This window comes from Theropithecus gelada, chromosome 11 (genome assembly GCF_003255815.1).
Source record: "Theropithecus gelada isolate Dixy chromosome 11, Tgel_1.0, whole genome shotgun sequence".
Lineage (NCBI taxonomy): Eukaryota > Metazoa > Chordata > Mammalia > Primates > Cercopithecidae > Theropithecus > Theropithecus gelada.
Window position 1 is genome coordinate 56,673,998 of NC_037679.1, and position 144,179 is coordinate 56,818,176.

The 144,179-nt window shown below is 36.4% G+C and overlaps 1 long non-coding RNA gene across 1 annotated transcript; it reads left to right on the forward strand.

Annotated features, from left to right (window-relative positions):
* The first annotated feature begins 33,423 nt into the window (after window positions 1-33,423).
* On the forward strand, window positions 33,424-99,970 carry LOC112634820. The gene is made up of 9 exons (XR_003121829.1): window positions 33,424-33,475; window positions 34,090-34,149; window positions 59,979-60,124; window positions 60,707-60,811; window positions 61,410-61,538; window positions 62,229-62,415; window positions 63,470-63,597; window positions 96,890-97,094; window positions 98,884-99,970. It is a non-coding gene; the product is annotated as an uncharacterized LOC112634820 (long non-coding RNA).
* The last annotated feature ends 44,209 nt before the right edge of the window (window positions 99,971-144,179 follow it).

The following is a 144,179-nucleotide window of genomic DNA, read 5'->3' on the forward strand; positions in this document are numbered from 1 at the left end:
TATGAACAAAGATGTCCTCAGAAGCACTGAAAAATGCTTAAGAGTGGAAAACTAGGAACAACCAAAATACCCATCCATAGATGCATGACTAAGTAAATATTTAGTGCATTACATTATGGAATATTAGTGCATTACAATATGGAATATTGTGCATTCATTAACATCAATCTGATGTATCTAAATTCTACCATTAGATTGTAAGTTCGATGAAGGCAAAGCTATTGCTCACAATTTTATCCTCAGGGCATAGGACTTGACCTATAGGCAGGGATTTCAGTGATTATTAATTAAAAGAAATATGGACCTTTATGAATTAACAGAAAGATGTCTCTTATATAGTAAGTGAAAAAAAGTGTTACAGAACTTTCCTCTCCCTTCTACACTTGCCTTTTCTTATCCTTGAGGGTTTAGCTTCTCTAGAGCACTTTCTGAGCCCTTTAGCTAGTGTGCGGGTCCCATACAATATTCTCTGTTTCAGCTTTGTATTTATTTCCTTCCTTGGGCAGATCATAATTCACAATTGTTTTATTTGTATGTTAATCTGAAATTATTTTTCTCTATTTCCTTTCTTCACTAAAATATAAGGTACCTAAAGGCAGGAATCATGTCTGTTCTGTCCACTATTATAACCCCAGAACTATATACATAGTAGGTACTCCACAAACATTTGCTGAGTGAAAGACTATGAAATTGATGTGGATACGGGAGGATTCACAATAGACTATTGATTCCTTTTAAGGAAGGCAGAAACTACAGAAGCTGGGGAGAGGAAGCTCTTATTTTTTTTTACTCTGTTTTCTTCTTAATTGTTAATTTTTTAAAACAGTAAGTCTGAGTCACATTTATCACTAAACTATCTCATTAAGCCAAAACATTCAGACTTGACTAGGAAGTAATGAATATTCGTTAATTTATTTTCGGAATGATCTTTTCCTTCAGTGGAGTCTCTGTGGGGGACAGAAACTATGAGAAGTTTTCTCACCATCACCCTCCAATTGTGTAGGAAGGAACTTTCAGGTTTGTGAGAAAGGGGGAAAGTTTTGCTAGTGGACCCACTCTTTATTTAGGATTTCTGTTTCCTTCAAGCGTGTTATTTGATTATATGCATTTCTCTAATGAGTTTATTTAAAATGCATTTTCTAAGAGCCTCTCACAGTGTGTTGAAGTGTGGCCACAGGTGTTTTGGAAGATTTCTTACCTATTAATGGCGATGAGTGGAGACATAATGTATGAGAGAGACAGACAGTCTTAGGAAATTAGTACATAGCAATGTAGGCTTAAAGAGAGTAATTTTCATTCTTGTCAGATAAACAGGTGCTGAAACTGGGGACAGGATAAAAACGTATCCCAGAGATATGACAATACTTCCAAAATGATGAAAAGAGGTTGCCCCAAACTGCAGCAACCAAAAAGACCACCTGGAGATATTTTAATGACTCGGATTTGAGGCTAATCTTATATATGCTACTGAAACCATCTTTTCTGCATGAACATCTGGTTTTCCTTCTGTAACAGCATCCTGAAATTGCCATAGGGTGATAATGACTTGATTGGCAAAATGCTGACCTCAGAAATGCTGATGAGTTCAGCCTCAAAAACCTGAATTCCCAGTAGGTACCTGACGAGATATACAAAATCTACAAATACCCCTTCCCCTACACACACCCACACACATTGACATCATATCACTGTGGCAACACGAAACAAATGCTGTATTCCCTCTAAACTAGGGTTTATCAACCTTGTCATTACTAACATTTTGGGCCAGAAATTCTTGGATGTGGGAGATTATCTTGTGCATTTCAGCTTTGTTTAGATATTTTTGCCCCTTTAGTTACTGGTCTTTTCTCATATGCGATGTTGTCCAACAATATGTTCTCTCTCTTTCTGTCTGTCTCTCACTCACTCTCTCTCTCTCTCTCAATATCTCAATGGTATCAAGGTATTGTAGAAAGAATGAGGATTTTGGAGTCCAATCATCTTAAATTCAAATCCTGGTTTCAATAATTCTAGGGGACCCTCCTACAACAGCATTCTTGGTCTCTATCCACCAGATGCCAGTATCCCCACAGCCCCCCACCCTGCAACTGTGACAACCAAAAATGTCTCCTAGACATTGCCAGGTGTCTGTTGGAGGGCAAAAATTACCCTTACTTGAGACTTATTTCTCTAAATCGCATTTTTCTCATAATGAGAGCAACTACGAGTTTATGCCTTTTGTTTGTCTGGCACTTCTTAGTGTACAAAGCTCTAAGAATATGTTTCAGAAAATCAATTCTTTGGTCACCAGGGAAAACAGTATGAAAAAGTGGATGACCGTGTCTTACAGTGATCTTCCACAGGCTCTTATCAGAAGAAATTGTTGGCCAGCGGGAAGCTGATGAATGGAACTTTCTCTTGGTTTTAGTTCCTTTGATGCCACCTGCAGTTTGGAATCCTGGGGCAAGTTTTTTGTTCACTTCTTTTTCTATTTAGAAAATGTCAAAAGAAATACTGGCTGTAAAGAATAAGTCCTAACTTAAATTATTAACTATATTTCATTAGCTTATCTCTTATGTTCCTATTCTTCAGGGGCTTGGGGAAAGCATGAAGGAAACGTCAATGAAGTTCACCCTTTTTCTCATGCACAAAAGTCTTTGGTCACATTCTATAAGAGAAACCCCAAAAGATGGCTTCAACCATTCTAAAAGATTATTTAAATGCATTCAGCAGTTAGAGTGCTGCCGGGCATATGAAATAACCCTTAGGTCTTTAACACTGTGTAACTGTTCTATCTTATGGTTTTATCAATTTCGTTCAGAGATGTTTCCCCTCTTAGTTATTGATCTCTTCTCATATGTGATGTTGTTATCCAATAACATACTCGCTCTCACGTGCGGGCTCTCTGTCTCTCTCTCTCTCTTTCTCAAGGTGTTACCAGAAGAATAAGAGCTTTGGAGCCAGATAATTCTGAATTCAAATCCTGGTTTCAATAATCCTAGCTTTGTAACACTAGGCAAGATTTCTAACTTCTCAATGTTTTGCTATTCTAGAGTTTACAGGGCAGGAGAATAATGGCTACTATATCTATTAAGACTCTTCAGTTAAAAGTATTATAACATATAACCTTACTCAAGACGGAATAAGGAAAAAAAAGTTGTTAGCTACTATGAGCTGAAAAATCCATGAGTAGAACTCTCTACCTTCAGGTATGGTTTGATCCAGGGCTTCAATGTAGTCACAAAGATCCCTTTCTTAGTTGTACTTTGAATAATTGAGTATATCCTCAGTTCCCATTAGTGACCGCTCTGTACTTCAGACTTTCATACAATATCTGACCAGTATAAAAGAGAGTCATTTTCAACATATCAACTAAAAGTGCTGGGCTTAAATGTTGTTGTCATTGATTGGATTGTGTCTGAATCAGTAACTGTGGTAAGGGGGTTGGAATGCTCTACTTGGTTACACTAGCATCATGCACACCATCACTCACACTCAGCGTGAAAAAGATGGGAAGGCTGGTTTCTCAAAGTAAAAATCAAATATATACCATAGAAGGGCAATGGACATTGCGCAGAGAAATGAAACGAAACACCAAAATAACCAAAAACTCGTAAGTCCACTAAAGCTAACTTGAAGTACTGTTTCAGGGATTTCAAATTCATAAATTCACTAAAGCTATCTCAAAATACTGAAATATATATTAAATTATATAACATACAAATATCTTCTGCAGTCATTTTCTCCCATTCCAGAAATTAGAAAAGACAAGATGTTATTTTATTCAATTTAATATATTGTGTGTGTGTGTGTGTGTGTGTGTGAGTTTAATTGATATTAAACTGTTTCTCCCTATGAAGTTTTGTTTGGTCATGTGAATTCCTTTTATTTTTGAAGAAAGTGTCACTGAAATAGTCTCATACTTAACATTCAAAAGAAACAAAATGTTGTATTATAAAGAGTCTCCCTCCTGTCTCTGCTCCTCACCCCCTTACTTGTCCTACCCAAAGACATCAAGTCTTAGTTGTTCCTTACACAGTCTTCTAGGAATAATTTATGCCTATACATATAGGTGTTTATTTTCCCTCCCTCTCTTCCTCTTCACTGCCCTGTTCCTCTTTCTGCTCCTCTTCTTCGTCTCGTTTTTCTACACAAAATAGTAGCATGTTTTACATATTCTACTGTATCACACATTTTTTTGCTTAGAAATATATCTTAGAAATTCACCCATAACTATATATAAAGAACATTTTCACACTTTTGTATAATGTAGCATTAATTTATCCATTAATTCATTTGCCCAACATATATATAGTAGGTGTTTATTATACACCAGGCCATCAGTGAACAGAACAGAAAGCAAAATGAACAAAAATATCTAATCTTATGAAACTTATATTCCAATGGGAGCAGAGAATGAAAAATAAATAAATAAGAACATTAGATAGAATGATTGAAGGTGATTGGTGCAATGGAGAAAAAGCAAGCACCAAGAGGGCTATGATGCGAAAGTTCCAATGTTAAAAAGATCTGAAACATTTGAAAAAAAGGTGAAAGCAAAGAGGCTATATATTTTTTTTCATATCTTTTTAGTTTATTAAGATTATCTCTTGAAAATGGATATTGAATTTTATCATACACTTATTTTAACATGTTTGGTAATGATTGTGATTTCCCTTCTTTTTTTTCCAAGATGAAGTCTTGCTCTGCCACCCAAGCTGGAGTGTAGTGGCGCCATCTCAGCTCACTGCAACCTCCGCCTCCTGATTGCAAGGGATTCTCCTGTCACAGCCTCCCTAGTAGCTGGGATTACAGGTGCCCGCCACCATGCCCGGCTACATTTTTTTTTTTTTTTTGCATTTTTAGTAGAGACAGGGTTTCACCATGTTGGCCAGGCTGGTCCCGAACTCCTGACCTTGTGATCTGCTCGCCTCAGCCTCCCAAAGTGCTAGGATTACAGGTGTGAGCCACTGCAACCAGCCTCCCTTCTTAATTCTTACTAAAATAGTGAATTACAGTAATAGATTTCCAAATAAAAAACCAAGCTTGCATTTTTAAATTAAACTCCACTTGGTCATGGTATGTTGTTTTTAACATGCCTCCTGGTTCTCTATAATAATATTATATATGGGACTTATTTATATTTATAAATCTGATTGGTTTGTAGTTTTGTTTCTTTTTCGGATTTCTGCATCCATGTTTTCATTGCTACATTAAAAGAGGTGGAAGCTTCTTTCCTTTTTCTATGGTTGGAAACAGTTTGAAATAACATGAGAATTAGCTATTCTCTAAAGGTTTGTTAGAACTCCCCCTGTGAAACCAACTGAGCCATGGGCTTTTTTGGAGGTGGTGGGGAAATGAAGTTATTTAACAAATTAATTTAAACAAGAACAAGTTGTTCTTTCATAACAATTGGCCAGTTTAGATTGTTTTTCTCTCTTCTGAAATCAGTTTTAATAAGTTACATTTTCTTAGAAAATTATCTATCTCAACCAAATTTTCAAATTAAGTTGAGAAGTTGTTGATCAAAGACATCTGATATGGTTACTTAAATTTGCTTATCTGTGATTATTTCTCATTTTCTATGTTTGTGTCCCCCATCCTTTCTTGACTATATTAATAACAGCTTATTTTATTCTATGTGGGTGTGTCATTACTTTTTAAAATATCATCTTTTGAATTTGAGTTCTGAACATTCTATATTCTAATGTATTAACTTTTGCTTTAATTATTTACTTATTTTCTGATTTCATATGTTTATGTCATTGATCTGCTTTTAATTTTAGGAGTTGGATACTCAGTTCATTAAATTTCTTCTTGTTTAGTAATATAGGTAAATATGACTTCACTGATGATTGCTGCTATAACTGAATCACGTAAGTTCTTATATGTAGGGTTTTGACTACTAGGGTTTTTTTTGTTTTGTTTTGTTTTGTGTATTGAAACAGAGTCTTGCTCTGTCAGCTAGGAAAGAGTGCAGTGGTGCTCTCTAGGCTCACTGCGACCTCTGCTTCCTGGGGTCAAGTGATTCTCCTGCCTCAGCCTCCCAGATAGCTGGGACTACAGGCATGTGTCACCACTCCCAGCTAATTTTTGTTTTTTTGGTTTTTTTTTTTTTTAATAGTAGAAATGGGGTTTCACCATGTTGGCCAGGCTGGTCTTGAACTTCTGACCTTAAGTGATCCACCCACCTTCACCTCCCAAAGTGCTGGGATTACAGGCATGAGCCACCGTGCCCGGCCTTTATTGCTAGTTTTCAGATATTCTGCCATTTTGATTTATGAATAACCCCTTTGACCTAATAGCTGTTTGATAGAGAGCTTGTACATTTTCAGTAGCTGGTGATTTTTGTTTTCTGGTTTAATTTTACTGCATCATTATCAGGTAATGTGTTTAGTACTACTATTACTGTTGGGAGTGCTCTCTTTTTATGTTTTCTTTGTGGCCTAAAACATGTCTCTTTTTGTGTATGTGTGACCATTTACTTGGCTATCTGAAAACGGAGACTTCCTATGTATCCATTAGAGCCATCATATCATGTTTAGGCCTACTATATCCATAGATATATAAGTTTATAATTTGAGGCGTACATTTGGTTTGTTATAGACTAAAGTAGGTTCCATACAACTAATGTGGCGCTATTTTTTAATTGTATTACTTGTGTTTTTCCCTCAGGAATATTGGTATAGTATTTATAGATATTGAGAACTTCTTTGTGGATTGTATCCTTTAGTACTATGAATTCCCTTATTTTTCTTAGTTTATATTTTGTTTTGAACTAACCTTTGTCTGGGATTAAGATCACCATCCCAGATTTCTTTTTGTTCAGACTTGCTTGCTGTGTAATCGCCCATCTTTTTATTCTCAACCATTCTTAATCTCTTTGCTTTATGTATCTTTTACATAGCCCACAATGGAATTTTCTCTGTAATACTATTGACAAATATTTTTCTTTTAGTCAGTGAGATTAGGCCATTTGCATTTAATGATATGATAGACATGTCTGTTCTTAGGTTTGTTACCTTATGTTTGAATTCTGTCTTTATTATTTTTAAATACTCTCACCATGCAGCTTGTTTTTATGATTTTTTGTGTATATATGTTTCTTCTGATATGTTTGAAAGTTGATACATTTTTTGCACATGCTTATCATTATAACAACTTCTCACAATTTCCTCCATTTCTTTTGGCATTATCTATTAGTTCCTTATCGTAAGTAATAATGAAATGTCTAAATTTTTCTTCTTTCTCCCTTCTTTCTTACTGCCCAGTTTTAGATGATCATCTTATTTTCTAATCTTACCTTTGTAACATTAAACAAACTTTTATGCATTTTCCATGATGTGCCAGTTTAAATTGATTTCCTTTGACCTCCATCTATTAAATATAAGAAAATCAGTATACTTAAATGTTTCATCCTCTATTCTACCTTCTCCAAGTGTTTGTTATAATATGTCTGATTTCTCATGTTTATATCATTATATTCTCTTCTGTCATACAATCTTCATTCTTGTTTTAATTTCAATCCTACAGTTAAACAGGTTCAATATTCACTCGTAGTCTTTTGCCATGGTTTTATGATTTTATGTGTGTATGTGTTTCAGTTATTTCTTTTTAAGTTCCATTCTGTTATTTTTTAGTTGGCTTAGGTATATTTTCTAGTATATTATTCATGAATTGTTTGTATAAAATATTCTCTGCATTCTTTAATGTATAAAACTTGATTTTCTTTGTACTCAAAGGACATTTTGGATAGTTTTAGATTAGAGGGGTGACACTGTCGATTGTTTAGGTTCCTATTTAGTTCCTGTTTTTTCTTCTAAAATAAAGGCTGAAATATAAATTTTAAGGTAAAAGCAGATTTTATTTAATCTTTATTGAAAATAATAATCAGTAATGTATTCATCATTAAAAATTGACTGAAAGAAAAATGAACAGAATAAACTATTAGGTAAATGAAAACATTTCGGTTAACTCACATCATGAGAGATGTGGTTATTTCTGATCAAGCCTAAAAAGCACTATTGAAATGCCTTTAAATAAGTGTTTGGGTTAAACTATTAAACTATAAATACTTCTTATTCTAATATGGTGATGTAAAGTTAGAATTTTCTTTTTATCCTGTTGGAAATCTCCTCCTCTTCCAAGGAATTAGACAAATGTAAATAAGAAATTCAAGCTCTATTTCTGATTACGTTAGGAGACAGCTGAGACCCTAAATTAGCTGAGATCTGGTGTGTTCAGGGAGGTATGGCCATAGACTGAAACCCTGAATCAGAAAACAGATGGCATGACTACCAACAGTAGTGTAGATCATGTGGAGGTACATAGAGGAGGAAGAAGAATTCAAAATGTTATTAAATTATTTGTCCACAATCATAATGTAAAACCCTAAATACTGGGTCTATTACTACAACAGAGATATGCACCAGCTGGAAACAGGAGTTTTCCTGGAATTGATTGGGTTCTGAAAACCAAAAGAGTTCTGGTCAAAGGAGAAAAACACAGAAAAGCCAAACTGTACAGGAAACAGCCTGTGGCAGTGTGGAGAAGAGTTTGCATCATGAACCGCTTCGCTCTTGGCTCCCTCTTATTAGCTGGGAGGTGTCTAAAGGCCAAAGTCCCACATAATCCCCTGGGTCAAAAAGAAAATTCCTACTCAACTAAAACATGGTCATGGGTCTCCTCCACACATAGACCCCCTCCTGCAAATAGTGAGTTTAGAAAAAGAAAATCTTCTACTTCAAGATGAACTGTCAACACAGAACAGATAAAGATGTATCACGAGGTCAAGAGATCGAGACCATCCTGGCCAGCATGATGAAACCCTGTCTCTACTAAAAATACAAAAATTAGCTGGGCGTGGTGGTGGGTGTCTGTAGTCCTAGCTACTTGGGAGGGTGAGGCAGGAGAATCGCTTTAACCCCGGAGGCAGAGGTTGCAGGGAGCCGAGATCACTCCACTGCACTCCAGCCTGGCAACAGAGTGATACTCTATCTCAAAATAAATAAATAAACACATAAATATGAAAATCACAAATATTAATATAATGGTAGATGAAGAATACTCAACAGAACTTTCTTTTGAAGTTTCAATGGGTGGGTGAAAACTTAAAAATATATTTAACTGTAAATTAAATAATAATAGTGATATGTTGGCCGGGCACGGTGGCTCAAGCCTGTAATCCCAGCACTTTGGGAGGCCGAGACGGGCGGATCACGAGGTCAGGAGATCGAGGCCATCCTGGCGAACACGGTGAAACCCCGTCTCTACTAAAAAAAATACAAAAAGCTAGCCGGGCGAGGTGGCGGGCGCCTGTAGTCCCAGCTACTTCGGAGGCTGAGGCAGGAGAATGGCGTAAACCCGGGCGCAGAGCTTGCAGTGAGCTGAGATCCGGCCACTGCACTCCAGCCCGGGCGACAGAGCGAGACTCCGTCTCAAAAAAAAAAAAAAAAAAAAAAAAATAGTGATATGTTAATTGCCTCTAAGAAACAGAAACACAATCTAGAATACAGAACTTCAGAGAAGAGACGATCAAAAACAGTAGCAGGTGAAACATGAGCACCTAGAAATCTGGGGAAAAAAGTGAAAAAAAAAAAAAACAAAACTGGAGATGAAGGTGAATGAGGAGTATACGGAGTACAGGCATTGCTGAAAACATAGTAAGAGATGCAAAGACCAGGAATGAGAAAACTGAGCAAATCAGCTGGGCACAGTGGCTCGTGCCTGTTACCCCAGCATTTTGGGAGGCCAAGGCGGGTGGATCTCCTGAGGCCAGGAGTTCGAGACCAGCTGAATGACATGGGTGAAACCCCGTCTCTACTAAAAATACAAAATCAGCTGGGCGTGGTGGCGCATGCCTGTTATCCCAGCTACTTGGGAGGTTGAGCAGGAGAATTTCATGAACCCAGGAGGAAGATGTTGCAGTGAGCTGAGATCGTGCCATTGCACTCCAGCCTGGGGAACAAGAGCAAAAGTCCATCTCAAAAACAAAAAAAAGGAAAACTGAGCAAATCAAATTAAAGGGAATAAAGAAAGAAAGGAAGAGAATAATGGAGGAGAGGAGAGAGGGAGGAGATAAAAAGGAAGGAGGAAGGATAGGAAAAAAAAAAAACTGAAATGGCCAGTGCAGTGCAGTGCAGTGGCTCACACCTGTAATCCTAGCACTTTGGGAGGCAGAGGCAGGAGGACCACTTGAGGCCAGGAGTTCGAGACCAGCCTGGCCCATCTCTACTAAAAATTCAAAAATTAGCTGGGTGTGGTGGTGCATGCCTATAGTCCATCTGCTGGGGAGGCTGAGGCAGGAGAATTGCTTGAACCTGGGAGGTGGAGGTTGAAGTGAGCTGAGACTGAGCCACTGCACTCTAGCCTGGGAGACAGAGTGAGACTCTGTCTCAAAAAAAAAAAAAAAAAAGAAGAAGAAGAAGAAGAAGAAGAAAGAAAAGAAAAAGACAAAAAAAAGACGTGGAGAGTAGTTATGAACAGACACAGGAAATCCAACATACACATAATTAGAGTCTCAGAAAAGGAAACTCAAATTAGCAAAATAAAACAAATATTAAAACATATAAGGAAAAATTTCCCAAAGTAACAACATGTTTTAATCTCCCTATTGGGAAGGTGCACCATTTCCAAAAAACAGAAAAATTGACTCCAAATACTCAATAAAACTTAGTAAGAAGTTTTACTACAGTACAAAGACAAAAATTTGGGGGGAGTCTCCAAGCAAAATGGTAAAGTAACTTATAGTGATTAAAATGAAAAAGAAAAAAAAAAAAACAGCAGAAAATATTCCTGACTTCCTTCATACTTGGCATGTGCACTCCCATCTCAAGTGCTTTGTGCTTGCTGCTTCTGCCCGCACAAACTTGCACCTCATCTTTGCATATCTGAATAATACTCATCCTTCAGAGCTCAGCCCAACTGTTCCTCTTCCAGGAAGCCTTCACTGACCTCCTGGTCTTGCTGTCCTATTATATCTCCTCAAAGAATCTGTCTCTTCCCTTTGTATTTCTTTTCTCCTCCACCAGCTCTAGGCTCCATGAACATGTCTATTTTCACACAGTGTTTTATTCCCAGTGCTTATTGCAGTGCCTAGTATGTAGTAGGCACTTCATAAATGTTGAATGAATAAGTGAATGAAATAATTAATAATGCTTCTTATCATTTGTTATCGAGTGCTAACTTGTGTCAGCATCTGTCTTATTTTACCACAAAAGCAAATCTTCCTTTCAGAGAATATGAAGCAAAACAAAGGAAAAAAGAAAAAGAAAAAGAGAAAGAAAAGAAGTGAGTGTAATTAAGTGTCCTTGAGGAAGAATTTTTGATCTTGTAAAATTTTGCATATTTACTTCTTACGTTGGTTGAATATGAAGGTACCCAGGAGTCTAGAATTTGCATCAAAACTATCTAAATTCTTAAGCTTATAAAAATGAGCAAGGAATTTAATGATGGGTTTTTAGAAGATATATTTGGCATTTTCTGCTTATAATTGGATTAGAATTACAAAAAGCAGATCAAATTTTCCCACACATTTCTTATTTCTACCCTTGATCCTATACTAAATCAGAAAGCCTGAGGTAGCAAGGGGGAAATATATTTTTTTAATGTATTGTAATCAAGACCTTTGTCTTCTGGAACCAAAGAGGAAGCTTGCTTCAGGTTTTGGTTTTTAATTTTTCATATTTATTCCACTTTGCAATGCCTTCTGGATATGTTCCCATATGGAGCTACTTTGAGTTTTTGAGAGAAAAAAGTGAAGAAACTAAGAATTATGGAAGGTCAGAGATAGAAGGGGCTGTATAAATACAGACACTCAGTGTCTGTCATTTTACCAACAAAGAAGGTGGTACCCAGAAAGCACACATGCTGAAAGAGTGATGAGAATCTGGTTCCCACACCTCCTTCCCCCAATCCTTTTCTAATCACACCAACTCACAAAGAAAGACAAAGGTTAGACTCAGTGATGCACCTTATCTGTATATCAAAACTAGTTTTCTCATTGACTTGGCTTAAAGATAGAATGATGAAAAACTTTGTCTTGAAAATACATAAATTTTATAGACATACCATAATAATGACATAAAGGCATATCAACTTTCAAGCCTATTTTTCTTAAACTTGGCACTTTTCTATCATCTAGAAGGTACCACTTTTGATCCATGTAGTACCTATACAGCAGAAAGGATCCACAAAACTTTAGTGTAAAGATGTTCAACTCCAGGTCCCTTTACTTATTAGCTGAAACCTTAGGCAAACTAGCTACATTTAGAACCTTAGTTTCTTTATCTGAAAAATTAGAATATTAGTTCCTGCTTCATAGACAAACTGAAATTATTTTTATAAATCAATATGCAGATAAATATGCATTTATTAAATAAAATAGTTCACAGATGGCTATGAGGAATACATGATCTGACAGTGCCTGGTATACAAAAGATGTATGCTAAATCCTAACTTCCTTCCTTTTCTAAATTGGTGGAGCCACTTAGCTCTGCTTGGGTGAAGTCTTTGCGTTTCATTTTACAGAGATAGGCTATTTGAGGGCTCTTAGGAAGGGCCTTATTGGAAATATTTCTTGTCAGAGTTACCTGACATGGAACATGTACTGAGTATTTTTTTTGTTTTGTGCTGAGTATTTAAGTGGTTTATAAAATGACCCCTACGGTGGTTGCTGCTGTAAATGACAAGAAAACATGCATGTACTCGTGACTGAAAATTGCTGCTTACTGGCACACCAAACTTTTGTTAATGTATTGATAGAGAGTATTTGCATACTTGGTTTAAAGTTCTGTCAGTTTAATAGATTTGACTATCAACCAGAAAATAACAGAATTTTAGTACAAACCAGCAAGTAAAATTCAGTCTGCCTCATGAAGCAGATTAAATTCTTCAAAAGGAGGCAATTGCTACATGACACTTAAAAGAATATACCACTGAAATATTGTCAGGCTGAATATTGTTTTAAACTTGCAGATTCTATCTTCTTCCACTTAGGACCCTATAGCTTTGGGGAAAGGCAGTAGAGTTTAGTGGGATAATTAACGTTATCTTCCTCTAGGTTCCAGTACCGTGTGAAGGAGGAGCCAAATTAGCTTCCAAGTGCCATGGAATTTTTGACACAACATTGAACTAGGAAGTCAGAATCTTGAGTTTCCTCCTAGCACTAAAATTCCATGACAAAATCCTCTTTCTCCTTCAGTTATCCGTTTTCTTATTAATAAAGTTACAGGACTGGTTGGGAGTCTTACCTAAAGACTAAGTCTGCGTTTGCCCCACTTACTAGAAAGACATTTTCCCAACAGCCATGGGGGTCTAGCCACTGGAATCTCATTGTCTTACAAAGGAGTCTATTATATGTTGCTATACACTTTATTCTTCCTCCATGTAGCATGCTCTAAAGCCTTCAAGAGAGCATTTTGTTCCCCTCTTTCTACCTTGTCTTTCTCTAGGTCAAATATCTTTGTTACTCTATATAATGAGGTAGTTTCAAGTTACTGGTCCAACCTGGTTGCACTCTCTAGATGAGCTTCCACTGCTTATGGTCTCCTTGTATCCTTGATTGCAACCTAATACTCTTTACAGAATCTCATCAGGATAGATGACAGAGACCAAGGATTCTTAACCACAGATCCATCCTGGGGTCCTCCATCTTGTCCACAAAAGGTCTTTAAAGACAATGATCTACTAGTCTGGAAAGCTCTTATCAAAGAAAGAACTAAGCTTAGTTTAACTCATTTTTTAATAATCCAAGAGTCCTTCCAATTATTTCTGACTTCTCTGCTAATTGCTCATAACTTATCAATTCAATCATCTCTACTAGAGTCTTCCCCAGAAATCATTGTCAGACTCATTGATTTGTAGACTCAGGAATCAAACTATTCTCCTTTGTCTTGGTATGAGTACATCCATGTTCTATATTCTAGATTCTTCCTCAATCTATTTACACAAAGAGGACCAAAAATGGCTCTATCAGCTCATTATTTTTTTCTGAGTGTAATTTTTTCCCACAAACCCCTAAATACTTTAAAAAATCATTTCCCTTTAAGTCCCTCTAAGCCAAAGGATACAAAAGAAGTGCTTCAGAGAGTCTGAACTTGAATGCCTGTGGGCAGGACATTCACTCCCTGGTTCCTCCAGTCCTTACTGAGTTTTCTGTTTTCTTCACTTAGCATTTTCACACATTCATGCTACTGGACTGCCCCATGAAGTGTTTTGAGTTTGCAACCCCTGTTGGTTCCACTTCTTTCAATTTGAAGATTATTTCCTTTGGTAGTGAAAATGGAATCACAATGGGAGTTGCTGCCAAAGGCTTCCATGTCTCTGCTCACACTGTGCTCCCCATATAAGACTCTTTCCTTCAGTTCTTCTCCTAACTGTTCAGTATCTTTGGGGCATTATTTCATAAAATAACAGTAATCACAACAACTACTTATTGTGTATTTATTATGACCTAGGCATTGTGCAGAGGATGTGAAAATGAATGACACCTGGTCCCAGGCTGAGATCCTAATGCAGGGTAAGGGACTGTTGTGTAAAGCTGAATTTATAATACGTGTCTAGTGTGGTGGTTTTGTGCATGGGCACAGAAGCCAGACTGCCTAAGTTCAAGTCCTGCCTTTGCCACCTAGCAACTATTTAGCCCGGAGAAAGTTTTTTAACTGCTCTTTATCTCAGTTTTCTCATCTGAAAACTGGGGATAATAGCAGCACCCTCCTACAGAGCTATTGTGAGGATTCAATAAGTATTTTTTAAAGTATAAAGTATTTAGAATATAAAGTATGTAGAAGAGTACCTGGTACATATGAGATCTCAGTATTTGCTATCATTCTTATCATTATTAAAGTATAAGAGCAATGAGAAAACATCCTCTGACTCCCTTCCTCCATGCCCCCATCCACTCCTATGTATAGATGTTTCTCCTTTTTGCTCTACACCTCTCTCTCTCGCTCTCTCTCTATGTGTATATATATATAAAATAGTATTGTAACGGTGTTGTGTAGTGATCTCTCTCCAAGGTACTGACTGGTAATATATTAAAATATTTCCTATTGTTGTTTTTAGAAGCTGTTGCCTCAAAACTACTTCTCCATCCCGTGTTCTCACTCACTGTCTCCCTGGCAGTCCCAAGTCACATCTCTGTCATTCTTTGGACTTTCTTAAAATACAGCAACTAAAAGATTAACTATCAACATGGTGTGTGGTCTTTAGGATTCCTCCTGAAGACTAGTTTCCAGCCTCTCCTTCTAGTTAGCCAGTGCCCTAGTTACACTGTTAAACATTTTTAATTTCACCTGTTTTATCACTCTGTGATCTATATAGAATATAGGCCCAAATTCTTTATCTGCAATTTCAGAATTAGAGAGAAACTGAAAACCAAGATTTCCTTGCTCTTTTTTTCTTTTTCTCTTTTTGCCCCCTTCTTTCCATTCTTCCCTCCCTCCCTTCCTCTCTTCTTCCTTTCTTTTCTTTCTTTCTTCATTTCTTCTCTTGATAGTAAAACTCATTTGACCTCAAAACTTAACCTGGACTGATATGTAAAGTTTATAATCTTTAGTTATTATTACATTTAGTATTAAACAAATATGTTTCACTCCAAAAACATTTAGTAAGTTCATCATAATCACTTGGACTATCCTAGGGACATTATGAAATAAAAGTAGTGAGTCCTCCACACCCGTGAGTTCTACCAAAAATGGGTTTCACCAAATGCAAATAAAAAATACTTGGGGAAAAAAACAATAAGAAATAATGCAATAGTAAGAAATAATACAAATTTTAAAATACAGTTCAACAACTATTTACATGGCATTTATACTGTATTAGTAATTACAAGTAACCTAGAGATAATTTAAAGTATACCATCTGTATGAGCATTGGTTATATGCAAATACTACAACATTTCATATGAGAGACTTGAGCATTTGGGGATTTTGTTATCTGTGGGGGTCCTGGGACCAATTTCCATGGATATAAAGGGATGACTGTATATGCATTATTTTATATTTCTGAATTAAAAAAGATTTCTGAATTCTAAAACACATCTTGCTTCAAGAGTTTCTGATAGATTTGCATATCTTAAAGGCTGATACATGGGACTCAAACACTGTCTCTTCTATATAAATTGTGTGTTATTAAACAATTTAGTTGACTTCTCTCTGCCTCAGAACTGTCATCTATAAAATGGGTATAATATTAGTACTTACCCATAGAGTTGTTATTAAGATTTAATAGCTAATATATGGAAATTGCTTAAAACAGTGCCTATCTCATGGTAGTCACTCATTTTATTAGTAATTGTCATTTTAAAATTTGTGTCTGTTTTTATTTGTGGGTAAGGTTTATACTTTTCCGTCTCATGCTGTTTAATTCCCAGCACGCAGTAGGAAATTTGTAAAAGCTCATGGAATAACTGCATGAATGAATGACTCCATTTGCCCCAAGTAGTCGATCTCTTTCTTGCTCTTAGTCAGAATATAGGTTTAAAAATCTGTTTCATTTATTACATTTTTTACCCAACTCAACTTCTGGTCTTTTCCTTCCTGATGGTCTTTGCTATCCTGTTTTCTTATTTCTGGACATGTGCTTGCCCTAACTTCCTTCCTTCCTTCTTTCTTTCTTTTTTTTTTTTTTTTTTTTTTTGACACAGTCTCACTTCATCGCCCAAGCTGGAGTACAGTGGCGTGATCTCAGTTCACTGCAGCCTCTACTTCCCAGGTTCAAGCGATTTTCTTGCCTCAGCCTCCCGAGTAGCTGGAACTACAAGCATGCACTACCACACACAGCTAACTTTTGTATTTTTAGTAGACATGGGGTTTCACCATGTTGGCCAGGCTGGTCTCAAACCCCTGACCTCAAATGATCTGCCCCCCCTTGGCCTCCCAAAGTGCTGGAATTACAGGCGTGAACCACTGTGCCCAACCCTTTTCTCTTATATATGCCTTCATTTAATCAAGCTCTCTTAAAGTGCACCCTGTCAAACATTGCTACTGTCTTCAAATTTGTATTGATTTTTCTTCTTCATCACTTGTATTTTTTCCGAAGTTGAGATTCTGATAAGTTCTCAACGCTCTTGGGCATCTTTCCACTTGATATTCCCTTTGGAATACACAGACTCCCATCTATATTTTCTTGGAGCTTTCTAATATCTCCATCCATAGAGTACCCACTTCACTTTTGTGGCTACTACAAACCACAAGAAATAGAAATGTCATGTGTTCCCATGACCATTGCCCTTGGCCTTGATGGAGACTTTACTACTTCTGATATCTGCATTTCAAATATCTCATTCTGAGACCACTGTCTCCCATCCTTTCATCTTGACTCTTCATTTGTACAACCTTCAGCCTTATCAAGACCTACAATCCATAGACCACCAACCATTTTCATTCCCGAGAAGAGAGGAAGGCTTCCCTTTTCTCCTTCCCAAGACAGGATTCCATAGTCCATTAATATAACCATGCTTCAGCAAATGCTCCTAATTTATTTTATGTAATTCGCTCTGTTGTTTTGCTTGGCATAGCCCCAGCCTGGTATCTTTGAGTCAAGTAGTTAAACTTTATTGGAAAAAAAATCAAACATGCATTCAGAATTTTGATTCACATTAAATTTAAGGTCACAAACCTTAAAGGAACACTGAAACCTGCTTGCCTGACAACCCTTCTGTATTTTTGTAGTAAGCTCATATTTCTACAATATAAGTGAGAATGTCTCTCTTTGACCAAACTCTAGACAGCTTCCTCTGACCCCTTTTGTAATGAGGACCTGACCTGGGGCTCTGTCCTTGCCCTCCTTAGTCAAATTTAAGCAAGAATCCTGCTGAATCCATTTAGTGAAAATCCTTTATCCTGAGTATTTGATCATACTTAATATCTGATCAAATTCCTCATCCCCTGTGCATGATATCTTATCACTCTGACCTGTCTTCAGCAAGAATCCTATCAAGTCAGTCTAGCCAGAATCTCCCCTATCCTGATGTTTCTTCTAGTAACTTTCCATCCACTGACCCCCACTCTGCTTCTTGACTATAAATCCCCACTCATCCTTGTTGTATTTGGAGTTGAGCTGATCTTTTCTATTGCAAAACCTGTCATTTCAGTAGTCTATTTTATTAGATTTTCAGTTATTTTATTTTTGATATGTAATAATTACACACATTTTAGAAGTACATGTGATATTTTGATACCTGTATACTGTGTGTAGTGATGAAATCAGGATAATTGGGATATCCATTACCTCAAATATTTATTTTTTTCTTTGCACTGGGAACAGTACACATCTTCTTAGCTATTTTGAAAGACACAGTAAATTATTGTTAACTATAATTTTCTTACTGTACTATTGAATATTAGAATTTATTTCCTCTATCTAACCGTATTTTTATACCCACTAATCAACTTCTCTTCATTTATTTCCTCCTCCCCTTCTCACTCTCTGGTAACCATCATTCTACTCTCATCTCCATGAGATACACTTCTTTAGTTCCCACAGATGAGTGGGAACATGTGATATTTGTCTTTCTGTGCCTGGCTTATTTTACCTAACACAATGACCTCCATTTCTATCTGTATTGCTACAAATGACAGAATTTTCTTCTTTTTATGGATGAATAATATTCTACTGCGCATATATACCACATTTTAAAAAATTCATTCATCCACTGATGGGCACGTAGGTTGATTTTCATTTTTTGGTTATTAGGAATAGTGCTGCAATAAACACAGGAGAGCAGATATATCTTCAATATACGAATTTCCTTTTTGGGGGCTATATATCCCGCGGAGAGATGGCTGGATCATATGGTAGTTCTACTTTAAGTTTTTTGAGGAACCTCCATAGTGTTTTCCATAGTGGCTGTACTACTTAACGTTCCCGCCAACAGTATAGCAGGTTTCTCCTTTCTTCACATCCTTGTTAGCATTGTATTTTTTGTCTTTTTTGTAACAGCCATTCTAACTGGGGTGAGCTAATATCTCTTTTTTGTTTTGATTTACATTTCCCTGATAATCAATGATGTTGAACATTTTTTGATATACCTGTTGACCATTTGTATGTCCTCTTTTGAGAAATGTCGATTGAGGTCTTTTGCCCATTCTTAATCAGATTTTTTTTTTTTTTTTTTTGCTATTGAATTGTCCGCATTTCTTATATATTCTGATCATTAATTCCTTGTCAGATGGTCAGATGGATAGTTTGCAAATATTTTCTCCCAGTCTGTAGGTTGTCTTTTCACTTCGTTGATTGTTTCCTTTCTATGCAGAATCTTTTCAGCTTTATTTAATCCCATTTGTCTATTTTTTGCTTTTGTTTCCTGTCCTTTCAATATCTTACCCCCAAAAAAAATATTTCCCCAGACGAATGTCTTTACCATTTCCCCAATGTTTTTATCTAGTACTTGCATAGCTTCAGGTCTTACTTTAAGTTTTTAATCCATTTTGAGTTGATTTTTGTATATTGTGAAAAATGGAGATCTCATGCCATTCTTCTTCATATGGAGATCCAGCTTGCCCAGCACGATTTATTAAAAAGACTGTTCTTTCCCCAATGTTCTTGCCACCTTTGGTAAAATGGCAGCTTTGTCAAAATGGCACCTTTGTCAAAAGTAAGTTGAATGTAAGTATGTGGACTTATTTCTGAGTTCTCTATTCTGTTCCATTGGTCTATATGTCTGTTTTTATGCCAGTACATTGTTATTTTGGTTACTATGCCTTCATTGTCTAATTTGACATCAGATAATGTGATGCCTCCAGCTTTGCTGTTTTTAGTCAGGATTGCTTTAGCTATCCGGGGTCTTTCGTGATTTCATATAAATTTTAGGAGTTTTTCCTATTTCTGTGACAAATGTCATTGGTATTTTAATAGGGATTGTATTGAATCTGTAAATCACTTTGAGTAGACATGTTAACAAAATTAATCCTTCCAATCCATGAGCATGGAATATTTTTCCATTTTTATATACATCTCAAGTGTTTTTCTTCAGCATTTTATGGTCTTCCTTGTAGAGATTTTTCACTTCTTTGGTTAAATTTATTCCTAGGGTTTTGTTTTTGTTTTTTTTCTTTTTTTTTTGGTAGCTGTTGCAAATTGGATTGTTTTCTTGATTTCCTTTTCAGATTGATTACAGTTAAGAAATAGAAATGCTACTGATTTTTGCATGCTGATTTTGTATCCTACAACTGTACTGAATTTGTTTATCAGTTCTAAGAGGTTTCTTTTTGGTGGAGTCTTTAGGTTTTCTAAATATAAGATCATGTCATCTGCAAACAAGGATAATTTGATTTCTTGCTTTCCAATTTGGATGCTTTTTTATATAAAGTCTTTCTTACTGTCTTTAACAAGTGTCTTGAATAATCTTTCTTTAACTCAAGATGACACATTTTATACTTTCTCTTTAAACTTCCGCATCCTCTCTCCTCCCCTTGCTCTTAGCTGATCACTGTGGCTCACACTTCATTTAGAAAATGAAAGCCCACGGTCAGTCAAGAACTCACTCTCCTCTTACACTAAATCTACACACCTACTTAGCTCTTTATTCATCTTCTCTCCTATTAACGGTGGGGGAAATGTCTCTTCTCCTAGCAAAACTCAATCCTCCCACTTGCATTCTAAATCCCTTCCTTTCTTGCCTTGTCAAAGAGTTCAGTGCTTTCCTCATTTTCTCTTTCCTTAATCCATTATTGAAGGATTAATCTCATTGTTGTTAACACATTCCAGAATCTTCAATATTGACAAAAATTAAGAAAACCACCCTTGAGCTCATCACCTTTCCAACAGCTTTTAGACTATCTGTTTCCTTTTATTACTAAACTTCTCAACGATTTGTCCAAACATGAGAGCTCTACTTTCTTACTTCACAATCATCCCTCAATCCCTTATGATGTAACTTGTACCTCTAGCATTTCATAATGCCACCAGTGAACTACATGTAAATTAATTCAAAATATATTTTCCATTCTTGTCTTACTTGACCTCGTTGTAATATTTTGCATGGTTGGCCATTTCCCCCTTTCTGAAATAGCCTCTTTTCTGAGTTTCTGAGGCACTCTAGTTTCTTAGTTTTCTTCCTACCTTTTTGGTTGTTTCTCAGTTCCTTCTTCTATCAGACCTTTAATTGTTGACATTTCTCAGATCTCTAGCTTAGGATTCATTGTCTTCTTTTTGCACAGGATTTTCCTAGATGGTTTATTTTTCCTGGAAAACAAAGAAATATCTTTAAATGCTATCCATATACCGACAACTCACAGATTTGTATCTCCAACCCATATCATATCTCTGATGCATATCCATAGATGCATAAAATCGAATAAGTCTAGAACTAAAATTTTGCTCTTTCTACCCTGATAAATATTTTTTTCCTTTGTATTTCTCATCCCACTATGTCCTCTTCCCTCCCTGCGTGGCCCCAACCCCCACCCACTGTGTCGCAACAACCTGGGAGTCCTTGGCTCTTTATTCTGACTCCCCACTCACAGCCTATCCATCTCTACAGGCTGACAATTCTACCTCCATTATCTACTCAAATCCATCTTCATTGTCTCCTCTTGACAACATTTCCCTGGTCCAGTCCATTGGCATCTCTTTATTGAGTCTGTACGGTAGTTTCCTAATTTATCTCCTTATTTCTGTATTCATCTTATTCCAAGCTATTTTACACATGCCATCCAGAATGATCCTTAAAAATAAAACTTGACCATATTCTTCCTTTGCTTGCAACCTTTCAATGATATTTCCTTATGCTTAGAACTTAACTGACCCGAACCACAGTCTATACCTTCTGTAATCAAATCTGGGGCTGCCATCATCCTTGCTCCCTTGCTGCATCTACACTGGCCTCCCTCCATTTATTCAAACATGGAATTATCTCACTGTGTCTGAAATACTCCTCCCACATGGTTCGTGTGTGGCAGCCATCTCTTCATTCCTCAAGTTCCAGATTATAAATGACTGTCTTGAAGACACTGCTATTTTATTTAATAAAATTATATCTTATTTGCTTACTACTTCTTTTTTCCCCCTACTTCCTCTCTAGACTGCAAGGCTCATGAAGGCAAGGATGCTGTCTCTTGTTAACAAATGGAAATATACCCAACATATACCAAAGTGTCTGGCATGGGATGTGTTTAAGAATTTGTTCAATGACTGAATCCATAAATTCTAGCAGACCAGGTCTCCAGTACTTTTTTGACTCCTGTTTCTGTGTCTGTGCAGTTCAGAAGTATGATTCTATAGTTTAGAGTGAGAGCTCCATGCTAATTATTACTTCATGTTTGTTGTCTTTCTTTCTTTCCTTCCTTCCTTCCTTCCTTCCTTCCTTCTTTCCTTCCTTCCTTCCTTCCTTCCTTCCTTCCTTCCTTCCTTCCTTCCTTCCTTCTTTCTTTCGATACTTGCTCTGTTGCCCAAGCTGGAGTGCAGTGGTGAGATCATGGTTCACTGCAGCCTCAATTTCCTGGGCTCTAGTGATTCTCTCACCTCAGCCTCCCAAGTAGCTTGGACTATAGACATGCATCACCATGCCCAGCTCATTTAAATAATTGTTTTTTTTTATAGAGGTGGGATCTCACTATGTTGCTCAGGCTGGTGTTGAACTCTTGAGCTCAAGCAATTCTCCTCCCCTAGCCTTGGAAAGTGCAGAGATTACAGGCATGGGTCACTGCACTTGGCCTACTTTGTGTTTTCTTACACATAACTATACCATTTGTCAAGGTGAGTAAAACAAACAAACAAACAAAAAAAAAAATCTCTATTCCTTGGCCCTCAAAGAGCTTAACTAAAATGGATTCCTTATACCATGCCTACCTGTCCCATGAACTCTTGAAATTCTTAGCATATCAATCAATTCATATATTTTCTTTCAAAATCCATTTTATTTCTTGTTTCACCTGATGAAAGTGGGATGAAAAGGAAAAGAATAAATCTTACTGTGGTGCATAATTTTGTTAACACTGAGTAAAAATTCAGAAATAACTATCCTATTTAGGCTATATGTACTTTGGAAATTAGAAAAAAATATGAGCTGGAAAAAAGTGTATGTTGCAATAACCATGCAGTAGAGACCATAGATACCTATATCTTTTTAGAAATTGAAATATTTTAATATAATATATAAGTATATATTAGTTAACCATTGAACAACTTGGGTTTGAGCTGCATAAGTCCATCTGTATGCAGATTTTCCTCTACTTCTGCCACTCCCGAGATAGCATGACCAACCCTTCCTCTTCTACCTCCTTAGCCTACTCATTGTGAAGACAAGTATGAAAACCTTTATGGTGATCCACTTCCACTTAATAAATAGTAAATACGTTTTCTCTTCATTATGATTTTCTTAATAATATTTTCTTTCTTCTCGCTTACTTTATTATAAAAACACATTATATTATATACATATAAAACATACAAAATATATGCTAATTATTTGTGTTATTGGAAAGTCTTTTGGTCAATAGTAGGCTATTGATAGTTAAGTTTTGGTAACTCAAAAGTTACACCTATATTTTTGACTTCATGAGGGGTTGGCACTCCTAACCCCACATTATTTAAAGGTCAAGTGTCTATCTTAACTACTTTCATAGAAATACTATTTTATTCTAAAATGACAATTATTTTTATATTTATTGTCATTTAATACAGTCTTCCCTTAGTGTCCACAGAGTATTAGTTATAAGACCATTGATAAATACCTCAATTCAAGGATACTCCAGTCCCTTAAATAAAATGGCATAATATTTTAATATAATATACTTGTCATATACTTGTACCTCCCGTATACTTTAAATCATCTCTAGATTACTTACAATACCTAATACAATGTAAATCCCATGTACGTAGTTGTCATACTGTATTGTTTTTATTTGTATTCTTTTCTATCATTGTATTGTTCTTTATTTTTATTTTTTAATATTTTTGATCTGTAGTTGGCTGAATCCACAGGTGTGGAATCCTCAGATATGGAAGGCTGACTCTATTATAAATAACATAAATTGTAGTAGAAATTAGCAATGATGTTATTTTCTCCACAGTCTTAAAACAGCATATTGAGCTAAAAGTTTCTTTGTAATACATCTGCAGCATATGACAAGAATTCAATATATTTAATAAGTAGTTAGAGAGCAGACATTTCTCTTAGGATTATAGCAGCCTATGACCAGGATTATTCAGGTGCCAACATTATGAAATAATATGAGAATTGAAAGAAAAATCAGTATAACATTTAAAATTCATTTAAATGCTCAATTTTAATAGGAAGAAGAACTATATAAAACAAGGTAGAACTAAATTAAGAACTGAACCCTCACTTTCTTATGTGCTAGCTAGAAATGCATTAGTTCTTTCCACAAGTTTTCACTATTATGTTATGGAAAGTCTGGATTAATTTTTAAAATGCAGTGAACTTTTCCTTAACAGAAAAAATAAAATAAAGTTGAATAAGCTGAGAGATGAGAAAAGAAGAATAAACGTTGGAGTAAACAGTGCAGCCGAAACTAAAGTAACTGAAGTGAAAATGTTTTCATAATGAACTTTGATGTTTAACAAGCCCAGACACTTGGAACAGCATAAGCTATATTAAAGCCTTTTATGAAAGGATTATGTTTTGTATGATGAGTGTTTTAATATAAGTATGGTACACAGCATAAAATATAACTACAGTCAACTCAAAGTAATTATGAGAATTCAGGCAAAATTGTTTTCTCCTGTACTATCACATTGATACAGAAACAAAAATCTTCTGGAACCTTTCACCGACATGTCTCTCTCTATTTCAATTATTTTTGGCAGTATATATTGCGTCTTTGCCTCAGCTACCTTTTATATCGACAGTTGGTAGCACAAGCCTTTTAACTCACAAAGGGTAGCAGCTCTTCAGCCAATCTGTGATAAAAGGGAAAAAATGAAATCACTATGGAAACTGCAGGAAGGATCTAAAAGCTCTCTTTATAAAGTAAACGTCTGATGTTTGTGACTGCAGGGGTAAAAAATTCATAAATCTCTATGATGCTATCATTTCTGATTTGTTATCACTGCAAATGCCAACTCGATATAGCCTGACCTTAGCTTCATTGAGTGCTGTCGGTTCAGAAACAGTGACTATTCAACAGGAGGAAAAGCCTGGTCGGCAGTCAGGTCTCGGGGCTCAGGGGATGTGGTGGGACGGAGAGAAGAAACTAATTTGCTTAGAATGTTTCCTTTCTTTTCTCATTTGATTGACTTTTTCTTTTAAGTCACAGTGACTTGCTGGAATCAAACACACCAAAATGTTATGCCCTGTGTTTTGTTGTTTTGTCTTATTTTGTGTCATTCAGAAATGGAGCAAATATCAGACCCAAGTTTAACCAGAAAACTGTGTTTTGTCCCATGGACATGTCTGTCTTTGATCTTGAATTGAAAAATGCTAACTCTCGCCTTCCAATCGGAAAGCAAATAAATATTACTGAGAAGCCATTCCCACTTCACCACCTTGGGCTCCAGGAGGAAAAAATGAAAACAATTTTGACTACATAAGCTCCAATGAATCAAATCTGACAATGACCAGAACAGACACCTGTGTCAGGAAGGCATTTCAGAATATCGGTCAGTTCTCAGAAGTTAAGTGACTTTTATAAAAGAGTTGTATTATTATTCAGATGGGGCTCTTTTTATTTGATAAGAGTTCACCTATAGAAGAGAGACTGTGGGATCAAGAGGACACTGAAAATTTCTCCAATGTGAAATTCTTCACATTGAAGGATAGAGTCTAAATTTAGAGCAGATGAATATTCAAGTAAGTAGACCAGTTTCAGCATTGCATATGCTACTATGCTTATTTCTCCAATGTTTACAATCAAATACTACTTCATTCGATTTTCAGGCAATAGAAATTCTGGCTTTGTACAAAAGTTTATGGAAACTGTATGACAGTTGTAATGCATTAAAATGTCAAAGATTGATATGCATAGTAATTGATTTCATATGGTCATGCTATATTTAGATAATTATAAACATTGCTAATCTAATGTTTCAAGGTACTTATGAACAATTAGCAATTCTGCACTAGCATCTCAAACACACTTTTGATGACAATAATATTGGAGATAAGTTCTATAAATCCCAAAAGGGCTGTTGTGTAAATGATATTAGAAAAAAATCAGAAAATAAAACTAGAGTGTTCTAATAGTAAGCATGCAAAACTTCAGTAAAATTAGCAAGGGGACTCTATTGCTTTTCAATGAGGTGCTTGTTTAAAATAAAAAAATATGCCATCTGCAATACTGACTTATTTGGACTTCTGCTACTATTAATGACTAACTTGGCTGTGTAGCCTTTAGCATTTCCACAGTGCTTTCTCATACGTTATAAGATCAGTTATACAGAATCAAACTGAAGTGTGTGTTTGGGTACCCTAACATAAATACAGGCATACTTTAATTTGAAAATATTTAAATGCCTCATACATACTGACTTCACTGATTTTTGTGTGTGTGTGTGTGCATATAATGAAAGCCAATTATCTGTGGAGAAAAACTTGACTAGGTGGAAGGAAATTAAATTGTTTTTTAAAGACTTCCTTAAATAGCAATAGCTAGGGAAAGGTCCAGTAACATTTTAGGTCAGGAGTATAAGGACTTTACCGTGTTAATAAATCATGCTTTATCCTGACTTTTATCAGAAGATTTGGATGGAGAAGGCTCCACATGACAGAAGGAAGGGAGATGAGCACTTTCATGTGATGCTCTACCTATCTCAGAATAATACTCTACCAATTGCTGTGCAGCTCTGCAGTCAGCTGTTGGAGAAGCTGGGTAGGTCCTGTGTCACTTAAAGAATGGGATGTAGAATAATAACATATGTTTTGTAAGAAAAATTTCTAGAATGGCAATTCTTGAAGAAAATATGCATATTCTGGAATATTCTGAGATTTTTCAAAAATGCGGTACAAAATAAATGTAGGAAAATCTTCACTACTTTTTGTCTGCCCAGTTCCTTTTGGGAGTTTCCCAACTTCTATGAAATGCTTGTGTGTTAAATATCAACTCTCATCAATCAGCTACATGGACATTTTTTTTTTCATTGTGATGTAAGCCCCAGACTAAGCCTGTAATCCCAGCACTTTGGGAGGCCGAGACGGGTGGATCACGAGGTCAGGAGATCGAGACCATCCTGGCTAACATGGTGAAACCCCGTCTCTACTAAAAATACAAAAAACTAGCCGGGCGTGGTGGCGGGCGCCTGTAGTCCCAGCTACTCGGAGGCTGAGGCGGGAGAATGGCGTGAACCCGGGAGGCGGAGCTTGCAGTGAGCCGAGATCGCGCCACGCACTCCAGCCTGGGCGACACAGCGAGACTCCGTCTCAAAAAAAAAAAAAAAAAAAAAAGAGCGCATTTATAGAAACATTTATGGAAAACATATTGTTTCATTTTCATACGCAGCAATACACGTCCTTTCCCTTTGTTACCATTCAAAATGTTCACATTCTGGTCTCCGTGTGCATGTTCTTAGAGTTGACTTCCAGCAGCTACCTTTGAATAAAGAAGGCAAAATACACCACTGTTACTTCTAAATGTCTGCTTGCTTACTAATTAATGAGTAAAATACTTCATTGAGCTTTTCTGAAACAAATTTATCTAATTTAAACTATGTATCAGGAAGTGATGAGGTAGACTTTGTAAAATGTGTTATTGCTTTGCAGTGAGAGGATTGTTAGGGAAAACACATATCTTTCCTTCGGCTAATTATCAAATGGTCATACTATAAAATGTTGTAAACACATAGATAGTATGAAGTAATTCTTAATATTTTCCATTAAATGTTCCATGACTTTTTAGAACATCATTCTCAGAAATACTGTTTTCACTTAGTTATGGATTAAGTGGAAATCTAATGTTTCTTCTAACCTGGATCTTAAATATTGAAAAGCCTTAGTTTGTATTGCATAATATGTTTTCTAGTCAGTCAAATTACATGATCGAATTTTTCAATATTTCAATTTCGAATGTAATAATAGGCATAATTTCCTCTCACACTCGCAGAAATTTCATCTCTCATGTCTTTCTCCAACTCTCAAACAAGTACATTCCTATGGAATAGAAGTTACCAGGGAATCTCTTCATGTCACTCTATACTCACCATCTAAGGAGGATCTCAGAAGTTGTTCATAGTTTTGGAATATTTTATTTCTATTAGCAATACTCTGTAACACTGCCACTAATTTCTAAGTTGCGATCATCAGAAATCTTGATTCCGCGTGAGCTTCCATGCCAAACCTGTATTTGCTTTCTAATCTCAAATTGGCCAACTGAGATAAGATGAAGACTTTTAATTAGAATTTTAATATGTAATCTAAGCCATTTGTAGATTATGCACAGAGGTGATCTTCTATGTATTTAATAACTGCATGGAGAAACTTAGATAATGTTTAATTTGGTGGAGAGATGATTTTTAACTTTGGTAGAATTTGGTTACTTTTAGCATTCCCAGAGATTCTCTCAGAAGTTATGTCAGCATGAAGTTTACTGTGTGAATGAATAACAGAATGTGGCTGGAGCATGTCCTGGGGAATATTATAAAAATTGGAACGTTCTGTAATATAAAGAAGAGATTCTGTTTTCCTTTCACATTTTTTTCTCTGGGAAACCTAATTTCAAGTCTCTCAAATCAAGTGATGTGGATGAAAAGGGATAGATACCCAATGGACTCTCAGGAGCATTAGCCTGTCCCTTACTACTATTAGTGAGTGGTGCCTCTAATCCTCAAATGTTTATTTCTTAAAATCCTAGAACATGCAATAGTTATGGTTTGTTTTCTTTCAAGAAACAGTTGACATTTCATGTTGGACTCTTGCTTGACATGAATTATTTGGCAAATTAGGGACTGAAGTGTGAATTGTAAACTCAGAGCTATATAATGGACCTCAGGGGTGTTCTAGGGACAGATATTTTAGTAGGGACTTCACAAAAAATTTTATTGAGAAAGAAATGATGCTTTTGCATATTCATGAAGCATATAACATGTATTTTGCACAAGTATGATACTTCTTTATACACACACACATATCTACACTCTTTATGGTGTCTCTGTGTTTTATTTACATGTGCCCATGATTCTCATTAATGGTGATAATCCTCTGTATACACCTCTAGAAAATAATGGACGCTGACTGTGAGAACTGTCTGTATTCAAACATGTTAAGAGCTGAATATTTAAAATTTGTTTGGCTTACCAAGCTTGGCTTTCTGAAGACAACAGAAGTGGGATAAAGAGATCAAAAGGAAAAAAAAAAAACATAAATGGTAATAACATCTGGATAGGTCCTGGGTAATGCTCTAATTAAATGTACTTACACCTAAGTCTTATCACATGCTTAGGAGTGAGCGCTTAGATGCCTCTTTCAAACTGCAACGTTAGTCAGTCATGGGGGCCTTGCATGGAAGCTGTCACCTCCACTGAGATTCAGCTCTGTTCTATATGTGTACCTACCCATAATCTATCCTACTTTCTTTCACTGAATGGGCTTCTGCTATTTTGCTCTTAAGATAGTAATGTGAAATAAGGTTGTCCTTTGACCTTACAAAGATATACATGTTCTTTAAAATGGGCTTGAAAATCATCAGTTCACGCCACTTAGAAGAAGCAGGCTACAAGATTCTCTTGTTTTGTTCTTGGCTTATAGGTTATGATGAGTTTAGTCAGAAACCTCGTATACTTTTCTCATCATTCAGGCAGTCTTTTGACGTCTTTTCCCTTCTGAACATAATAGAAGCTCTCCCTGAGTAGAAACCACAAGGCAGCTTTTTCAGAAGTCACCAAGTTAAGCAATTTTGACTTCTGAAAGCATTTCTAAAGGCTATATTAATTGCTCAGTCCTAGCTAAATTAGCATGACCTGAAATGTTTTTAAAATGCTGGGATTAGGACAAGAGACAATGTGAAAGGAGGTAACTGTATTTTCTAGGTTGTTTTTTTTGTGCGTGCGGAGTTTTGAAACATCATGCAATCTCTTATTAATTTCTTTCTAAAAAATAAAGAATACAAACACTAGATATTTAGAAGGAGCTGTTTGGCAGTGCACAGATATGTTCTACACGTCTCATTACCATTAACAGCCATGCATGGCTAAACCTCCCCCTATTGTACTGAGGATTTACCCTCTGGCTTTGTTAAGTGATGCCTGAGTGTGGATTTTACAAAGGAGTTTCATAACCATTTTCTACACTATGCAGCACACCTACTATATCAGAATATGTTTCTTGGGTGAATGGTAGCAATTAATGAGAACTGATGTTTATTCAAAAAAAATTCAAAGACCTTGTATATAAAGTCTTCTGGGGAAGGAGAGTTCCATCTCTTATTTTAACTAAATGACAAGCTACTTTTCGTTTTTCTATTCCTTGTGTTCTAGTATTGCTAAACAATCAAATGCAAGGTATTTTGTCTTCTTTAACTCCTTAAAAGAAAATCAATCAATTAATACACAAAGATAAAAGTTAGAAACCTACTGGAATCTATTAAGGTCCAGGAATTTAAAGAATCAAATGTACCTTCTGGGTTTCAGAATCCATCGGGGAGAATGTAGAGTAAGTTATTTTTCTCTGACCTTCCCTAATTTTGTTTCACTGCCTTAGGTATAATTCAGACACTGGAGCAGTACTGCGGGTGGGAGGTGTTTTGGGGTGCTTGAGAAAGCAGTGGGATCTAAAAAAGAGACGCCAAAGACTCTAGCCTCTAGGGAAATAGGTCTACTGGGGTGGCTTTTTTTTTTTTTTTTTTTTTTTGCAGGTTTTCAATGTGCCACACCCCTTTGCAAAAGGATAGGACCCCTTGGCTTTATTCGCCCTGTTTGTGTTGGAGTATATATATTTACACTTGGGATGTTTTGAGCAACCCTTATTTCTCTCTTTTTAAATCGGCTGCACTGTTCATCTTGAATATCAAGGTTTTCCTATACTTGCTAAGTCTTGCTCATGTAACCTAATGCTTCATTTCTTCCCAGAAAAATAAGATATTTGCATCAAATTCAGCGTTTCAATAGCAAAAAAGTCCCTCTTTGTAAAAGATACAGGATTAGTTTCTGCTGTGAGTTTATCTGTATCATCTCCATTTATTTCTCAGGGGTGATGAGAAGACCTTGCATTTGACCAAAAAGCACTAGTAAATAAGGAGTTAAAATGAAGGCAGGCTCGCTGGTTTGCTGAGATCTGTCAGAGTCTGACTGGCTGGCTACATATCTGTCTCTGGAACAATAGGTACCTGTATTCCGCACGGACTGCTGGGCAGCACTAGCACTCTGGAGAAGGTCTGCCGCTGTCTGCACTTTCCTGGTGAGAATCCCCAATGACAGTCCCACTTTTCAGTGGAGGAGAACAAAATATCTGTCTACTCTCTTGATGAAGGACAGAGCTTTGATCATTTTTGTTCAGGCTTGACTTGGCTGGAGGTTTTAGGTTCTTAGTCTCAAGTCAGCAGTCTCTCTCTCTCTCTCTCTCTCTCTCTCTCTCTCTCTCAAACACACACACACAGGGACGCGCACACACACACATACTCAAGCACACATATACACAAGCACAAATCCTCTCTCTCTCTTTCTCTCATTTCCCCTCATAGGTTCTGTGCAGGCAGATGAGTGTCACAGCTGTAACTGAGGCACAGAGCAGTACATATAGTGGAGCCGATTTCCGCGATGGCGAGAGGGGGCACCGGAGGTGACTACAATAACAAGACCGTCCTTCAGACAAGTTTTAGGTAAGAAAACATTTACGCCCTGATTCTTGTATTTCTGCAGTTTGTGTCTGCAACATTGAGATAGAAAGTGACTCTGGATAGGAAAATATTTTTGTGAGGGTATCATCTGTGCTGTCACTTGCCTGCAAACCTGTGTTCTCGGGGCTTTGTGTTACTGGAATCGTCGGAGGTGAAGTGTGAGCGGAGCTGAGTGGAAGGGTGAGCTGCTTTTTGTGTCTGTCTGGTGATATTCAGCATGCTGTTTAAATTTATATCTGGAAAAAAATTCTGTTTGATGATAGTTAGCAATGTTTTGTGCAACGTAGAGCAGCATATGGCCATGCAGAATTCAAGGGATGCTCTTTCATTCTTAATTTGTAATTATTTTTACACTCAACTGTACTGAGGTCAGAGAGTTTCAAAAATTAATGAGAGTCCCTGTGGAGTTCAAATAGTAATATCTACGTGAGCTGCCATAAAAAGATAAGATTATGATGGTATGTTTTCAACATAGATTTAACTGTCTTATTTAGAATATACTCCATTTGAAATATATATGAAATGTACAATAGTTTATAGAAACCTCTATGTTTTTGGAAATTAGTCGGTTTTTTTTTTTTAGTGACGAGGAGAAATTGACTCAAAATTAGACTGTAGAGGATGAACACTTTGTGTAGACATATTACTAAAACTTAATAGACATTATTGTTATGGCAATGGAGAATATCTTATACTTTCGAGGAAATAAGAAATAATGAATGAGTAGCACGCTAAAAAGAAATCTGCAAATGTGTTTTCATTTTAAGTGATACAAAGAAACTCAGCAGATATTTAGGGTGAAACATTGCTGGCATGAACAAAGAAGCAAGTGTACACATAGATGAGAATTCTTTGTCACAAAAATGAGTCCAGGACATCGATTTAGGAGGTTAAGTGATTTTTATGTTCTCAGTGCCCCACAAAAGGGGATCTATTGGGATGAGTGCAGACATTTGAAAATGTACCAAAAACTTTCATTTCCCACAATTTAAAAACATTGTTTATGTTCCTGATACAACACATTGTTTAAATGAGGGGGACCGAAAAGCAGTCTGAATATACAGTAATCGGGGCTAAAGATGTTTTTTATCCCCAGGTCCCCATTTATAAGACCCATTCGGAGTTTCCTGTGATATATTGTTATGTAAATACTGTTCAGCCAGGGAAAGCAGTACTATGGAGATTCAATTTACTTTGAAAGTTGTTCATTATAGCAGGGATGAATGTTATTTATTTGATGTGATTCAAAGGCTGGAAATGACTTTTTCATTGTGGCGCCTTTTGTAATGGGTGCAGGGTGATCTAATCTTTTTAATTTTGGCTTTCACACCAGTGGAGATGAAAAGAGATCTGAACTCATTTATCGGTTGCTAGGTCCTTCTGGAGGCCCAAGTCCTGTTCGTGGTTGCTATGGCCAGTCTGACCTCAATCTCCGTGGTTTTGGGGACTTAGCAGTCTTTTTTTTATTGAGGAGCATGTACCTTGATTTATGTCCAAAATTGTGGCTGAACGTCTTTGTCTGCAAGTGATAAATGGTGCCGAGCAATTCATCAGTTCTTACAAGTAAACACTGCTGTCCCACTAAAAATATGTTTTGTTCCGAGTTAATGGTATGGAACAAGGCAGCCTCCACAAACAGCTATCTTTTATTGTGGAGGGGCCACTGAAACTTGGAGCAAAGTGGAGGAAATTGGCATTCATTTTCTTGTACATTAGCATTTCATTTGTGATTCGAATGATGCAGCTCTAGGTGGATTGACTATGAAAGGGTGAGCCTTCCATTTCCTTACCTTCTCTCTAGTTGGGGTGCCTGTGAAACCATCAGGCTCTCTCCAAGTGCCTGGATTCTGCTGGGGGAGTAAGAAGTCAGGAATAGTTTGTCTGATGGTATTGGGCTCTGCTTTGCAATTGCCAAGCGCTAAGGCACAAGCTGGCAGATGTGCTGTGGCTCTGCTACAGGCGGCTCTGTCGCCTTCAGTCGCAGGCTGGTTCTTTGGGGGAAAGTTGTATCCAATATTGGTGACTCCTGGGAATATTCTGCTGGTGTGCTACTTAATGGTCTCTAGGCTTCCTTGTCTTCTAGAACCTTGTTAGAAAGGAGCCGTGGTGATTAAGAGGCTATGGAGTATACAGCCTTGCTTAGCAGATGAGCCCTGATACATTTCCCGTTTCCTTAAAAACGGCTAATTGATTGATGCTGCAGAAAACATGCACTCTGCTAATAAGATGGTGATGACAAAATAGGTATCAGGAAAGGCATTTATTGCTTATAAGCACCATCAGCTTCCTTCCGAGTGAGATTGTGGCTTTGTAGTAAAGTTTTTTATTTTTATTTTTTATTTTTTAAAGTAATATGCTAATAGTTTTATTCTAAATCGGCCAGCGCTGAATATCTTCAGGAAAATGGGTTCCATGAGAAGTGACATCCTCCTCAAATCAAAAGGTAAACATTCAACATTTTTAAAAGTGCAATTTTCAAAACATTTCCTCTACTTCTTGCCAGTAGCATTAGAAAACTGCTCTCTAAATATAATTATTTAAAATTTGACTTTTTTAACATTAAAGGTTTAAAGAGAAGAGCTTAGAAAATTTGATTGTTAGTCATTTTCTGAAGATTGGCTAACTTTGGTGATAAAATGCAATCAGGTGCTCCCTATGTTTCCCTTCAGCCTTGAAAATAAGCAGCTTTTCATTTCTTTAGAGAAAATGATCATTTTGGAGATCAATAAAATTAATACTTATGTTATGTGGATTTTATTTCTAGAACTAGTAAATTAAGAACCAGGGTTAGGTGATGTCAAAAGGTCTCTTCTGGCTTGAAAATTCTTTATGAAGTACCAGTTTTCTAAAGGAGCCAATAACCATGCCTATATTATTGTAATCGCACTTATTCAACCAATGTTTAGCTTTCTTTAGTAGAGCAGCAGCAAAAATTCCATGCTTCGGTATACAAGTAATAATTGTGGCTTGAAGTAATTTCCAAATAATTGATTTTTGAAGATATTAAAAAAAAAACCCTGATATGTTAGTGCTTTATTAACTCTGGGATTTTATAGAGCTCAACTTGAGGCTCCTTTACTTGGGTTTCTTACTTCAAGTCCTCTTGAAGGTAATATTTTATATAAGTGGTTAATTTCCCAAGAATTAATTTTAGGTATTCAGAGACAAGTACTCCTCAGTATGTATCTATGTATGTATATGAACACATTTTAATATAAAGTGTCTTATAAATTTCACATTGTGTTTTGCTTTGCTGTTATTTCAAAGGATTTAAGTGAATGGTGGATAGTGCTCAATTTCCTGAAATGATTAAATTCACTCTCTGAAGAATCTGGGGAAAAGGCCTGTAATGACATTTTGATGACTTTCATTTTAAGGTGTAATAGAAATTGAGTAAAATGTTTTAATAGCTATTCTCTAATATCTTGTTCCAAATACAATGTTTTTATTGCTCATTCTAGCTTACAATTTTGTGGTGATAATAATGTTGGCTGGTAATTGTTTCTTGTATAGAAATCATTTTATCCTTATGTAAAAGTTATTTCAGAAAAGCCTTCATGCATTTATCTCAGATGAAGCAATTGCATTGAACTCTTGAGATAAAACAGTGAGTATTTCCAGATTGCGCCTACTTTAATTCGACACTTCCTTAGGAGAATTAGGAGTGTCTTAAAGGGAAGAATATTTGATACGATAGTTTGTAGTTTAAGGAGAAAAAACAAAGAGGCATGCAAGTCAGAGAAAGCTGAGAAAAGAAAAAGGAAAGAAGGAATAAATGCTGAGTGATTTTACTTTGCTTAGTTTTACTTTGTTTGCCAGATGTCATATATACTTTAAAATTTAAAATTGGATTAAGAAATAAAAAAGTATGTAAATATGCTGTTGTTATAGTTATCTTTATTAAATAGGTAAGTGCAGAGATATAAACTTAATAAGATTACAGCTAATGTTACCAGGAACATCTTTGCACCTCAATTCTTTCAGGAGATATACACATAAGTAAAGTTAATCACATAGCTTTTAAAGAATCAAATCTTTTGGGAGCTAAAGTTATGACATATTAGATCAATTTTCATGTAAGTCAAAATGAAATCCTTACATCAATTTTTCTGTGCAAGTTACACAAAGCCAATAGCTTCCAGACTGCTTTGTTCTAAATGCTAATTAGACAAATTTTTATACAATTTAACTTGATTATAGTAAATAATTAGTCAGAATATAATACTGCTGAATTAACACACCATTAGTGTAATTTTTTATAGAAGTAAAATTAAGCTCTGGCATCTGATTACATTATTCTCTCCTGATATGTTTACTACATTTCTCCAAGTTTGCTTTCTTTTTGTCATTATGTTCCTTTTCAAATACCACTATTACAGATCAGCTATTATAATACTTACTTATAGTTCCTTTCTGCCTACTATAATTCTGCCTTTGTCTTTGTGCTGTGCCATTATTCTTATCTGTCACCTAGAAAGGTGTATTGACTTTGAAGCTATTTATCTGACCCATTTGCCTGAATTTGGGTGAGGTGGGGGAAAGGCTAAAACTTGGTTCATTAGAAATTGTGTATGAAGTGCTAAAAGAGTTGGCTTTGCTTTGTCCACTGGATTGATATTAGGATATGGATTTTCTTAGTAGTAGCCGGTTATTTGTGCAATTCAATAAAATCTTTTCTTCAGCTATCTTGGTTTATTTTCCACAAAACAGAGCATCATCTAGGAAATTTATTATACAGAATGCACTGTCAGGGAGGGGCCCTCTTAGATAGCTAGTAAAAATATCACTCCAAGTTACTGTTCTACCTTGTTGGCAAGGATACATGGTAAAGCTTTATCTACAGGTTTTGTATGTAATCATCTTTGTAATCCAACAGCAAATTTTCATTTGTTTCGCTATCAGTTGGATAGCTGTTGCTTAAATGCTAGCAGAATGATTTAAGAAAAAGTTATCCTAGAAAGCTTAATTACACACTCTAGGACTCACTAATAATTTATTCAGATTTTAAAATGTGAGCATCGTATTTGCTTAACTGTGTTTATAATCTCTTTTCCAAGAGAAGGGCTATATAGGCTCGTTATGTCCCTTAATCCTTCTAAAGTTGCTAGACTTTATGATCCTATAATACTATACTGTATATTGTACAAAACCTTTTTGCATCCTTACTAATATCTCTAAGCCATGCATTCATGCCTTTTATGTTACTTGACATTATTTAAGCACAGCATGCTTGTGATTTATAAGTCTGTGAATGTCCTGTGTTTTTCTGACAATTGAGCTCGTAGTTCAAATGCAGTTACTGAAGTATACTAGTAGGCTAGTAGTTTCCTTAGAGAGAGACAAGGTAACACACAGTGGTCAGGAACATATGATTTGTAGTTAATTATCACAATCTCAAGTGTTTTAACATAGTTTACTGTAGAGATCTTAAAACATGCAGAATTTCCAGAAAATATTTGAAGAATTCAGTTTGCTAGAAATTGGAAACATGGAAGTCAAATGAATTATTTTAAAAATCTCCTCCCATATGGATTTAGAAAGCATTCATTTATTCCTTTACTCATTCATCAAATGTTTATTCAGTGCCTATCATGTGCCAGACACTATTCTTGTGGATCTTGATTTGTCACCATTAGTTCAGTATTTTATATATTTTCCTGCTTTTGTAGATTATGGGAATCTTACTAGTGATTTATACATCATCAGTGAATCACACATCACAATCCATATTATTTTTTGAGTGTATATTTCTCTTTTCTACTCTTTAAATGGCTTAAGATATATTCTAGGCATATATACCAATTTAGTAAAAAGGGAAAGATTTATACAATCTGAAGTGAAACCAGAGTGTGTATGTGTGTGTGTGTGTGTGTGTATATAAAATATATATATACACCAATTTAGAAGAAGATATTAGTAAAACAGTCAGAATGTGCTTCAAGAAGTTATCTTATTGATATGTATTTAGAAAGTCTAAATTTATACCATTTTCCTTATTATTCAGTACCACTCTGCAGCAGACACTAAATTGGTTTTATTGTTTTTATGCTTCCTTCCAAGGCTTCCTATATTATTTTAAGGGATTTCTAATTCTAATTATCAACGGCTAATATTTACCTTCTATATGTCAGACAGTGTGCTAAGCCCTTTACCTTCATTTTCTAATTTAATCTTCTCAATCACTTTATGAGAATGGTAGCATCATTACTCCTGCTTGTAGATGAGGAAACTGAGGTTTTGAGAAGTTAAATAACTTCTTCAAGGTCACAGAGCTAACAAGCAGCTGAGATGACTTAAAATCTAGGTCCTTCCGGTGCTATTAATTTTTCTTGATATTCAACACATATTATTGAGCCTCTACAATGTCCTAGGCTTGTTCAAGATGTTCAGAATAAAGCAGTGGCTAGAACAGGCTTTAAAACCCTGTACTTTATTGCCTAAGTCAATGCCCTGAGAATACAGGTGCCTCATAACTACCTTGACACTTTTATTATGTTATTTTCTTCGGCATTCAGGGATTCCCCAGAGCCAACAGGATACAATTTTAAAATGTCAAACCTTTTTAGATCTTATACTATTTGGCTTCAGTCTTTCTTTCCAACTGTATCATTGTCTATTTCTAAATAGGGATGTTCTACACTGTATGGCTGATTTGCTCATTGCCCCCAAAAAGTTTGTCTTGCATTTTCTCTGGCCATTCCTGCACCTGAAATAATTCTGCCACTGCCTTCTCAAAGACTTCCAACCTTCAATGTCCGTGTCAAAGCCCCTGGCTCTGAGGAAGCCTGTCTTAGAAATAAAATCCCCAAATTCTTTTATCTGCATTGATTATTTGACACATGGCACTTGTAACAACTAAGATTATTCAAGGTGAAATGATCCTCCACATTTTTTTTTTACCATGTCTATGTTTGTAGGTGTGCCCAACTGACATACAGGCTAAGAGTTCAGGGACCTAGCAGTGAAATAAGAAAAGACTATTAAAAAGATAGGACCTGAAGACTAGGAAGTAAGAGCCCCCACTGCCTAGCATAGTGCCTCACATAGGGTATGCAGTTCATACATGTTTTGGGCCAGGAAAAGAGGAGAAGGGGAGTGAGGAGGAAGAGAATGACAATGGAGGAAAGCTTACAGGGAAGGAGAAAATAATACTCCTAAAATCATATCCTAAGGCCTTTAAATGTCTTTAAATATTTATATTAGGGTTAGAGATATCATTAAGGAACATATTAATATATGCAATACATTTTTGATTCTTCCTGGAATAGATTGTCACTTTTATCTATATTAATACATTTGATATAGAATGGACATTCTGGTGTTTCTAAGGAAAAGTGCAATTGTGTTGTGTTTGTGTGTTTTCCATCACAATTCAGGCCTACAATGCTGTTAACCCTAAGTTGATTTTGCTGTTTTACACTGTAAATGATTATTTTTCTATTTCCTGGGACATATTTCAGTACCATAAAAGTTGCTGACCACCCACCACTCCTCAAAAAAGAGCCATTTCCTTAACCATCATAAAGTTTTATTACCTAATACCTCATGTTGGGTTTTTATTTTCAATAAAAGCCAAATTCAACATTCAAACTCCTAGTGCAAATCTCCTGTATCAATAAACAGTACTTGTGGTTAATTTTATTATATTTTTTTGCTTGATTATATGCAAAGGTGTAGCCTTGAAATCTTAAGAGAGATATGTGTCTGTATTTTTATGAACACTCAAACCAAGTTATTAAGATAGAAATTTTACTTCATAGGAAAATCCATGTGGATATTAAAAAAAATCAACTACTACATCTGACCTCTGCTGTAAGGCTGTTTTACTGGCTGTAAGAGCCAGATTAATGTACATAGATATAAACATAGATAGGGCTTCCTTCAAGGAGGCATTACTTTTGCATAATATATGTGTAGCGTGTGCTAATTTTCCTGGGTGAAGCAAGCTAGAAAAGTTGCTTCTTAAACCAGTGAATGAACTTATATAGGAGGACCCTGCTGAGGCAGCCCCGTTTTTGAGAATTCCTACCTGCTAGTGGAGACAAGTGAGCATAAAGCTTTGGCCATAAGGCTTTGAGTTGTCCTGCTTTTAAGAAACAAGAGATATTTCCACAGTCTGTCTTGTAGTAGTAGTAGTAGCTGAACAGTCCATGAGAGTTCCAGAAACGAACTGTGCTCCAAATGCTTATCACATGCTGTGTTGACGTCGGTAAAATGCAGAGGATGAGCTGGGCTCCCCTTTAACCCTAACTTTCTATGGTGCTTTCATTTTGACACTAATTTCCGACATGAACCTTGGCACTTAGCTACAGTGTGTAATTGTTGGTATCTCGCTGCCACCTGGGTGCACAATGAGAGTAGCAAATGGAGAACAATATTTAGCCTCTGTGATTTGCCACAAGAACACACAACATGCAGTTGGAAAGGGAAATATTTAATCAGCCAGTTTTCTCAGTACAGTCTCCATCAGTTGAGTTGGTTGAAGATTTTCTTCCTCTGTATTAACGGCTTGTTTTGTCACTGTGAAGATAAATCCTTTGGCTTCCTCTTGAATTCATATTATGCAAATTTGGGGACATTGCATATTAATTTGAACATACAAGCATAAAGAAGATACTTTTATGCTAAATTCATAGCTCACTTTGGTTAAAAGATTTTTTTAAAAAGCTCCTGGAGTCCTCTGTTTTGTTAGTTGGCTGCGGACTTAATATGTGAAAGGCTGTAAGTGACGCACGAATAATACCATTCCATTTTTAGGCATGTTGTATGATGATGCTGTTGATCTTTAAAAGAAATTCCATTTGGTGACATTTACAGAAATAGTTTTGTGTTAGCAGCTTTTAATTTTAATTTTAAAAAATATTGAGAATGGTGTAACTTTCAAGTGGTGAGGAAGTCATCTAGAAGGTATATACTTACGTAATGGAAATAGGAGACATACATTGACTCTCATCAGATGTTGTGCTTATATTCAATCCAGGGAAACAGTTCGACAAGTAAGAATATGGTATAGTGCAGAATGCCAGTATAACCAGGCGGACCACCTTAAAGACTCAGATCTATTTTATTTTAAACCTGATGTTTTTAAAGTGCTAGGAAGATCTGAATCCAGAGTCAAGTAGTCCTCACTTGAATCCTGCTGATTCAGGGCGATGCAGTCCAGTCCACGACAATTCACTCAGTTACTTACTGATTGGATCTCTAATATTTATAAACATTTTAAACTCCTCCAGTCAATTATCTCTTTCGTAGTATTATTTTATCTTTCGGTTGGGTAACTACAGTAAGATAGATGGGTACATATGGCAAAGAATTTCTGGTTCTTTCCCACAAAACAAAATATTTCAAAGAGTTCAGAATTTCTACATGGTTTGGAAATTTAATTTTTCATTCCAAATTGGGTAACAGTCGGTATAGTGTATAATCTTTCAGACTAAAATGGTTTCTCTTTGACCCCAATAATTACAATTATTATAACTTGGGAAAGATTTTCAATCATTCATTCACTCAATCATTCAATCGGCTTTTTTCCCTAATTATCTCATCTGAACAATGTTGCTAATGGCACTGTGAAGGATTTTATAAAAGGAGAAAATATAACCGTTCTCTCGTCAACTGTAGTAGAATTGAAGAGAAAAGAAAACCTTGAAGAACTAATTGAATAATATAATGAAATTACTGTTAGCAATCATATTTTAGTAGTGTGAAGGGAAAAGCTATTTCTGCACAGGTAGAAAGCAGTATTAACCATCAAATATAACTTTCAGGCTCAGAATATAGGTTCAGATTATTTGTTGTGAGAATAATGAGAATATTCAGAATAAAGGCTAATTCTTGGAAATGGATTTTAGAATTTTCAATTGATTTCATCAGCAAAAACATAAGGCTTTCATTTCGTAAAAACTTAAATAAAGTAACTACGTCATCCTGTTAGTGATTAATTCAACTGTCTAAAAATTACAAATATTTTTCTTTATTGAAGGTTTATAGTAAAATACATGTATGTGTATCGAAGACTGGGGGCTTAGTGGATTTATTGGTGCCCTTATTTAACTTTGCAATAGTCTTCCGAAGTTTGGACATGAATGTAAATTGAAATATTTTAAAAATAGTTTACATCATTGCTTATGCCTATCTTCTGAAATTTGTCAACTTCCTCACTATCTTGAGAAGATAGGCTAACACATTCTATGTGATGGAAAACTTTTCAAAGCTGTCTTTCACATCTCAGGATGTGTAAAGCCCTGCCCATAGCTTCATTCTCTGGAAGAAATATTATACCATTTACCCACATAGATAAAAACACTATTTCAAACAAAATATAACATTAAGCAAAGAGCTTTGGTATTGGTTCAATTCTCGCTTTCTATCTCAAATATGAAAGTTTACGATTTTAAGGAAAAACAACTTCGTATGCATGTTCATTACCATTTTCCAGGAAAGCCAAAGATTAGCAGGCCAAAAAGAATTGGAAAACTTCACTTTAAAAACCTTGACATTTTTGCCGTTAGTTACCTGTGTGTTGAAAAGCAAAGGCCTAATAATGACTTAATTATTCTCTTTTTTCCTCTAGTGGAGTTTGTGTTTTGTAGATGTAGAGAAAAGAGCCTTGACTATTTCTGGCTTCTCTGCCCAGGGAAGGGAAGAATTGGCTTAAAAAGTACACATTCCTAGCAGATATTTCTTATTGACAGTGTACGGTATTCTGTGAGCTGTGGAAGACAGATGCCCTTTTATTGGGGGCAGGGAGAGGATGTAGCAAAGGACCAATTTTCCTGGAGATCCTATTATGTGAAGGGATTTATACTAGACACATCATGGAGAAAATCAGAAAGAAGGCTGCTTAATGAGACCCACTCCTGGATGCAGCCACTCTCAATTCTCAGTGTCTTTGGGAAGCAAGTTTCGCCATCCACTTGTCTAAACAGATAATGACAGCAGAGGTGCTACACACCTTCTCCCTGTGACTTGTGAATGCCTTTGGTGCTCCCAAATAAGGAACTCCTCTCACTGCTGTCTGCTCTGAGCTGTATTTCATTTTGATAGCCATTTGCAGGAGACACCTTTGAACTCCATGCAATGTAAAAGATGTGGTCGAGAAATTCTTCGGTGGAATTTCTTCTCCTTTCCACCACCCTCATTTTCCTCTGGGTGATTTAGAGCTTGAAGATTAGGTACTTAGAGACAGTATATCTGACCCACCTTTAAAAATACACATTAAGACTCACACAATTTGAAGAAAAAAGAAGCCAAAAAACAAAACAAACCAAAAAAAAAAACCTTGAGAAGGCCAAAGGATTATAATATTGAGAAAATATGGTATATGGTTAAATTTAGAAATCAGAAGAGTTGAAAGAAAATATGTGGAAAAAATTGTTTTTATTGAATTGCAGATTCAGCTATTCCCAGTTTCACTTTCACTTGCTGGATCATAATGATCATAATGTCCAATGTCTTCTTCCAATTTAATTTTAGTGTCGTCCCTCTAAAGTAAATATGCTTGAGAGTAGGCATACTTACTGTTAGGAGATGGTACACCTCTTTGGTTCATCTCCAGTGTACTCATTCATAATAATGTAACTTTGGCATAAATTGCTCATTGCCTTCTGTCTTTTCCCCAATGATGTAGCCAACGTATTTTGAGTAATGTTGCTTCTGAAAACAAATACATCTCCTTAGCTTTCATCTTGAAATATTTAAACTTGAAATCTGAATTGCAGCGCTGCATCAGTCAATGTCCAGTAGCACAAAGTTATTTTCTTGCACCTCTGGTGAATTCATATCTTGTCAGTAATCAGTGAGTTTCTACTTCTCAGGTGCATGTTTATTTTTCTAGGCTATATTGATCAGTCGTGGTTTCAGCCGTTTTTACCTTGGAGTTTGTACCCTGTGATTTGAGGGCCTTGGAAGGCTTTTGAAGGTCGAATATTCTAATATCTGAGCGTACACTTTCAAGAGAAGGTAATTGGAATATAGGCATCTATGTCTGATGGTATTTGGAAGATCTCAGCTGATGTCGTCTTTTCTTTTTCACTTTGGGACCATAAGAGAAGCAGCAACCTTTGTGGAAGAGTACAGCCTTTGGAGTCAAACCAAATTAGATTAAAATTCCAGACCTACTACGACCTTGGACCAATTGCTTAGTATCTTTGAAACACAGTTTCTTCCTCTGTAAAATAAGGATTATAATACCCACCTTAGTAATTTTTTTAACCATTTCCCACATGTCAGGCATCATTTTCACATGGACTAAAGGCAAGCATTATGATCCTTCACACTTTACAAGTTACTATACAGAGGTTTAGAGAGGTTAAAAAAACACCCAAGAACACACACAGTTGTTAAGTAGTGGGTCCTCTTGGTGATTCTCTTATTTCAGTAGAATTTGTTTTTAGAAAAGGACGCGCAGGGTCCAAAAATATATACTTAATAAATATAGTTTCCCCCATGTGATTTAGTTTAAGCCCTTGGGTATATATTAGAGATATACTAAAGTATTAATACTGCAGTGTTAAAGCTGTAATTTCTATTTCACCCATGTTGCTGCATCACATGCTGATGCTGTTTGAGAGTGTGCTTTTAAGTGGCTGTGGAGGACTATATGCTATGAGAGCTGCTTTATGCTTTTCTTTTTGAAGATGTTGATGGTGCTCTCATCTTGATGAGCACAACTCCTTTTCAGTAAAGATTCTGGATAAATGTCTGTTGCATGGAATTGAATGCTAGTCTACAAGGCAATTTTTATACCTTAGATGAAGAGTGGATGCCATTTGCAGAAGAACTTGACATTCTCAGGGAGTCATTTTATAGCCTAAAAGAATTTTATATTTGTGATTGTATGACTCTTGATAAAGAATTAAAAAAAGAATGATTTACTTGGAATTTAAAACTTTCATTCCACTGTGGCTTCATCTGCTGCCCATTTGCAGGACACTGATAACTTCAACTTCTTCTCCTGCTTCATCTGCAGGCTCTTGAAGTCTGTGGGATGTCCAAGTGTGTATAGAAACTCGGAAATAGCACAGTCCCTCTGGTTAAGAATAACACGTCAGTTTTCTTTTCTTGCTTTTGTGTGCTCTCTGGAGCTCACCCATGCATGATGTTCCAGTGGACTTCAAAGGCAAGTCTATGGTTGGATTAGCTCCACAGGACAGACAGCAAGGTAAGAAATAGGCTTAGTGCTATCAAGGCCCACTGGGGAACTGATAGAGCCAAGCTATGTGGTTTCCAAAATGATTTGTTCATTCATGTCCTCATGGAAGAATAGGCAAATTTGCGTAATACTTTCTATTTTATTATCACCATTAAAATTTCTGCATTTTCAAAATGGTATCTGGACAGTACTCCAAAAGGCTGATTTATAGTTATACAATACCTGCACTTGAGGAGTTGAAGATCTAAAAAAAAGAGATATAGATATAATACATTTGGAATTAGAAAACACTACTAAAGTCATAATGACATAAAATATTCAAATCATAGGGTAATTTGGGGTATTAAAAAAGGAATGGAGGAAAGAATGGTGTGTACTTCAGAAATTGCAACTAAGGGATATTTGCTTTCCAGAAGTTGCCAGCAAAGATGGGCTTCTTATGGAATTCTAGAGCCAGGCATTACTGAGGGAAGGAAGGTGGAAGATTAAGTGATTTAAAGACTCAGAACACACTTCAGGGGAAGGTTTAGAAATAAAATAGGAATGGTTAGATGATGAGGGTATGGAGGTGACTTGACTGAGAATAACATGGCAGACTAAGGAGGGTTAAGAGACATAGTGGATGGGGCGGAGTCAGGTGCCCACATGCGCTTCGAAGTTAGGAAAGCCAACAATATCAAGTATCAATGTGGAAACCTAAGGAGGAAGTAGATGTGGTGAGGTGCATGGATAAGCAGTGGAAGCAACCCTAGCAGTCCTGCTGAGTATTGATGATAGTCTTTTTTATGAAGTCTTGAAGCCATGGAAAGGCAGATGAAGAATCTTAATTTTCAGAAATCAAAAGACCAGATAGGAAAGGCCACAATAATCCAGGTGAGAGTGCAACAGATCCAGGACTGAGACCATAGCTACAACGTGAAAACCAAAAAGGAGGATAAATTTAATAGTTGTAAAAGATTATATAAAACAAAATAACAACATCAGCACAATTTAACACTATAGGAGAGGAGGATTCAGAAACATTAAAGGATAGAAAAAAATTAAAAACAACTGGTTATAGGTTTTGCTTCTCTGATAGAAAAGCTACTCATAGAGCAGGACTGAGTAAGAATATGTAGGATCCCAGCAAACCTTTAAGGGACCAAACATACTTATTGCATGGTTTTTCTTCTGTCTCTGGAATGAAGAAGAGGAAGGATAAGGTTATTTCTTTGCACTGTTATTTATTCCATTTTATCTTCAGGATCACAAGTATGTGTTGCTTAAATTTATATAAAGCTAAAAGCACTTTTTAATTGTATAGTTCCCCTCTGCCAGTTCTTTGAGGTCATTTTATTCAGCATTGTCTAGGGAGACACTGCAAGGAGAAATTGCAATCTGTGTGGTAAAGAAATCCATAGACTTGGTATGACTGACTGTCAGATTGAATCTCAGCTGTGGTTATATACTTCTAGTGAATAGAGCAGAAACAGAAATGAATTATTTGTATCCAGAAATTGTCTTTCTGACTTTGCTTTTGGAGACAGTGGCATATGTACTAAGGCTGGAACAATTCTGCTTTGATTTGTCATCAAACACTTGGTATTGGACTTTGAAAGGGAAGGAAAATATTGTGTAATTCAAATGAGCTTTTCATTTGAAAACGAAAAGGCTCTTTGTATAGCTAGTGTTCCTAATTATTATCAGTAGATATTTCTTTGCTAAGATGTACACCATAATTTTATGACCTGAGAACTACTCAATATTTGCTTCAGTATCTATAAATCGTATTTTGATTTAATTTCCTACATTGTAGAAAGTATAACTAAATTATCTGTAGTCTTCTCTTAACTGGAAATTCTGGTAGAAGAAACCATGAAGTGGAAGCATCTCATTTTATTGTCGTAAGGAAGGCTGAACTCGGAAAAAGGAGTTGTTTAAGGTCACACAGCTAGGTAGTGACAGAGCCAGGAAAGTCTCAAAGCTATTTATACCCAGATGAACCTCCTGTAACTATGATGTACTGTCCCTTCTCCTTTTTTTTTTTTTTCTGAGAAAAGGTCTCACTCTGTTGCCCAGCCTGGAGTGCAGTGGCACAGTCATAGCCCACTGCAGCCTCAAACTCTTGGGCTCAAGCAGTCTTCCCACCTCAGCCTCCCAAATAGCTAGGACTACAGGCACGCGTACCACTGTACCTGCCTAATTCTTTTATTTTTATTTTTTGTAGAGATGAGGCTCTCTGTATGTTGCCCAGGCTATTCTACAACTACTGGCCTCGAATGATCCTCCTGCCTTGGCCTCCCAAAGTGCTGAGATTATAGGCATGATCCACAGTGTCCAGCCTTTTCTTTGTTTTACAATTTCCAGCATCTGGCTTCTGCTCCTGCCTCACTACTGATGAACCAGTAATTCCTGAATTGCTAAATCCAATGGGCTTTATAATTCTTTCCTAGATCTCTCTGTGCATTTGACCCCATTGATACCTCCCTCCCTCTGAAAGTTGTCCATTCCCCTGGCTTCCACCGTACCATACCCTCTGGGTGGTCCTCTAATTATGCCTTTTCGTCTCTTTCCTGGACTTCTCTTCTTCCTCTTCCCCTGGGTTCATCCTCAGCCTGTTGCTCTTGCCCTGTACACTTTCCCTCAGTACTCTCATCCACCGTCATGGTTTGCAGCTACTCAGACATTTTATTTGTAGCCCAGTCTTTTGTCTGCAGTTCAGACTCAAATATCCAACTGTTTGCCATATCCAACACGCACCCTCCAACCTAACATGTGCAAACTAACCTCATCATCATCCTCCTTAACCTGGTTCCCCATTCTATGCTCTCTGTCTCATTTTGTGGCACCACTGTCCACTCATTCATCCAAACTAAAAACTTAAGACTCACTTTTGGCTCTTTTTTGCCCACTTTTGTTTTCCATATCAAACCCGGTACCAGGAACTGCTAATTTTTCTTTCTTTTCTTTTCTTTTCTTTTCTTTTTTTTTTTTTTTTTTTTTGAGACTGAGTCTCGCTCTGTCACCCAGGTTGGAGTGCAGTGGCGTGATCTTGGCTCACTGCAAACTCTGCCTCCCGGGTTCACGCCATTCTCCTGCCTCAGCCTCCTGAGTAGCTGGAACTACAGGCGCCCACCACCACGCCTGCTAATTTTTTCTGTTTTTAATAGAGACGGGGTTTCACCATGTTAGCCAGGATGGTTTCGATCTCCTGACCTCGTGGTCTGCCCCGCTCAGCCTCCCAAAGTGCTGGGATTAGGGAACTGCTAATTTTTCATGCTAAATATTTTGTGAATCCATCTGCAAGGCTCACAATCACTACCACTGTTGTAGTTGAGAACTACTGCTACTTCTGATGTTTCATCTCTTGCTTGGACATCTGCACCATACAAATGACCTTTCTTCCATTAGCCTTGTCACCATGCAATCCACCTAACATACAACCCAAAGCAGACCTGCTGTGTGCAAGCTTAAAACCCTCTAGTGTTTCCCTACTCTGCCAGATAAAGTACAAAATATTCCTAAGCTAAATTCTAGCCTTAAATCTGCTCCTTCCTCCCTCTTTCTAGTCTTATCTCTAACAATTTCCTGTCTTGCACTTTGCTTTCCAGCTACATGCAACAGCTTGGAACTCTACACATGAACCATATTATTTCTTTGCACATACTGTCTACTTTGCCTCTAAGTCTCTTCTCACTCTTCTTTCCTGGCCCACTCCTACTTTTTCTTCAGTCAACACAAGTGTATCACCTCCTCCAAGAACCTTTCCCTTATGTGTCCTGTCCCCACCCCCATCCAGCTAACCTTAGCCTCATCAATACCCTGTACATAATCCAGTCATTATATTGATTATATCAGTATCCAGTTTGTGTTAACCTGAGCTATTCAGTCCATTGATAGCTGTTAGCAACTTATTTTCTTCAACTAAATTCAGACTTCCTTGAATAAGAATTTGGCGCAGAACTGGAATGATCTTTGTCTGTTCCACTGCTGATAATTGAGTCGTGAAGCTGTTCATGTAAGGATGCATTTATATATTTTTTTAACTTTTAATTTTTTTCTTTCGTTTCTTCTGAGGAAGAGCAAATGAGTCACAGATACAAGTATCTTTTATCTTTTCTTATGACATCCATACTTTATGTATATTTTACTCCAAAAAGAGGCTAAAATTAAAGAAGATGAAGTTATTGGCTTGCCTGGAGCATCATAGTGTCAAAGTGTCACAAGAATCTGTTTTCTGTTTCCAGAACAATCCTCTTACTATTTTATTACCTTCTTTCTCTGTGATTTTTTAAACATTTAAAGGTCTATTTTATGTTAGCTTTATTCAGTCACATACTAAGAACACAGATTTCCCAGGGTGGCCAGTTACCATGCCAAAGAAAGTCTTTTAAAAGCTTTATTTATCCACATTTCAGATATATTTTTTTTCATATCGAGAAATAGCATGCTGAGCTTTGCTGTCCCCAAAAATACTACACATGCTATTTTCTCAGGAAGAAGAGTGAGATTTATTTTTTGTTAATGAAATGCCAAACAAGCCTGGCTGATGTGCCAGGCAGAATTAAATTGGAGCGTCTTTGGCAGTAGTCTTCATTGTTCCATCCGTGCAAGTGTTTTATGAAAATTTAGCTGAAACATTTTTTAAAAATGTTTTGGCCAGATTCTTTTTAGAATAAAGTTGGGACATTCAGAAATTTGGGCAGTACTCATGATATTATAAATATTTCCAAGACTGACTAAATAAGCCCCATTGTGATCTTACTCATTTGATTCAGGCTGTTCTTTCCACATCCATCTCAAAATTTCAGCCCTTGGCCAACACGAACATGAATGTAGTGGCAAAGTTCAGATTTACAAACATTGTAAAGTCATTCTATTTTTAATTTAAATTCCCTCAACCTGTGTTTTACGACACTGTTTATTCACTGTCTCTTTTTGTTCCTCCTAATATCAGAGAAGGAACAAACATACATGCCTTAAGGAATCCCTTTGGAAACCGAAGTTTCCCAAAAGCACACACCAAAATGGAAAATAGACAAAAAGTACATTCCAGGTTTTAAGTACATTGTCCAGTTTTTATTAACATCTTGGGGATTGGCAAACTTTTACTTAGCTAGTTTAGTGAGTATTTTAGTTTTTGTGGAGAATATGAGGTCTATTATGAATACTCATCTCTTCTGTGGTAGCTCAAAAGCAGTCAGAGACAATACCTAAAGAGAAGAGTGTGACTGTGTTCCAATAAACTTTATTGATACAAACAGGCAGCAGCCTGGGTTAGGCCACTGGTCATGGTTTGCCAGCCCTCCATGTAGCTTCCCATTACTCCTCATTACTTCCATTAGTAACTTTTTTTTGTTTTGATTTTTGACATCATGGAAATAAATGTTTATGCTTTACTTCCATCACAAGTAAAATTGTAGGTTATATCAAAGACAAATGCAGGAATTTCTCAAAGATTAGAAAAAAATGATACTCTTTAAGATTTTTTCCCACATTTTTATTTATTTGTTTATGGGGGTGGTTAGTGCAGAGGAACCCAGAGGCCCCTCATGCCAAGCACCACCCAAGATTTTTTCTATTTTTGAAGTTCCTGCTTACACAACTGTAAGTTTCTTGAGGGGAGCAAATAGATGAGAATTTGTCTTATACTCTCACTATGACCAGGTGCATGGCTCATGGGACAGTCATATTTTCAAATGAATGAATGAATGACTAGGGCACTGTATGTTATTGTCAGTTTGATAATATTGTAGACAAAATATGAGACTTGAATTTTTAGTTTCTTGGCCCTTTGTGCTCTGTTATTTCAAAGCTTCCCATATTAGTTGCACAGATAAAGGGCTAAAGAACCACGCAGTTGATAATGGTGAAGGTGGGATGTGCTTTCACCTAAGCCCGTGTTCCGAAACAGCTACTTATGGAGGTTTTTGTGTAAGCATGTATAGATAGGTTTTTAAAAAGTAGGGTACAATTTTTATTTCTAGTGCTTTAAATCTGTTCAGTTAAAAACACGAAGGAACATTCTTTTTGTGGTGAATGTGGGCTGAGAGCAAGATGGATTTACTAGTATTTTCTATTCCTTAGATTTGAGGTTAACATGAGCATAATGTCCTGGATGAAGCTTTGGAAGTACTTGTGAAGGGTAAGTGGCCGTAAGCCAGAAAAGATGCTATGTCCTTCAATTAAAAAAGGTTTATTTTGCAGAACAATGTGACCAACAGAAATTGGTAGACTCGATGATTAAAAAAAGCTTGTAATTACACTCAGTGTTCTCTATGTGGAGGTGCTATGACATATATCTCCTTTGTTTCTTTAAAAAATAATTGTAAAAATAATAGCTATATTGAAATTTAAATAGTGAAAAGGAACTGTACCTCCGCCCTCCCCAATTCTACTTCTTTTCCCAGAAGAACTATTAATTGATTTTTGTCATTTTACACTTTTTTCTTTAAGTACACTTGTCTTTGTGTGTATGTAAAGCCCAAGTGGGACGATATTATACTTAACGTTCTACAAGTTGCTTTTTGACCTAATATATGTAATGTATCATTCCATGCTAGCCAATGTAAACCTCCTTCATTCTCTTTATTACTGTACTGCCCTTTATATAACTATTTTATACATTCCTTTCTTTCTTCTTTAAGCACTATGGATTGTGCTTTGCTTATACGCTAAAGATACTTGTATTAGTTAATTAAGGAGATGGAAATAGCTCTTCTTGTGGTGGGGAAATGAATATCTACCTTTATTAATCTAGTTCTACTTTTAAGTGATTTATGAATGATTGTCGATGGCGTTGTAGAGTTTTATAGCCCTCTGCCAAATATGTCCTCAGTTCTTACAGTGATATATTTTTGTGTGAATGGGTGTGTCTATAGCAATACAACCATAAGAGCTATGCCTGCACATGCACGCTCACTCACATATGCAGATTTATTTATTTCAAGTAGACAGTTCCGATGGCCAAGCTCAGAACCGGAGATCATTCTGACATGTATCTGCCTTTTGTGACAATGACATCCTAACAGATATAGTGTGCAGATGCTGAGCTTTTAGAATATTCTACCATTCTACAATAATTGCTACATGCTTTTAGCCATATTAACAAGAGCATCTTTAGCTTCCTATGTGCCGAAACCTTTTTACTATTCAGAGACAGCTATTTTTAAAATTTCAGAATTTGCTTGCAGCCTTTTTCTCTGCAAGATCTTCCCATCTATTTCAACTGTGTCAAACTATGATAAAAACAGAAGAAAACAAGGATAGACTATACATGTCACTCACATTGGCTGAGACATAAGCTGAGAGAGCAAGAATTGGATGATGAAGGAATAAATGTATCATCATTTGGAAAAGAGCTCTTCTCTTTCAAGCTATATATAACTCTTCCATTGTAAACTGAGTAAGACTATTAATAGCAATAATTATAATAATACCTTAGACTTTTCTAGTGCCATATAATTTACAGAGTCTTCCTTAGCTTTTAATTCCTTTCATCTTTTTGACAGTCTCATCAATTAGTCAGCACAGAGCTTATTATTTCCTCTCTATTTCCCCTTTCTGCAGTTACTTCTTGCTGTTCTTTCCACACCTGGTGGATCAGGGTCAGGCATGTAGAAGGCTTCCAGCCTTGAACACTACCCACAAGGCATTATGTTTGGGCAAAATGCTTGGTGATATGTTAGAATGTGGACATTTGTGCTGAGGTTAACATCCCCTTAGGAGAATACAAATCATCAAAAAGCTCAGATCGGATAACTTAGAATGATTGAAGCCATGCTGCATTTTTGAAATAGAGACCTGTGACTATTAAAAATGGATAGCATGGATTAATTCCAAAGATTTATTCTCAGTTATACCATAGAGTCATTTGCATTCCATCCATTTATCTGGTAAATTAGCCACTGATAATCATAATTATGACCCTTAGGTACAATAAGACAATGAAATACCTCCTGAATTATTAAAAAGTGTTAATTTATGTCTACACTGTATGCAGTTTTTGAGTATTTTACTGCATTTCCACTCACTGAAAATTGGTTACCTATACATATGATAGATACATAAGAGTAAATTTTACTCACAGTAATATTTCATTAGAAGAAATTCCTATTCCTAGTGTTGAGCAAGTGTGGTTATGTTATATACACATTTCCTCTAGATTTCTGTTTGATATACATGATCTTGACTGACTTGCTTGTTAGCTTTAGGTAATTACTTAAGAAAAATAATGCCAAGCATCTGCCTGATAATTTGTAATGAGCCAACATTGTCACATACATTAATTTATTTATTATATGAGCCCCCAAAGGCATTATTACCAGTATTTTATAAAATAAGCCTCAGGAAGCATAAGTGGTTTGCTCAAAGCTACATAGCTAATAAGTGGCAAAGAGGTGACACAGGTCCATCTGTCCAAGTCAAGAACTTTTTCCATCAAGGTGCAGCCATGTTGGAAACTACCCTCCTAGCATTTACGTCAGGGCGTTTCAGCAAGCCTTGGGCCTCTCCACATGTAGGCCCACCTGGCAGTGTTTCTTTTTAGAGCTTGTCCAAGCAGGTAATATCAGCCAACAAGCCAGAGATCCAGAAAACTTGTAATCCTGATTATCTGTGCAAAGGGATAATGTTTTCCATAATACATTGCATTCCATCAACTTGGAGAGAGGTACACAGAATGCATCCTTTTGTAGAGGCTGCTTTATTTATTCTACAAGCCAGACCGTGATAGAGTAGTACTCTTTGTAATAGCCTTTTACCATAGGTAAGAATGGTAAGCTTTGAAAAAAAATACAGGTATAGACATTCTCCATTTACCTTGGATACAAAACAAGTTTTCTGCCTTTGTCTGATAAAAACAACAGGCAGTGCCCACTATAAAAAGGCAATGTGAAATAAGAGAGAACTCTGAATGGGCTTAATAATCACCTCCTGCTTTTTAAAAAAAATTCTAATCAGAAATCTGTTTTTAAACAAGCTGCCCTAATGTGAATAAGTGACATAGCAAAGTCATTACCTTGACATCCTCCTATGAAAAGCAGCAAAAGAAGGTAGGGGCCATCTTTGAGGAAGAAAGACCTTTCCCATTAATATTAAATAATTATTTGTAAGAAACAAATGATGTCTGAAGGTAGGGCTGATCTAGAGAAATTGGAAACATTAGAGCAGGTTTCAACTTTTTCATGAGATATTACTGATACTGAACGTAAATTTCCAACCAGAATAAAGCTGATAACAAAGCAATACTACATTCATTCATTCTGGAATATTAAAGAGAAATGGCTTCTGTATATATTAACCCACTTATAATTATTTCTGACATGTTGAGTGTACTGGAGACAGACAGAATAGAGGGTGATTGGGAGAAACGAATTTTTAATGGGATGTCAGTCTTCAAAGATTTGAATGAGTCATCCCAGAAATGATCATTCTTTAAGTATGACATTGCCACTTAATAAACGAACAGAGAAAATATTGAAAGGAATTCTGTCAACATTCTGGAATGACTGTAATTTTGCACAATCAAGCAAAATGACAAGATCAAGCTTGATGTCATGCTATATGACTTGTAATTCTGTGAAATTAGAAAACTTATAAACAAAAGGGAATGAGAAATGTGTAGCATTGACGTGGGAGCAGCAGGGAGATGAGGAGCCTGAGATTCCAGTTCTGTCCCCTCTGACCTTGCTGATATGCAAATTGTTTCATTATGTAAAAAATAGCAGGGGTGAAACAATCAAGGTTTCCTAAGAAAAGAATTTCCAGTTTCACCACAGAAAAGATAAGTTTTGCATTTGGAACATCTGAGAGCATCTGAAGTGTTGTCTCATTAAAATTTATGATCATCAGAATTAATTCACATTCATTTCTTTAAGAACCAAATCACCTGGGTTGGATTTGTGTGTGGAATCATAAGAAAAGGATAATGAGAAATGACAGCAGGTCTATGGAGTAGCCAACGAGAGACACTGGGTAGATGTGACCTTTTTTAAACTTTCCATTTGATATTTGGAGATTATTTGTTAGACTTCATATATGATATGAAATAAGGAGTATCTTTTCTAAAACTTAAAAGATCTAAATGTCTTTAAAAGAGACCTAAACATGCAACAAAAAGAAAAATGAAACTGCCACAGAAAATAATAATTTTGTAGTTTGTTCAGAAAATCTGAAAAACACATTTGATGGACCTCAAGCAGCTGGGGTGGAGGGAGTGGGGCATTGAGTAGCAGCAGAAACAGCTGCAGCTAACAATGTTTGTTGAAGATACTGGAGATAACGCTGTGACTGACACTGTGCTTAACATAGAAAGTCTGAACATCATATAACTTCCCCACGTAGTTACTGCACCAGTCCATTCCCTTTGCTAGGGAAGCCTCATCCTCTCCAGTGAAACCAGGTTACCTTGTTTAGCTCCTCACAGTCTTTGTTCTTCACATCCCCCTGGTTGTCTGTGCCAATAATTCATGGTTGAGGTTGCTGACATCTCTTGCCAGTAGAAGTCATGTGTGTCTTTCCCTGTGTTTCCATTTTCCTTCTAATCAGTTAATTGCTGTGAAGAATTTATTTCTTCTCTAACACTTCAGCTGTCTCCTTTTACCCCCACTGGTTCTAATTCTAAAACTGCTGCTCACTCTGTGAGACTTTCGGCAGAAGGCTGTCTCTGGGACATGCCGTCCCCATCTAGACACCTGGAGACTGATGATTGCTGAGATCCCATTTCAGAATGAGAGTTTTCTGGCCAGGTGCAGTGGCTCACACCTGTAATCCAGCACTTTGGGAGGCTGAAGCGGGTGCATCACCTGAGGTCAGGAGTTTGAGATCAGCCTGGCTAACATGGTGAAACACCATCTCTATTAAAAATAAAAAAATTAGCTGGTGGCGCATGCCTGTGATCCCAGCTACTCAGAAGACTGAAGCAGGAGAATCGCTTGAACCTGGGAGGCAGAGGTTGCAGCGAGGAACCTAGGTGGGGCAGTTAGGATTCACATTGAGACACATTGATTGTGCCTTGTTTTCAGTCTACTCTCTTTGTCCCTGATGAGGCTACACACCAACCCCTTTATTCAAAACTTTAATTCTTGATCAAGCCACTATCTATATACATCAAAACTTTCTTTCTTTGAGGATTGCCAAAGAATATCTGGTCCCTGAGGTACTGGGAAATGAGGCAAAGGTGTCTCTCTTCACTGCTAGCTCCTTGGGGACCAGCAAACGGCTCTCAAGTTCCACGGTGGCCAAACTGGAAAAAGGCAGTTCAGTGCATCCTGGGAATATCCAGGCGAAAGTGTGAGATTTACCTAGAATAGCTTCTGGGCCTCTGGGGTTTTCACACTGTCTCTGGTGAAGGTGTCCATTTTAGAACTGAAGCAAAAAGGTTTCAATCCATTCCGTTTTCTTTGTATAGCATTTACCCAATACCTCCATGCAAGTGGGCACTCAGTAATTAATTTTCTCCTAGTCCTTGCATTACACTTTCTTTGGGATGGAAATTTCTATTTTATGCTCCAGAGTAGCCATGTCTAACTCATCCATGTCTAACTGACCTCAAAGAGTTGGGACTTAAACATCAGCCTAAGCACTCAGATTATCGAGAAGTGTGCATAGAAAATGGACAAACTGAAGATATGGACAATTCTACTGATGTTTAGTTGCACAATTGTTAAAATTGCATCACTGCCATCAAGGTCAATTTGACTTAAGTAACTCTACTTAGAAATATGAATTATGATATAAAAACAATTAAGCAAGCAATACTTTTATGTTATTTAAAACCTTGCTGTATAGGAAAAGCTACTTTTAGGCCAGCCACAATGGCTCACACCTATAATTCCAGCGCTTTGGGAAGCTGAGGTGGGAAGATCGCTTGATCTCAGGAGTTTGAGAGCAGCCTGGGCAACATAGCGAGACCTCATCTCTACTAAAAATACAAAAAATTAGCCAGGCGTGGTGGCATGCACCTGTAGTCCCAGCTACTTAGGAGGCTGAGGCAGGAGGACCCCTTGAGCCCAGGAGGTTAAGGCTGCAGTGAGCTGTGATCATGCCACTGTACTCCAGCCTGGATGACATAGAGAGGCCTGTCTCAAGAAAAAAAGACTACTTTTAGTTTGTTAGGTGATAACATTGTAAACTCCAATGACTTTTTAGGTGGTCTGTCACAATCTGTAATTTGTCTATGTTCTTGAAAATAGGGGGAATAAAATTATTTGTGAAAATATGTCTCAGTGAATTTTTAAAGGCAAATTGTCTCTGTGATGAAAGGATTTCCTGTGAGAACAACCAATTTTTCTTAAATCTGTGTTAATACTTTCACACTACAATGTCAAATTTTAATTTTTAACGCTTAGTTGCAACTGAAGGCTAGTCTATATAAACCAACTATAATAATAACAATAGCTCATATTTATCAAATGCTTGCTATGTGTCATGCACTGGGGTAAGCATTTTATATGGATTAATTTATTTAATCTTCACAATACTAAACTGTAGTACTATTTTCATTCCCATTTTAGATAATGGAACTAAGTCATAGAGAAATAAAACAACTTATCTAACCTGGAATAAGTAGCATCAGGATTTGACCTCAGTAGGCCTGATCCCATGAGGTTACATTTAGGTACAAGCTCTACTCTTAGACCCAATTTAATCATTTTTATTCTTACAGTTCCTTTCTTATGTGACATTTTTCACATTTACAAACATCTTAAAATGTAAGTGTTGAAAGGTGTAAAGGAAATCCTGAATGAGATTTAGAAGAATGAATGAGTGAGAAATAGAAGAATGAGCCTGTCGGACGGACAGAGTAGTTTACAGAGTAAAGTCCTAGTTCCAGGCATGTTAATTCCACTCATATAGGAAGGAAAGAGCCAATGTAAAAACACCACCTTTTAATTTAAATCTGTATGCATAATGATATGCCAGTTTCATCACTGTGGCTAGGCCAAGCACGGCACCATCTAAGAAAGTACAGACACTGGAGCCAGACTGCGCAGATTCAAATCCATCTCTACCATTTACTATGTGATCCAGGGCAAGTTACTTGCTGTCTCTGTAATCCCGTTTCCTCATCCGTTAAATTGGGCTAACAGCATCTGTCTTACAGGGTTGTTGGGGGATTAAATGAGTTTCTATACACAAAGCATTTAGGACAGTACCTGGGCCATAGTCAAGTACCATAAGGATGTTTGCTATTTCATTATCATTACCAGCACCAGCACCAGCACCAGCACCACCACCACTACCACCACCACTACCATCATCATTATCATCAATATGTGACTAAAACATGTTTGGCAGCAATTATATTTATATTTATATTTAGACATTATCAGGGCTTTCATATAGAAAAAGAAGATATAAAATTCAACTCATCCTAGATGAACTTTGCTAAACAAGGCAATTAGAGCAACTAGATTTCTTTTATTTTATAATCTGAGTGACACTTTAAAAAATTGATCAGCCAGATGTTGTCATGACTTCATCTGAAGTTGGAAGTTTGCACCCAGCAAAAGGGGATTTGATGTATAAATTGCATGACTATCAAACTGAAACAGAGTGACTGAACACTTATCTTGAAAATCTGAAGTTGGGATTGGCAAAAAAAGAAAAGTAATGAGCTACTCCCATTTGCAAAGTCCAAGTGATTATGGAAAATGGGTTTGCATTTGGCCTAATTAATTTATTTTGGGGTGATATTGATAGAAGTAAGTGTACCTCGTGGATAACAGTTCTGATAGATTCCCACACAGTTAAACCTTTGCTTCTGCTTTCTTCAATGAATTGAAATGCATGCACTCTGAAGCCCTCTGACAGCATTCACAGGGGTGAAACAGGCTTTATTCCTCCAATGCAATTTAGTCCAACTCTGCAGCTCACCTGTGGGGAAGGCTGGCAAAATTCCAAAGGTGATTAGTGTCGTTTCTATTATTTCACAGGGTGGAGTGTGTTTGGATGGATGGAAGGGAAAGCCTATAATTTCATGGCTGTTAGTAGAACATTTCTGCTACACCACTTTTTATCTAAAACGTTCAAGATGAGTCAAGGGCACGGTATTGTCACGAGAATCGAATGCACCCATAGATGTTACTAAATCTTAACTGATCAAGTCATAAAAATGTAAATGTTTCCTCCAAAACGTTGATTACCTTTTAACTCATTTGTGTGTGTGTGTGTGTGTGTGTGTGATCAAAATCATCTTTTTAATTATTTAAACTCTGTGGATTTCTCTGTTAATATAAGATTAGCATTGCGAGCTTAACCTGGATCAGTTAGGAAAAGGTATTGAAATTGCATTTTAAAATTGTGCCACCACTGTCTTGTTTAGGAAGAATGACTTGGGTAAAACCAAATGTTGAGTTATCAAGTATTTTGGTACCCATATTCATCATCTGCTGTAAGTGTAAGCATCTTCTCATTCTTATAGATTCTTTGAATTACATTCTAAACGACTACCATGTCAATAGATTAGAACAACAATCATGTCATGCTTTTTTGTTGTCATGGGTCATTTTCATCAAATGTTCAGTAATTTCATTGCACTGTGTAATTAGGTGAAGAAACTCCACCCGAGTGTCCATGGGTCAGCTATGTGGACTCTAGCTGCCAAAGGCGCTTCTCCTTCTGAACAGAGCGCTTTGCTCAGCCAGTGTAGACATGGCCTGATAAACAATGGAACTTCTCCCTTGCGAACTGGAGTTTGGATTGATCTAATTCTTTAACTCAAAAATGTACACAGGTTTGATGTGTGGTTAAAATGCCTGCCTTTTAGTGAAACGAGAGCTTAAATTGACAGTACTGTGAAGAATTCTGTAATTTATAATGAACTCGAAAGGCAGTAGCATTCACTGTTGCAAAAGCTAATCAAGGGACTCTCAAATCAAAGTTTTCACATGAGTTTAAATATCTGTGGCAGGGAAGTTGTTCATGCAGATTTTTATCTGTCAGGTCTTAACACTAAACCTGCCAGAGTGCAACATGGTCCTGTCACTTTTAACTAAGATGTCACATATATTGTGGGAAACACACTGCTCTGCATTTTTTCTAGGATTTTACTGGGAAAAGCAAATGTAAAATAAAGTTTTTTGTTGTTGTTGTTTGCTTTTTTTTTTTTTTTTAAACACCACATTTTTATTTTGCAGATTCTCAGGATGATGGAGTGAGTGATGGAATAGGTTGCCAACTGTAGTTACTCCACTCAGCGCAGAATGGCTGCGGGGAAATATAATCAGACATGCCCAAAGAAGTCTGCTTAGGGTGAAACAAATACCTTTGAGGTTTAAATCAGGTGTGTAAAGAATATTGCAAACAAGATTTGTTTTTTTTTTTTTTGTTTTTTGTTTGCATTTGTGTTTGTCAAGAAAAGTAGAAAGGCTGATGCTTCTTGCCTGTTTTTCCAACTCTTTTAATGCTACAAAATACACCCCAAATTTAACCCATTTTCTCTCCTAGGATTTGATATACTCTATTTACTCCCTTGAAGGTCCTCTATCTCATCAAAACTTTAGATTTTAAAAGCATGACTGTAGATTTTTATATTCAAAAATTTTGATTTTGGAGATATTTTAAAATTGGGAATTGAACTCAGATAGGCTTTACCATTTGTCTATTTCCTTAGAAGAATAAATACTATTTACAGTATAGGAGTTAGCTGCCAGAAACCTAAGAAAGTTATGTTCAAATTATTTTTATAAATAGATGTTCACATCACCTTTAAACAGTTGTTAAATGGCTCAGAAAAATCAAGCAAAGTTAACATTTTTTAAAAAATACAAACCACATTTCTTTACAGGATGAGGTTGTGCTTAATAACCTGTGCTTAATTCATTAAGAAACTACACGATTTTTGTTGCTATATTTTGTTAGAAAGGAAGGAGAGACTGTTTCTACAGGTGTCATAGAAAAATCAATACTGAGCCAAGGATTATTGGATCCCATAGAACCATGGAGGCGTGGCAGTGAAATTCTCCCAAAGGTGAGTAGGGGCATTGATTTCCCTTCCATGCCTGCAGAAATATGACACAACGAACAGAGGCTAAATTTGGACAGGAAATAAGTCTGATTTGAAACTGTACTATAAAAAAAATAGTGATACCTTTTTTTCAAACAAATAAATGAGAAAATGTAAGTAGAATTTCAACATATGCATTTTTCTTATTTATTTTCTTAGATTCTTTTCTTTATCCTCTTGAGTACTTTTGAAAAATAAACCCCCAAAACTGGACTCCTTCACTGATATTTTATCTGTAATTCAGATCCTATGATTTCCACGTGGAATACTTGCATTATACGATATAAAAGAGTCTCTCTCAAACCTATAACCAAGAATGCAGCAACCCGTCAGTTTCTAAAAAAAAAAAAACATATTATCTACATAATCGCAATCACACTTACAGATATGAGCCCATCACTAACCTTCCTTATTTAAGCTATGTATTTTTCTAGCTAATTTGTGCTATAATTTTTAGACACAAACTTGCTTGTTTACATATTTTACAGTTTCTTCTTTGTTTAGATTTCTTAAAGCTAAAAAACTATACATAACATATTGGTTGTTTGACTGCATTGCTTAGCATTCCATCCGTGCAGGCAGACGGTGTTCCTAGGTTTGGAAATATAAATCCCATGGGAAGTCAGCTGAAGAACATTTTATGCATCACTTATCCTGTTACGAGCCCTGTGCTGTTCTGTCTCTCTATAAGGTAAGAGATTTATTGTGAGTTGGCTTCCAGAAGTAGAAAATGTTGTATGCTAATGGATGTTGCTTCAAAGTGGCTTCTGGAGCTCATATAGAAATTGTTTTATAAGCAAAAGAATAATTGGAACAATTCAAGTTACACACACACGCATGTTCATCTGTCCCCAGGTAGCATTTGGTTGTTCTATCCTGGGATCCACATTCTATAATATTATCTTTCTCATGTGAAGTGAGATGGTAAATTGTTCATTTTTATAATGAATTTGAGCAAAGTAGAAGATTAAGGAACATAATTTAGGCCTCAAAGTAGAAAATTGACAAATTACCATCTTGCTTTGTCTGGGATAGATATACTTTGAGTTTTAGTAATCTGTGGAATCAAAAATGGATTATAAGAAAATTAAGCCAGGTGCAGTGACTCACACCTGTAATCCCAGCTACTTGGGAGGCTGAGGCTGGAGGACCCCTTGAGCCCAGGAGTTTGAGGCTGCAGTGAGCTATGATTGTGCCACTATACTCCAGCCTGGGTAGCAGAGACCACATTGCTATAAATAAAATAACATTAAAAGATAGTTAAAATATAAAATGCTAGCACATTCACAGTAATATAGAAACCTTAGTATTTTTTTTTAGATTTTTGCTTTCTGCTGACCAGTCAAAAATTCTTACTTTTTTTCTTATTCTGAACTTTCAGACTGGCTGAAACCACAACGGTTGTTTGCAATCTGCACTCTAACTTTGGATCACCTAGTTAATACTCTGACTCTGATTGTTACCAAAGACAATATTCTCTAAAAGATATTCTCTATAAGAAGGATGCTCCTGCATTATTAATAACATCACAGGGAAAATGCAACATTTTGGATGTCACATCTGATAAGGTGAGATTTTATCATGTCTCATAAGATGTGATTTCATATGATTGTACTTATGACTATCCCAGCCCCATAAAAGTTTTCATTTATCCATTCGGTGTAGAAATCTATAATATAAAGCTTCATATACAGTTATTTAAACTGTGACCTAAAAGCCAGGCTATTGAATATATTTTGTTTATGTGTAAGTCACATAATTTTTACTGTTTTTTTCTATCCTTTGCATCTTAGAAAAATATGACTCAGTACACCATACAGCATATTTAAATTAAAATATAAATTTTGTACATCATTATTCTTATGTGGGGGGGGGAGGCTGGGAAAGGCATGCTATTCTGTAACCTTGGACAAAATTTGACTTTTGATGTGTGAATTCTTAAATGTGCACAAACCAAAGACAATGGCATACATACTTTGACACGTTCTGAAGTTAAAAGAGGACATGAGGATTGTATGATAAGTGGCAGCCTTGTGTCTACTATTGTAATAATATAATGTCTGCATGAGAAGAAAAAAAGTACAAATAACAATGGCGAGATGATGGAGAAGCTGACCATAAGTAAAATTCCAGGTACCTGTTGATGCAATATGAGGATACTAAAATATCTAGCCCTCTATGTATGCTGTATATCCTGTAATCCATCAGAATGGAGGCACTGTCTTCAAGTCCAAAAATATCAGTGTGTTCAACACTGCTACCCTGTATGCTATATTAAAATCTCTCATAATATGTAAAATATATATTATCCATGTCTGAGCAATGTGATATAGCCATTCTCTCTTTGGGTTAAACATATCTTATGATTTTCCTAAAATGTCGCAAAGATAAGCATCTACTAGATAATTTGTGATTTGTAAATATCATGACTGTCTGAGGGGAAGTGGCAATTAATGGAAGCATAATTATCTTCAATGTGAAGAAGGTCTGGGATGCTGACTTTAGGGAACACAGTGTCTTTGGCTCCTTAGCATTTTCTTGATTTGCTTTGTTGTCGTCCTTCTGGTTCTTTCTGGATCCATCTCTCTTTTGTTTCCATTTGACTCCTCTATTGTATTCCAGTTGGCAGTTAAAGAACAGAAACACAGCAATAAGACTGAGTGGCTACATTTTCCCAGTGCCACCAACTGGGAGTTAAGCTGACTAACATTTTGAAAGCCCAGCCCATTTCATTCACAGCAGGATGGCAGGTAAAAGCATTTCTGTATTAAAGTACACACTTTGTTTCTTCAGGTTCTTGGTCTAATTTCTCTTGTTTGCCAGTTGGGGGGAGAAATGAAAGTAGGTTGGGGATGAAATGCCTGGGGTATTTAATCAAATGCCCAGCAACTCCTGATTATAGGATGCAAAAATTTCACTTTCGAGGATTAATTATGGTGGATTTTTTTCAACCCAAATGGGTGTACCCTTCTCTCCAGCATGTTATGGGGCTACTTTCTACCACTGCCAAAATAGAATGTAGTAGAAGAATTCCAAGTAGTTTTAATAATAACTCCTGGGTTATTAAAAATTAAATATCTGGGGTAAAAAAAAAACCCATTAAATGTACATGTTCGTGAAGTACCTCAAAACATTTTGTTTTACAAAATTTTACATGTCATTATTTGCTCCTACTAGAACAAGAAATTGAGAATGGGTTTCACAGTGTTCTATTAATTTGATTACTGTGTCCTAAGTGGTAAGTATAAACCTCCTTATGTATTTTGTGAAGCTCACTTAATCAAGCAAATATTAAAAAGCACATTATCATATTACTATGCTGATCCTTGACCTTTTGGCTTGTCACTGTCTTGGGCTGGATGTCTTTTTCTCATGTGCATGCAGATGAAGCTTGGGGACAGAAAGAGTGAGGAAAAGCATTAGCCCTGCTCCCTGAATAGTAATGGGCTGTGGAATTGTCTTTTGGGAGGGGATTTCCCCTGGGAACAGTGAAATTGGGATGAATATTATCAGTTTGCATTGACATTGAATGCATTTTTAAGGAAGCTTAGATCACTTTATAACAGTCATCTTGGATGGGTGAATGCAATACACAGTTGCAGTAGGAAGACTAAAGTTCTGAGATGGGTCAGATGACAGTGATAATATCATAACTCATTTTATGAATGAATCAAAAAGTTCCTCAGCTAGTGCCCACATACTCATATATTGAAATAAATTTTACAAAGCCTCTTCTTTCCCTGGAGTCTGCACATGCGCCATCTTACCATGGAATATAAACCTGCTTTGCCTGGTTTTATATTCTATGACCATCCTGTAGATATTTCTTATCAGATTAGATCAACAGTTAACAGAGAGTACAGTGGGAAAGTAAAATAACATTTTCAAAGTTTTAGCAAGAAAAATATGAATAATTAAATATGAATGCATGTGCATGTTATGACTGTACCTAGGATCTTTTCAAGGGCTTGAGGTCCCTCTGTCTCAGTACTTAGACGAATTCTGTAGCCAGTTTGGCCTCAACCTGACAAAGATTTTCTATTTATAAATGTCCTTTGGGTCCATGAGGAATTTTGGACACTCATTTATTTTCTAAAGAGAGGTTCAAAATCAATAAGTTCAAAATATTTCAAAGTTGCCATGCACTTCTCTGTTTAAGTATAGCAGCACTGCCATGGATATAACCAAAATCATTCAGACGCTGAACAGGGCAACTCCATGGCACTCTGGTACACTAAATTACCCTCTCATTGTCTAATAACATGAGGCCTTTACATTTGTTTAGTGCTTTCTGGTTTTCAAAACCCTTTCCCAAGATAGTCATGAATGAGGATAAAATTTAGAGAGGTAGGGCACAAGAATGATTTTTTTTTTTTTGCATTTCTTTTTCTAACTTGTTAAATGAAAAATGCTAGAGAATAAAATGTGTTTTGTTTTTTAATCAAAGAAACACATACAATGTGAATTAGAGCATTATTGTCATGGTGAGGAGAAGGGAAAGGAGGCAGTCACCCTTCAGCTACTGTGGTTTGTAGGGGTCCACTATGCTATGTTAATAAGTTTACAGCTCAAAAGAAGGCTGTACCATTTCTCTCTAATGTGACATAAAGTTAACAGACCCCTTGAACAGATATGTCTTTAAATATGAAGATCAGTGATCCATGGTTCAGGTCAAATACCTGCTCACACATACTTACTGAGCATACTAGTCCAAATTTTTCAACGAAGTAATAATACATATAGAGGAGGGGAGAGAACAAGGACTCCTTGGGTCTAGGGGTGTTTCCCCAAGCAAGTTTCAAGCAAAACCATTTTTAATTGGAAGCTTTGTGATTTAGCTTAGAAATTCACTCTATTCTGTTATGATTATTTTACTATTTTTAGAAGTTTTAATAATAAGGGGCTTTGGCTTCCTTGCTACGGGAATCTAGAATATTGATGTATGTATGAATGTGGGTAATATGATGAAAATATTACCACTTAAGTTTGATGCAAAAATGTGGTGGTTGAACCAGAATTGGACCGGTTCGCATTCCTGCTTTACCACTTATTAGCTGTATAAACAGTGTCTAAACCCGCTTCTTCACCTACAAAATGAGGAAAGTAAAGGAAAGTAATCATACCCATCCCCAGAGTGGTTGTAAAGATTAAACAGGATAATGAATATAAAGCCTATGTTAAGAGGTTGATGAGTCTTAGCAATGATCTTTAATATTGTTGTTATTTATTGCCTGTCTTTGCATGTATACACATATCCTCTATATACGGTTTTTCTGTATTCATTATGATTCAAAAAATGTTGCCTAAAATTACCTAATAAAAATATTAAAGAAAATTGTGTCAGGCGATCGTGGTAACTACAGAAACTGGGAAAAACGTGAAAAGGCAATACCTTCCGTCAGCATTACCAGCCTTTCTTGAGAAGGTACACTCTCTCCTTATTTGCTCTGTCTGTTTTTCTCTACTGCTAAGACCTCCTTTCAATAAGGACCTGAAATTCATCCACACAAAGATCTAGATGATTGAGAACATTTGAGGTGCTGCCCTTGTGAAGGTCACTAACCTCTTACTAAGGGTCAGATACTAAGTTGACGAGGTTTCAGGCATCAGTAGCAGCTGGAGACATTTGTTTGACAGTGTGATCTACCCCTTGCCTTCAGGAGCTCTCCTCAGAGTGGTAATGGTTAAGTGGGCCAACAGGTAAGGTTAGTTCTGCTGCTGAAGGTGCCTGCTGGGGCTCTCTATGGGGTTTGTCTGACATCCTCAAAGGCTACCTCTGTCTCTAAGCCTAGGGCCATTTAGGAATGTCTGTCAGCTTTTTCAATTTTTTTTTTCTTTTCTCCCATTTATATCTGTGGGTTTTATATCTAGTTATACCTTAAACACAACTGTAATCCTTTGAACCTTTTTTCCTAATATTCTTTATTTTTGGATATACATCAATTGTTTTTTTTTTTTCTATCCACATCCCATCCATATTCTCATTCTTGGCTGTCCATTGTATTTCTTTCAGAGATCTGTATTCATAATTTAAAGTGTTTCACATATCTGACTATTTTTCTGAGACAGTCTCCTGAAATACTCTTTTTTAAAATGTAACTTGTTTCACCTGTATTTTCTGTACTCATATTTTGGGATTTGAATGATTGCGTTCAAGTTTAAGGTATGCCTTCACTAGGAATGTATGCTTAGAAAACCATTTAATTTCTCAGCTGAGTTTATCAGAGGTAGAAATAGAAGACTCTGCCCATAGTATTGTAAAAATCAAATCAGATCAAAGTGTTTTGTAAACTCTAAAATGATGTAGAGGTTTTTATGTTTTCTTCTTTTTCTTTTCTTTTTTTTTTGAGACAGAGTCTCACTCTATTGCCCAGCACAGTCTTGGCTTACTGCAGCTTCCACCTCCCAGGTTCAAGCAACTCTCCTTCCTCAGCCTCCCGAGTAGCTGGGATTACAGGTGTACAACACCACTCCTGGCTAATTTTTGTATTTTTGTAGAGACAAGATTTCACCATGTTGGCCAGGCTGGTTTTGAACTCCTGACCTTGGTGATCTGCCTGCCGTGGCCTCCCAAAGTGTTGGAATTACAGGCGTGAGTCATCATGCCCGGCCTATGTCTTCTTTTTACTTATTACAGCTAGCCCCTCATGCATGTTTTTAAAAAGATGGGCATGAAGAGACACATCATGTTTAATAATTTGTGGAAGAAGTGATAGGATGATCTCTCTTTTGACATTTTTCCCCATTACCTGAAAGAACTATTCTGTGCATTCCTATGATATGGCTGTCAATTGCATTCTCCCAGCATTATATAATTCAGCACAGAGAGGAGAATTTTCTCAGATGTAAATATAAGAGAAGAAACTTCTGCTGGTAAACAAAAGCAGCCTGTCCCACTGCTTTGGGTCACATCCACAAACTGTTTCTCAAAGGGTTCAGATCCTTTTTGAGAACATCAGTCATGGATTCATGAGCATCAGTCCATGATTCATGGACTGAAATCAGGAGGCACGAGTGCTTCAGGATCCTCTACACAAATGAGGGATGATACAAGTTAATATTTATCGAGGAGATACTATGCATAAGACACTTCAAATAATAATGACTGCTGACTTGAGGTTTTTGCTAGACACTGCATAGGCACTGAACTACAGATTTTATCCAAGTTATTTGATCCTTAAACCACTCAGTGATACTGGGATTATTACATCCACTTAACAGTTGAGGAAACTGAGGGTCGTCTGACACCAAAGCCAATATTTATTGGATTTTCCCCCAGGATCCTAAGATGCAGATATTATGATGTTCATTTTGCAGCTAGAGCCGTTGGGACACAGAGTGTTTTAGTAACTTGTCCACATAGCTCTATGTGGAAGAGCTGCAATCCCAATCAGGTCGGCCTGACCCTAAACACTCCACTGCACTAACTTGCTGAATATTTCTAATCTTGGGAAGAATCTTTCTTTTAGTTTTCTTTTAATTAACAATCACCTATGGGTTGACACTTTCATAAGATAGAATACAATTGAATTACTAGAAAAATAAAATTAAAACCCAGACATACAAAACAGAAACTCAATTTTCTATTATTAGATTCAACAAACATAAAATTGCTCTGCCACTTTGCTGTAGGTGTTTCTAAATGATTGCTCACAATGTCTGTGCCTATTTTGTGGTGGACCAGTAACAAAACTGCTGGACTCAGCAGCCAGCCACAGATGAGACTTTGAGAAGCACTTGTCTAGGACTGTGGAATATGACCTAGCTGAAGATAAGTCGATTTCCTTATTCATTAGCAGAAGTCTTGTAGGCATGGATTTAATTTCAATATTTACCAGTAAGGCCTTGGATAATACCCAGGTAGGAAATAGACTAAAACACAGTTAAAAGTTAAAAGTCATTGCCCCTACTTTTTGTGCTTTTTTATCTAGGGAAAGTTAAATGGAATGTCTTAACAATATACCCACAGGAATTAAATTAATTTTGTGTGGAATACGTATTTGAAGGCCTACTGTCTTGTAACCTACATAACTGAGAAATGTAGACCATTGTAAATTAGCTTATTTGATAAAAAAAGTATACTACTATATTGCAGGTATATTACTTTTTCTCCAGAGGACAGACTCACTGTTGTGTTGATTAATTAACATTCTCACCCACTGTATCCAAGTAGGTTACAGAAATTAAAACGTGCAGGATGACAAAGCCAGAAAAGCAAACATTTCTGGTTAGTTCCCACAGTGACACTATAGAAATGCTTGTCACCTGCCTCTCCTTGCTGGGCAGAGCAAGTTAGCTCAGCATTGATCCCCTTTTCAGCATTTGTCAAAGCAGATCTTAGAATGGCCATGAAAAATAGCTGGTTATTGTCATTCAGGGGAGAACAGGGACTATAGCAGGTACCTGTCTCTACCCCTTGAGAAATATCCACAGAAAATAGATGGGAGAACAAGTCTTAATAAATAGACGATGCAAAAGTTGTTATTTTTGTGCTTATTTGGCAATATTATGTGCCAGACTTCAAGACAAAACATAGTTTATCTTGTTTCCTGGCCCACGCCCTCAAAGCACATTACTGCTGTTTGGAATGCCGCACTAAGTCAGTATTAGTAGGAGTTACGATTAGCAATGATTGGACTTTAACTTCAAGGAAGAGGTACTAGATTAGAAGATCTCTTTGGACCAATCATTGCGTTATATGTGTTGTAGTCATGTCAATGTAGGACTTTTTCTGCAATCAGTGAGGTAAAAATAACGGCAGAAAGTAGAAAGAATCCTTGTTTGTCCTATAATGGAGCCTTTCTTGGCCATTAAATTGGTGACCTTAGTGTTCTGAAGTTCAACTGAAACTCCTTCATTCTTGTTCTTAAGCAATGCTTTGTCTTGGTGTAAAATCTATTATTTAAATGTAATGTAACAATTCATGCACTGATTATTCATTTATGGAGTGCACACTTATGTACCAGGTCCTGTGGGAGATTGCTAGATCTTGGAGATAAAACTCTGAATACTTGATTTTGCCCTCAAGAAGTTTCCACCTTGGTTGTGGAGGCACACAGAGGCAGAGATTGAAAATATTGTAGCATCTGCTGTAATAAATGACTTTTTTTGGAGACAATCTCATTCTGCCACCAGGCTGCAGTACAGTGGTGCAATTACAGCTCACTGCAGTCTCCACCTTCTGAGCTCAAGCAATCCTCCCACCTCAGCCTCCCGAGTAGCTCAGACAACAAGCACGTGCCACTATGCCTGACTAATTTTTCTTTGATTTTTAATAGAGACGAGGTCTCACTAAGTGCCTAGATTGGTTTCAAACTTCTGGGCTCAAACGATCCACCCATCTGAGCCTCCCACAGTGCTGGGATTCCAGGCGTGAGCCGCTGTGGAGGCTCTATGAATGCAGAACTGACAAGCTCTGGCTGTCAAGTCAGGAAGTGCTTCACAAAATAGTTGACATCTAGCCTAGATAAGGAAAAATAAATAAGAGTTCTAAATGTAGTAATGGTAAACACTTATATTGATATTTTTGTAAGAGTTCTAAATGTAGTAATGATAAACACTTATATTGATATTTTTGTACAATGTGACCTCCTTGGGCTCTTTTTATTCATGACCTATGTTCTTGTGAGTCTTAGTCTCCCGATAGAGCATCTGTTTTCATGGAATCTTTTCATGTTGTTTCTCTGCTTCTCCGTGTCATGTTCCTTGTGTCTGGGCAATAGCTAAAAGTTAGTGTGGCTAAAAGCAAATTTTGTTTATGCTTTCCATATCTCTCCACTGCCTGTCTTTACCATATTGATTGCCAGCAGCTTCCTTCCAGTTTCAAAAACTTCGCATCTGGTGATTATTTTTATTTCCTTCTCCTATAACAAAATTCATCAGGAGTTAACAGGCTCTCAACTTTTAAATAGGATTTTAGCCTTGCCTGCCAGGATCTGCAATAAAAGGCACACCTAAATAGTATTTAATTTTTTTAAATGACAGGTTATACTGACTCAATTTTAGCTGCATGAACTTTGACCACATGGAGACTTTTGTTTGAAAAAATTAAAATGGGTAAATTATAGGGAGATTAGAGAATTTTAAAAACACTCCCTTTCTATTATTGTGTATTTTTCTAAAATTCCAGGAAAAGAAAAGGTGGGATGCTTCTAAAAAAAAATAAGCACTTTGAGGACTAATGACTGTAACCATGCACTGCTAACTGGCAAACCAGACGAAGTCCACAGAGAAAAAAGATAATGGTTAAGAATGGGAAAAATTCCCCAAGTGAGCCAAATAGGCCTCCTCATGATGTCTGGCTGCAGATTAGACATTGGTGAATCCACCCAAACTTGGAGTCATTAATAAATGCCAATGCTACTGTAAATGTCAGCTAAAGTGTGAAGGGAGCAACTCCCTGCATGCCTCAAGAAAGTGGAAAAAATTCATCTCAGATCTTATTTTTGTAGAGACACACTTTGTATTCCCATCTAGAATATTGCAGTTCAGACATGGATAATGACTAATGCATCTTAAGATGCTCACAGTCACTGCTTGATAAATATACGTCACTATTCATTTATTAAGAAAGACCAATTAAAACATTTTTTTCTTTTTTTCTGAGACAGCATCTCGTTGTGTCACCCAGGCTGGAGAGCAATGGTGCCATCTCATCTCACTGCAACCTCTGCCTCCCGGATTCAAGCGATTCTCAGTCATGTGCCACCATGCCCTGCTAATTTTTGTATTTTTAGTAGAGATGGGTTTTCACTATGTTAGCCAGGCGGTCTCGAACTCCTAGCCTCAAGTGATGGCTCACTCCTGTAACCCTGGCACTCTGGGAGGCCAAGACAGGCAGATCACTTGAGGTCAAGAGTTGGAGACCAGCCTGGCCAACATGAAAAACCCCTATTTCTACTGAAAATACAAAAATTAGCCAGGCCTGGTAGCACACACCTATAGTCCCAGATACTTGGGAGGCTGAGGCAGGAAAATCACTTGAACCTGGGAGGCAGAGGTTGCAGAGAGGAGAGAGTGCTTCAGTGTACTTCAACCTGGGTGACAGAGTAAGACTTCATTAAAAAAAAAAAAAAAGAAAAAGAATGCACAGATGCACAAATTTTAATGAATACGTTTAATCTAAATCTTAAATACTAGGTTTCCTAAAATGCGTTTCTTATTTTATGTCAGTATTTTCATCATAATATTACAATATTGTCTTAAAAGCATTCTCAGCTCAGTGATCTTCACGTGTAAAGAGTATGATACCATAAAACCTTACCTTTTACTTTTCGGCTTTTGTATTAGCAGTAAAGAGGAATTCTGAGAATTGTATTTATTTTTGTGAACATGAAGAAAAAAGGAGTTCCTAGAAAAGTTAGATTTGCCTAAAGGGATCACTTACATTTATTTTAAATATTTGTTTTCACTATACCTTGGCTATTCTAATGCATATGGTTTCAGACTTCAGTTTGTTTTATAACAAGGATATGAGGATAGGGAAAACGAGTGATTTCTCCTTGTGCATTGCTCTACTGAGTTCTAGCCTTTGGACACATAGAAAATGACTGTTGGACTTTCTCTGTCTGATTAGAGAAGGAAATAGTAAAAGAAGTAATATAAAAAGGATTATCTTCTTGGAAACCTTGGTCATCCCTGTTAGAGAGTCTCTCACTTTAATCTTCATGTTATGTTCCCTTTTATTTCACTTTGCTAGTCATGGCTTATGAAAGATTTTAATTGAAAAATATTTGATTCTTATTTTCTCTCTGGGATTTATACTTTGAAATAAGTGAAATTTAGTGTCTGGCATGCAACTTATTCAGAAGTGACTAAAGCAAAATCAATATAATGGTTTTTCTTAAGGTACTTGCAAGAGCAATTAGAAAAATATTAGTAGTTAACTCATTATGCTTACAGAATCACAAATGAGCATCAAAACAGTTCTGATTTAAGAATGTCTGGGTAATCAATGCTGAATGCCAGTCTCGTCAAATGAGTGGCTGCTTGAAAAGAATTTGGGTTTTGACAAAACTTTAAGCAAAAATTGACAGCAGCATAGGGCTCTGTTTAGATCTCTGGCATGGTAGTGCACTGGCAGATGCTTGGTTCTGACAACAAAGACTGAACAGGTTGACAGTGAAAACTGAGTAACATTTGTCTTCTGCAGTGATGAATTCTCACTGTGAATCACAAGTGATTTCTTTCATGTAAACCATAAATGTAAATGGTGGCAAAGCCATGTATTACATGTTTTACTAGCTTCAGTCATTCTTATCCATTAACTCACAAAATGTATTTATCTGCTATTGCATATTAATAATAGTGTGGATGGTACACAGGTGGCTTCTGTTTTACTAAGATCACTTTTATTTTTCCACAGCTTTCAATATAATCCAAATACGATTTTAGAATTGAGTTTAACTTTTGATATAACTGCCATGACAGAGTGCTTAAAATGAATTTAAGATGTCAACTTATAAAATTCTTGTTACGAAAAAAAATTCAGAATTTCAATTTGTATATTTTCAGATGGGATGGAAAGAAAGTATGGCCAGATCTTAATACCTGAAAACCAGTTTATTATCTTATACATTGCCAAGAGGATAAATATGCAATAAATGTAATACATGCATGTGTGAACATTTAAAATATTTATTGACTTCTGTATAAATGAGGTCAATTAATTATTCTAAAAACCCATATATTTTAATAAAAGTAGTCATTATTGTAAGTACATGTAATGATACATTACACTTTTAATATGTAAACCAGATAGGTAGATTGAAAAATAGAAACATTCGTGACCACATTAGATTTTCTATTATAGTACAATTAAAAGGCGTTTATTAGCTATTAAGCTATCTTTTTAACTGTCCGAATTTATAACATAATTAAAATTTTATAGAATGGCTCAAAACCCTACTTCTTTTATGACTGATTTATCTAATTCATAAAACTAATCTGTATTTAACATGAGAGACATATCGAAATCAAAATAATGGTGAGCTGCTTTTCCTATGTGAAATTCCATAATTATTTTTCAGCAATTAATATACTTATCAAAAATATTAGTCAATATGAACTGATAAACTCTTATATTCCAGGCACTGTGCTAGGCTCAAAGATAGAGATGAATGAGATAAATTATCTGTCTTTTAGGACATTGTCAAGTTGGGATAAGAGGAAAAATCAATAAATTGCCAGACAAAGAAAATTTAGTGTCAGTAAATCCCTATGCGGTAAATGGGAAACGTATCATCTAAAAAAGATGACATTTAAGCTGATTGCTGAAGCATGCAGATTGAAGACATTAGGGGAATCTTTTTTGTTTTTTGTTTTTGTTTTTGTTTTGATATGTAGTCTTGCTCTGTCACCCAGGGTGGAGTGCAATAGCACAATCTCTGCTCACCGCAACCTCTGCCTCCTGTGTTCAAGCCATTCTCCTGCCTCAGCCTCCTGAGTAGCTGGGATTACAGGCATGCACCACCACTCCCGGCTGATTTTTGTATTTTTAGTAGAGACGGGGTTTAACTATGTTGGCCAGGCTGGTCTTGAACTCCTGACCTCATGATCCGCCCACCTCAGCCTCCCAAAGTGCTGGGATTACAGGCGTGAGCCACTGCGCCCAGCCAGATGAATCGTTCTAAGCAGAGAAAATAACACCTGCAAAAGTATGCCATAGTTATGTTGGGAATTTCAATATGGTGGAGCTCTGAGTGTACATGTATGTGAGGAAAAGGAGGTAAACAAGGAGTTAGAAAAACGTAATGAGACCAGGTGGTGATGAACTTTGAATATAAAGCAAAGAAATCTGGATTTTTAATCCTGTAGGTAATAGCTGACCAAGGTATATGATTACATGTCTGCTTTTTAAACAGCCTTATGATTTGAAATGCTGTGTTGTTATTTTTTTTTTTTTAAAAAAAAGATGGCTAACTCTACCAACCATAGACAAATATACATACTGGCATGGGCAGAAAGAAGAGAGGAACTGTTAGAAAGATTTTATTATTTTCCAGCCCCCAAAATAATGAGGTGATTTTAGGCATAGTAATGAGAATGAGGAAGACAGGCTATATTCAATAAACATTTTTGAGTTAATATCCACAGATATTAGTGACCAGTTGATGAGATGGAGCAGAGAGAGTGAGAAGTTAATGACTGCAGTGAATGTTCTGGTTGAAAGTACCACAATGGATGGTAGTGCCACTATGACTTATACCAGAAGTAGGCCAATTTAATAGGGCTAGAGAGGGCGATAAATATTGTTTAAAATGCCTCTAAGAAATCCTGGTGGAGATCTCCAGAGGTTAGTAATATTAACAGGGAACTCAAAAGGCTGTGACTGTTTCATTCTCATTTTGTATGTCTTGAGATAGACGAGTGTTGAATGTAGGAGGTAGTATTTGTGAGGCTGTAGAACTTCTTTTTTCTCAACATCTAACCTGGGAGAATGAATGAAAGCATGGAAGAACATTGCAGCTGGGCACTTGGCAAGCCAGCTCACATTAAAAGGAGGTATAGAATGGAAGAGCCTGTCAAAGGAGACAAAATGAAGCAAGTGGCACTCAGACCAGAGTGGCCCTGTGGAAACGAAGGCAAAAATGGTTTTGAGCAGAAGAAACTCAGTGGTATCAAATTTCACAAAGTTGCCAAATAGCATAAAGACAGGTTGGAGTAGTATCAGACTTTTGTTGGAAAAAAATGTTTATGATTGCCTCAGAAAGAGTGAATTAGTGGGAATGTAAGTTATAATGGATGGATTAATGAATATGACTTGAGGAAGTTCAGAGGCAGCAATGGTAAGAAGGGAAATAAGATATTATTATGATCAAAGGAAGGCTTTCAAGAAAGTGAGAGAGTTGAGCACATTAGAAGGAAAAGATGTTTATAATGAAAGAAAAGAAGAGAAACACTAATGAAGCAACTCCTTGGGGAGGTGGAAAAGAGTGCAAGCTAGTGCTGTGGAGAGAAAAATGTATACCTCCCTCCTCCAAGACTGGAGGAAAGAAGCTAAGCATGATTGTCAACTGGTAAAATGAGATTTCCTCTTCCTGGGGTCTTTTATTCTTTCGGAAGGAGGAGACAAAGTGGTCAGCTGAGAGTGGACAGAAGGAGAATGTAGAGATTTGTAATAGCTGGTTTGAAGACTAGGACAGGGAACTGAGCAGATGCAAGTGAAGGAATTTCTGAGAAGCAGTGAGATGCCAAGTTAAGACTGGAAACCATCCCCTTATAATGGCATCAGTCTGCCCAGGGTGTAACTTTTTTTTTTTTTTTTTTTTTTTAGCATCATTGAGTAACTTCAGAGCAGTAGAGGAAATCCATTGATTAATTTACGCAGAGTAGGAGATTAATCCAGGAATTTAACAGAAGGACAGGAGGCCAAAATACAAATGTCTGAAAGTAGTAATGTAGTAGGGTGGAAACTAGACAGTCAAGAATTACAATATTGCTTCTGCTTTTTACTGTAATCTTGGAGGTTTAGGCAGAAAGGCTTAATTTATTCTGAGGCAGCTTTAAAGGAAGACAAATATTTAGACAGAATTCAGCTTCCCTTTTTACTAGATTCATCATTGTGGAAGACAGCATAAATGGAGGAAACCTAGACTCACTGGCTTAATTTTCTTGAGTTTTTATAGTAAAATGAGTTCTCAGAAAATTTGTCCTTTGACTAGGATTTTAACCAGGAGACCGTTGTTACTTTGCTTCAACAGCTGTCTGTGTTGCTGCTTTCATTCTCCCCTGCATTCTAGTTAGAATGGAATAATAAAAGATTGACCTCTGGAAAGGGAGCATTATCAATTTATTTATAAAGATTTCACCATAGGCATACAGCTGATACTTGAGTTCCTCTGATCTGTTGATGTCTTAAGTCAAACCTTTAATTTAATGTTATTGAAATCTGTTGAAGTCTGCCTTCAAGTATAAAAAGCTTTTTCATTAATTTGTTGTATGGGATATGGCGTAGTGGACTATATACTGAACTTGCAGGCCAGGTTCTGCCCTCAGCCACTTAAAAGTCCAAATACGTCACTTTATATTTTAGGGCCTCAATGTAATTAGCATAAAAATAACCTCTTTCCTCTGAGGATGAGACAAAGAGCCTGCCTCATAGGAGAAATCACCTTATAATAAAATTCCCTTAGATGGACAACTGAGTTCTACATTCTCTCCTTCTCTCTCTTTCCCCCTCTCTCTCCCTCCCCTGACCCTTCTCCTCCCCTCTCATGCTGAATAAAGTCAGAATATTCTGGAGACAAACACAAGTAAGATCAAACATTACCTCCTTGTCCCTCACTGCAGTCCCCAGTACAGGACTCCTAGATTGATGGAGGTGCACCTCTGTTTTCCTAGTGCAAATGTAACTCATTCAATTATACAGCCAGTCAACAAATATATATTGAATGTCTGTTGTGTGATAGGTGTTTTTTCGGGTGATGGTGACATCAGGAACCCAATTCTCTGTAATACTACTTTTATTTCACTGTGTTAAAATTTTATGCTCATTTTTATGACTTCCCCACTAGACTATAGCTACGTGGGGGAAAGAATTGTGCCTTATTTCCTTAGATCTCAATGGTCTAGCACAATGTTTGACACATAGAGGGTGGTCAATAAAAGACTGCTGGATAAGTTGATTATTAGCTAATAGATTAATATACATGTACACTCATTTGTACTCTGAGATTTATAAGAGAGGAAGTATTTATGGAAGACATAGTAAGTATCTGCTATGTTTAATTCAAAGAAATACATTTAATTAACTTGATTTGTTCTGTGACCTTAGAAATGAAGCAAATTAGGATTTTAGAAAAAGTTACAGTTAAATTTCTCTGAGAAGCATTTTCTGAGGTGCCAACAACAGATAAAGGCACAGAAAAATCCTATTCGTAAAAACCAGAGGGTCAGGTTAAGCCGACAGAGAAAATAAGATCTTTGGTTTTCATTGTTAGATCTAATAAGTGATTTCCATGAGTCACTTATTTATTTTGTAATTGAGCAAGTAATAAAATGAATTTAGCATCCACAGCTTTGTTACAATGAAGATGGACCATTATGTGCTCTTAATTAATTCAAAAGTAAATTTTCATGATAGTTTAAAAAATTGGTACAGTGTATGTTCATAATGCTATTATTCAAAGAGGTGATTATCCAGTTCCTCACAGTAGAATCTTAGTTATTCTATTTGAAAGGAATATTTTCACCAAATTGCCAAATTCTTCAATTCATTGATCAAAGTTGCTGTAATCTTTGATCACCTGGGGCGTTACTTCCTGAAGCCCAGTAGGTGAAACAAACATTTGTCTTGCATGTTCACTCTATGTGACATCCACCAAAATAGTCAAAAATTTAAAACAATTCAATTAGTCACTAGTCTATTTTGACCCATTCCCACCAATCAGCTAGATAGGCTGAATGTTATTTTCCAGTCACTTTTTTTTTTTTTAAGTTGAACTGAGTAGTTGATTTGTCATTGTGGAAACACAGTTTATTCACATGGAGTCCATAATTGGGATCTTGTTTCTCCTCTCTGGAATCTTTTTATTGTTTTTTATTTCATCAATTTCTGTAGCCATAGTTACAAAAATCCAAAATTTGACTTACATTTTGAAGTTGAAATTTGTGTTATTATTTTTGTTTGAGACTGGAGCAGAGGAGGGAAATTACCTCAGGGAAAATGTTTGTTTAGTGAGCAATTATAATAAACTCTCTGGGAAATTGTAGTTTTTTTTTTTTTTTTGAGATGAAGTCTCGCTCTGTCACCCAGGCTGGAGTGCACTGGCACAATCTCTGCTCACTGCAACCTCTGTCTCCCAGGTTCAGGCGATTCTCCTGCCTCAGCCTCCCAAGTAGCTGGGACTACAGGCATATGCCACTACATGCTGCTGATTTTTGTATTTTTAGTAGACATGGGGTTTCACCATGTTGGCCAGGTTGGTCTTGAACTCCTGACTGCAAGTGATCCACCTGCCTTGGCCTCCCAAAGTGTGTGAGTCACCATGGCCTGTACTTCTCTTTATTAGAGCAAATACAAATTACTCCAGAGGGTTTCTCTTTAGAAATTTCTTGTCATTTTTTCCTTTCATGTTATCTTTCAATTTTCTAAAAAGAAATGCATGAGATAGTGAAAGGAATATAGGGTTTGAATTCTGAAGTATCTAATTTTGAATCCTGGCCCTGGAATTTGCTTTTCATGTGACCCACAGCAAGTTATTAATCTTACTATGCCTCAGTTGCTGCATGTAGGAAATGGTAAGTACTATTTTGAAGAGTAAATGAAATAACTAATTGCAGCAGGATTAAAAGTGGAATGATTGACCTACAGAGGTGTTTACTTTGTGGTTGAAACTATGGGGTATGACAGTGGCAAAATGACTGTGTCCATTAAGTCTCATAGGCTAACTAGGGCCATTACTTTATAGCCCCTTTTATACATACACCTTCATGTATATACCTGTTGGTATAGTTTTAGCTATTGGAAACACGCAATCTAAACCAACAAGACAATCTTCAATAGTTATAAAGCCCTATATGGTTTTTGTATTTTAAAAATTAGTTTCATGAATAGAGAATGGAAGGGCTCTGACTTGTCAAAAATACAAATAAGCAAAGATCCAGCAGCTTTACTGGACTGATTTATTCCTGTACTCATTTCTAAATATTTATTTATTGAGTTGAGTGCCTACTATGTGCTCGATGTTGAAGATGGAGAGAGTCAACAAAACAGACCAGAACTTCTGCCTTCATAGAGCTTCTCTTCTAGTGTTAACCTATAAATTTAACTCTAAATAAATCTGATGAAGCTGTTGTGAGAGAGAGAGAGAGACACAGAGAGAGAGAGAGAGAGAGAAAGAGGGAATTAGCTCTTATATTACCCATATAGACGCAGTTTCCAACTACAGTAAATTAGAACTGTAATGAGTTTTATTTTTATTTTGAACACACCCATATTCTTATGTTTATTTTTGGTGATGTAAATCAAAAGGGGTATGGATAAATTGGAGTGTCTGGGGAGCATAACACCGTGAATTTTTCTGAAAACCATGTGCTATAGTAAATGGTGTGCTATGGGAAGTGGGTGAAGGAACTAGATAGGTTATGTCCAGAAAAGAACAGGGTCAGGAGAAATGATCACTGACCTTGAGCAGTGAAGAGCTGATTCAAAGGAAAGGCAACAGGTGGAGTTTACATTTTTGCACTGTAGGTCTGGAACCAAAGAGTGGTAGTTTTTTATGATGTAGATGTTAGCTCAAGACAGAACTTTCCAATTAGAAGGGTTATTCTTAAATAAGAGGTTGTCAAGGAGCAAGAGGTCACCAGCTTTCTCTTTCCAGAAGGTAACTCAGCAGTAACTGGAAGTACAGGGGCAAGAGTCAAGTCTGGGTAAGAGATTAGAAAAGTGTGCTTTGGATTCTATGACTCTGAAACACCATTCTTGCTCTGTCATTAATTACTGCAATAATTCATAGCCTAGGAAAGCTCAGAGACAACATATTTTCAGATGACAATATCCCTATGGGTTTCTGACCTTTAAGGTTTCTTAGAATTTTGCAACTCCATAATTATGTCTGTACCTGGAAAATTCTGTAGGAAAAGACAATGAAGCTTTTCTTACTTGTCAACCATCTTCAAGAAATGTTTTCCGAGCGTATGGATTTCACTTTTGTTTTCCAAAATAGTGATTGGAGATTTGCCTGTTTAAATCCCCCCAATTTTTGGTCAGGATTGAAAATGACAGGTTATTCTAATGCCCAAATATTAATTTCTATGCCATATCTGTATATTTCATTGGCCAATCTTCTGTAAATTTTCTGGATTTCGATTAGTTTGTCCTGAACTGTTGACAAGCAAAATTTGTCTAACAATTCATTGCATTAAATGCCTGTTCATTCTTGGAAAGTATATTGATTTTTTTTTTCTTAGCAAAGTGACAAATACCATTTTCATGACAATAATAGAGATTGATTACATTTTATGGAACACAGAGTAAGAGCTGATCTTAGTGAGACAACCTTGGGGCTTATAAAAGTGAAAAAATCATTTGAATTAATAATGAAGTTAATGAATTCATCTGTTGCTAATGAAATAGAAGTATTTAGAGAAAAATGAAAAGTTCTGCTGCTACACAAATGCTGTCAAGAATTAAGACCAATTTCAGTACTTCCGAGGTGCTGGTTTTGTGAAACCATTTTTTTTGTGTGTGTGAAACCTTTTAAAAAGTTAATACTCATTGTTTTCAAAGCTAAAGCTATGATATTGATCTCTGGCTTACCTAAGCATGCTTTGTGATAGTAATTATATTGAAATACATTTTTCAATTAACTTAGGACAAAAGTAAATCATGATCAATGAAAACTAAATTTGAACTATTAAGAAGTCTATGGGGAACAGTCTATGTTTCTGATATGATTTATGCTCTAAAATTTCACTAGTTTCCTTTTCACTCTTAACTTTTTATAGTTAGGCCTAAACTAAACCAAATGTTCATATGCTTTATTATTCTTCCTTGCTTCTCAGTATCACTTTCCTTATAACCTAAAAAGCATTATTAAAAATAAAAGAACAAAAAATCTGCACATCTATTATAATCTGAATGTACGTTTTTAGAGAATAGAAATAAGAAACAGAGATGTTGAAGTAAGTTGTGGCAGACCTGGAAGACAATGCATGTCTAAAGTACAGAATTACTTTCTCTGAAAAATCTTTAAAACAGGAAAACCATTTCATGTCTGTTCAGGGACCTTGCCAATTTCTTCATCTTTCATCCCCATCACCTTAGCATTGCACCAAACATAGTATCAAGCACGTAGTAGGAGCTCAATAATAATTGTTAAGTGAATAAATATGTTTTCCCAATGGGGAAAAGCAATAAAAATCATCATAGCAATCAATGTTCGTTGAGTTACTAATTTGTGCCATAGAACTTATGTATTTTATCTCTAATATTTATAATTTTTACATTGTTACAGGGTGATAAGTCCCGGGGTGGGGTAAGAAGAAAATAATGAGCATTAATGAAGCTGAATAATATTTCAATAGCTTCTGAAAATATATGTTTATGTATTTGGTATGGTTATGAAGAAAAATGGCCATGCCTGAGGATTTGAGAAACACCAGAGAATTTACCGTGGATATTTTAAATCTATGATTGTCCTGGATCTAGTAATATGCTACTATTTTAAAATATTTTCCAATTGTTTCACATGTATATGCTTTGTCTCTTCTATAAACTCTTTGTTGGTAATTTTTTCTTTTTGGTCTTTCCTAGATGCTATCTGTATCATCTAACTACAACTTTGTGTTCAAAGAATTTCTAAAAATCATAGGTCATTCTTATGATGAATCTTCAGTTTTTAGAGAACTATGATACAGAAACTATGTCAACAATAGTTGACTATTTCTTTTTATCATATATCTTAAGAAATCCTTTATCATTTTTTCCTTTTATTGGAATTGTAAGTTTACATTATGGAAAGAATAGTTTTGCTCAAGAAACTAATGTTTGCTCATATTCTCACAGTTTGTAAAACATGACTTTGAAAGTAACTTAAATAAAACAGCAGGTGTAGGGTGTGCTAATTGCCATCACATTTTATAAAACCCTGCAGTAAATAGCTTAGTCATCATTTCCTAGCTGAATAGACTTGGCAAAGCTGTTCATTTCCCTATAACATACACAGCCAGCAAGGGATACATGTATATCAGTGGTGCTATTAAATATTTGAAAACTTGATTCAATGCATATTAAATATACATTTATAATGTATACATTTATAATTTACTTTTTCCTTCATATTTCTTACCATTAGGAGTGAAGGTAGATTAGAACACATTGCTGAAAAATGCACAGGTAAACCCTAAAAATACATAGATCTACCTAATTATATAGAGAAATTCATGATGAAGTTATGTTCTTTCTATGGTATTTAAAAGTTCAAAGAACTTTTCTGACTCAAAAGATTTATGTTAGTTTTGTGTTAATTATTTTAGAAATTGCTATATAGGCTATAGAAAAAATCCATCTTTATATTATATAAAATTAGTAATTTAAAGAGCATCTATTGGGCATCATTTTGAAAGTGAATTGCTGTAAAATTACTTCCTGCATATTACAAGCTACAATATTCTATGGGAAGTAAATACCTAACATTTACAATATTCTGTGGGAAGTAAATACCTAATAGTATTATTATGAGTGGTATAGTCTTATGAAAGGTATCTAACGAATGATCAAGTATCATAATTACATAATTTAGCCTATAAGTTCTAGTAATATGTGTATGTATCTATTTCAGACTCTACTCTTTAAAGATTAGATATCATAAAGTCTCCTCTTATCAGATGGAAAGATTGATAGATGAATAAAAATGGAAAGTTTTTGTAACATAAGTCAATACATACATCATTCACTTTCCTGAATGATTTTTAAAGACTGTAATTTCACTTAATTTTGAGAATGAATCAAGCAGAAAGGAAGCCAGCTTCTCCTTCACACCATCTTCAAGTGACACTGTTTTCTCAAGTTATTTAAAATCTTTGGCAAGCATTTAATATATTTTTCAAATATTATATAAGTTAAAATTTTAAATTTATTAAGTTACAGAAGAGTTGTACTCATTGTTAAAAAAATCTGAGTGATACAGACATGTAAATTAAAAGGGGGAAAGCCTTATCTTCACTTCTTTTTCCATTCTCTAGACCTGCTAGTTAAGGTTTTTCTTTAAAGAAAGAAAAATATACATATATACACATAGAAACACCGCTTTTATCATTAAAAATTAGATTACTCTATATGTATTTTTCTATAATTTGCTTGTTCAAATCAATTATTTATCTTGAGCATTATCCCACAATAACAGGTTTTTCAGAATCTCAGATCATAACTGCATAGTTTTCCATAGTACACATGCACTTTGATGTAACTTTGCCTTTGCTGATGTTCTTGTAAATTGTCTCACACTTTTTTCTGTAAATTAATAACTATACGAACATCTGTGTGTGTGTCTCTGTGTGTGTTTGTGTGATCCTTCTATTTATCATCATGGACTTCTGTAGTTACTTTTCTAAGCTAGACTATAGTCATTTTTTATCATTAAGGAGTATGTGCATTACAATTTTTCTTATGTATTACCAGTGGTCCCTTGAAATGATGTATCAATTTGAACTCCCATAAATAAGTATCAATTGTCCTCTTCCCAGGACCTTCACCAGCACTGAATATTACTTAGTCTCTTAATTTTTGACAAATATTTCAGTATTTATGGATGATTTATTAATTTTTCTAATAATTATCCAAACTTATTTTTATTTCTCTGAATGGTTAGAATTGAGTAAGACCTTCTGAAAATGGGTACTTGAAGTAGAGTTATCAGAGATAAAGTAGAGCACTTTTTAAAAGTTTTTTAAAAAGATAATAGAAATATTTTATTGAAATTAGTTCAACTTCAGTCATTCTTAAAAAATAAATTAGAATACTGATACAATCATGGCTCACTGCATTCTCAAACTCTGGGCTCAAGGATCTTCCTGCCTCAGCCTCCAGAGTAGCTGAGACTACAGGCACCTGCCACCATGTCCAGCTAATTAAAAAAAAAAAAGTTGTTTTCGTAGAGATGAGGTCTCACTATATTGCCCAGGCTGGTCTTGAACTCCTGGCCTCAATCTATTGTCCTGCCATGGCATCCCAGAGTGTTGGGATTACAGGCATGAGCTACTGCACCCAGCCAAATCTCACCTCTTCAATGAAGAATTCTATATCTTTATCCCTCAGTGGTCATCCTCTGCATCGTACATCTTCATCACACATTTGGTACTTAGGGTTTAGTATTGTTACTTATGGCTCATGTGTAATTCTTCTTTTTGTCTCTGACAGTCCGTTACACATAATGAACACTGTAAAAATGTGTTGGTTGGTGGAGTGAGTGATCACATAATTAGACTATGAAGGAGCAGGTCAGAGTCTGTATATCAATCCTAGGAAATCACTTCTTGACATTTGGTGGCTTGTTCTACTCCAGGGAGATTTCATTGCTAGCTATTCAAATTGGATATTGCTTGTTTTGGTGACTACAGCAAAAGCTAATGCTTACCATTTGTTCAAGTTTATTAATTGCATATTTGAATCAGTCTATATCAAGTGCTTGACAAATTGTATCCATATCAAAGTTAGAGTTTTATAATTTTATTTGAAATCTAATGTTATACAATCATTCAATTTTTTCCCCAGTAGGTCTAGGTTCCCAAAGGCCTAGCTTGCTTAGCTCTTTTAAAGTAGTTCAGCTTTCTTAAAAGAAAATTGTTTAGATGTTCAGAATCAGTTCTTATCAGTAGCTACAACATAACTTTTTGGTGAGATCATTAAATACAACATTTCTCACAGGCACAGAATCCTAAGTGCCTGTGCTATCTTCTTACTATAGTTATAGAACCAGGTTATATAATTTGGTTTAGCTTTGAGTGTAATGTGGCAATGTGCTCATAAAAGTTGAAATATACTTCATGCTACTAAAAGTGATAATTTTCTGAGAATGGAAAACAGGACTAGCATATATTTACCAATGTTATTCAAGATTGTCGAGAAAAGCATTATTCATTTGGAAAAAATAATTGATCATGAAGTAGGAACATTGCAAATACTGTTTCAAGGAATAGGAAATTTTGCAGTATCTACTTCTCTTATTTGAAAGTCAAGCGCTTAGTAAAGTCACCTTGGAAAAATGGATGTGATTTATTAATTTATTGTTTGTCTGGACTGAAAATGTCTTGACGAATAAAAAGATATTCATCAGACATATATATGTCTTTCTCTTAAAGTTAACAATTTAGTACAATAGTGGAATGTCTTTGGCCATCCTGGTCTCCTGTAGGTTTGGCTGTGGAGGAGCAGGTGCGAGCTTCCAAACTGTCTTTACAAGTGTCGCAGTGGGGCTTCCCTGCCATGCCTCTGCAGGAGACAGCTCATCTGTTTAATCCTTATGTTTTAGTCAACCTTTCTTATTATGCAGACAGGGCTCCGAGCCTCAGCTGGATTTTTGACTCTCTCAATGAATTGATGGGGCTCTTTGATCTTAACTGTGTATTGCATCTGTTTCATCCTTCCTCTTAATGCAGTCCTCCATACTCTTATTTTAGTGGGTGCTCCTAAAATAAATTAATAATTATACAAACAAAAATTGCCATTATAAAACCTAGGCACAAATTCCACTTTTCATCTTGGCCTTTTTTTTTTTTTTTTTTTTGGCATGATAAACTTTCTTGAAAAATCCCCCAAACAATTTTTAATTCTGTTGCTTTATAAGGGACTGACCAGACTTAAGAGTATTTAATTAGGTTCCTATGAGTGTGTATGTGTTTTGTAGAGTCAGGTTTGCATAAAAAATGGGAACTGCCAATCTTTACAATTTAGTCAATTTTATGATAGCATAATATCTGTTTGATAGACCATATTGTAGCAAAAGGCATACAACCTACATAGAAAAATCTACCATGGAAACATAAGGATCCTGCTGGGCAGTGTTCCTCTGTTTGATAGGAGTGAGAAAGTCTGAGTTGCAGAGAAAATCAGTTAGAATCAGAACAAATCCATATGGAGAATCCATTCTAGGTCATAGGGTGCTAAAATATAATCTTTCTTGAAACAAATTTTTAAAATGAAATGTGTACATTCTTATGTGAGGTGGTAGTGAAGGAATATTGAGGAAACAGTGAAGGGATATTGTTTGCTTACCCACCCGAAATCATTTAGAGTTATGATTAATTGAGCCAGAAAGTAGCTGTTTTTATCTGAGTGACCTTTGATATTCTAATCTGGTATTTTGGAGATTTGTATTAATTATTTTTAACTCTCTATGGATCTTCATTTATCTTTAAGTATACGATAATCTTGTGATGATAATGCAATGTCAAAGCTGTCAGAACAATTTCAGTTGAGCAAAAAACTGATGTTTTCTAAGAGCCAAAAGCCCTTGAGAGAGTTATGAAAAAGTCTCTCTCCAAGAGGACGAATATTGTGATAATGACCTTTTAGTTTATTAAACATTTACTTTATCCCAACATACATATATATGGATGTATGTATAATATACTAATAACTATTTATGAAATACCAGAATACACTTTTTCCTTAGTTACACTGAGACATAAAATAAATATGTAAAGAAGTTGATTTCTAATCATAACTCTATAATATTGCTGTTTTAAAAACATTCAGATAACTTTCTTCCATTCAAAAGTATCTCTCAAGCCCCCGCATAGTACTCAATCCTGAACTAGGGAGATTTTCATCACTATTTTTGTACTTCCCATATGGAATCTGAGAATAACTGTGCAGGAAGGAAATGTGAAAGGTTACTCAATACTTCTTTAGGCAGAGCCTTTCTGAAACCCCCTGAAGATCATTTTACCCCCCAACATTCAGTTTGTCTATCTTGCCACAAACTGAGATGTGACTTTATTTATTTATTTTCCCAGTTAACACTTCAGTTTGAAAGAAAGTATCTAGAAACCAGCCAAGGAAACATAGTTGGTTTCAGTGAGCATTTGATTTAGGTTTCTTAATTTTATTTGTTTTAGTTTCTTATCTCACATACTTGATGGCTGTGTTTCTTCTATTAAAGTGAAATGAAAACGTCTACACTCTTAGTCTATGATGATTTTGTGCTGCTTGAACTTGTGAAAGTTATGATCTGGCCTCTTTTGCATAAAGTGGATCAACACACACCATTTTATTTCCATGCTGTCTTGTGATTTATAAGTCCCTAAAAGTTCCAACTTTGTTAAAACATGTCAATTTGCTCCATTGATATAGCTCCCAGGTAAGTGCATGTTACTATATGAGAATTCATGTAAAAGATGCTAAGTTGCTCCGTGCACACTTCCTTGTATTCATCAATTCTGACCTATATTCATTCTTAACTTGCTTTCTTATTACATCCTAATAGTAACTGGGTGAGTAAATTTACCTCCATGATTCTTCCTAAATGTGAAAAGTGATCCTCTTACACTACTCTTCAGAAACACTAGGAGAGAAAACACATAGGCTGTGTGGGTTGGGACATGGTTTCTAGCTATGAACTGCCATTAAATGCCCTTATGCTCTCTGATCATGTCTTTTGCTTTATGGTCACATGTGGCCTCACTTCTTGACCATCTCCTATACCTATAAAATTTCAGAGACTCAACCTTGGGTTCCAGAAACTGCCCAAGGCTGTGTTACTTTTAAACTCAGAAATTTGAACAACCCATTAGTGGGTCATGAAATCAACTTAGTAGATCATAACCTAGGTTAAAAAAGTAATAAAAAGATGAGAAATATGAATGCATTTCATGTTAGTAAGGGTATTATTTCATGAATATATTTTATCAAATATATTTCAAGTGTGTGTGCACTACTTGGTTGTATGGTAAATATTTTCTTAACATAGATTTCAGTCAAAAAAGCCTGAAAAACAGAACATTGAGTGAGATCATATAGCCTCTAATAAGCTTTTGTGTGGATTATTGGGTTTAGAATTTAGAGGATTATTTTACCATATCCAAATTTGATTATTTTTTTCATGAGTTATCCTCCAGAAAATCAAGGGCATTAGCTCACAGCAATAGGCAAATAATAATGGAAGCTTAGTAAATGCTTCCAGAATTGTTTCAAGCTAGGCTGTATCAGCTTCCTGAAGGTAAAATGTTCTTACTGATTGAACCATTTAGTTGGAGGTAGTCGTATAAGAAAGAGACACGAGCATTTAGTTGCACAAACGAAGCATACAGTTCACAGAAAAAGGATTTTGTTAATACCTTATTTTGTTGTTGGGTCAAGCAGAGTGAATAAATTATGACTGTATACTTGTGTTATGACAAGAAAGGAAATAATAATTATCACTCTTTTAAAATATCTGAAGATTAAAATCTTTGCCTTTCATTTAAAAACACCTTTGTAAATGTGACCATTGTTTTTATTAAGAATGATATGTGGGGAATAGGGAGAGATTAGTCAATGGGGATGAAATTAGAGTTAGATAGGAGGAATAAGTTCAAGTGTTCTGTTTGGTTAACAACCTTGTATTGTATATTTCAAAATAGCTAGAAGAGAGGATTTTGAATGTTATCACTTCAAAGAAATGACAGAGGTATGAGGTGATAGATATGCTAAATACTAATTTGATTATTATACAATGTATACATGTATTAAAACATCACACTGTACTCCATAATAGTTATTACATGTGAATTAAAACAACGATTAAAAAGAATGATATAATTTTTTTTATTGCCTCTGTATCCACCAGAAGTTAGCATAGGGAGGAAATTCTAATTGTACTACTATTGCACGCTTGCATCTTATCTCATGACTGAGAAATATTTAAGTACTGTTCAGCAAGGTAAGCATGAGAAAGAGAAGATAAGAATTCACATAACTGGCCGGGCACGGTGGCTCACGCCTGTAATCCCAGCACTTTGGGAGGCCGAGGTGGGCAGATCACAAGGTCAGGAGATCAAGACCATCCTGGCTAACATGGTGAAACCCTGTCTCTACTAAAAATACAAAAAATTAGCCGGGCGAGGTGGCAGGTGCCTGTAGTCCCAGCTACTCGGGAGGCTGAGGTGGGAAAATGGCGTGAACCCGGGAGGTGGAGCTTGCAGTGAGCCGAGATCCGGCCACTGCACTCCAGCCTGGGCGACAGAGCGAGACTCCGTCTCAAAAAAAAAAAAAAAAAAAATTCACATAACTATATGACTGAATATCCATTGTGTTATTTACAAAGTATGTCATTCTTTCTGTAACATCTGTGGTGGAATATAACCTTAGTATTATACAACCATCACCAGCAGCCGCAGCATTTGAGAGCTTAGCAGAAATGTAGAATGTCGGGCTCCATCCTGGACCTACTGAATCAAAATCTTCATTTTAGCAAGATCTTCATGTGATATACATAACCATTAAAGTTTGAGAAGGCCTGGCATACAGGATAAGTCTTACCAATTGCCGTATAGACCTATGTTCACTTCATGGTTAACATTTGCTCTGGAAAAGAAAACTGAACCAGTAGAGAGGGTCAGCAACTGTTCATACCCTAGAGCTGCGATTGACCACCTAATGGTGTCTAAAATTACGAAGCTGACAATGACACTGCTGTTGCTGTGGATAACACCCATTATCAAGTGATTCCAAGTGTTAGCCATTTTGTCTAATATGTCAACTAACCTGTTTAACTATCATCTACCTCCTGAGTTTTATGCTTTTTTACAGACAAGGCAATTGTTACCTAGGATCACCACCCCCTTGTAAATACAAGCATTCTGATGACTAGCATCAGGTATGCCCAAGGTAGAGTCTGTGACTGGGAGCTGAACTTTTTAAAAGTAAGACAGACTATTTGTTTGAAACAGGAAGAAACTATGACACTTGAAAGATTCCTATGAAGGTGTCAATTGAAATTTGTTTAGATAATATTTGTAATGAGCAATGTGTTCTCCAATTTGTGTATTTGAAAAGATAAGTAAAGCCTTGTGTTAAGCTCATATCATGTGTTCAGGCTATCAGATCACAATTTATTATGTGTTATGTGCCGTGTGGCATCTTAAGCCCCATTAGAGGCTCTTAGCCCTGGACATTCAACTGGCATCTAAAGGATGCCTTGAATGTGAGCTGCCCTTCTGAGGACAAATATTTGTACATTTGTAACATGGGGAAAGGACTCTTTACTTGAAATGGCTTTAGAATTGTACAGAACATAGAAATGTGGTTTGTCTCTTGTGTGCTAAATTAAATCCTTTTAAAGGAAGTCATCCTTTGAGAAAGGAGATGCAGGAATACCAACATTTTGACGTTTATTGGGTGACAAAAATCAACTCAGTCAACAAATAGTTTTGAAAATCGCATTGAAATGCGAATTGGAAGCAAAAGGTAGTGAGCTCATTTTATGGTGCAGAAAAACAATGCTGTGCGTACTGCTGATCAACTAGGTAGACATTAGCTGGTGGATCGTGGCCATGAGTACAGGAAATGGAAGAATTTCTATAAATGAACTAGGATAGACTGATTGCATATTCAAGTAGGAATAATGACTTTTTAAAAAAGTTATTACATTTGTTCCTGGTTTAAAACGAGAGCTACATATATAACATAAATCCATACAACATCAAAGGATATACTGTGAAGAGTAGCTGCTTCACCTCTTCTGTCCCCAGACCCAAGTTTCCCTATTGACACAACCACCATGAGCAGCTCCTTGTATCTTTTTCAGAAATATCCTCTAAATACCTCATAATGAGTTATGAAACATCCTCATAAACAAGCAGTATATGCAAAATCCTTGTTAAACAAAAGGATAATATACCAGGGGTCCCTAATTCCCTGGCCACAAACCAGAGTAGAGGTCTGTGGCCTATTGGGAGCCAGGCTGCACAGCAGGAAGCGTGTGGCCTGCAAGTGAGAGAAGCTTCATCTGTATTTACAGCCACTCGCAATCACTCACATTACAACCTGAGCTTCGCCTCCTGTCACATCAGTGGCAGCATTGGATTCTCATAGGAGTGTGAACCGTGTTGTGAACTGTGCATGTGAGGGATCTGGGTTACACACTCCTTATGAGAATCTAATGCCTGATGATCTGTCACTGTCCCCATCACCCTCAGATGGGACCGTCTAGTTGCAGGAAAACAAGCTCAGGGCTCCCACTGATTCTACATTATAGTGATTTGTATAATTATTTCATTATATATTGTGATGTATTAATAATAGATATAAAGTGCACAATAAATGTAATGCACTTGAATCATCCTGAAACCACCCCCCACCCCACTTCCGGTCCGTGGAAAAATTATCATCTTTGGAACTGGCCCCTGGTGCCAAAAATATTGGGGACCGCTGTAATATACAATACACATTGTTCTGCACCATTCTTCTTTTCCTTAAAATGTATCATAGAAATAATTTCATATCAGTTCTCCTACTTATACTTTATTCATTTTAATGGCTCCATGGCATTCCACAGTATGAATATAACATACTATATTTAACCAGTTACCTTTGGTGGATTTTTGGATTAGTCTCAGTCTTTTGCTATCATAAATAATGCTGTAACTATGATCCTTATCCATGTATTGTCAAGCATGTGTGACTATATATGTGTCCAGGTCTTCACATTCAAAGTCCTGATTTATTTTTACTAAAACTGGGTTAGCAATGGGGAAAAAATAACCAAGTAGCACAGGAGGCAGGGAAATAATAATAATTGAAAATAGTATTTACTATGTGGTAAGTAATTTATAAGTATACATTTAATTCTTAAAAATCTAGAGGAAGATATTTATTACTATTATTATTGTTGTTGTTATTACTGATTTAAGTGAGAAAGCTAGGATATGAATTCACCCAAGAAGCTTGTCTTCGGATCCCTTGCTCTTGTTTGCTACACTGTACTGTTTCTTGGTGATTCTGTTGTTACTTTGGCAATGAGAGTGCATTTATTGGATACCTACCATGTGCTCAGCAGATGACATGTGTTAGTCACAGTCTTCATGATAGCACCATGAGACGTTGTTGTTGTTTAACAGATTCCTTTTTTTTTTTTTTTTTTTTGAGACGGAGTCTCGCTCTGTCGCCCAGGCTGGAGTGCAGTGGCCGGATCTCAGCTCACTGCAAGCTCCACCTCCCGGGTTCACGCCATTCTCCTGCCTCAGCCTCCCGAGTAGCTGGGACTACAGGCGCCGGCCACCTCGCCAGGCTAGTTTTTTTTGTATTTTTTAGTAGAGACGGGGTTTCACCGTGTTAGCCAGGATGGTCTCGATCTCCTGACCTCGTGATCCGCCCGTCTCGGCCTCCCAAAGTGCTGGGATTACAGGCTTGAGCCACCGCGCCCGGCCGTTTAACAGATTCTTAATAAGGTTTAGCAACTTGCCCAAAGTCCCAGAGCTAGTAAGCAAGGAGCTAGGAATGGCCTGGAAGCAGGATGTCTGACTCTCGTGACTAAGGCACGACAGAGAAGGGAGTTTCAGGTATTGCTTCTACATCTAGCAGGCTGGAAGGCAGAAATAAAACTAATATACATATGAGGCTTAATTAAATGTATTGAAGTGGTAAGAGGGATAGGAAGGGCTGTTACAAGGACCAATGGAAGACAGTTGGTGGGGCACAAAAATAAAAGCGTCTGTAGCAGAGAGAGGAGGGCTTAGTGGGTCCGTGTGGATCCAGAATGCACTCTTCTCTATGGAGAATGTTTCCAAATCTAGACTGCTTTGTTCTCACCAACTGCTTCAACTTTTAAAAAAACATTCCACACCTGTACATTGTATTTATACATTCAACAACCCCTTGTCGTTAGAATGGCAACAATTAGAATGGAACCTGTGGTGCTTGCATGCCCTAGAGAAAACACAGCCTTAGGTGGCTGCTCTGAGTTGGACTTTGTGGCCACAGGGAGCAGAAATCAGCAAGTGCCCGCATTAGAAAATAAAAGTAAGAGTGCCGAGAAAAGTAAGAGTGCTGAGTTTCTTCAAGGCAATGCCAGTTTCTCCAGGTCAATTTCTCTTATTTTAATCTCTGTTTCCAGCAGTTCTGCCTCTTTGTAGGTATGACATAAACAGCCATATAAAGGCAAAACTGTACGATCTACAGGTCTAGTAAAATTATAAGTCATGTAGGTCTTATAGAAATTATAATTTTAACTGAAGTCCTCTGTATCTATTGGTTATTTTATTTTTTTAATTTTTTTTATTTTTTGAAACGGAGTCTCGCTCTGTCGCCCAGGCTGGAGTGCAGTGGCCGGATCTCAGCTCACTGCAAGCTCCGCCTCCTGGGTTTACGCCATTCTCCTGCCTCAGCCTCCCGAGTAGCTGGGACTACAGGCACCCGCCACCTCGCCCGGCTAGTTTTTTGTATTTTTTTTTTTTTTTTTAGGCGGAGTCTCGCTCTGTCGCCCAGGCTAGAGTGCAGCGGCCGGATCTCAGCTCACTGCAAGCTCCGCCTCCCAGGTTTACGCCATTCTCCTGCCTCAGCCTCCCAAGTAGCTGGGACTACAGGCGCCCGTCACTACGCCTGGCTAATTTTTTGTATTTTTTAGTAGAGACGGGGTTTCACCGTGTTAGCCAGGATGGTCTCGATCGCCTGACCTTCTGATCCGCCCGTCTCGGCCTCCCAAAGTGCTGGGATTACAGCCTTGAGCCACCGCGCCCGGCCTTCTATTGGTTATTATTATTGCTGTTATTATTTTATAAATCAATTTTACTATCTAGACCATATTTCTGTGTTTGGTCTTTTAGGTTTTGAATACTGAGTTTTCCTGTTTCAGAATATCTCATTTAATGCAGTGAAGTTTTGGTAATATTTCATAGAAAAAAAAAGGTGTAACACAAATACGTCAGAATTAATTATTTATATGATGGTTATAATAAAAAAATAATAACCAAGATATATAATTAGTGTTTCCTGTAGGTCAGAAAATATGCAGAGTTTTATGTACATTATCTGGTTTAATATTAAGAACCTATCGGGTAAGTATTACAATTAGTGCTGTTGTTCCCATCTTACAGATGGAGTCTTTTTTTCTACATTTTGGGATTAACAATTAGAATGGCAAGAAAGCAAACTTTTGTAAAAGAAGAAAATACTTTCTAATTCTACAAAACATATTTTCTATGTTAACACTTCTCCATCCAGTCTTTCTTCAGGTATACTCAGTAATCAATATATGTACACTTTGTATTCTGCTTTTTAAATTCAGTATAGTCATAAAAACTTGGTTTTATCCGTCTTTCATATTACCATATAATGACTGCCTATGATTAATTGCCAAAATTACATCTTGATTTCCTTCTTTGGAGACATTGTTTCCATTCTCTCTTATAGATACTATTGCAATGAAAAAATATTGTATACATAGCATTATTTTATTCTCTGGGAATTTCCTAGGAAAATGTCCCCTCTTCCACTCAAAGAGTAAAGATCTTTCTGACTCATTCTAACTCCCTGAGTCAAAGTCATTTTCATAGGAACAAATAGAGTGAACGTTATTAATGCTTATTTTAAAATCTTAAGAGAAATGTCTACTTTGAACTCTTTAGGAATAAAGTCTTTTCAGTATTTTAAAGATATAATTTTGAATACATATGCGATTAAATATGGGTAATCCATATAAAGCCTAAAGAGTTAATTTTTGCATCATTTAGTTTTAAAAGTAAGTGAGTGGGCTGAGGAGGACGATATATGCAAGGTAAGTATTTATTCTTCATCGACATGTATTTCTTGAGAAACTGCTGTGTGCCAGGCTGTACAGCAGTTGCCAAGGCTATGATAATGGATGGGACAGAAACAGCTTATTTCCAAATAGGGCATCACTGAAAGTCATATCACAGAGTCTTTGTCCTTGACATTGTGCCACAACACACTCTTGTCCTGACATTTCTGATTTCTTTGTTCTTTTGCTTTTATGGAATCTGACTCATTTCTTACTATCAGCCCAAGATACAAAGGATAAAGAGTATCTTACTCTCAGAAAGATATCTGTATCTATATAGATATATAATTTCTAAGAATTTCTGAAATCGTATTTTCTCCCTCCCATGCCGGTTCTGGTGGGACTTTAGAAACCTTTTTGTCTTCCGAGGATGAAAGTATCTTGCTGTGTAGTTTTAGGAATCCCTAAATCATCTCATCCTCATTGTGTATATCTTAGGTTGCATCTAAATACATTTATCAGTTTATCTTTGCAGCACTTTAAGCTAAACAGAGATTTTGGGCCCTCCATGGCAGGAATGTTCTTATGTAAAAATAAAATGTAATTTAGGATATGTATCATGAATTATTAATATAGTGTACCGCCACTGCAGTTTTCACAGGTAGAGATAAAACATTTTGGGTTGTGTTCAGCAGCCAAATATACACACTTCTTAGGTAAAATCAACTTCAGAATCACATTTTAACTTTTCCCTAAATTTCTCCATCCCAGAAAGACCTACTAATTTATTGATAAATATAACTTTATTACTTTATGATATAAAATTCTCTTTCAAATTCTGCTGTGCAACCTTTTTGTTTTGTTGATACGCAAACATGTTGGTGGTAATTCTTTAGTAAAAATCGCATCAAGGTAACAGCTTACCATGTAGATTAAGCCTTTTGCTGCTCCATTGGATGCTTCGCTCTGGAAAACATTGTTATATCATTTTGTGGGAATCTTCTATGCATTACCTAATATATATTGAGATTTCAGTAAATTCATTATGCATATGTTGTGTATATTGATCAATCAGTAGACAGACTTTTTGAAGGAAAATTTTGCATTAAAATGTGATGATATCTTCCCCCAGCTTAAATTTGTATGTTATTTTTAGCTGACATGCCTGAATTAGTTTTCTAACGTTATTACATAAAAATATAATTTGAACTTTTTGCAAAGATAAGTTTCAGGATTTGGATTTATAGAGTACTCGTCTTCACGAAAAAGGGATATATGGAGATAATTTCATAATGTCAGAATACTGATTCCACAGGTTGACTTGGGCTACCTTGCTGTAAAGCTGGCTCTGCTGGGTAACAGCTGACTCATAGGCATCACCAACACAGCACAGAGGTAGAGAAGAAAATATTAATACAAGGGCATCTGAAAAAGGAGCTGTGATCAATTTCCTAAAACTTTCCTTAAATTTCTAATGTCCTGTAGCCTTAACATTGGGATTGAAATCCTCCCTGTTGCAACTTAGCATATATCCTACTGTCTGAACTCAAAACCCTAGGAACTACTGTCTGAGATCTGAATGTATTCTTGGTTCCAAATCAATCTTGTCACTCCTCGGAAAGCAATGCAAGATAATAAGTAGTATTCACCTGATTGCTTTCCTGCTCTGAGACAGCTGGTGACGCGTGTCTTCCTGATAACCAGGAGTTTCAGATCTAAGGCAAGGATAAAGGGAAACTGGAAGCTCTCGGAATCTAAATGTGACAGTCGATGGCTGAGGAGAGGGTCAGAAGGAATAGAATCTGTGACACGTATGAGAAAGGAACAAAATTTATCTGCTCTGGTTGCAATGATTAGATGTCTCTTTGTCTGGCTTTCCTTGCAGTGGGTGACTGATCATACCCGCCGGCTGGCTAATGTCATAATTAACAAAGTTGCTACTACATCTGCAAAGTTTAATCGAAAAATTTGCCAGTGATATGATGGCATTGTCACAGAGATCACAAGGGACACGGAGTCGACTTTTGCTCAAGATGGAACGACAGAGCTGTGTAGGCAAGATGAGAAATTGCAAACTTGTTCGGCCAAAGGTATGTTTCTTTCATAATTCCACATCCTAGGTTTTCTTATTAAGATTTTTGTTTGATGGTTCATGGGTTCTTTTTTTGTTTCTTGACCGAAATGATTCAGAAAAAGATCCATATGCTTTTCGGGCATTTATAACATATTCTCTGAAAGCTTTTTTTTTTCCCCTAAATCTGTAAATTCATAATATAGCTAAACAGATTTTGATGATGAAAATGGAATATAAAGCAATATTTTCCCTGTTGGGTCTAGCTAATCTTTATCAGTTTTCAGAATAAGTATTTGGTAACAAATATCAGTGGGACATTTATATTGTATAACATTGGATTTATTTTGCTCGACAATGTAAAAGCCGTTGCTCTGCTTTATTCTATTGTGTCAACCTAGTTCTAGGAAAGGAGAAAAAGCAAAGTGTAGTTATAGAATATGTAGAGGTTCTATTTTAGTTTCAAGACATGCTCAAAGGAAAGCTAAGGTCTTGACTTAAGTCGCACAATGTAATTGGGGCTTTTTGAAACAACATTTATGAAGACGACTATCTCTTGAAATTATGTGCTATTCTCCAGGGCCAGTCTGGTCAGACTATTTACGTGTATTTTCTTTTTACTGTGATTTGCTTTGCTTGATTGAATATTCAAGATTTGAGGAGTTTCCCAAACGACAGCCTTCCTGTATTGCTAATTAATTAGTGTGAATATTGATGAGGAACGGCATGCACCTCTGTGTATGTGGCTATGCACTTAATCTAAGTACAGAGAGGGAGGAAGAGGTCTCAAAAAATATGCAGAAGGCAAGTTTGGGTTATTTATGCTGTGTCACACCACCGTTACAATATCTAGGCAATCAATTTGCAATATAATTGGGGACATATATTAAGGTTCTTTCCCTCCACGGTCATCTGGGTCACTATATCATGACAAAATGCAATAATTTGTCTTTTGCCCATTACTATTGTTTTTTGTGTTAATAGCAGTTTTTAAACATCATGAAATAACATTTTGGAAACAAATTTTGCACAGCATGTATATTTTAATAAGCTCATTGAAACTTTCTCATGGTTTTATTTCTAATGATGGGAGACTAGACGTTATCAATATATTCATTTTAAAATTTGTGGTCACATTTTATGTTCTCAAATAAAAAATGAATCATTTTATGGGATTATGAATTTTAAAGCCTTTGAATGTCCAGATAATTTTAAACACTGTTTATCAAAATTTTGGTGGAAATTTGACTTAACAGATTTGATGGAAATTGACTTAACCGAAATTTAATGACATCGGTAAGAAAAACTGAAAGTGGAGATTTAAATCATTATTTTATTAACTTCGGGACACCATTTTTACAGGAGAGTGTTATTCTAGTAATAACTATCTTTTTGTTTGTCTTTTGTTTCCTTAACTTTGATTCCCCACCCTAGCCCAAGTCTGGCACATAATAGACATTCAGTAGGTATTTATCGAGTGAATGAATTAATGAATTTAAGTATTTCCTCTGTTATTCAAAGCTGGTTAACATTTGCTTCCTCCAAATCAATAAGTTTTGTATGCAGTAAACATTGTGAATAGAAATAAGTAGATGAATGGCACAATCACAGACAATAGGGAGGATTCAGTGCCTAAAATAATATATTGTTATTTTAACCTAAACCACCATAATATTTTGTGTACTTGAGATTTGGTATTGTCAGAACTCTGTTGGAGTATTGAAGGTCTATGAGGATTAGATAGTGCCCAGGAAGTGGTTCACAGTTGATGTCCCGTTTTTAGTTTTTTTTTTTTTTTTTTTAAACAGGATTATCTCCAGAGATGTGTAGAAATGAACTCTCATCAGAGTTTCAAAGGAATTAATGTTTTTTGGTAAAATGTGCTAATGTAAAGAGTTAGAAGATTAGTGATACATAATGAAAGCAATGCATTCTTTTGCATGGAAATGGGAATATAATAAATGTCCTGCAGGTGATTGGCGTTGTAGCAATTTTATTGAAGATTAAAGTTTGATTGACCTTTGTTAGGGTGATTAACCCTTCTGAAATTAAAAGCCAGAGCTGAATTATCCTGCTCAATTTAAATGCAAACATTGAGCAGGTCGTATGTCATTCAAATAATAATAAGAAGAAAATCTTCCTATTTTAATTTTCATTTTGCACTTCTGATTGGTATGCTGCTTTAGAGGGACCATAGCTCTCGCAAAAGCATTCTGGTGGCAGAGAATATAGAATAACATTACAGATAATTGGGAACATACAGAGAGAGTCCCAAGCACTACTGCCTGCATTCAAAACATGAAAACCACCATCCCAACAAAAGCAGGGAGCATGAAGCCAATCTATGCACACTGAAAATGTATGGTCCCAATAGAAAAACAACCTAGGGATGTCCTGAAGGAGTTAGGAATAAATAACAATGACATCTCTATTCTAGTTCAGTGCCAACCACTGAAATTGCATATCATATCCATGTTAAATCTACAAGATGTCTCCTGAAAATGCGTGCTTTTTGGTACAGTTGCTTATGAAGCAATTTCTAAAAGTTGATTATGTCTGATGTCTGGAATTTCATTCTCCATGATCTCTGATACTTTCTGAATATATTCAGTGTTTTCGTTAAGTCCAAAATGCTGTAGGAGAAGCCAACTAATTATTTGCAATGCCATTTAATGGTTTAGTTTTATTTTTCTTTGTTAAATTTTCTGAGCCTTGGTGAAAAGTTGTGTATTCACATTGCTTCAAAAACTGTTTCCATTTTTCATATCATATTAATTTGTTTAGTTCTAAGTCAGTGAATATTTTTCGTTTTAGGTCCCATTACATAGTGAATGCATCTTCCTTTTATGTGTCTGTGAACTATTAAAATGATAATAAAGGTTCTTTTCCTTCCATATGTAATTTATTTCTCTCTTTTCATCAAAGAATTCACTCTGAATCTGTCAAGGTAGAAAAGTCCAAGGCATTATAGTGTAAAAATTAAGAAGCCTGGAGGTGCTATTTTATTTTTGCACAAGCTTTTCATGTATTCTTTTAACATCCTTCTGAAAGATAGGCTCCTACTCCAAGCCTGTGAAGAAAGTCAAAGATGAAAAACTTGTGATAGAGTGACTGAGATTATTCAGCTGGCAAAGTCACTCCGGCATCCTCCAGAGAGTTGGATAATACGTTGAAGCATAGATTAATAATATGTTTAACTAAGATCTGTTTGCTGTAAGGATAATTTCCTAATTCTTAATTGTGGGACAAGTGTTCAACCATAAATTGTAAACAAATATGTTGTTCTGTACCTTGTCTGATAAAGTGTAGATTATCAACTTTAGCTTTGGTACATTCCATTGTCAAACTTTAAAAAATTCAATTGTGGCCGGGCGCGGTGGCTCAAGCCTGTAATCCCAGCACTTTGGGAGGCCGAGACGGGCGGATCACTAGGTCAGGAGATCGAGACCATCCTGGCTAACACGGTGAAACCCCATCTCTACTAAAAAATACAAAAAACTAGCCGGGCGAGGTGGCGGGCGCCTGTAGTCCCAGCTACTCGGGAGGCTGAGGCAGGAGAATGGCGTAAACCTGGGAGGCGGAGCTTGCAGTGAGCTGAGATCCGGCCACTGCAGTCCAGCCTGGGCGACAGAGCCAGACTCCGTCTCAAAAAAAAAAAAAAAAATTCATTTCCTCTGGAGAAATCTAAGCTCCAGAAAGTTCTATGCAGAATACATTTGAGAAAAATCTGTCAAGAGACAATTGTTGAATTAAGATCTTTTCTCTCTTTTTGACTCATAAAATATTCTTCTATANAAAAAAAAAAAAAAAAAAAAAAAAAAAAAAAAAAAAAAAAAAAAATTCAATTGTTTCATGATAATACTTGTTTTCTTATTAAAGATAATTTTAACTAAAAGATAAACATGACCACTAAATTATATCTCTAAAATAAGCAATATTAATTCTTCAGACATAATTTAATTATGTTCTCTAATTTAATCTTGTTTTACCTCTTAACAGAACTAAATGAAAATAATCTTCAGTATTAAAATTTGTTATAAATACAACATTCTCTGAAGTACAAAAAGCTAATGTGCTGAACTACAGATAACATCCTTCTCTACGTTGTCATTAATTATTAGCAGTCTTTTTATTAAAGAAAATTATGGGTTTGGAAGGTGAAATTCATATTGTCTCAGTGTAGAAAAAAAGTATTAGTGAAAGAGCAAAGGAAAATAAGATTATACTTTGCTAAATCCCAGATCCAATAATTTATTTTGCTTCAGTGTGCTTCGAAGACATTTTATTTCTTTATGTTGCGTTTGTTTTCTATCAAGATTGGTTTCCACCTAATCCACCCAGTCCCAGCCCTGACATTTTCTCTTACAGTTGTGAAATAACATTCTTTGCTATGAATAAGCCAAGATTAATCCATTTGATATTTTATAGACTGCATATTTTAGCTGGAGTGTTTCTGTTTAAAAAGCAGACTGTTTTAAAAAGTGACCAATGCTGTTGTTTTATTTGTTGTGCATTGTTTCTGAGTCAGCAATTTAGTTGAATTTTATTGAAATTTAGAGTAGATGTACTATAAGCAATTTTATTCTGCTGGACTAAGGAGAGATGGCAAGTGGCAGACTCAAGGATTTCCTAAGTTTTTTAAAAAAATTATTCATAGTTAAAAAGTAGTCACATATAAATTTTTCGAGATTATCCTCTTTAACAGACAATAATTCCAAAACAAAATTATTTGGTTAATAATGGTCAATGGAATTACTTCTTGTAATTTGTTTAATAAAATCATAAAAAATGCTCTAGAAACAATAAGTGTCCCAGTGTTAACTTTCCAACTTAATTAGGAAGACTAGTTTTCTAGGACTAGTTTTCAAATGAGTTGGAAGGTGACCTAATATAGCGTAGTGGTCTGTGGCCTATTTGATACAATTTATGCTATTTGTATTAAAATTATCATACTATCTCTGTACATTACTTTGGAATCAGAGAACTTCATAAAAAGATACTTTTAACTCAAATGCCTTCAGCATTAGCATTTCTGGAGCCATCATTGACTAATCTGTATTCAGTTTTAGCAAGCCTTTATTAAGCACCTACTATGTTTCAGGTACTCCTCTCAATCCGGTGAGGTGAGCCTATGAGCCATGTTGTATAAACAAGAAACTCACACTCAGACTGGCGAAGGTTTTACCTGAAGTCAGATAGCTAGTCAGTGGCACGGCCTGGTTTGGAAGCTGCTGAAGCCTTTCCTTCACCAAAGCTGTCTTTGGGATAATCATGGCATTCCACTTTGCTAAAACTTGGAGACTGTGAGAACAGGATTCTTGCAAGACGAATTTAAACCATTTCTGCAGAAAAAGGAATTTACTAAAACTCAGGAACTATGATGAGATAATTAATTCTGTACCGATTCACTCTAGAGGAAGTAAGAGAAGAAGGGGTTTCAGTGCTTTGAGTAACAACACACTGGGTCACCCATGCAATGAACATTACTCAGTGGGCTTCTTTCATAGAGAGAAGACGTTTTCTTCCGCAGATATTAATAGTTTAGTTCATTGAAAACCAATCATTAGGCTCTGTAAAAAATTGTCTTTCAAATGCTTGTGCTTACCTATCTTTCTTTTAAGATTCATAAATAATTATGTTTAACAGAATCTTAAAGTCAGAGGCATCCGTCCTACCTCATATGGTTTCTTTGGTGTGAGCAGTTTGACAACCTGTTGATAAATGTCTCTATATTTTATAATTCCTGCTCTTGAAACTGAGTATAAGTCTGTTAGATGTCTAGCTGTCAGGAATTGCCCAATTATTTATGACAAATACATTTAAAGAAATACGTAGAAAAAATATTTTTGATAAATATCAAAAAATAAATACAGAAGTACAGTATTGCTGCAATGTGAGAAAAAAATCATGCAAAATAATTGAAAAAAAATTGTTTTCTCCTTTTCTTATGAGAATAAAAGAATTAACTTGAATTATGCAAAAAGTAAACTTCTACAAAATTAGACCAGGAGGTTCCAAAAATTTGGAATTGACAGATTGATTTTCACTTGGTGATTTCATCAACCTTCTCATTGTTGATTCTTTTGGTTTGTAAACTCTCTGAAGTTGACACAGAGAAGTGTGGTCAGTTTAAATCCATCTCTATATTTATCCGCGGGGCCTAGAGGAGACCCTGATATGTGGTAGAGAGTGAGGAAGTGTTTGTTAACTTGGATTGAAAGTGACTATTACCATTAAGATAAAAGTAGGGACACTGAGCCCAGTACTTCATTGGAAAGGCCTGGTGTTTACACTAAGAAATAAACCTAAGCTTCAAAGTCTGAAGGAGGAAAAATAAGTAGAAATTTGTCAGTGTGTATATTATACACAAATAATCTCCATCCTAGGTTATTCTTATATCTACTTCAGATGCTTTTTTAAATGATCCAGGTTTCTTTACTTTAGCTTTAACTTATGCCCATAAATCTCCCCTTAGCCAGAACTTGTTAGTCACTAGTTAGCCACTTATTACTTCACAACAATGAAACTAGTTTTTCTGAACTAATTAAAATATTTAATCAAAATGATCAGTTTGGCTTATGTTTGAAGAGAGAGAGGAAAAACAACGTAGAGTCTTCATTTTGAAAATGAATGAAAAAACAACTAAAGGGCATTGTAGAATCAGAGAAGTTGAAGAATATTTGCAGGAAAATAAATTGCTATTGTAATTCTAATTACAAATGAAAGTGTTTTGTAGCAGAGAAAATTAAAGTGTGTAATAAAATGAGACGTACTGAGAGAATCTTTCCTAAGAGATGCTAGACAAGATGGAAGAACAAGTTTGACCAACATCCTTTCTAATTACATAAATACTTGAGAATTCATTAACCATTTGAGTCCTGCTCGATGATTAAACCCTTAGGCAGATGTGAATCAACTTTACTATGTGGAAACATTGAGGAAAACATTTATAAAAAATATGATCCAATTTCTGAAAATACAGGCCAATTAAAGACTGAGATTTAATTTAGGAATTTTACTCTGTCTGCATGATGTATATATCAATGATGATTTCCCTTGTCTCACTCTTTATCTTCACGAGCAAAAGGAGATTTTTACTTATTGACATATTATTGAAAAATCTCGCTTTTTTGCAAAATTACACATTTTTTTTTGCATAAATGTGCCTAATTACCTGAATTCAGTTTTGATTAGCAGTGTTAATTGATGCAGCTGTGGATGGTATCTGTTTACCCAAATTACCATGTGCAAACAGCAATATGTCTGGAAGTGAATATGCTAAACTGAAAATACTAATTAGGTAAGACAGATTGTTATTCAAGTCACATTGTGGAGCTTTCTAATGAAAGCCTGGATGTGTCAGGGTTTCATGATATTCAGACAGAAATGTCTATATTACATATGATTTCTAAATTTAATTCATAAGAACAGATGGGATGTCAGCCAGGGTTCTTCTGCCTTATTCTGGTATTAATGTGAATATTTTACTCAACTGGAGATATATTCATGTGTTTTTTTGTGGCAAACTCATCATGTGCTTTGACAATATGCCAGCCCTGTACATCCAGACACATCTATTTCTTGATCAATATATTTGAAGATTATATCCACCTACCATGCCAAAGATGAATACGAATAAGCCATCTTGCAAGCTTAATCACATCAGCTGGTTAATTTAATCAAATCAAATAATAGAAAGGTTACTTAAACAGGCAGCTTAACTGAGTAATATTTTATGGATGTTTTCCTTTTGCAACCCCCCAAAATAATAATAAAGGTTTGATCCTAGGATTCTTAAGAATCAGTGAGCAATTCACAGGACTGAAAGGTGAATTCTTGTTGCCTTCAGGTTGTTTTGAATCTTTAATCATTTAAAAATGGATAGCAAAACAGTGCTTATTTTCTAGTGCCCGGTTTTAAAGTGTTAACAGCCTTTTTTGTCTTTGGTTTCCATTACTTTTGTCTTAATGCATGACCTGCTTTGCTTAAGGTTTTTCTTGAAAGAAAGCATTAATCTTCACTTTCTGCTGTGGCACTCAGAACTCATTAATGGCAGTGTAAGTTAAAGGTATCTGAAGCTTAGAGTACAAATCCTGCACATCAGATAGTGAAGAAATAATGGACCCATCTTTCCTTTCCCAAGAGGCTAAATAACTGTGCTTAATGCATGATAAGTCTCCTCTTCCCAAAGGCTGTGAAAATAAGGCCTCTTGACTCAACCTTAAGAGTTTAAGACCCCTATTAGATATTTTAAGATGCCATGAGCTACATGGGGGTGATTTTCATGATGCAAATTTGAACATAATTATAGTTCGGCACATTTAATTTAGGTTTAAGTGAGAATTATAATTACCAAAAATTGAATTATTTCAATTATGCTAATTTCTATCCCCAAAGTTTTGTGTAATTTGGGTTCTCTAAAACAGGTTTAGATCCTGCAGAATTACAATGGAGTCTAATACTAAAAATAAAAAATTTGTGAAAATGATTCACAGCTAGTTACATCTTAGGCACAGAAATGTTGACATACTGTTAACTGGCCCAGGAAAACTGGAGGGACCAGAAATGGCTTAAATCAAAAATAGAAAAAAGGACATTATATGTTAACTGTTTGGGCCATTTGATTACCGTTTTCTACATCAATACTAATTTTAACGTATTATTGCTATTTACTGTCTAATCAATGAAGCTAATTTCAGTATTTTAAAAATAAAATGTGTGTACATTACAGTTATGATTATTTAATAGTACACTTTCAGAAAAAAGAATACCGTAGTCACCTTCAGAATTATCTTGCCTTTGATTATCATTTAAAAAGCATTAGGCCTTTCAAAGGCGCTTAATGTAAAATTCCTTAATCCTTGGAGATGAAAAGTTGGAAAGTTTCATTTCTCTGTGGCTGAAGGTAGCTTGGTAAATACTCCATGGACAGTGCAAAAGAGTTCTTTGTTACAGAACCAGAGTGTGTGTGTATGTAAACTGTGTGTGCACATACATTCGTAAAATTGCCTGACCGTTGAATTGAGACACTAGATTCGGCCAGCCAGTTTGATTTGTCAAGTATGTTTATTGCTGAGTTCACTAAGGCAACTGCTAAATAAACCTAAGTCTGCTTTTACAGCACAGACAAAGGAAGAAAATTCCTTCCTAAAAGTATAGCAATCTATTCAAAATAAAACGATGCCTGGGCACTTTTTGCTGTCATGAGATTATCTAAATATTTTAGTGAAGTGTTGTTTTGTTTTGTTTTAATCTTCATGTGGAGATGCGAACTTGTTTTGTATAAGACTCTTGACAGATATGAACATTTCTACATTTTAACTTTAAAATGGGAAAACAGGTCAGTGATGTCAAATCAAAAAACAGGCCTACGAAATTGTATCAGACATTTCAATGAATTGTCTTTAGGCAAATCACCCAACCTCAGTGTGCAAATTAGTTAATGTTAAGAATAAATATAGCTATTTTTCTGACTTATTAAGGATTTATCATTTGTACCCAAGGTTCAACGGATCTGTAAATGAAGTGAATGAATCTTGTCTTTGAACTCTAATTGGCATTAGAGGAAGACAGGTCTGACTGAGTTAAAGGCTGAAGCACTTAATCCTTTGAAGAAATTTTGATTTAGTTTTATTACTTCTAAGTATTGCTAATATATTCTAAAATTAATTTGACTCTGACTGCTTGGTGTATCCTGATTTCCTTTCCAAAGGATAGATTGTAGGCACATTGAGGGAAATCGCCTATTTCTTTGTTAACCTTCCGCCTAACCACAGCCACAGCTTTACCACTGAGTAGTGTTGTAGTGGTGTGCACACAGTAGGGACACTTGAAGTGCTAAGAAAGTGAACAGTGGTTACCATGAATAAAAACTATGACCATTGACTCCATTTGTAACTGTCAATCACCTATGTTTTACGATCAGTATATTACCTGGACCCAGGGGCCATAAACCACCTGAAGATATTTTTAAAAATTTAAAGCTGTTTTTGAAAAAGATGTATATTTTTGGTTGGCTTAATTCTATGGATACTAAGGAACTCTATAACATTTCACAAAGAATAGAATTCATTTGAACTTGTTCCCTGAAAAATATAGCACATGGATTAATATACACTTGGATTAATGCAAATTTCAGACAAATGGGACTTGAATTGCTAAGCAAAGCTTTGTAGACAGGCAGACCTAAATTCAAATTTTGCCTGTGTCATTGCTAGCAGTGTGACTGGGAGGCATTTTCCTAGATCTTTTGGACCTTAGTTTACCCATCAGGAAAAGAAAGAAAATAATACCTATTTATAGTGGTGTTGTGAATGAACTAGATAACGTATATAAATGCCTTAACACAATGCCTAACATCAAGTTGACACTCAGTAAATAATAACTGTAATTACTGCATAAAGTACAGTAGCTCTGTGTTAGAAACCAACAGAGGCAATTAGAGAAGTTTTTAAAATCCAGCATTCATTAATTTACTTAAACCTTTATGCACTAAAATTTCCAATCAGCATGAGTGTATCCATAAATTAGATAGAGATAGATAGATAGATACACAAGTCTATTTTTGTCCCAGGTGTATATATATGTGTTTTGTACACATACATATATCATTTATATAAGGACAAAATTAAATACTTGGCTTACTGAAAGTATATAGTACATACACTTCTGGCTTTTTTATTTTCTAATGATTTCTAGCAGCTATACAACACTTCATAGCTCAAAAATAATTCTATACACATTATCATATTTGATTTTCACAGCAGCAAGACAGGACAAGTGATATTGCATTCATTTTCTATAAAATACACAGAGATGTTAAGTGATTTACTTGGTATTACTTCAGTGAAAACAGGAAAGATGAAGGTAAGAAAATACACTTGGAGTCTTTTTCCAGACTGTTTGGAAAAACAAGCTAATAATTCTATTTCTCCATGGAATATTGGCAAACAAAAATGTCTTAAGTGAATAATACTACATTTAAGTGTAGGGCACAGAAATGAGTATATTAAGAAATGCAGGTTTCAAAAGGTGGATAGAATTAGTTTCTCCTCAGTAAACCTTTATCAAGATACTCTGACTCACTGCCTTCCTTACAACAGTTAAACATTCTCATTCCCACTCTTATTAATAGGACTTGTATGAAAATGGAGTAGGTGAGTTAGAAAAGCTGGAACCAGGAACTTAAGTCTCCCTCATGTTCAGACAGAAGCCCAGAGATCTAAACATGGTAAAACGTCTAGAGATTTCTTAAGAAATTAGCACATGGAGCCAGCTTTTTTTTTTTTTTTTTAAGAAGATTCTTCCTTTTTATAAGGGGTTTTGTATAGGAAACAGAAAATGACCCAAGGAAGCCATTGGATTAATATATTTTACTGATTTAACAATTGTCTTACAAATACCTTCTGTATGTGAGCTATTGAAAAGGCACTATAGGAACATAAAACATGCAGGCACAATGTCTTCAAGGATCCTAAAGAACTCTCCTTATTATTATAATAATTACTATATGCTTATTGCAACAATGATATCATTAGCCAATAAATTATTTGTCGTTTAATTCTATGGATATTAAGGAACACTTTCATTCATGTATTCCTTCAACGCATTTATTCCTTCTCGCATTAGGTAGTGGAATATGAATGTGGGCTTGGAAGTCAGGTAGCCTGATTTTAGATCCTTGGTTCTCCACTAATTAGAGTTGGGAACAATTATATGAATGTTAGCTTCCATGTCTATAAAATTGAGTTGATCATAAGATTGATATGAGAATTATTATTTGCAAGGTACTGCCCCTTGTGCGTGGCATACACAAGTACTGCTACTATTATTATTATTGTGCTTCTCCACTCAAGGGATATACAAGTAGTTGGGGAGTGAAATAAACACACCTGAAGCAACTAGATAATTTTAATATGACATGGAAATAATGCAATCTCACTTGGCCTGGACTCTACAGGTGCTGATGAATTTAGAAACAGGAAAGGACTTCTAGAAAAAGAGAAAATAATGCCAAAAATGTTTTCTGTACAGTGTGGTGTCTACATCTAGCCATGTCTTTGTTCAATATATGCAGCCTGATGAACACCTCCCTGGGGACCACTGTTAATTTAGAAACCTGCAAACATCTGTGCAATTTAAATAGGACCAGAGCCCAAACTCCAAAACACATAGAATATGATTTCCTATTCAGTGTGGCTGAAGAGGACCACATCCATCCCTGGGGCTTTGATTCATGAACTACATGGCCCTAATTGATGTAGGGTTGTTGCCTTTTCAGATAGCACGCATGGCAGAGTTTCAGTGTGTTTGGACTTGTTCAGGGTTCTTACATCCAGAAAGTCCAAATTAGATTTTTGTCATTAGCTTGTCAAGCTTCTCTTAAGTCCACTTAATGAGGTCTGCAGTGGAATGTCTTTTATGTTCTGTGGCCTTTATGCTTAGTCTCAGCTACTGTCAACTGTGGCTGAGAAGTTAATGAAGTTACTACAGTGTTCACTTGAGGTCTGCTGCTTTTGAAAACACACCTCGTATGTGTTTGGGTATTTAAATTCTGTTTTCTAGCTTTTAGGGTTTATATCCTCGTGGTGCATTCAAGTGCTATGGAAATAAGACCAGATGGATGTGACAACCAGCCATTCGGGAAATTACATACACATTACATTTTAAAAAACCAGTGTACATATGTCTATCTGGATGTGCTCATATGCTGGATTATTTTTGTTGCATCCAAATGGTTGGGATTTCAGTGAAGCAGTTACTTAGAATGTCAGCACGAGCATTCCTTCCAGGAGGAAAGCAGGGCCCGCACCAAGCCTTTTTGTCAAAAACAGTCGAATACGAGGACAGAGTAAAGCCCATTTTGCATTTCTCTACCTCCTTTTAGTTTTTTCCATAGTTCTCACCACTACAAGACTTTATACCATAAAGTTGTTGGTTGTCTATCATCCCCTCTAGAAAGCAAATGCTATAAGGACTGGCAGTTTTTCTGCCCTGCTTAATACTTTAGTGTTTGGCACATAATGAGCACTCTATATATGATAATGAATAAATTCACAATCACCGAGATAGTGAAATCATATTTAATTCCCTTCCCTTTGTGCTGAAGCTGGCATAACATGGAGGTTTTCTTTTGTCTCTTAAATGATGTGCTTATGACTATGAATAATGCTCCTGCTGCTGCCTAACGTTTATATAATGTTTACTATATGCCAGACACTGTTCTCGTACTTTACATCTCATTCTGACAACCCTTTGAGGTGGGGGCTGCTATTCTCCCCTTTTTATGAATGGAAAATGGAAGCACAAATCCTACCTGATAGAGCCAGGATTCAAACTCACCAGTATGATCTTCTACATCTCGTATTGTAAAAATGTGGCTTCTGGGGTCTGAAAATAAGTCATCTCAGGAATGTATCCATCATTTCAGTAAGCAAAGAAAGCCATCCTATAACCATGATCTCTTAGTTTTGTGCTATTCTTAAATATGCAATTCAGTTTAGCCCAGTGGTGCAAAGATAATTATTCCCATTTTATTCTAAGAAGTAGGAATCTGCAGAGGCATTCACTTTTCCTATTTTGTATTATATCTCTTCAGTGATTTGCCTACCTCCTTCTATCAAAAAGAAAGAAGAGGAGACTAAAAGACTAATGCTATAAATAAACACTCCAGGTTTTGACGCTAGTTAAAATATTGCATTAACAAGCCCAAAGCATATTGTCAAAATCAATGGAAAACCGGCATTGGGAATTTTATCTTGGCTTACTCATGGTTACTCAAGGTCATTCTTACTAATACAAATTGTGATAGAATAATCAGATTTAGATTTGAAGTTAAGAAATATTATATAACTTTTAGTAACAATTGTGCCTGCACAATTGGGTTTGGTTAGCCTAATAGTAAAAATTAGTTTGTAAACCTCAGCAGAGAACCCACATGATGATGGAGGCTTTGTCTTAGGTTAGTGCCAGAATTGTAAATTCCTTAAAAACTGGTGAAAATCACCTCTAGACACATAGAGTGGACAGTATGTACAATGTAATGGCTAAGTTTTCAGAAGAATGGCACAATTTTCAGGGGTGTATTTGTGTACTGGGGGAATCGAGTTCTATAGCCAGAGGTAGGTACCATATCTTTCCTAGAATTGTAAATTATGTTCATTACCTATTAATTTCCTTGAAACTTTTCCTATTGTCCATCCACACAGCAATATTATTTTATCAACTCATTTCCCTGCAACCTACTCCAATCAGTCCAGATGGTCAAATCAATTTTCTTGTATCTCTTTTTCTCCTGAATTAATCAGTTTCATGAAATCCCATTTAAAAATCACATGACTTTTGAGGGTTTATATAATCTTATTGATTCCTTCTGTATAATATGTATTTATTACCTAATATGATAGAATATCAATTTCTGCCCCCACTAACAGAATAAGATGATTCATGCAACATACTTAGCAGTACTAAGTACAGGGTAAAAAATTCCAATAAATGACATCTATTAATAGACATCTATTATTTGTAAACATATTCAATACATGGAAGATAATTGAAGAGAATCATTTTTCACAAGACCTTTTAGATGTGCCCATGGTTCTTCCCATTCTGGGTCAGATCATCAAAATCACATTTACATTAAATTACATTCTTGCACTTCAGGCTCTCTCTAGTCTATTTCCTCATATTTTTCCTTTCATATACTGTGTTATGAAGGCAACTGGTACTCAACTAGCAACCATCATTATCACCATCATCATCACCATGATAATCATATCTCCCCAGAATAGTACCAACATTTATGAAATACTTTATAATTCACCTTTACATATGTTTTCTTCTTTCCACAGTCCACAGTGGTTTACATTACAAGTATAGAGGGAACATCATGGAGCTGGTGAGGGACAGATCTAATATGTAGACTCTGACTCTTAGATGTCCTTGACAATGATAAATAAGAGATTTGTGGGATTATTAATGCTATGGATAATTTTGAATAAACCCTGCAGATATGCCCCACCCTCAGAGAACAATATTTTTAAGCTAATCAGTCATTGAGCTTGACCTTAAGGAACGTGAATATTCTCTCCTGTATCTCTTCTTCTATCACCTTCAGTTAGCATCTTTGGAAAGGGCTCCCAGTTTTTGGCTTCCAGTTACCCTGAAGCTTTTCTAGCAAGTAGAAATGCAAGCAAATAATCAGGGGATAGGGCTAGGGATATTTGCACTTTCATTAGGACTATAAAATGTCAAGGGCAGAAATATGGCAGTTCATGGGATTGGATGAGGACAAAATCCTAGGGATTAGCACCTTCTAGTCATATTTCTAATACTGCAGTTTACCTATGACTCCACATAAATATGTCTAAGAGCTTTAGCATGGAAGAAGAGATGGATAGGGCACATTTTTTACAAATTACTTGTGTCACAGGATGGGATGAGAAATGGGAATATGCCAGTTTCTTATGTAAACAACAGTTCATCAAGTGACATAAACACTTCAGATAACAGGAAGGATTTGCCTGCTGGTGCAGTTTTGAGTGTTTAGTCATCACTGGCACAAAAAGAAAGTAGGAACTATTAAGAGGATGACTTAAGCAGAGCTGAAGGAGATATGCCTCAATCATTATTACCATCAACTATTGTTATTTTTAATGTATATCCTAAATTTGATAATTTGGTTGTCATTATCCTTGAAGGGCTTATATCTGAGGTGCATTGCTATTTTTGAGGACTTTCAATTTTTCCCTGTCACTAAGAATATTTGAAAAATACTTTTTTGTGGGAAGATCTAGTCTTTCACATCTATGTTTTAAATCAAGGGAATGGGCTGTGTGCGGTGGCTCACGCCTGTAATTCCAGTTCTTTGGGAGGCTGAGGTGGGTGGATCACTTGAGGTCAGGAGTTTGAGACTAGCATGACCAACATGGTGAAACCCCGTCTCTACTAAAGATACAAAAATTATCCAGGCATGGTGGCACACACCTCTAATCCCAGCTACTTGGGAGGCTGAGGCAGGAGAACTGCTTGAACCTGGAAGGTAGAGGTTGCAGTGAACCGAGATCTTACCACTACACTCCAGCCTGGGTGATAGAGCAAGACTCCACCTCGAAAAAAAAAAATAATAAAAAATCAAGGAAATGTTGATGCCAAAGTAAATTTTGTGTCTATTTTATGGTGGTGAAAGGTAAAAAAAAATTCTTAATTGACAAATTAAGATTGCATATATTTATCATGTACAACATGATATTTTGAAATATGTGTGTATACATGGGGAGTGGTTCAATGAAGCTAATTAACATATACATTATCTCACATACTTATCTTTTTTGTGTGTGGTGAGAACACTTAAAATCTACTCTTAGTGATTTTTCAGGCAAGCAATTAACTATAGTCACATATTGTACAATAGGTCTCTTGGACTAATTCCTTCTATCTAACTGAAATTTTGTATCCTTTGCCCAACATCTCTCCAACCTCTAACCCTCTCCAGCTCCTGGTAACCACCATTTTTCTCTATCTTTCTATGAGTTAAACTTTTTTAGATTCCACATATAAGTGAGATCACACAGTGTTTGTCTTTCTGTGCCTGGCTTATTTCACTTATTTCACTTAACATGAAATAGCCAGGCATAGAAAGATTGAACTGGAGGTCAACTGGAGGATGACCTCCAATTCAATCTATGTTGCTGCAGGTGACAGGACTTTATTCTTTTTTTATCGTGAAATAATAATAATAATATAATAATATGTGTATATAACATCTACACTGTGTATGCATATCACATTTTCTTTATCCATTCATCTGTTGATGAACACTTAGGTTGATTCTTTGTCTTGACTGTTGTCAATAATGCTACAATGAACATGGGAATGCAGATATCTCTTTTACTCTTTGACATATGAATTTTATTTCATTTGGAAAAAAGCCCAGTAGTGGGATTGCTGGATTATATTATAGTTTTATGTTTAATATTTTGAGGAATCTTCATACTGTTTTCCATAATGGATATACTAATATACATTCTAACCAATGGTGTGAGAGGACTCCCCTTTCTACACATCCAAAAGAACCCCTGTTGTCTTTTTTTTTTCTGATAATAGCCACTATAACAGGTTGAGGTGATATCTGATTGTGGTTTTAATTTGCATTTGTCTGATAATTAGTGATGTTGAGCCTCTTTTCATATACCTGTTGGCCATTCATCTGTCTTCTTTTGAGATGTCTATTCAGGTGCTTTGCTCAATTTTAAATCAGATTGTTTTCTTGCTACTAGTTGTTTGAGTTCTTTATATATTTTGGATATTAGCCCCTTATCACATGTATAGTTTGCAAATAATTTCTGCCATTCTGTAGGTTTTCTCTTCATTTTGTTGATTATTTCCTTTGCTGTGCACAAGGTTTTAAATTTGATGTATTCTCACTTGTCTATTTTTTCTCTTGTTGCCTGTGCTTTGGGGTCATATTTTTAAAAAATTTATTACATACACCAATGTCATGGAGCTTTTTCCTTATGTTCTAATCTAGTAGTTTTACATTTTCTCTTCTTACATTTAAGTCTTTAATCTATTTTGAGTTGATTTTTGTATATGGTTTGAAATAAGGGCCTACTTTCATTCTTCTCCATGTGGATGTTCAGTTTTCTTGACATTTCTTAAAGAGACTATTCTTTTCTCATTATGTATTCTTGACACCTCTGTCAAAAATAAATTGACCATAAATGGGTGGGTTTATTTCTGGTCACTCTATTCTATTCCATTGGTCTATGCATTTGTTTTTATGCTAGTACTGTGCTGTTTTGATTACTATAGCTTTGTCGTATATTTTGAAGTCAGGTAGTTTGATGCTTCTAGCCTTGTTCTTTTTGCTTAAGATTGCTTTGGCTATTCACAATCTTTTGTGGTTCCATACAAATTTTAGGATTTTTTTTTCTATTTCTGTAAAAATGCCATTGGAATTTTGATAGGGATTGCTTTGAATCTGTAGATGATGAATATTTTGACAATATTAATTCTTCAAATCCATGAATATGGGCTATCTATTTTAATTTCATTTGTCAATGTCTCATAGTTTTCAGTGTGTAGGTTTTTTACCTCCTTGGTTAAATTTATTTCTGAGTATTTTATTTAGCGTTATTATAAATGGGATTTTTAAAAATTTCTTTTTCAGATAGTTTATTAGTTCATAGAAGTACTGCTAATTTTTATATGGTAACTTTGTATCCTGCAGATTTACTCAATTTGTTTATTATCTATAACAGGTTTTTTGTGAAATCTTTAGGGTTTTCTATAAATAAGATCATGTTGTCTGTGAACAGGGACAATTTAACCTCTTCCTTCCAATTTGGATGCAGAAAACATATTATGATCACATAAAAAAACAAATGGAAAAAGTCTAGCAATTGAATTTTTAAAATAAATAATGGAGATTGACTTGAAAAGGTTTATTTTCATTTTATCCCTTGCAATAGATATTTTTTCAAGCTCTAACATACACTAAGATCTGACAGCAGAAACTTTTGAAAGAATGATTTGAGAACATCAACAAAACAAAAAGATTTGAGAGTTTGCAGGAAGTCTGGCCTTACTATTTATTAATTAATTATAATTAGTCAAAACCTATAATATGATAGTCAAAACCTACTATGCACTTTGAGTGCTTTTGAACTCTGAGAGAGACTATGAAACATATATATATATATATGCACATCATCAGCATTCAAACGAGGTTCCATAAGAAGTTGAAATCTCCTTAAGGGAACATTGGTAGAACTTCAAGTCCTTTACAGTTTTCAGAAAAAAAGTATGTTTTATCATACCAAATCACTGGCAGAGAGTTAAGAATACACATTTTGTATAAATATGTATTCACTTAATTCATGAAACAGAATCTTTTCTTTTATAGCCAAAAGAGCCATTCTCAGAGAGCATATGGGCAATCAAAATATTCTCAAAGCCTGAAAGCCAGAAGTAGCTTTTGGTTTATTTACTGGGGTATATCTTTCTAAACATTCTTTTTAAAATTAGCCCCAAAGGGCAATAAATTAGGCCTCTCTTAGGCCTGAGTGAATAAGAAAGATGAGGATTAAAGGACTTTCAGCAAGGATACCATTCACATGGTGTCTGTCTCAAGGTGTAGACCCAATGAGGTAAGTTTAAACAGGAAAAAGTAAACATAGAACCATTACTCTGTTCATGCAGAGCAGTCAAAACTTTCTCAGCAACATGCTTTTCACAAACTCAATGAGGCAGCTCAGGTGTCAAGAAAATGTATCTATGAAGGTTTTTCTTTCTTAGTTTTTTCCCAGTTCCAATCTCATTACTATCTATCAGCAGTGTCTGAGATACTGATGAGAAATCATAAACATTAAAGAAATAGATGGGTCAATTTTGATAGAAATGGAAATGTTGACATATAAGCAGGTGTTCGTTAATGAAGGGTAGGTTCAAGACTAGTGCTCCGCAGAAAGAGAACAAAGTGAAATAAACCAAGTTTGATTTTCAAATACCTATAGAATTCGGCATTTTGTAATAAACGTTTTCTTTCCCATTGTATATGCCAAGAGACCAAAACATACAATGTTTGTTAAGTAATTAGTATCAATCAAAAGTTTAATGTTAAAAACAAATGGAGAATATCAAATGGTATCATTGGTGAAGCACCCTTTCTCAGTGTTCTAAATATTGTATTGATGGCCATTAAAAATAAATATTCAGCACTTTGGAAGACTGAGGCAGGCAGATCACCTGAGGTCGGGAGTTTGGGACCAGCCTGACCAACATGGAGAAACCCCATTTCTACTAAAAATACAAAAATTAGCTGGGCGTGATGGCACATGCCTGTAATCCCAGCTACTTGGGAGGCTGAGGCAGGAGAATCACTTGAACCCAGGAGGCAGAGGTTGTGGTGAGCCAAGATCACGCCATTGCATGCCAGCCTGGGCAACAAGAACGAAACTCTGTCTCAAATTAATTAATTCACTAATTAATTGAAAGAACTGAAATAATGTCCATAGTGTCCAGATATAGGAATATTCTGTTTCAACAATCCCACATGAAGCTGCTGAGGGAATTCACCTGTGTCAGATATTTTAAGATGTAGTTAGCAAATTCTCACTTTCCTGGAATCACATAAAATATTCATAGATTCCTGTCAGTAGTTGCAAAGTTAAATTTAAAGCCCCATTCTTGGCTTCATGAGATAAAATATTTCTACAGGATCTCTATTTTCTCGACTTTATTATTCCTAGTGCAGTTGGAACTATTTCGCAATCCCATGCCACCATGGATCTAGAACATAGCATCATACTTTGTGGCATCTCTCCTTCATAACTGTCTTTGGAGCCATACAGTCATTCACATACATGCAAAATGCAAGTGGGAAAGCATTTGGCTTTTCTAGAATTGCAAATTTATGGAGTCTATATAATGTCATTGATCCATTCATCCAGGTGAATAGAGCTACCTTTATTGAGCACTGACTCTGTTCCAGGTAGCTTACATATATAACTTCTAATTGTTGCAACCCAGAAAAGTGGACAACATTATCACTATTTCATAGAAGAGAAAACTTGACTAATTGTGTCAAATCAACTTTTCTAAAGTTACTCAGATCGAACCCTTAAATGAGGCTGACTCCAAAGACCATATTCTTTCTATAACACCACAATATGCTCTCTTATTATCTTGAGAGGCTCTACCAATTTAAATAGAAAAAGCGTTAATGGCATTCATGGCTCATTGTTGTTTTTTTTTTAAAAAAGACTAAGTTCTGTTTCATTTTCCACTAAACCTCCTTAGTCCTCTTGGTAATTGAATAACCAAGCCCTGCCTTTTGTATGCCATCAATGGGCAATATAGAAAGGTAGATAAAGAAGAAAAAAATAAAAATAAAAAAGAGAGAATATTCCATCTGTCTACCTGGTAGTGGCTCATAGAGGAAGCAAAAGGAAAATTCTTATTTTCCTGCTAATTATTTTTCTGTTTAAAGGAGGAAAGGAATAGCATGAGGTGAAGGATAAATAGAGAATATTGATGTGGTAATAATGATCAAAAAAAAGAACAAAGACGAGTTGATTTGGGGGTTATTTCTCCATCTCTCTGGCCATTCCACTCTTCACTGAATAAGTGTATTCTATTTGGCTTTCAAGCTAGGGTTGTCATGCGAGAAGTGTACATTAATTTCCTATTTTCTCATAAGTTTCTTTTGGGGATAAGCCTTTTGGTTTCTGCTGTTTATTATTTCAAAGGCATCTATATGCTAATATGTTTTATGCTTATTATTTTCATGTTTGTCCCTTAGGTTATGCTTCATATCACCCACCAGGGAGGATCATATCTCATAAAAACTTTCAAATTTGATTTTGAAAATTATTCAGAAAAATTTAAGCCATGCTCTCTCCCCACATAGGAAAGACTATGCTCTGGAGAGTCCTGTAATTTGCAGAAAATGGACTGGGATAACATTTGAGTTGCATGCTACCAAAATCCTCTTGAGAAGGACAGCTAGCTACCCAGAATATTTAACACTGTTACATTAAAATGTTGGATGAACGATTAAAATAAAGAATCTAGTCATAGGTTGTAAGAAGTCACTAAATTATTACCTTTAATCCAAAGAAGAGAAAGGAAAAGCTGTTTTCATTCTCCCCAGTCTCTGAGGTGTGTTACCTGCTTCGATTGCTATAAATACTGCATTTTAATTGTATGTTATCCTTCCTTTGTATCATTTCTAGGAAGTTAATTTTAATGATACTAAGGACTGAAGCTGAGTTTGTGCATAGAGGAAGAATCAGATAAAATAGAAATCTCATATAATAAGCCAGCTTAATGTTTTCTTCCAGAACTTTTATTACAGAGATTTTTAAATAAAGTCGTAATCTATTTTGAAAGTAGGTTGTTATTTTAAAAATAAGATAAAATTAGCCAATTAACCTGACATAAAATATTTATTCAGGCATCATCTTTTAAAGAAATCAAAGCTTAAAAATGGATTCCTTGACATGAATTCCTAAGATTCCTAGTTTACCTTGGAGGGCATTTATCATTCCTCCCTTGATTGAGAATCGGACTCCTTTTGTTCCAAAGCCCTTCAGGGGTACAAATAAAGGGCATCATTTCACCCTCTACTGTATCATTCTCTGCCCTACTCTGTTCTTAAGCAAGGAGTCAACAACACTGAGGAATTTGTACACTAGGTTTAAGTTCGTTTTGTGTACCAGCCTCCTCTTTACTCATTCCTCTACCTTTCAGTAGCTGCACCTAAATCCCTTTCTATTTTGTTGTTGCTCTTAAATGCTTTCACTTTTAGACCTCAGCAGTGACTTCATTCTGTAAGAAATGCAACTCAATAACTGGTATTTCTTCTCTTGGTTCATTTTAGTGCCTCTTGAACTACAAGACAGTTTTGTTAGTCGGAGAGTTTGCTCTCAGAGTTGGAAGAAAGGTCTCCTTCTGAAAGGAGTCCTGACAAGCAAACTAGGCTCTCCTCCAGACAGAAGGGGGTAAGAGTGAGCCTACAAAAGTCAGGTGAAGACAGGTAACTGAACAACATGTGCTAGACCAGCCTACCAGCATTTCAACACTTATGGTCATAATCTCTCTGTAAATAAGAACTATCGCTGGGGACACATTTTGTGGATTTGTTAGAATAAATGATTGGTAAAATGTTATTTTACCAGTTGAAACATGACTGTATTTAGTGCATTTTGTTAAAATAAAAGACCTATAATTGTTTGTGTGCTAAACCCTGTGACCCATCACATTTTTCTTTTTATTCTAATTATCTGCCTGGGATAATAACAAAAGAGCTACACCTTTTTTTACCTTTCAAAGTTGTATTTGGAGAATAATTCATTGAACTAGCACATTTGGCTTAATGCAGCCCCAACTGAGAAGAAATGGCCTTTTCTTGCTCATCTCAGAACATAATTCAAAGATAATTCAAATAGAAAAGAAACTGTGTGCAGTTAGACTCCAAAATTTGTGGGGTGCTGTTGAGCAACCTGATTAAGCAGCCTGCTAGGAGTGTATTACTGTCTTCATGAACTAAGTTCCATGAGGGCAGGAAAGATGTCTATCAACAGCTCTTAGCTCATAGCTCTAAAAGGTGGCTGCAGGTTGTGACTTTTAGCAAATGTGTTGTGGTCATGCCTCAATCTAAATGAGCAGTGAACTTTGGCTTAACTCAACTTCAGAAATGCTGTGTGATCTTCAACAGTTGACACTCCTGGTCCTGTAATACCCCTGGAGCATGATGAATAGCTTGAAGCTTTGAAATAATATAGACTCAAATCAAATAAGCCTGGGTTTGAGTCCCAGCATCAATACCTACTAGTTTTCTGACCAACTTCAATCTCTTCTAAGCCTCTCTAAGCCTCATTCCCTGCATGAGTAATATTAATTGAAAAAAAAAATCAAGTTTACTTAAGTTGACTGCAAGGACTAAATGAGATGATGTATTTGCATAGTATGCACACATAGTAAATGCTCAACTAATGGTGACTTTTCTTTTCTTTTTGCAGTTGCAAGATTTAATAGAGTGAAATAGAGTGAAAACAGAGCTCCCATACAAAGGGAGGGGACCCAAAGGGGGTTGCAGTTGCCGGCTTGAATGCCTGGGTTTATATCCTGATCCTTGTCCCTCCTGCTGTGCTCTCAGGCAATAGATGATTGGCTATTTCTTTACCTCTGTTTTTGCCTACTTAGCATTTTAGTGAACTCTCTGATTGGTCGGGTGTGAGCTAAATTGCAAGCCCCGTGTTTAAAGATGGAAGTGGTCACCTTCCCAGCTAGGCTTAGGGATTCCTAGTTGGCCTAGGAAATCCAGCTAGTCCTGTGTCTCAGTCCCCCCTCTCAACAGAAAAACCCAAGTGCTGTTGGGGAGGTTGGCCAATGACCATTCTAACTGCTTCCTGCTGAAATGGGGCGTAGTAGGGGTGGTGCAGTTGAGATTTCCTCAGGAGGAGTGCCTTCGATGTCATTAACATCAGAGCATGGGCTAGCAGGCCGGTGCAGGGGTCCGCGATGGATTTTAGTCATGGACTGCATCTGGGGCTCCATTTGAAGATGCAGTCTTACTCTGTCACCCAGGCTGGAGTGCAGTGGTGTGATCTCAGTTCACTGCAACTCCAACTCCTGGGTTCAAGCGATTCTCCTGCCTCAGCCTCCCGAGTAGCTGGGATTACAGGCATGTGCCACTACACCCGGCTAATTTTGTATTTTTAGTAGAGATGGGATTTTGCCATGTTCGTCAGGCTGGTCACCTGACCTCAGGTGATCCACCTGCTTTAGCCTCCCAACGTGCTGGGATTACAGGTGTGAGCCACCACACCCAGCCAATAGTGACAATTTCTATTGTCATTATGACTTTTAATAGTAATAATATTTCTAGGATTGTTATTATTATCATTATTAATCATATTAATGGTTATGCAGAAGTTTCAAAGTTTATCCCTATGGATAACTTAAGTAGTAGAAATCAAAAGATGCATACATTAGATACTTTTCTGCCAATAAAACAGGGCCTACAAAAATAAACGTGGACAATTTCAAGTTTTCAGTGTGATTCACTGGAGACCTGTATATCATTACAAAGTTTTAGTAAACACTTTTAATTAAAAAAAAAAAAAGTCTTAAGACAGCACAAAAAGTAAAAATCTTAAAGATTCACACAATATTATTACTTGTATCTAGCCAATATCAATTATTCAGGTGAGATAGAAATAAAAAGTCAATTAAAAGCTAGATATTTCTACCCTCAATGCCAATAATCTAGGTGTCTAGCTAATGGTTTTGCTCTTTCCCTTTTCTGGGGTACCTGATATTATGAAACATTGTTTTGTTATTGGCTGCTTTTGTTGCTGGTAGTAGTGATTATAGGATACAATTTAAAATTATTAAATATTGTGAGGAATGGAATTGATCAGAATGAAGGCTTTCCATAAGAAAATACACCTTGCTAGTTGAAAAGCTCCAGTGATCTTCCAGGACATCTTCATGGGGCCAGAACGTGATATGAAAGCATACGGCCTAGGGCCATTGAAAAGTTATGGTCTTGCTGCTAAGTAAGAGAAGAGTAAATAGGCTTGTATTTGCCTCTACAGCATATGGCATTACACAGAAAGAAAAGTCAGATGTTGATTAAACCTTTGAAGGACTGGAATGGATCATCCCATTCTGTACTAAAAAGTCAACTTTGACCTTTAATTGCATGTCCCCCTCAACAAAAGACCTGTAAACATATTTGCTAAAAGGTTCTTATTGCATCCAAGACTCATTTCAAGTAAAAAGAAAAATCTTTTTTCTTTGTATTTGGAAAAGCTCTAATGACAATACAGCCTTTATTGAAATACTATCTTGACCGTATATTGGTATCTTTCATTTAATGTTTATCCTTTCCTGTGGATTTCCTTCTTTCATGAAACCTTCCCTCCAAGGAAATGCTGACAGTAAATTAACATCCATGCTTTGGTGTATTTTATGGTGTTTCATTTTAAATATGCACACTTGGATTAAAATCCAACATCATCTACGTTTCACGTGTTTAGCAAATAGTAGAGGCTAAATAAATGCAGTTAAAAGAAAGTAATCTCACTAGAATTACAGCCACAGTTTCCTAGATTTCATTTCTATTCTGTCAGCCCTCAGTGAAGCTGGTATAATTTCCCTTCAAATGGGCAAGATTTGGAATTGTTCACAGTCACAAGTGAGAGAACAAAATAAGAGAGATTTTCATTTATAAGATTGCCTTTCTCTTATCTATTGGTCTTGCCTCACAGACCGTCTGTCTGTCTCTGGAAAGCAAAGTCAATAAAAATGATTAGAGTTGACATCTCACAAATGTACACCCTTAAACCATGAAGCATTAATGCTGTGCAGGAAATATTTTTCTGACCTTTTCAAATTGCATCCAACTGTCTTGGGAATTTCTCAGTGACTAGAGGTAATAAGGTTCAATCCATTTTACCGGCTGGCTTCAAATTTAGTTCCTCCGAAGGTCTAACTTATCTATTCTTTGCATCTTGGTCCCAGCATCCATTCGGCACAGAAACCCATGCATCTAATCTTTCTTCCCCCTTCTCAGGTTCTTGCTAAAGGATCACACTGTGGAATCTACAACCATGACGACTTTCCACTTATTGCTCCCTTGAAAAATAAAATATTAGCACAAGAAGATAAGTGGGCATGTTGTCTTTTGAGAAGCCCTGGTTGAATTTAATTAGCTTTTAGATTTCATCCCATCTTAATCTCAGTTTTTACCTATGTGATTTATGCCTCAGTAATCTTCATTCTGTAAAACTTTTTCAACTTACAAACCATGGGCATTCTCTCGAATATTAAAGAGGCAAAAATATGTGAATTTCTTTTACGTTAAATTAATTTTGCTTTTTCTTCTGTGAGTCCAAATGCAGTAGACATACTCCCCTAGAAAGGAAGGGAGTCAGCCAAGTGTGACATGCTAAAAGGCAGCTGGGCAGCCTCTTCACCGTGTTCCCTGAAGGAGAACAGAAAACAGAAGCTGGGGACACATTTCTTGACCTCATGAAAGAATTGGATGTCAGGAAGCCTTGACAAGAAATTAAAAACTTGTCTTACTTTTTATATTTAGAGCGTCTCCATGTTGACTGTGATTCTGGGGAGATATCAGTGTTTCCTCATTTGTAGGACATACCAAATTCAACAGCATTCTCTGCTGTGTTGTTCCCATCCATTGCCTCTGTACTGCCTTCTGCAGAGGAGATTAGAATCTTGGCTGGAATTTCCTGTGGTCAGTGGAGCTTGGAGCCTTTTTCTGGCTTGGAAGGCATGTTCATGGGCAAACAGCCACCAGGATGAAAAAATCTTTTTGAAGTTACCCTTTTAAGATTTCGCATTTTCTTGTACACTAATTATCAAGTTTGATCATCATAAGATACTTGACTTTATAAAAATGAGATTATTTCAGACAACCCTATTTAGAAAATAGACTTGGAAAAAGGAGGTGAAGAGCAGACAATTTTAATATTTAGAACACTGTATTTTTTTTCCTGAAGAAACTGTATATTCATGCCAAAGTTCATCTTCATAATATGGCTTGTCTTTTTCACTTAAAACAAGGTGCTTAAAGTTTTTGGTCAAAGTTAAAATGGAATATAACAAGTTATGTTTAAGAATAAGCTGCTATTTCATCATTTGAAATTTTACCTGTCTTAATAATAGAGTCACAGTCCTGATGTTCTTTTATGACTTGGATGTCATTAGATGGCATTTTGTTTAGGAAAGATGGAGTATTTTGGCAGTTTTACAAATAGATTTACTTGATATTTGCAATGCAACTTAATGTTTTTATCACTAGCAACTTAATGTTTTTATCACTAGTCAAGGAAAAGTGAAGACTTTCAGGTGCAGTAATTAAAGCTGTCTGTTTCTTGAGTGGAGCTGCAGTACACCTGAGACGTTGTTAATTCAACTGTGTGTATGTCTGCACGTATGTGTGCAGCCATGTGTGTGGTGTGCATACTAACTTAAATTCAGGATTGGAAGGCAACAACTCTGAAAACAAATGGACTCCATTTTCTCCCTGTGGATGCCACCTCTTAATAAATTGAAAACTTAGCTATACCTATGAAACCCTTTCAGAACACAGAATGGCTTAGCTGATTGCTCTAATTATTACACATTTAGTGCCTCCTCTTTCTCATTTCTGAGATATACTGTCTTTGCTTCAGAACCTGGAGGTAAAACAAAGTCCATGTTTAGACTTCCCATTGTAAGCAAAAGTGATTTGAATCTGGTAGAAGAACGAAGTGAAGTGATGCTGGGGGTCACTTTGTACTGGGGTTGTTTTGCTTTGCTGGGTGTGCTTAGAGTTTGGAAGATGGCTGTGGAATGAATCAGGTAGAGGGGCACAAAGGGAATAGGTCACCTAATTAACAGTGCCAATAATAATAATGGCTGATTCTTACTGGATAACTACTACTTACCGGGTGTATCACAGGTAACTCATACAACTTCACTTAATCTTTACAGGAGCCCAATAAGACAGGCACAACTATCTTCGACTTACAAGGAGAAAAAGTGAGGCTTAGAGAGAGAGATTGTATGAAGAAAATCATTTTTACATGGAAAGGAATGAAACAGTCTCTTCGTTGCAATCATTGGTGTTTTTATTTTTCTTCCTCTGCCTTTTCCTTCTCCTTTCTATCCTCTTCCTTCATCACCTCCTCCTCTTTCTTCTTACTTAGCTTCTCCTTCTCTTTATTTTTCTTTTTTCGTTTTCTTTTTTTTTTTTTTTTTTTTTTTTTTTTTTTTTTTTTTTTTTTTTTTTGAGATGGAGTTTCGCTCTTGTTGCCCAGGGTGGAGTGCAATGGCACGATCTCAGCTCTCCACAACCTCCACCTCCCAGGTTCAAGCGATTCTCCTGCTTCAGCCTCCCTAGTAGCTGGGATTACAGGCATGTACCACCACACATGGCTAATTTTGTATTTTTAGTAGAGACAGTTTCTCCATGTTGGTCAGGCTGGTCTCGAACTCCCAACCTCAGGTGATCCGCCCTCCTCGGCCTCCCAAAGTGCTAGGATTACAGGCATGAGCCACTGGACCTGGCCTTTATTTTTCTTTTCTCAAACACAGAATGAAATGTGGCCAGGTTGTTAAAGCACTATTCCATTGGGTTTTGGTCAACAAGGACAGGTCTTTTACTCTCCTTCATCATGGAGTTGCTCTTAGTAGAGCTACTTACTTAATTATTTTGGAAGTTTGATAAGGGCTAAGAGTTGTGGCCAATGGCTTGCTTATCATCACATACTTTTTCATTAACTTAAAAGATGAACACAGGTAGCAGAGTATGGTGATTATATGCTGTTCCTTATAAGCTCACATTCAAATCTGCCTTCTATCTTTTGTCTGTGTTAATGATTGTTCAGGGTTAAAAGGGAGAAAGAATGAATTGAGGATAGCAGATGTCCAAAGATATTTTTGTGAGTAACTCAGTAAAACCTGTTTCTATAAAGAGAATGTGTTACTGTATCAGGATATCTAGGAAATTAAATTTTTTTCAGATATACAGCTGAGATTTTTTTTTTTCTATTTCCCTCACACATCAATATTGCAAACATAAATTCCTGATTGCTAGAGCAGGCTTATTTTTGTGACGTTAGCTCAATGGAGATATCGATGCCCTGGGATTCAATTTCACTCTTATAGTGATGCCTAATATACTTCAATTTGTGTCTCAGGGAAGGGGCTTGGTTATTTATTCTGGGTAAACTGGGCTTTTTGTGTTGCCAGAGCATCACTTAGACTCCTGATACTGAGGCCAGCAACCTGACCGGGCCTCATTTGTTCCCAGGCGTAACAGGAGGATAGAAAATGGATTCAAATCTAAGCAGAGTGGTAGAATCTCAAAAGCTCTGTCACCAACACTTACTGCAAATATACTCTTCCTAGAGGGAGTGTTCTGAAAATTTGGTCTGCATCTCACCTGTGATAAATGTCCCCTTTAAAAACGTTCACACAGAACGACACAATAAAGGCAGCATGGTTTTAGATGCAAATATGATTTTGAGGTCTCTCTCTCTCTCTCTTTCTCGTATACATTGGGTCTGGGGTCTTTCGAATATGCATGTGATCTCAGTTTAGGGTTCATGAATGACTTTGTGTTTTGTGTAAGGCCCCTTTGATTTCCACTCTCACCATTATTGGAAATAAACTCAAAATTGTATAAACAAACAGAGTAAATTGTTCTGAAACTCTGCCATGCAGAGTTCATCTTCAACACTTTGCTTTCTATTATTGCCGAAGGAAGGGAAATGACAGCATTGGCTTTAAATCTGTAAATTTAGTAGTGGGGCACCTGCCTGTGCTTCTGTGATATACTGGTAATCTCCACTTACTGTCAGGGCTGTGGCAGTATTTATTTTTCTTTAATTGGAACCCCACTGATATCCAGTGGGATTCCCTCCCCTCCTCCCCCCACCTTGGCAAGGCAATATATCCTTATAGACCTAGATCACAACCACCATGGTCTATTGTAATATTATAGTCAGGAATATCAACACTGGGATCAAAATTAAACCAACCTCCAGTTTCTAGACTGCCTTTTGATATTATTAGGAACTCACCATTTTTCTCAGTGTTTATCTTTGAAGTTAAAGAAATGTCTGCAGGAGTTCAAATTGAATATGCTTTATCACAGTGTTTCCTCTTCTGTTTTAATTCTTCATTTAGTTGCTTCTAGAAGTGTGGGGATGACTGATTACATTGCAAACTGTTACCCATAATGAACAAGTAAACAACAAACATGAGTGATTTGGGCGCTCTATATAGAAATGTTATTTTAAAAATACCTTCATCCTTTCTAGGTGAACAAATATAATGAGATGCCTGGAAAACCTTAATTTTATTAAAATTAAATTCATTAAAATTAAGTAAATCCTTTTAATCTTAACTTTTAGTGTCAAAACAGGATTTGTTACCTTGGACATCAGAGGGCCACTTCATTGTCTTTATTTATGGTTTCAGCATTTGCTTTTCCCATGTGCTATTTTTATTTTTGTCATTGAAGTTCACGAAGACTTAATCATTACCCCTCTAATTTTCCAGAAAAAAAAAAGTTGATTTATTGAACTGACTGCAGAAAAAGAAGAAGAAGAAGATCAATCTGACATTGTAGGTTAATAGTAGGAAACAAAGCACATTCATAATTAGAAGAGAAAAGGACTTTCCTTGTTCATTCCAGTTTATAATAAAAAGCCCCTCGCTAAAGTGTCTTAGAAAATAATGCATTCAGACTGAGTCGAATTACCGCCTAGCAGATTCTATTTATCTGTAGCTTAAAAAGCAGCTGCGTTTTTGTAAAAAGCAATGAATGTGGCAGTCCTACTTAAAGGTAGAAGAAAAAGAACACCCCTTGTTTTGTAATAAGGGGATTTTCCATTTAAAAGAGAGAGCAAGCCTGTTGTGTGAAGTAGGGTTATTACATTCACTGTATTCTATCTCACCCACCAGGAGGCTAATAATGAAGGGGCCGGGAAGGAGGCCAGTGCTACCAGGGTTATCTCACAACCTCAGATGCTGGATAAGTCGAAGGAGGCAGAATCGCTTTGGGATGACATTCAGAAAGGCTGGAGTGATTTCTTGGAAGAGAAAAGCCTACCTATTCTTTCCAAGGTAAACAGTTCATTTCATCTGGTCAGCGGCATGTTGCAGTATACAAATATGTTTATATAAAGATATCTATAAAATTTTCCTTTTAAAAAATCATTTTAGGTTCAGGAATATTCCCCTGACCTGCTCATCCAATGGTCCAGTAATGAATTACTGGAGACCTGCCTTAGACAAAGAATGCACTCGGAGCCCCAACACACCTAAAGCCACGCTTTGAAGGATCTGCCAAGCTCACTTTTAATCATGAGAAAGAAATTACCCACACGGAGTCAGCAGAAAATGAGAAAGTAGAGCTCGTGCTGTGAATAATTCCAGCAAGTGCCAAGGGGCTAGTTGAGGAATGGCTACATGAGGTGAATATCTTTAGCTTGTACTTAGGGTTTGGTTAGCGTATAATCATTTTCTCTTTTAGGAGCAATGACTATCATACGTGTATTTCCTAACTAAAGAGTGCTCAGAGCATTTGTCAGGATGTTGACAGATTTAATATCAATCTTGCCCATGTTGTTATTTACTATGACTAATTTTACGTTTGTAAATATGCAAAAATCAATTTAGGTGGAAAGGCTCTCATCCGAGCCAATGACTGCTACTAGCTGTGCGTATTTGTGTGTATTGCTGTGAGTGCACGTCCAGTAATTTATGTCTCTGTGTCTGTATGTGCCCTTGTTCTCGTCTTCTCTCTGTTGTGAATGCAGGTTGGGAGAATTAGCCAACCATTGGGTTCTCAGATGTGGTCCCAGGCTTTCATTTGATTTTTGGAACGGGAAAAAAGAACGTGTCACATCATGATTAATGGTGAATCTGAATTTTCAATTCACATGAAAGTAGGAAGGGGAGGGGATATGAGTCAAGTGACAAGACTAACCTTTTCCCTTTGGGACGAGCATGATTCAAATTAAACATCACTTTCAGTGTGAAATTAGTTCGAAGGCTGTGTGTGTGTGTGTGTGTGTGTGTGTGTGCCTGGTTTAACTCCTTGGTGGCTGCTCATTCAGAGAGGATTTCTTCCATCCCAGCTCCGTGCCTGGGTCTACTCCCAGTAGCCCACAGTTCCTCTTCCTTTGTTTTATTTTTCTAAAGATCAGGTCCAGGAAACGAGTATTTTACTATTTCAAAAGCTTCACTCCTCACAAGATAAGATTCTTCCTAAAATGTGCATCCCAAACTAATGTTTTAATACATTAAATCAATCAGTCAGTTAATCAATAATAACATTCTTCTTTATTTAAAGCTAATTTTGTCAGGGAGGAGGGAGAAAGGAAGCAAGGAATCCTTTTGAAAAGCATTTTGAGTGCCCTCCACTCAGTGCCAGTTTTTGCTGGCTGAGTGAGCCACAGAGGAAGAACAGCAACAAAAACCCCCAAGTTCTCTCCTGAGTCTCTAGTTTCCCACATAACAGTCACAGGATTGCCATGCCAACCTTCAGCAATGTTGGCTTTCAGCAAGCATGTGCCTTGACACTTTAAAACTGCCCTTCAATACTGATCCAAAGGATGCAGGTCCAAACTTGTAGAAAGAACCTGCTGCCTGAGCAAATGCAAGGCTGCCTTTCCATGTATCCACATTCTTGATGCCACCATTTAAGCATCAGCAGGATTTGATATGTGATTGACTCTTTCTGGAGTTTGGTGGCTGGTGGGGAAAGGGAAAGTGTTGAGCTGGCTAAGAAACAGTGTTATTCTTCTAGTGTATTTTCAAAAGGAAAATGGTAGGGCTCTTAAACCCCTTCCCTAATGGAAGGAGAGATGTGGTAGAGGAGCGATGGGTGTTGCGGGGGTAGCGAGTGGGGAGAGCTGAGCCAGCTGAGGGAGGAGGTAGAGGTGGAGTCTGGGAGGTAGAAAGTGGAGGCAGACAAGCAGCTGTGTTTATTTTAAAACATATCATTTAACCCTCACCTAAAAACAAATTGGAGAGGTTTGGGAGTGCATTAATCTGGACCCAATTAGCATGTCTTTCTCCTTCAAAAGTGCAACCTGAGATTAATGAATATAAACTAGAGTTTCAGATGCAGTGCTTAAATCATTTGCATGTTTTCTGCATGATAATTGAATTTATGTGTGCACTTCCTTTCATTTAACTATTTCCAGTCTCTTCCCTGTGATTCACATGAACCAAGATGTCATGGTAGTCACCTCTAGATGGAAATAGCGTACCTAGCCTTTACTCCTAAGGACAAACTCAAGTTCTTGTTTCTTGTATTTGAATTTGAATAATACATTTTTAAAAAATAAAGCAGAGGGCAGAGCTTAATAGTCTGGAATGCTGTTTTGGGAGCTGGTAGATAGGCACCTCAAGTTTATTTTTGAAAGGCCAGATAAAACCATTGGGATTTATGATATTGAGTTTTCAGTGGTACAGAGAATTGGGTTTCAACATGGCCACTTAGAAGTGTTTTAATAATACCAAGAGCAATGTCACTTTAATGCAGCATGAAGAATGTTCTTGGTCTTTGGACCTGAGTTATTTAGATCACTGAGAGATTTCAGTGCATAGTATTGTTTCTGGCATCATTCTCTCTTTTGTCGATGGGGTGGGGGTGCCTCTCTATAAAAGGCTGTAGGTGAGCAGTTAGAACTTGTGGTCCCTTAGTATGCTATGCTTTTTTTGTTTTCTTTTGTTATTTAAGTGTAGAGAAAGCTTAATGCTTACAGAGTCAAACAGGTACCAAGATCCCCACTCCCCACCTGCCCCAAAATGAAAAGTCTAAAAGCCGGCATGGATATGTAAGAAAGCTTTCTGGGGAAGAAGTTGGAGCAAGAGGCTTGAAATAATTCCTCTGGTTTCAGTTTCCATCAGTGATTTGTCTGTCTTCTGTCTTTCCGTATGTGTTTCCAAGTTCAATGTCAAAGTGATGAGCTTTTCTCCAGGAATTCTCCTCAATGTCGTTTGTTTTTGGTGAATTCAATGGCTGAATGTCGCTGAGTGTCTCTTGGTCTTGTTTCCTGGTCCTTGTAGCTAAGAATGTCGTGGAAGGATAAAATCTTGTTAATTTGTGATGTCACAATTTAAGTGTGCTTCCTGTCACTTATGTGCAGTTTAAAATGTTCTTTAATGTAGCATGAAATGATTGGTTAGCTTTGAAATTGTTGTGAAGTCATGTGAAGAAAATAAGTTTTGCATCCGACCAAGATAAATTCACTCTAGTGCTTTATGGCTTTTTATTCCTATGTGATAGTAATAAAGTCTCATGTAGGGATGGAAGCCATGAAATACATTGTGAAAAATCATCAACTAAGAAGGGACCATCAGTATAGAGAACGTTAGCCTGTGGAGCTGTGAATGTGATGGAGACATGATTTAGTGTATAGCTCTGCTACCTGCTTGGTGTTCCTTTGAGTTTCTTTATCCTTAGATTTGACAGCTGAGGAATGTAGGTGGATTCATATTCGTAATCATTGTTTAACATGCACACATTTAGGTTTGCACATTTTTGTTTATCATACATTTTTCTCCGTTTTCTATTAACAAATATGCTCTAGGGGAACTATTAATAGCCCGCCAGTCGGGTAGGCAGCATTCAATCCTTCTATGCCTTCTTTCGCCACCTGTTGAGGTCTTTCTTCTGAAACAAAGAAGAAATAGACAAATCAGACTTGCCCTCTTGGAAATGTGGTCCAGATTTCTCTACTCCCAAGCTCCAAAAAAAGGTATACATTGGATGGGCTAGATCAGTTCCTCCTGAGAGCCATAAATCCACCAAGAGTTGTTTTCCACGTAAGGGTGTGGTACAATGGGGAACACCTGGTGTTGGAGGAAAGTGGGAGAACTTTGGAGTGGAGTTGCATTCTAATCTCTCTGCCACATCAACCATGTGACCTGGGGCAAATGATATAAACTCTATGAGCCTCCTTCCTTATCTTTAAAATGAAGAGAAGTAATACCTTGTAGGGCTGTTGTGAGGATTAAATGAAGTAATGCATATGGTACCTAACAAAGTATTTAACATCATATTTTTTAAAAGCTCATGAAATATTAGTTTTTCTTCCTTCCCCTCTTTCTATTTTCTCCCCTGTTCCCTTTTCTCTCCCTCCTCTGCCCTCTCCTTCCTTCAGATGTTAGTCTAAAACAGCACCTTGGATCTAAGCAGCACCTTTGAGAAAGAAAAGACTGCTTCAAGAATGTCTAGCTGCACCTCCTTTCCATATGTGGCCTAAGTGCCTAGGTTGGATCAATAGTTTAATTTTTTTATTGAACTGTTTGATGTTGACTATGGACTTACGTTCACTTTTACTGTTTTCTGTATATTTATTTTTGCTTGAACTGTTTTAATGTTGACTATTTACCTCTGCTCATTTTTATTGATTTTCTGTATTTTTTCAATGAAAATTATAATAAAAATTAGTTTTTGTTATCTTTTGTCTCTCTATTTCCTTGTGTCTAGACTGCCCCAGTAAGACAAATGATTCTTTTTTCTTAAGAACCACCCACTGTTAGTACCAAAAGAACTATATCCCCTCTCTACTCTCCACTTCCACATTTTGTTTGCATATCTATGTGTTTGGGGACATTTATCAATTTAGTTGTAACTGTGATGCTCATTTATGTTTTAAATATATAAAAGTTAGAATTTGACTTTATCACTAAAGCCTAGGAATAATTGCCAATAAAGAAAAGAACTTTGCAAGTAACAGAAACTTTTTAAAATTACAGAATAATGTAAGTGTATTGCTATAAAAATAGAATGTTGTGAAAATCAGTGACACCACATTTGTATCCAGAGTTCTTTTATCATCATCAAATTTGTTCTTTAAAACTCACACTTACCCCTATAACCCCAGGTCCTAGAAATATCCCTGATAGTAGGGCATTAGTTATTTGTGAAAAAATGAATGGGAAAAGAGGGGAGAAAGATGATGCGGGAGGGAGAGAGGAAGGGGGAGCAAGGAGGAGAATAAAGAAGCAAAAGGCCTATAGGAAAGATATTGTATATAATATTTAGGAAAGCAGGGCAGACATGTGCATGCATGGGCACACACACACACATGCACATACACATGCACGTAAAGGCCTACTGTAAGAAAGAGGACAGTTTTAGAGTAGATATTACTACACCACTCAAGATAAAATGTAATATGAGTGGCATAGAAAAAATTACTATAGGGACCTCATGTAAAGAAAGTTTTCTAGAATCAAGGAAAGACTAATGTCTTTATCAAATTTCCAAAGGCAAGAGTCAAGGATTGAAAATTAGTGTGTCAAGGAATTCATGAAAGCTTAAGTGAGTGGTTCTTGGGAATTTTTCCAACACACAAAGTATTCTACCCTGGAGAATATATTTACTTCTAAATATCTTCACAAGTACCCTTTGAAGCAGATAGTAGGTTTTAATGGACACACTTACTTAGATTAATTAATTACTGCTGAGTCTCAGTGGTCTGCAATCAGCTATTACCCATATGGGATGAGATAAGTCTAAGCCTCCAGCGTGTTGGTGATTTCAGGAATGGCCATGTATTTGCCTAGTTTCCCCTTCCCTGTGCTCTTGTGTGGTTCTATCTGAATTCCAATACTTGATACATCTCTGAGGCAACTTGTGCAAAAGTGATTGTCTCCAAGAAGGGCTCAGCAGCTCCCAATAGCTCTGGATATTGACTCTGTCACCAGATTCTGACCTTTTAAAAAGTATTGGCTGGCAATAAATCTCACAGGGTATTCCTATGTAAAGTGCATATAAATATGTTGGTCAGTGGAACAGAATGCTGCAATGAAAGGTGATCTCCCTCAGCAAGTGAATGAGTAAACCTCTCAATCTTGCCACTAGTCTTGGCACAAGCAGGAGACACAAGCATCAGGAAAGAATGAGAGTGTGACAATATTGCAGAGCCATCTTTCTCATGTTGCTTAACTCTATGCCCTCATCAGAAATTTCTCTTCATCAGAGGTCTCACCAACAACATTGTCTTCTTATTCATTGGGGGACAATATTCACGGGATCTGGGTTTGGGCAGCTTAAGAAAAAAACCATACATCATCCTACATATTCAAATCCCAAAATGGTGCTATGGAGTTGGTAGGACTCCTAAGAAGGTGAAATAGAGAGTTTGGAAACCTTATCTCATTATTTGAGTGGTAACAGGCACACTGAATCCATGGTTCAAATCACAGAGCCTGATCTTTCTCATCACAATTTGGACGTCACCAAGTAGACATGCACACTGTGTTTCTCAGGTGCAAATGAGCTCATGCTGGCACACACCCTTCCTCTTGCCCACCTTTATCAGCAAAGTCACCCACATCTGCACGTGAGACATGACTGAGGAAGAAATAAACCTGCAGCTTGGGATCAGGGTGGGGTCTACCAGGAGTGCAGAACCCAAAACCTCAGTGAGCACCAAGTAATGGGACCCTCTTGGTCATGAGCCTCAGGTTTTCCGCTTCTAAACCAATTCCTGGAATCATATCTCTGTAGGGTAGCTACTCCAGAAAGGGTTTCCCCAGACCCGGGTTTTATAGATTAGACTATTCTTGAATTTGAAACACTGATGTCCAAAAGGTGGAGTGGGATAAGGTTTGAGGAAAATCTCTCTTGATACTATTAGATGGCCCTTCTAACAACCTTCCATAAAAGAGACTCTGAAACATATGATAATTCAGAGATGGAAGTCAGTAATACCAGGCCTTTTTACCTTTCTCTTCACCTTTATTCCTTATCAAGAAGAATGCAAAATAAATTGGTTGGTTTAAGGTAATAAGGTTTGCCCTTACAGTTCATTGTTTCATTGCATTAGCTTTTTTTCTCTTTCATCTGTTTAATTGGACATTAAAAAAATCTTTTTTAAATGATAACAAATATTCTGAGAGTATGTTTTAGCAGGGAATACATAAGCAATTTATTGGTAGTTCAAAATTAGGTTACACAATGAGGGCTCAATAAATGTTGATGACTTAATTGCTTGCTTAACTAAGCTCGAAGTTCTTATAGTGACACCCAAGGCTCATATGACTTGCATTCACCCCATCTTTCCGACCTCATCTCTTGCCACTCTCCCCATTGCTGACTTTAGGGTGTTTCATAAATACACCAAGTGTACTTCTACTTCAGAGCCTTTGAAATTGTTTCCTTGACCTAGAATACCCTTCTTGGATATTTACATGTCCACTAGCTCACTGACTCAAATCTCTGCTCCAAAATCTGTGATCAATGAGCCTTGCCCTGACTGTGACTATAAAATCACAAGTCTCCTCTTCTTCCAGACTCCCACCACCTTGTTTTTTTTCCGTAGTACTTTTCATCATCTGATATACTACATATTTACCTGTTTCTTTCTTTGTTTATAGTCTTACCTTACTAGTTCTGGGGGGCTGGAAGAGAAATCTTTCTCTTTATTTGCTACTTTGTCCCCAGAGCCTAGAATTATGTCTGCACATAGTAGACACTCAAATATTTGTTAAAAGAAGTAAACATATATGGTACTTCCTGGCATTATTGCGTCAAGATACCACCATTATATGTTATGACAACAAAGAAGCACATTTCTCACAGAGTTGGGCATGCTCTAACCATTATCTCCTTGTAAGACACATAGTTTTGCTTTTCTAGTTTTCTCTCTTATAAATAACGCTGAAATGGATCTTTCTTTGCCCATCAACTTTTATCTCTATTTTTCCTTAGAATAAATTCTTAGTAGTGAAGTTACCAAGTTAGAAATTAATGGACATTTTTGTGACTCTTTATTATCAAATTGTTTTCCAGGAATGTTGCACCAGTCTACACTCCTAGCGGAAGTAAATGTCAGAAAATTCATATTTACCTTCTTTTCTTTCTTAATCAGTGTTATGCCGTTTTGCACAAAGTTAACCAGATTCCCTTGCTGTCTCCATTCCTTTTTTTTGTTCCCTCTGGGAGTGTCTGTCAAAATACGCTATTTCTATTTACTTTTCAACTTCGATCTTAAATTTCTAGAATGAAAGCAATCATTTTAGAAATGGAAAGAAACCATAAATTATATATTTCAATCCCCCATTCTACGTATGAGGAAATGGAGTTCATAGATCACACTGCTGACTACTAACAAGGCCAGGAGTGAGAGACATAGGACTTTGGTGACTCACGTCAGCACCTGAAAATATTTGAAAACCATGAATCACCAAATAGGAATCAAAGTACAGCATGCTAACTCTTAAATACCAGTGTCTACCTGTTCCTTGTTAAAATTAAGGTCAAAATGTCCACAAGAGTATCTCTTGATGTTGAGAGATTAGCTCTGTTTGTGGTGTGTATGATATAACTTTGAAGTTGCACTACCTGTTCTACTTACTGTGTTAGCTCGTTCCGGAATCTTTTGTTTATCTAAGACTCTTGCACAATCTGGCTCCTTCACATTTGTCTCTTTTTTTGTGAATTTCATAAAACTGTAAGGCAACCAAGAAATGAGCAGCATTTGTTAAATTTATTTGAATAAAAGTAAAACAATTAGATAGTTGGTATTCCTACTAAAGAGAAAGCTCTTGGGCTTTTCCAAAGCTATCACCAAATTGTCATTTGGAGACTTCGTGGGAATGGCGACTCACACCAGCATGTACATTTATATAAGCCTTTGGAGACATCCACATCTATCTTCACAGATAAACACATATAGTCTCTCATTTCTCTGTAGAGAAATACACATTAATGAAAAACTTAAAATTATATGTTGCCTTTCCTTTGAAATCTTCAAGACTAGTCCTATGGTTTTCTTCCACATTAAAAAAGTCTTAATAACACTTTTTTCAGCTATGATGTTCTTACATTACTCATGAATTTAATTGTTAGAGGAATGCCATAGATCAAATGGTAGTTAATATCCATATTAACTACTGTTAATAATAAACAAGAACTGTTTATTCCCAGATTTTGAAGGATGAATCAGTTGAGAATTTAAATAGGATACTGTGTTCTGATAAAAATTAGTAGTATATGAAGATATATCTTAACTGGCGACTACTCTAAATGCAGGATGTCCGTAATTTCTATTTATGAAGAATACACTGTTATTTACAAATGGGCATTAATGTCTCTAAAGAAAATGTAATAGCCTAGGTAAAATAAACAGATGACTTAAGTTGACAGGAGAAATCCAAAAGGAATGATAATGAATAAATTGAATAGATGCTCACTATGGTTGTATGTGTAGATGTGTACATGTGGGTATACCCATTTGTTTCAGGGCCACAAATTTCTATTAAGTTCAAGGACCAAAAGGCATGAGGCTCGAAAGAAAACCAGGCTTTAAGCAAGTGCTGCACATGCTTTTGCAAATATTATTTTCATCTAAAATATCTACCTCTTGGTTATGGCCCTGTCTTATCCAGATTATAGCAACTAATTTCAGTATTTTTCTCAGTTTCATCAAATTCAATTTTTTAAAGCCAATGAGACCCCCACCATCTGTCAGCAGTTGTAGCCTCTCAAACCTAGAAAACAACTTTGTCTTAAGATGTTTATGGCTTTCCTGCCTCTCACTCCATTTCTGCACTGTCTTCCCCTCTGAGACACCTTGGAACTAAGAACACAATAATCCACTAATAAGCCTTTTAGATACCCAGTCTTTTGCATACATTTTCTTGATTAATTCTCTCAACAATCTCACTAGGAAGTTATTGCCCTAATTTTTTTTCTTCCAGATTTGGAAAATAAGGCTTTTAGAGACTGCGATTGCCTGGGATGTTTTTCAAAATATTATCATCATAACCTTGATGTCAGTTCTCAGACCCAGGACAGGACTCATACTAGGTGTGCCAATTATCAAGATATTGTCTCTCAGCTCCAAACTTACCTTCTATGCTTTGTGTAAGGTGATATAGTCAGATCCCTTCACTCCTACTTCTCATCAGGGCTTTGAGGTCAGAGTGCCCACCACCCCTCCACATATATATTCCCCTGTCCTGTTGCCTCTGATGATTGAGTCTGCCCAGTCAAGGGAAAGCTTGCAAGCCCTCTCAGCCCCTCTGTTTCTCTCTGTCCATATTGCTAGTCTTTCCCCATATTCTTGGTAAAGGTCAGAATGATGCTAGTACAGGTAGGCATGGCCCTATTTTGGCAAAAGCCTCTGAGTACCCGCATAGTACATTTCTTGCCTCCTAGGAGGAAGCAAAAGGTCAAGGGTCCCTAGGTGTCTGTGGGGTGGATTTTCAGACTTTCCCCACATCCTTATTCAGACAGTGCAGCTAAGGAAGGCTTATATCCTAATTCTATTAGGGCGTGTGACATCAAAACTAAAGGGAAATTGAGGAAGTAGATATTTGAAAGAGGCTCAACCATCCTGTGGCAATCTACAGAAGCTTTTGATAACGGAACACAGAACACATCGTGTGCAACGGCAGCTGGTAAACAGGCCAGTGGAATCATTAATACAATGAGAGGACCCTCCTCCGCTCCTGGCTAGATGTGTGGCCATGAAGAGGTTACTTACTCCTTTGAAGCCCAAATCCTCATCTTGCTTTTACAAATGTTATTTTCATTTAAAATACATACCTTTTGGTTATAGCCCCTTCCTATTCAAATTATAGAAGCTAATTTCAATAAATAGTTGTTTCAGTTTTATCAAATCCAAATCCAAATTAACCCCTTAACTTGGGGGTGATTTCCATCCTTCCCATTTCAGGTTGTTCTGAGGCTCTCCTCAAGAGACATAAGCAGAAATGCTTGAAAACCATAACAGCACTATGGAGACTATGAAGATATAACATCTCCAGGGTTATTAGATTAGAAACTGACATGAAAAAGACAAAAATGTCATCTCAGTTGAAATGTAATGTGTAGATTTGAAATTCATTTGCTGATTTATGTGCCAAGTCCTGTGCCTGGGGCTAAGGATGTTGCCAAGAACAAAGCAGTCATGGTCCCCAATTGGGACTAATGGCATGGTGGGGGTGATAGGGCAACAGACTGAGTGAGTGGTGAAAGTGGAATGAATGTGCTGAAAAGGGAAGCCCAGGGTTTAATGGATGTATAGGTCGATTCCTTTGGGAGAATCAGAGATGGCCTCCTGGAGAAGCGATATGAACTCTGGTTTCAGAGGAAGGAGGCCACAACATCATGACTATCATAAAACTAGAAAACAGAGTTGACATTCTTCCAGTCTCCATTTCCATATCTTAAATAAGGATTCAAAGTAGTTCCTCCTATTGTTGCACAGATATAAAAATAAAATTAAAACGAATTCTTAGGTTGAGGGTGAACTTTTACACAGAACATTTTCCATTCTGATCCTCCTTGGCTAGCCGAGCAGGACCCAGTATCTCCTGAACCATGGTTGAGAGATAAAACCCCATTTCTCTTGATAGGTATAAAATAGAAGCCCACACCTCTATCTTTGATATCTTTGACAAATATCAAATAGGAAAGATATTTGACAAATATTTGACAAATATTTGAAAATAGGAATACTTTCCTATTCCTACATAAACAAACCAAGGGGTTTCCCTTAAAGGGTGAGGACAAGTCAACTCTAAAGCTTTTCAGTTACTTTCCTCTATTTTCAGCTACTTTGCTAAATAGATGTCTCCTTCTCTTCACGTACAAAACTTCTTCAGAGAACTGTCATCGTGTGCGACCTTAGAGAAGTTATTTAACCTCTCTATAGAGGAATGGTAAAGCCACAGGATGTTTCTCATACGGTTTTTGTAGAGAATAAATTAGGTATGACTTAAAATAGTGCCTGGAACATATAAATGTTATACAAGTGTAAGCTAATACTATTACGATTATAACCATCATCTTTATTTTCTTACTTCCTCCTTGCTCTCAGTTCACTCTAATTTGACTTATAACCCATGACTCATCTCTGTAAATAGCTGCTGCTAAGGTCACCAATAATCTCCATGTAGCTAAATCTAATGAACTATTTAAATCCTCATTTACTGACTTCTCCATAGTAATCTATGCTGTTGAGCAGTGGCTTTAAATATATATATATATTCTCTTTCGTGTCATTCTGGCCTCTATGACACAACAATTTTCTGTTTTTCTCTTATCGCTCTAGCCACAGCTTCATTTCTTTAGCAGGTTTTTCCATTTTTGCCCAAACATTTAATCTGAAGTTACTTAAGATTCTGGGTATTTTCCTGGGCCTAGATCTTTTCCTCTTCTCTCTCTGGGAAATCTCCTCCAGGTCCATGGAGTCAATAACTTCTTCCCTGATCTCTTCTGAATTCCAAATCCATATATCTATTACCACTAGAATGGTTCAAAGGTATACCACTTGCAGCAAGTTCAAAACTGATTAGTTATCTTCTGCCCTAAACCTGGGCCTCCTACACGTTTTCCTATCTTAGTGGTTTATACCATTTGGGTAAAGCAGAAGTCCAGGAATAATCCTTGAAATAATTTTTTGACCCATTTCTAATCTAATTCAAAGTTATATTGATTTTTATGTCTTACATATCTATGAAATCCATTTGTGTCTCTGTCCTCACCACCACTACCCAAGGTCAAATGCCAAAACTGCTGCAATGGCCTTACAATTCCAATGTGTTTTGAATCCTCTCTGGGCCTCTAGTCTCATGGTGCAGTCAGACATAGCTCTTCAAATTCAAGTGTGACGTGTTGACTTTCTTTCCTTCCTGAATCCCTTTAATGATTTGCCAGTTCTGTTAAAATAAAGGCCCAAGTCACCACCATGGTCTGTAGGTGCTGTATGATTTGGGCCTTGTTTACCTTTTCAGGTTTATCCCCATTCTCTGGGCACTCTACTCACCTTAGCATCCCTTGCTTCCTCAAACATGTTTGTGCCTTCCCACCTCTGCCCACCCTCATGGCTGCCTCCACCTGGAAGCCTTTCCAAGCCCACTTCTCCACCTTTCTCTCTCTAGTTCACATCTATTCAGCCTTCAGACTCTTCTCGCATATATCACATTCCTAGTTTTCTAGTCCAGACCAGGCTCACCTGTTACTTATTCCCATCAAAGCATATTTCTTTCTTTCAGAGCATTTGACTTGGTTTCTAATCAATTATTCATTTGCACACTTCATTCATGTTTTTCTTCTCAACTATAATTGATACTCCATGAAAGCAGGGACTATTTCTGGTTTGTCCCTATTTTTCTACGACGTTTACCAGAGGGCCTGGTACAAAGAAGGAACTCAATGTTTGTTGAATGACTGGGTGAATAATTTCTCCATCCTGGGATAACTTATCAGAATATTTCATGTTTCTTTTCAAAAACCTCACATTGCCTCCCAAGCTTGATTTCACTACATAATTATTCAAATAAATAAATTTGAGGATTATAATTAAATTTGGGGATGAAATATGGCAAGAGTTCCTTTTTAATAGACGTAGCCTCCCTATAAAAGTGAGGTTCATTAAAGTAGAAGTTGGAAGAATTTGTGAAAACATCCTCAAATAAAGTATATAAGATTCAAATGGGAGCACAGCTGCAATTAATTTGAAACCTAAATTGTGTTTTTGCATCAACAAAGTTATAGAAAAATGAGTCATGAAGTAATTATTATTGTGACATAGCTCCATGCTACAGTTGAAGTACTTTGCACAGCTGTAATCTCAAACTACCTTGAGGTTTGCCACATTCTTTAATTTTCTGATTGATTAAATGGTTTATTTGACATTTTGGCAGATCACAGAAATTGCTGAATAACAAAGCCTCCTTTCACTCTTCATTATTTGCTCTCTTTGAGCTTAATGCAAATTCTTTAGAAACAAAAGTGTAATATCAGTAAAATTCAGCGTTGTATTTTTACTGATAATAGTAGCAGTTCCTACACAAAACTTCACATTATTAACTTTGATATCATTCTGCCTAATAAAATGTAATGCATAATAAGATATGAAGTTCATATCATACTCAGACTTCTCTATTCTTGTCATTTGTGTAGAGGGTTACATACTTTTATATTCTTGTCATTGGAACAGAAAATTTAAAAAAAATAAAACCTCACTGGTGATGGGAAATTTTTTCAATTTTGACTGTCGGGGTATTCTTTGGGAAACTAGGTATTTCCAGGTGGCTAGCTAAATGATGGTTTGGACAGCTTTACACTGACTAGACTGGCCAAGGGAGAGCTTTTTGATTCCAAGCTCATTTTCTCTAGCCTGTTGAGTTAGCACTGATTATATAATACATATTGCATAGTTGGTCTTCATCCACTGGGACAACCCACAGACCTCTGTTTACCACCACCATCTGACCTCTGACTTGCAGAAGTTTCTTACGTTAGCCTCGCTAATTAGATTCTCATACCTACTCAAGGAGAGAGGGTATTTGTTATGGTGCTGACTGACTAGAAAGGCTACGCTAGCCGGGCGCGGTGGCTCAAGCCTGTAATCCCAGCACTTTGGGAGGCCGAGACGGGCGGATCACGAGGTCAGGAGATCGAGACCATCCTGGCTAACACGGTGAAACCCCGTCTCTACTAAAAAATACAAAAAACTAGCTGGGCGAGGTGGCGGGCGCCTGTAGTCCCAGCTACTCGGGAGGCTGAGGCAAGAGAATGGCGTAAACCCAGGAGGCGGAGCTTGCAGTGAGCTGAGATCCGGCCACTGCACTCCAGCCTGGGCGGCAGAGCGAGACTCTGTCTCAAAAAAAAAAAAAAAAAAAGAAAGGCTACGCTAACACGTGTTCATTGAGTTCCTACTAAGTGATAGGGGCTTTGCTAGGCATAAGAAATAAACACTGGAAAGACACCGACTTCTCTCTGATGCAAGATGCCCAGGCTCAAGTGGGGAAAATAATTGTAATGCAGCATGGTAAGTACTCTGTTAGAAGATTGAGCCATCCCCTACCCAGACTTGGCAAACAAGGAAAGGCTTGTTAAGGAAGTCACATCTCAGCTGAGATTTGAAAGGTAAGTCGGAGGAAGCCTAGTGAAGAAAGCTGAAGGAGGAATGTAGAGCGTTCAGGATAAAGCAGCAGCCTGTGGTAAGCTTAGAATCATCATCCACCACGACAAGATGCAAGATAGGTAATCAATTCAGTACATCAGAATCACAGGCTATAAAGAGAAGATTCAAGTAGACACCTGAAGGGTATGTCAAATAAGGAGTTATATTTTATCCTGTGTGCAATAGAGAGCCACTTAACATTCAGAGACAGAGAGGACTGTGATCAGCTTTGCTTCTCGGGAAGATCTCTCCAGCTGCAGGGTGGGAGAATAAGATAAGATGGGGCAGAGAGACGCATCAGGAGACTGACGCAGTAATCCGGGAGAGAATTTATCAGGACCCAAACTACAGTGGTAGCAATGGAGATGGAGACTACAGGGGGCAGATTAGAAAGCTATTAAGGAGGACTATTAGGAAGGAGTTTGCAACCAATTGAACATAGGCAGGGGAGGAGGAAATAGAGTTGAGAGTAATGTTTAGGCTTCCTTGGGTTCCTGCGTGGATGGCATTACATTCCATGAGATAACACATTTCCTATTGGCAGTGCTAATTAAAAATAGCTGGGCACACGCCTGGATCCTGGATATTTTAAGTAGAAGGCATCCATAGCCTTCTGTAGCTGGAAGCTTTCCTCCCTATGCCAGAAATTAGGGACTGTGGCCTTTTTCTTCCATGGGGAGCTTCAGCTAGGTGGCCCTTATGTTCTTATGCCCACCCTCCCCTCTAGACTTAACTCTTTGATAACATAGATCAGACGGTGCTATAATTGTCCCTTAACTGTTTTCCCCACCAGACTGTGAGTACCTTTTGAGCAGAAACTGTGTTTTATGAATCATTACTCATTACTCAGGCATTCAAGAACTCAACAATGTGTGCAACATTCCTAATGTTTACTATGTGTCAGGCTCTGCTTTATTGTATGCTAAGGACCTATGTGCCTGGCACATAGGAGACCCTCAAAAAATGTTGGATGAATTGAATTCAGCCCAACATACGATTTAGTTGACTACTACTCAAAGATTTTCACTCTAATGTGAGAAAATCTCAAAATGTAAGCTTTTGCAACACATTCAAATGTGGCTCCTCCTTTCAGTACAAGCTAAACTTTCTTCTTTACTCAGTGCCACCACTCA